The sequence below is a fragment of the Balaenoptera physalus genome (genome assembly GCF_965194825.1).
Source record: "Balaenoptera physalus genome assembly, chromosome: 14".
Taxonomy (NCBI): domain Eukaryota; kingdom Metazoa; phylum Chordata; class Mammalia; order Artiodactyla; family Balaenopteridae; genus Balaenoptera; species Balaenoptera physalus.
Window position 1 is genome coordinate 14,185,286 of NC_138893.1, and position 142,685 is coordinate 14,327,970.

A 142,685-nucleotide genomic window follows, 5' to 3' on the forward strand; every position below is an offset into this window, starting at 1 on the left:
TGCCAGTCGGCGGGTACCCGAGGGCCTAAGGGCTGCAGGGGAATTCCTCCTTTTTAAAAGCAACTCAGGAAAGCAGGCTGAGCTGTGTGGTCCAGCCAGACCCTCACGAGGCACATGAGGCTCTTTCCCTCACCTTTCTCTACTATGCCTTGGTGTGAAGTCAGAGTTTCCCGCTACTAAACCAACAGACGGCTAGAAGTCACGAGAAGCGAGACTTCCCTGGTGGTGCAGTGGTTAAGAATCCGCCTTCCAATGCAGGGGACGTGGGTTCGATCCCTGGTCGGGGAACTAAGATCCCACATGCCACGGGGCAACTAAGCCCGCGCGCTGCAACAAAGCGAAAAGAAAGAAATCACAAGAAGCAACAAGAGGTGTGGCAAGTTAATAAAAGAGCGAGTCATGGAAGGTTTGAATATGAGGACTTATGGACACCAGGGTAATGACGTCTGTGGGCCATACCGTGGACATGGCCCCCCAACGCTGCCTCACCTTTACTGGGCTTCAGTCCTCCTCTGGAGAGACCCCTCCCCAGGAAACGAGGAGTTAACCTTTAGTTGCTGAAATGAGCTTAGATGACAGCAACAGGCCCCCAAGTCTTCTGCCTCTTTGCAAGTGGGCCTCGATTACTGCAATTTATAGGAACGGTTCTCTGTTTCACATTAGTCAGGAAAATCACCCCAGCCTCAGCCTCTCACAAGGAAAATTCCACTTGTACTCTGCGTCCTACGTACGCACGTCCACTATGATTATAGCATACATCCCTGTAAATGCAAGTTAAGGCCCTGTTGATACCTTGCAAACAGATAAGCTTACTTCTTTCCCTTTGGTAGCACTTAATGTTAAACAGTGGACTTGATTCCTAGCAAGAACTATATCCAGTAAAGATCCTCTGTGCTTCCCTTCCAGGGGGTGCTGGTTCAATCCCTGGTCAGGGGAATTAAGATCCCACATGTCGTGGGGTGTGGCCAAAAAGTTTAAAAAAAAAAAAACTTGCGATGTTCTATTTAAATGCTTCTTTTAAAGTCAAGAGTTTGAAAAAGTTCCTGGCCTGAAGTCACATTGTTTTAGAAATCAGGTTTTTAAACATCTTCAAAAGCCGTGTCTTTTTTTAATGTATAATTTAAATACTGCATGCAAATTAGGAATAACAATAACTCTACTATTAGGAATAGTAGACGACAATAGGACAGTAGTAGGAAAAGGTGAACAAGTCAGAGAGAGAAACATATTCAGTGGGAAAATGACAATCACATTGTTCTATATAAACCATTGGTTTTTCTTTCTTTACAGCGAAGTGAGAGAATTGAGGAGCGAGAAACAATTTCTCAGTTGTTTAAGCAGCTATGGTGCGATCAATCTAGGTGGACACTTCTCGCGTTACTTAACCAGCATTTAAAGCTTCAAAAAGACAATAAAACCACTGAGGGGAGCATCCTATAGGGGGTTTTGAAAGAGGTTTTACCAGGAGTCTTGGTGATACGATCCAATCTGGAAAAGTTGGGAAAGGCATCAAAATGAGTTAGAAAAGTGTGTTATTAAATCTCAGGAGAGACAAGTGTGTCTGGCCTCATTTTGTTCCCCAACACCGCGAGTGCAGAGCTCCTGGGAGATCAGGGAGGGCTCCGAGAAGCATTTCCTACCAGCTGCCATCAGTGTAAATCAGATGCTGTCACTCCGCCCAGACTTACCAGGTCTGGACCATGCTCTGTGCTCCGGCATCACCTGCAGATGGTCTCTCGTTTCTATCTTAGCCTCTGATTTGATACCCTTATCTTACTCTGTCCAGGGCCCTGGCGTTACCCTAGCTTTTGCTATTTTCCAACTGCTTTCTTGTTGGGTGTCTTTTCTTGCTTCCCTCGCCTGGATTGCTTGATCTCGGGCTTGATTCAGAAGGAAGACAAATAATACAAAACGATGATGATTGTGGAAGAACAAAGTGCTGCGGGAAAACCTGGGAAGTGGCAAAATCGGGAGAAAATGAACGTGCCCGGCACCTTGAGATGGCTTTGTAGATGGGGCTGGAAAGGTAGTGTGGAGCCAAAGGTGGAGATCTTGCACTTGTACTAAGAACTGTGGACTTCATTCTCTGAGGGAGATGTTAAAGCATGGCAATGACTTGATTAGATTTGTTCAGAAAGATGGGCTTGGGACTTCCCTGGTGGTCCAGTGGGTAAGACTCTGTGCTCCCAATGCAGGGGGTCCGGGTTCCATCCCTGGTCGGGGATCTAGATCCCACATGCATGCCGCAACTAAGAAGTCTGCACGCCACAACTAAGAGTCCACACGCTGCAACTAAGAAGTCCACATGCCACAACGAAGCTCCCGTGTGCTGCAACTAAGACCCAGTGTAGCCTAAATAAATAAATACACACATAAATAAATATTTTTTTAAAATAAGGAAAGATGGGCTTTACCAAGTCTGACTGATTTCTGACATCTATGCCTCCCGGTCCTACTTGAGACCTCCGTGCTGTTATAGGAACAACTGCCCCCGAACTGGTCTCCCAAGTTGCCAGTTGCTCTCCTGGGTCATCTTATTCTGCTATAATTTCTAAAACACTGTTCTGATTATAGAGAACCATGTATAAAGTAAATATTGAGCAGAGTCCAAATTACCCTTGAATGCCATATTGAAGTCCGACAAACCATCTCTCCAGAAGTCCAACAACAACATTAAAACACAATATTTTTTTCTTCCAGCATGGGGATAGATTGCACGTTCTTATGTCCAGCACTACATAAGGTAGTTTTTTTTTGCATTTAGAAGCCATTTTGGGAGGGAAATGTATTTTTAAACACTTCTTCTATGAAAGACAAAGAAGAAAGAATTGAAACTGTGGAAGAAGGAAAAGAATTTTCCCTCTACCCTTCTGAGTTCTTGGCTAAGACCCCTGCAACAAAAGGCAGATTAACAAGAGAAAAGCACACAGAAGTTTATTAACATGTGTACCTCAGGTATACCTGGGAGAAACCCAGGGAAAAATGAGAAACTCTCCAAGGTGGCTTAGAACTCCAGCTTAAACACCATCTCAAGCTAAAGACAAAAGAAAGAAAGGTGTGGGGCAGAAGAGTTTTGGGAGGTTACCTGGAAAAACACCGTAAACATGAGTGAGGCTTGTTATGCAGACCTGAGTTCAAGTTTTCTCCCTGGATGAGGGTCTAAAGTTGTCTAGGGGAACTAGCCTTTGTCTTTTCTGGTAGGGAGGTGAGGAGGGACAACTTTGCAGACTTACATCCTGCTTTTAGGCAAATAGGGGGAGGGCAGGGAGCCTTTCTGGTACCTTCTTCTTCCAATTGCCTTCAGCTCAAAATAATCTTTAGAACAAAACAGCATGTTTTGGGGTGGCAGGTTCTGCTACCCTTCAAGACTAACAGAGGACACAGCAGATTTGCATCTTCCCCTCTTGTACACACTCCAGGCACATGCTATGGAAAGGGTGGCACGGAACATCACCCACAATGCCCCCTCCGTTAATTTTCTTTTTTTTCTTTCCTTTTTTTTTTTGCTAAGCACCGATAATTCAATAGGTAGGAATTAAACACAGATATGATAGTATTTTGCTGACGTAGCTCAAATGGATGGGTCAAGGTGTCCACATGCCTGCACTCGAGGCCCTTAGCAGTGCCATCCAGAGCTGGGAGGGCAAAGAAGGTACCTGGGTGCCACTCTGTGCCACCGATTCACGTGGAACTCCAAGGATTTTAAAACTTCTAAATTCCAACATGGTCTTCCAGGTCTTTACGAAGGTACAGTTTTCAAGTTAGGAGGCTATGGCATATACTTTTGAAATAGTTTGTTACTCTGATTTATAACTTTTAGCTGTTGAGACACAGGGCATATGACCCTCTGCCTGCCCTCTTGCTCTGGCCCGTGAATGTCAGGGTGGCTGGCTGTGTATTCAGCACATTCTGCTGAGTCAGAGGGAGGAGAAGCAACGGGGGCTTTGCCACTCGACTGCACAGCACAAACGTCTTCAAATCATGGTTGGGATGCTCTGTGGCCGTTCTCACCATCTCTTCCCCATACCTCCCCGGCTCCTCCATCCCCCCTCTTCTAGATCCTGTTATGCTGCAAGGAAACCCTAATGCTCGTTACGTCATTAGGTAGGGAATTTAGATTTCTGCATGGCATTTTGCTTTTTAGACCTTTGCTACTCAAAGTGTGGTCCGCAGGTCCTCAGCCTCAGCCCTGGAAGCGGGGTGGAAATGCAGACTTCCAGCTGCTGAGGGGCAGTATTCACTCACTATTCCTTGGAATCCTAAGGAACGCATTTGGAGGACAGGCAGTCAGTGCTATAGGTAATCCTCAGGCAGGGAAGATGATGAGAGAACAGAAGGCCAGGGCTTGGGCCTTGGAGAAGAATAGGAAAACAGAGAAGGAATGGTGAGAAAAGCAGAAACAAATCCAGGACGGCAGCACAGCAGTGGAAGCCTGAGAGAAGAGAGTTTCCCACCAGGTCCCAGAGCCACCAGGCCTGGCTGTCTCGTTCAGCAGGGGGACCCTGAGGCTTGGCAATTAGGGGACGGAGTACAACAGCCAGGTGTGTTTGGAGGGGCTTGTCTTATAGGGCCAGAGGGCGGGGGAAGGTGACAAGAATCTGAAAGTGGTGAGAAAAAAGACTGAAATAAATAAGGAAATAGAGAGGAATTCAGTCTACTTTTAAGAGACGAAACAGCTAGGAAATGTCCCACACACATCTGAGTGATGAAGGGACCACGGTGACAGCACAGCAGCCCCAGTGCTTTGGGGGAAGCAGAGAAGGATCTTGGGAAGAGGGTGAGAACCCAGCCAGTGTCAAAGAAAAACCAGAGCTGGACACCAGTTAAAGGGATAAAAACAGATTTTATTTGGGACTATTGCAATAGGGCAAAAGACGCCTCAGTATAGAACAGGGCTCAGTTCCGAATACAACATGGGCAAGTGGGAGTTGATAGCCAAGGACCAGAGTGGGGACCAGTGGATGGACAATTATGCATCCATGGAAAATTGTTATTATGGCCAAAGGTCCTCTGGGGGATGTGGGGAGGGAGTGGTGAGGAACCCTATCAGATATGGAGGGTGGGGCTCTGCTTAAACTGACTTAGCAAGGCTCTTGCTGAAACTGGATCTTACAAAGAGGTCCACAGATGGGCCTAGGAGAAGGTTCAGGAGTCTGACTAAAGTTTGGCCAACAAAGAATCTTTATCCCTGGAGATGGAGGGACAGCTTTGGTCCCTCACAAGGTGCAAACACCCAGCCGTCCTAGAATAACCCTGTGCACCCCACACCCCTCTCCACATCAGGCTGCCACGGCCATCGCTCTCATCTGTCTCCCTGGGCCCAGCTCCCTGGCCTTCAGAGGTGCTGCCAGCTAAGCCACAGAGGGCTTCCTCGTTTCTCAGCCTCCTGGGCTAAGTAAGGACATTCCTGGTCTGGGTGAAGACAGGAGAGGCTCCGTGGTAAGAGGCCGCACTATCTAAAAACCCATCTGGGTGCCATCTCCCTTGCCTATGGTTCTGAGACCATGGGAATCCTGGCAGTAGTGGCTTTTCCGGGGCAAGCCGGGGTCCCCCTTGGACCGCTGAGGCTTCTGCACTCCATGTTTCCTCCCCAAATCTAGCTCTTCCAGGCACCGAGGCTCTGCTCCCCACTCCCTCCCCACCATGGCAGCCCTCCTCCTTGGTCTGGTTTCCATTCTCCCACAATCAATCACCGTCCCTTCCCTCCCACTCTTTCCCCCCGTGATCCCAATCTCTTCCTGCTCCTTCCTCTACCCTTCACAGCCCATTCATATCGTCTCTGAAATCTGGCAGCTCCCAGAACTTCCTCTCTCGTCCTCCAGAGTGGAGGTCTCTCCACACAACGTTCCTCATGAACGCGTGCCATCCAGCCATATCCCACTCTGCTCTGGGGGTGGAATTTAATTCTGAGATCCTAATAGCTCTGAGAGCTTAATCTGTGCCAGGCGCTCTTTGAAGTACTTTATACATGTGGAAATTTGTCCACGTCACACTGCACCAGCAGTGGTGACAGTACCGGGCTGCGGGCTGCCTTGTTCCACATCCCACACCCTGCCTCTATGAGGACATGCTTTCTCTTCTCAGCCCATGACCTCCTCCACCGGGGGAGACACAATCTTCCGGCTGGGGAACATTGGCCCCCATGGAGGAGAAGATGCAAAAGCACCCAGCAGAATGAAGGGCCAATCGTCTTTCCCAACACAGAAAAAGCAGGAAGGTTGATATCCAAGATGTTTCTGACTTATATGTACCAGGCTCCATGTGTATGCAGGAGAAAGAAGGGTTTTTTGTTTTTTTGAGTTTCAGAAGCTTAGCTTTGAATGTCAGGAGGCAAACACTTCACGTATGGAGCTCAGGCTATAAGGATGAGAGTGGCCGACAGCACCGTGATGGAGGTGGCAGGCTGGCGGGGCCGGGGGAGGAGAGTGATGGAGTGGACTCCCGGTGCGAGCGGGCCAGGGTGGAGACTAGTGGACCTGCAGGGGATGTTGAAGATCCCCTTGGTGCTGCGTAACCCTGCGAAGCTGGCTTATTCTTTGGGTGGGAGTTTGGAGACCGTCCTGTGTTCTCCTCCAAGGCCATGAAGTCTGTCTTCATGTTTGCCGCACCATTCTCCTGTTCTCCTGGATGAACAAGCAAGGAGAGACTCAAGTGGCATCCAAAGGACGCTTGAGAAAAAGCAGGCACCGTGGCCCAGGCCAGGGCTGGGCTGCCCATGGGAGGCGGGACCTTTGAGTGGGGGGACGTTGGCTGCAGGGTGAATGGGCACCGGGGAAACAGCAGCGTGTCGGGTTCCTGCTCTGCACGTGCCGGTGGGCAGCCTCTGGGCTCCCGTGTCCTGGCCGGTAAATCTTTCCTTCACGAGGTGCTGTGAGGAGGAATGCCAGGCATGGCGAGGACTCAGTGGAGACTGCTCCCTTAGACCCACCCTGGTTACTTTGTCCACACCTGTTAGACGATAAGCTGGCTGGGGGCAGGTTCTCGCTCATGCTTGCTTCCCGTGACTAGCCCTGTGTCTGGCGCACAGTGGATGAATGAACAAATGAACATCAAGGAACAGGCCGTGAGGCACGCCAGCGTGAGACACCGTCTCCGCCACTGTGTTCCCTGAGCGCAAGTAAATCACTTTTCTCTGTCTTTACTAGTTTCCCCACTATTGGGGGAAGGCAATGTAACTTCCCTCTGTTTAAAATTTGTTATTAAACATTTTTGTATGAAGGTATAATTGACATATTAGTTCCAGGTGTACAATATAATGATTCAATATCAATTGACATATTAGTTCCAGGTGTACAATATAATGATTCAATATCTCTGTACATTGCAAAATGATCACCATAATAAGGCTAGTTACCATCTGTCACCATTATATAGTTATAAAAACTTTTTTCTTGTGATGGGGACTTTTAAGATTTAATCTCTTAGCAACTTTGAAATATGCAATGCAGTATTATTAAGTAGAGTCGCTGGGCTGTACATGGCATGCCCAGGACTTGTTTATCTTATAACTGGAAGTTTGTACCTTTTGACCCTCCTCACCCACTTTGGCCTCCCCTCACCCCCGCCTCTGGCAGCCACCAATCTGTTCTGTATATTTATGAGCTTGGTGTGTTTTCTTTTGTTTGTCTTTTTCTCAATAGGGGTGTTATCAGGACCTACGTGCTAACGTGCTTACAGCACGCAGAGCTTCTTAGATGAAAGTTTCTATTAAACAGATGAGCTAAGCTTCAGAAAATTCCTTGACTTTGCCCCCAAATATATGATACACAGCAAGCTTGGCTTTTATGTTTCTGACTCTGGTTTAGAGGAGAATGCAGAGCTTGTGCAATAGTTGGTTCCATCTAGCTCTTGGTTATTGATATAAAAACATAAAAACATAACTAATATTTCTGCAATGTAGTTTTCTTGACCTCTCTCTGGCCTCTGTTGTATGATGTTTTCAAAACAGCTTAATCAGAACTCTCCATATTTCTGAGGTTGTAGCCTAAGAGTTCTTCTAGGGACCGAGGGAGGTCACTGAAGGGTGACAGCCTATAGGTGCTGGACCAGCAGGGAGAGGGGCGGGGCTGGGGGCGGCTGTGTGGAGGTGGGCAGGGAAGCTGCCGGAGGATGGCTGGCCCGTAGGCGGGCACGCAGCCACCTGTGTAACCACGATGGGCTCCTCGCAGTCACTCAGGTCAATACCCACGGTGTGCTGGTGGGCATTGATGCTACGGTCACCACACTAGAGCGAGAGAGGATGCAGTAAGGGTCAGTGAGATGGCATTTAAACCAAACTTTCAAGAATAGGTAGAATTTGGGCAGGTGATCATGAGGAAGAAAGACTTCCTAACCAAATAGACGGCTGGGCACGGAGCTAGGAACGAGGTTGAAGGTGATTGCCAGAGAGAGTTTGGGCCTAAAGTGGTAGCAAAAAGCATGAAATTGGGTCATTTGTAGAGACGTGGATGGACCTAGAGTCCGTCATACAGAGTGAACTAAGTCAGAAAGAGAAAAACAAATACCGTAAATTAACGCATATATGTGGAATCTAGAAAAATGGTATAGATTTACAGGGCAGGAATAGAGACGCAGACGTAGAGAAGGGACGTATGGACACAGGGTTGGGGGGAAGGGGTGGGTGGGATGAATCGGGAGATTAGGTTTGACTTATATACATTACCATGTGTAAAACAGATAACTAGTGGGACGCTGCTGCATAGCACAGGGAGCTCAGCTCGGTGCTCTGTGATGACCTAGATGGGTGGGATGGGGGGGTGGGAGGGAGGTATAAGAAGGAGAGGATGTATGTATCCATACAGCTGATTCACTTCGCTGTACAGAAGAAACTAACATAACAGTGTAAAGCAACTATATCACAATAAAAAAAAAAAAGGGAGACACCCAACTGGAGGCGTTGTGAAGGAGGAGGCTGGCAGAGGCAACTTGGAGGGAGTGGCTTGGAGTTGGGAAGGCTGGCCACGCCAGGATGGATGATGGGACCTGGAGTATGGTGGGGACATTGGGAAAAGGATGAAGAGATACTTCGTAGACCATTACGAATGTGATACGACTTGTTTTCTGAGTCGACCTCTAGGATGAAGTTGTGAGCTGTATCACAACATGATGGGGGCCAAGTTATTGGTGAGATTCCCTCCTCCACTCAACCTCTCATCCATCTGACAAGTATTTATTAAGGGCTCCCCTTGGGCACTTGGCCAGTGACTGTCATTTACTCAAAGGCGGGAGCTGCTCTCCTTTACTTCCTGTCTTGCAGGTTAGACGGGGTCAGGTTCACTGACAACAGCATATTTCATATTTTCAGTGTTCAGTAGCATCTCACTCTCTGTTTGGAAATGTGAGTGACTCACAGTACTTGACAATTTTAATGTATCAAATGTATCAAACAACATCTTCACAAAAATTAAAAAACAAAATACAATCACAGAAACTTAACAGACAACCGTTTTCATTTTTCCATAGTCATTTTCATTCTCCATAGCATCTTGGTATTTTGATAATATTTCAAGTTAAAAAGATTCAAGGACATAGATCAAATCCAAACAGGGACCATAGAGTGAAAATACTATGGTCTCCGAAAGTCAGTCTTTTTAACTTCATAAAGTTCTAACCAAGTGCCTGAGCTCTAACGATGACAGAGGTAAGGAGCAAGCTGGCTAGTGTCTCCCGTGGAGCAGAGAGCTCCAGGGGGTTTTACTGAACTCCCCCAGGGAGCTTGGACAACCATCTACAGATCTCAAAGTGGTGACATCCACAAGCCAAGAAGGAGCCCATCTGACAAATATCAGGGCAGCTGACATGAAGAGAAGAACAGAATAAAGAAAAACACATTCCACATCTGGGAGTGTGTAGAAGTTGAGAGCAGATTGTTTAGAGGAACAGAGAGAGAGGAATTCTCTTTACTTCTCAGTCAATAAATCATTGCCACATAGTTTAAAAAAAAATGTATATATATATTTATTTATTTATTTATTTTGGCTGCACCGGGTCTTAGTTGCGGCACATGGACTTCTTAGTTGCAGCATGCAGACTCTTAGTTGCGGCATGCATGCGAGATCTAGTTCCCCGACCAGGGATCAAACCCGGGCTCCCTGCACTGGGAGCGTGGAGTCCTACCCACGAACTGCCAGGGAAGTCCCCATTGTCACATACTTTTATCTCTCCTCTCCATCAGCCATTTTTTATCTCCTTCATCCTCTCTCTAACTACATCTATACACACTCAGTAAGCCAAAGATTTTATACGAATTTGAAGCCATTTCCACATTGTCTGAGTTCAGGCTGCTATAAGGATATAAACAACAAATATTTATTTCTCATAGTTCTGGAAACTGGGAAGTCCAAGATCTAGGCGCCAGCAGATCCGGTGTCTGCCTGCTTCCTGGTTTGCAGATGGCCTCATGGTGTCCTCACATGGGGGGGAACAGTGAGAGAGGCAAGCTCTCTTGTATCTTCTTATCAGGGTACTATCCCATCAGGAGGGCTCCACCCTCAGCACCTAATCAGCCCCCAAAGACCCCACCTCCAAATACCATTCCATCGGGAATTAGGGCTTCAACATGTGAATTTGACCTACAGTCCATAACACATATGTACAATACCAAAAATGTTGGCATTGTTCTTCCCAGGACACAAAAGTCTATCTGAGGGGGACTTCCCTGGTGGTCCAGTGGTTAAGAATCCGCCTTCCAATGCGTGGGATGCAGGTTTGATCTCTGGTTGGGGGACTAACATCCCACATACCAAGAGGCAACTAAGTCCGCGTGCCGCAACTACTGAGCCCGTGTGCTCTGGAGCCCGCATGCCGCAACTAGAGAGAAGCCCTCGCGTCACAACTAAGACCTGACGTAGCCAAAAATAAATAAATAAATATTAAAATAAAAAGGTCTACCTGAGATCAAATTATAAAGGAGACAAACTGTCTCTTTTGTGCCTACCTACCTTCTTTTCGGTGTGGGTGATCTTGAGGACTTCATTTGGGCTAGGTCTTAAGGATGGAATTTCTATAGCTGGCGACAGCAGGGTGGGAATTTCAGGTGAAGGGGAAAAAGTGAACAATTGCTTCTGGACTTATTTATATTCTTACGGAGGACTAAAAATCGCAGAGGCTTTTCTAAATGGAAAATTTTGGACAGGTAGGGTCTTCTTGTGGTTTTCAAGAGGTCTTTCAGCATTTTTCACAGAGCCGTTAAGCCAGTTGTCTTTGCTATGTGAAGTATGGTGTTGACAGGGAAGGACCCAGTTCTGAGCCTCACGTGGATCACGCGGCCTTACCCAGAGAAGGTGATTCTGTTCCTGTAGGCACAGGGAGCGCCTCACACCTGCCCGGACGTGGTGACAGACCATGGCTGTGTCAGTGAAAACTCTCCCTACAATTGCAGAAATGACCCAACCCTTCAAAATATTCAAAGCACATTTCCTGCCCGTAGTAGATTTGTACAATCATCTCCTTGTCTTTTCTTTCTTGCTGCATCTCTTTTTTGTCTTGGTCAAGAACACTGCCCTACAATCCTACAGGGAAGTCGGTCTTCTAAATGCACCAGGCCGACTCTCTTCCATCTCCTGTCCTTTCTGGGTGTGGGAGTGAAGAACAGAGAACAGTCGTCTTTCAGGGCAGCATCTGGAACAACCAGCGCCAGATGCAGGAATGAATCACCGTCCTCAGGGAGGCTGCCCACGTCCAGGCTGAAAGCGTCAGTAAGGAAGGCTGGCTTTATCTGCCAGCCGACTGCCTGCTATGTCACCAACAGATTCCCTTCCCAAAACTGTCATCTGTTTGCCACAGTGCCTGGAATTTCACCATGAGCTTCAATAACCGGCTTGCAAAATGTCACAGCTGGTCACTCGGCTCTTAGAAGCAGGGCTAGAATGTGTGCCCTGTGGTTTGCCATGAGCTGGCAGGGTCTTCATGGCGAAAGCGGGCTCACAAATGATTTGTTTGGGACAACAAATTCATTCAACAGACATCTGTACTAACTGGCTGAGGGAGGGCTTTTCGCACGTGTCACCCCCCCCCCTCATTTGACATGCTACCCTTGAAGGCTGGTATAGGTGTCCCTGTATCAAAAATGAAGGGATTGAGGCTTCAACAGGTTTTGAGCACCTCTGTGGTGGCCAGGTGCCTGACCTCGGCGCCCCACTTCAGGTGCACCCGACTTCATTGCCTCTGGGCTTTTCCCCAAAGGCATTGAATCTTGGCAGCCTCCAACCCTGGGGGATGGCCTTGCTCTTTGCGTCTCTGTCAACAGGTTGTTTTTTTTTTTAACATCTTTATTAGAGTATAATTGCTTTACAATGGTGTGTTAGTTTCTGCTTTATAACAAAGTGAATCAGTTATCCATATACATATGTTCCCATATCTCTTCCCTCTTGCGTCTCCCTCTCTCCCACCCTCCCTATCCCACCCCTCTAGGTGATCACAGAGCACCGAGCTGATCTCTCTGTGCTATGCAGCTGCTTCCCACTAGCTATCTATATTACGTTTGGTAGGGCATATACCCTGAGGAAACCATAATTCAGAAAGAGTCATGTACCACAATGTTCATTGCAGCTCTATTTACAATAGCCAGGACACGGAAGCAACCTAAGTGTCCATCATCAGATGAATGGATAAAGAAGATGTGGCACATATATACAATGGAACATTACTCAGCCATGAAAAGAAACGAAATGGAGGTATTTGTAGTGAGGTGGATGGACCTAGAGTCTGTCATACAGAATGAAATAAGTCAGAAAGAGAAAAACAAATACCGTATGCTAACACATATATATGGAATCTAAAAAAAAAAAAAAAAAGGTCATGAAGAACCTAGTGGTAAGACGGGAATAAAGACACAGACCTACTAGAGAATGGACTTGAGGATATGGGGAGGGGGAAGGGTAAGCTGTGACAAAGTGAGAGAGTGGCATGGACATATATACACTACCAAATGTCAATAGGTTTTCTAAGAAAGGTACTGACCTGTGGAGAGGAGTCCCAGGCCGGCAACTGTTAGCCGAGATGTCAGACGTATAATGGAAATGTTGGTGATCATCTCGGGTATTCAGTTATTATACTGAAAAAATTAGTGCTGTGTTTTACTAATGAGTAATTTGGAAGCTTTAATAAACTGTAGCCATAAACCCAGTTTATTATTAATAATCCAGTAATTAACCTTAGACACATTAATCTAATGTTAGAGATTTAACAAAAGGCAAAGGAACCTCTGTTTTGTGACTCTCCGTTCCATCACATGAGGGGCGATGGGGGATGATCTCAGGTGAAGTTTTTTCCTTTGATGGCTCAGTATCTCTATCTGTAAAGAGAGGGTAATAATGTAAATTATGCAACATTCATTCATTTCTTCATTCATAATTCATTCAGCAAATAGTCACTGAACCCTTAACTCTGAATCAGGCACATGCTTGTTCCCAAGAGTAAAGAAGACAAATAAGGATCTCCCTACTGTGGAGTTTACATTCTGGTGGGGACTCAAGAACTCTTCTGAGAAAAATAGCTGAAATGCCACTGGCCAAGAAAGAGCTCCACAGTTCAAGACACCGAGACAGTTTAAACCTTAGTGAAAGCACTCTTTGCTATGTCTCCCTAGTTTCTAAGAAAAGCCTTCTAGGAACAAACACCAAATGCCTCAATAAAATGTTGATGAATAAAGGAATGCTCTTTGGAACAGTGCAAGGTTTTAAAGCATTTCAGAGGGTCAGTGACCACATGCTTGTCTCTTCATTTTGTGAAGAGCCCACTGGCTAAACCAAATCCACAAAGGACAAGGCAGCCTGCCTCTATCCAAACTCTTGCCTAAGAAGATGCTTAGCACTTGAATCATCCCACTATTTTACCTTACTACATATTTGGAGTTGGGCTATCTTTATTTCTTCTCTGGAGTGAATATCTATCTATCTATCTATCTGCCCATTTATCTCCTAATTTCAGCAAAGTCATCTGTCAGAGCCATTTAATTCCCCTGAGTGTCTTCTTTTAATCTGGAAGAAATTTTCTTTTAGTTACCCCTTATCACCGAGATCATGGAGTTTACATACTTTGGCTGATGTCCCTGATTTATTTCATACTATATTTATATTATGGCTTCTCTAGTAATAAATTATATTTGATCTGAAACACTTCATTGGGTTGTGCTTTTCTGCAATCAACATTTATTTTTGCAATTGCTGTGAAAACCACATGCAACCAAGTTTCTAACAGCACAGAACCCTTTCTATGTGGCTTGCAAAGCAACCTTGAAGATGTTAATTAAATTTCAAGAATACATCTTTAAACATCACCCACCTTATTAAACAAGTCTTCGAGGTGAGAAAGTAGGATTCAGGTTGGTGTTTTGAGTCTATATAAAATAGACTTATCTAGAGATAGAATAGTACCAAAAAACTCAACCTCCTGGCCTCATAAACAGACTTTCAAATACTGTGCAATCCAGGCTATTATTTGGTGGCTTTTCCCACTGCTTTTCAGTATGGTATGCTGATAACACTGTTGAAAGCAATATGTTTTATTGCACAGCTTGTCACATTCATGGCATTCTAAAAATATTTTCTAAGGAATTCTGGGCCAGAAGATAAGGCCATCTCACATTTAAAACAGAATCCTGCAAGTTATTTCTGACTGTGTTCAGAATTATCCAAGTGCTTTGTTGTTATTATTTGAGGTAACACTGGTTTATAACACTATATAAGTTTCAGAATTATCCAAGTGTTACTTCAGAGGCAATGACCCTAAGTAACAGCTGAAATGCAGTTTTTTGTTTTAAATGTGGCCATTTAATTCTCACCTGAGACCTGTTACAGTCAAATCAGCCAGAAAGTAAAGCAGATGAGGGCTCTGTATAATTTTAATCGTTGTGCTCTGGGACACACGTCAAAATGGCCCAGCTGACCTGCCTAAGAAAACTTTCTGCCGCTCTTCAGTGGGGTTGCAAACATCAAGCCGCCTAGAGTTCACGTGATTTCTGAGATTCCAAAAGAAAGCAAAGGCCCCGCGGCCGGCTGGGGGAAAACGTCTTCACCTGCAAAAGCAAAACGAAGTGCCAGGTGCACCAGCCCGCCGGCCCCAGATGCCTGCCGGCAGTTCCGCGCTCCCTTTTAGGGAAAGGCCCTGTGAGCTACCCGGGACTTCATTTCACTCCTCTCTTTAGGAGGCACGGACACTGATTTTCTTTCGCCACTCCCGACACCAGTGCAGTCTCCCCAGCTCGTACCTTCGGCGCCCTCGCTGCCCCGAACCCCCAGCCCCCTTCCATCAGCTCACCGCGCCAGGACCCTGGCCCAGGTTTGGGACAGCTCAAAGAAAGCGAAAAAGATGGCTCGGCAGGGAAAGGGATACAATAGGCATAAGGCGGCCGGTGGCTCGGTCCAGAAATGCCGCACTTCGGAGGGAGAAAAAAGTTTCCTTTGTCAAACAAGTGACCACGTGGCGCTATGGCGGTCACCCCCAGCAGTCCCGTCAGGCCGCCAGGCGCGGACCTGGGGACGCGCCAGCCACCTCCGGCGCTGGCCGCGGGGAGCCCCGAAGAGCGGGGGCCCCGCGGGAAGCCCTGAGAGAGGGGATCCGGAGGACGCAAGCAGGCGCGAGACGGTGGCTCAGGGCGCTGCGCGGAGGGCGGGGCTCCCGGGGGGAGAGGGGCGAGGAGCGCAAGGCTCCCGGAAGCAGCGGGGCACAGGGGGCGGGACCCTCGGGGGCGGTGGCTTGGGGGGCGGGGTCCCCGGCGTTGGGCGGGCGCGGGGGGCGCGGCTTCAGGGACTGGGCGGGAGGCGGGGTCGCTGGGGCCTTGGGCGCCGGGCTCCGGGCCGCGGAAGGGCGCCGTTCGCGGGGCGGGGCGCGGGCGGGGAGTGTCGGGCAGGCCGGGCATGGCGTCCATGGCGGCGGCGATCGCGGCCTCGCGCTCGGCCGTCATGAGTGGGAACCGGCCTCTGGACGACAGGGAGCGGAAGCGCTTCACCTACTTCTCGTCGCTGAGCCCCATGGCCAGGAAGATCATGCTGGACAAGGAGAAGATCCGGGAGAAGTACGGGCCCGAGTGGGCGCGGCTGCCGCCCGCGCAGCAGGACGAGATCATCGACCGGTGCCTGGTGGCGCCGAGCGCCCCGGCGCCCCGCGACCCCGGGGACCCCGAGGAGCTGGCGCGCTTCCCCGGCCTGCGCGGGCCCACGGGCCAGAAGGTGGTGCGCTTCGGGGACGAGGTAGGTGCGGAGCGGGCCGGGCTCCCCCGCCCCCCGAGGCGCCCCGGGCCGGGCGGACCCCTGCCCGCTAGCAGCCGCCCCCGCCAGGCGCGCGGGCAGGGGCTGGAGAGGAGAAGGCGCAGGTACCGGGCTGGGTGGGCCGGGGCGTCCCGGAGCCGGAGGTCTGGGGCTGGGGGGCTCCCCGGGGGAGTTCGTGGAGGACCGCCGAGAGAAGGAAGGAGGTCATTCCAGACCCGCCATCTGGAGCTGCCCCGCCGGGCCTCAGGGGACCCGAGACTTGTCAGACCAAAGTGCCAACAGCAAGGGATTTTAAGCCAGGCAGGCCTGGGTTCTGGTCCATTCTGCCATTTAGCTCTCTGGCCGTGGGTGACCTAACCTTTTAGAGCCTCAGTTCCCCCCGGGAATAATAATACCCACCCCAGGCCTGCCAGGGAAGGCAGTCAGCCTTTTATACATAATAATATTAATATTTGTGATGAGTTGTGTGCGGAGAGTGAAATTGTCCAGCAAGGCAACAAGAAGGAAGAGGTGCCTTCCAAGATTAGGAGGCAAAACCCAAAGCCCTAAGATGTTTCCGAGTGAGCCCGATGTGCTGCTTAGTTTTGGAAATGAGTATGGTGGCCTCCTTTTTCCAGTGAAAAACGAGGGATCCGTTCAAATGAGCTGTCGCAAGCCTTTGGTACATATAAGGGCATGCCTGGGCCTCTGACCTAGACACTCTGCTGGGACTTCTAGAGGGCCGGACATCGTGGAGGAAGAAACACTGAAACTAGAAAAAACTCAGGGGTGACCCATACTAAGTCACAAAGGCCTGAGTGTCCTGTGCTTCTCCGAAAGTCGGCCTTTTCCTGGAAATGTGTTTAACTAGAACCTGTTTGGTGCCAAATCTGCGGCTCTTGGCCTTTCAGACTCAACTTTTGTGGTGAGGGTCAAAGTCCAAAGGAGCCAGCAGTATACAGGGAAATCCGCAGCCCTGAGAGCTTTGAGGCTGCAGGCAGGAGGGGCTGGGCTTGGAGAGGTTTTCCAAGGAAGTCGTAGACTGTGGAAGGAATTCTAGTTGAGGATGAAGTTTTAATCTGATTTTCAGGCGTGGGTGTGCTGAGACGTTTATTAATACAAAATGTTTGTGGTCATAAGCCCGCTTTCACGTGGGGGAAGTGTGAGAGGGCAGAACTATGCTTCCAACATTGCCTTATACTGACAGAATTAAAAGAAGAGTCTTCCAGGGAATTTAAACTCTGAAGGCTTCGCCAGGAAAAAACGAGGGTGTGGTAACGGAAGAGATGAGAATATAGGTTTAAGATGTAAGCCCAGAGCTGAAGCATTTTTAGTGTGAAAATATGCATCTCTCTAAAGACATTCGCAGGGTTGGGGCTCAGATTTGGGTGATGGAAAAGCAGGCAGCCCCTCTTTGGAAAAGTCACGAATAAATAAACCGTGAGAAGAAATAAACCTGCAGGTACTTACAGATGTTGCAGGGTCCCTGTCATTCTCCCTTAGCTTGCTGTCCGGCTAAGAATATCCACATGCCCGTTCACCATCCAAAAGCCCGTGCCATGTAAGGGTCCGGTGTGGCTGATAAGGAAAGATGTGGCCAAGTGAATTTTGTGCTCCAATTCCTTAACTGGGTGCCGGACTGAGCTGTTTGCGAATTTGTAAACGCAAAGCGATTTAACGGCCAACAGAACCTTTTGCTGTGGGACCTGCACGTCCTTCCAGGAGCCCAGGAGCCCTGATTTTCAGAATTGAACTCAGCTTTGCAAAACGGGTTGCGAGTACGTCCTGGAATGCCTCTGACCAACCTTTCAGCACGGACGGCGGAGAGACAGTGAGTTTGAGGACAGGTACAGAGGAACCTTGCCCAGAGCTTTTTTTTTTTTTTTTTTTGTCTCCCCCTGCCCTCCTGCAGCGGCTGTGTGATTTCATCCCACTAGGGAGTTTAAAATGTGTTACCTGGACTAGGCAAGAGGTTGGCACCAAAGTGGAGTTGGTGGTCTCGTGCCCAAGAGGAGGGTTGTACTTGGAGGAGGGTTGGCTCCTGCGCACAAGGGGCAATGATAAGGGAATGTGGCGGATGTGGCGGGTGACCCCTCGGTATAGGCTGCTGGACAGAGTGGCCTGAATAGGTGGCCCCAGGTTTGTCCAGAAGGGCCCTGAACCAGACTGAGTCAGGCACCCTGTCCCTTCCTGTTTGATCTGTCCTCAGATGTAGTCCCTGGGGCCTCCACAGCCAATCTGGCAACAGAGGATGCACCTCCTGCTTTAGCCAGCATCTGACCTTGGATGATAAGCAGGGTGGGCCCCGTAGATACTTGGGAAAGACCACCTGGGATACTGGGTTCTGAGGGCCTTTGCTAAGGCTGTAATAGAAAGCGCCTGGGCTTGGTTGTGAGTCTTGGGTTTGTTTTGGCTTCCATCTACTAACCTTTTGACTGTGGTGAACCCCTAACCTCTCTGAGCTCCTACAACGGGAAGAACATTAGCGGGATGATGGTAGAGACAGTGTCTAGGAAAGGCCTGTGGGATTAAAACATGGTTGCTGCTGGTGAGAATATGAAGGTTGTTAGCTGTTGTCTCTCCATGTCCGCTTTTGAAAATCACTGTCATGAAATCAATAAATTCCTCCTGTTGCAAAGCCTGGAGCTGGCCACATAGAGTCCCACGTGAGAAGGAGCTCTGCCCTGCTGAGCTCTAGGGATGGGCCTCGGGGCACATACTGAAAGCTGGGCTTGCTCTGTCCACAGTGTGGCCGTGATGTGCCCTGTTTCCTGATCAGCAGTCACACCCGCCTCAGACCGGGCCCCCCTTTCGGCCACCCCGAAGGACCGGGACGTCGCCTGTTTCTTTGAGTACTCTCTCCCTCATCGCCAGTAACAGTTCTGTGTCCCACGCAGCAGCGTTTGACGTCAGATCATGCCCATATGGCCTTCAAATGGGACTGCCATCCAATCACTGTTACGCGTTGAGGGAACAAACGAGTGGAAGCTTGCTGGGGCTCAGGGCACTGCTCCCGCGTCCAAGTTGCCCAGCTGGGGCCGCTCTGTGTAGGACCGGTGTGGCAGCGTGCCATCCCCGTGTTCGTTTTTACCCTCGCTCTCTGTAAAGTGAGGAGACCAGCGTCCAGGCCCAGATCCACCCTTGCTTGGAGGACGCGCCTGCCGAGGAGAGGGAGGCTGGCTGCCTTTGCGCATTGAAGCCGTGGAGGGTCCTGTCGGTTTCTTGGTTCTTACCACCTTGGCAGTCAATTGAGTGCCTCTTTCCCAAAGCCCAGTGTATTAGACACTAGAGCCATTCATGCTTTAGGGACGCTTGGTCTTCCCCTGATCTTCACCAGCTTTTTTCGAAATCCCTCCACGTGAACATATGATCTCAGTACAGCTTCAGTGCAAGGCTGCCGGCCCCTCCTGCCCCCCGGTCATCTCCCCAGGCCCCTCCTGTGCAGAGAATCTAGAGCTGCTGCCGGTGGAACAGTGAATCTCTCTGCAACAGAAGAGGAGCCGCTGGCGTCCCCATACCTGGTTCTGGTCCTGCCGTAGCCGGGCTGCCCTCTTAGGGCGGGATTCTCCCTCCACCAGGGAGCAGCTCACTGGACTTCTCTCGGGTTCACAGGCCTTGCTTGGAACAGACATGGACGTTGAGGCTTGCCCTTTGGGTCAGGTACTTGGTCTGAACACTGAAGCATGTTTGCGAATAGATGCTCTGAGCGGTCTCTACTTTCCCTGTGCTTCTCAATTACGGCGTTCTTCTTCCAGCAGTAAAAGTTTTGGGAATGGCTTGCTTTGGGAGATGAAAAGTTTTCATTTCAGAGGGATTCAGCCATCACCCCAGTCTGCTTCTGCCGCTTCCTGTTACCAAATAGCAAAAAAAAAAACCCAAAAACGAAGAAACAAAAAAACCCGAAAAACGAAAACCCTGACTTTTCAGGCGTGCGTCGCTCTCTGGCCCTTGCCCCTACTCCCAGACTCTTCCACCGATCTGAGCACGTTAGTGAGAGACACAGGGTTCTGAGCTCTATGCCACGTTCTTGGCTCCCAACAGGCCATAAGCAAGTGAACTCAGAAGTTTGGGCAACCGGGGTATTGGCTTCTCAGGGACCTGCTTGCCTGTTTCACTTCTCTGTAAAGTAGGTGGGGCTGGGCAGGAAGGGTGTTTCCCTATGCCGGCCCTGGGGACCCTGATCTGGATGTCGCGTGCTGTAGAACACAGGCTTTAAGCCCTGGAGGCAGGCATCTCTGTCCCCTGTTCAGCAGCTTAGCATGACCCGCTGGTCTCAGAAGGAGGTGTTCTCTAGCACCTGCATCCCTCCTGCTCCTGCAGGAACCTGCAGGCTTGCTGGCTGCACTTTTACTCCAGCTGGCCTTCACCTTTTCTGGGGCTGAGTCTTGGCCTCCCTGACCCTCGGATACCCTCTGCAGGCCTCTGAAGGCCCCGTGGCTTTTCCCATGCCCATCGCCCACCCGGCTTCTGCTCCCAGCTGGCTGACGAGGCACCTTTCCCTGAAGTGCTCAGGAGGCTGGGGGTCAGTATGGCATCCCCTGTCCAGCAGACCTCGCTGAGCCGCTGTCATCCCGTCCATGCCCTTGGGGCTGCCTGCCAAGGACCACCTTGCCCTCCCTCCTTAGGGTCCAGGCTGGCCAGCTGTTTGTGTTTGAAAATAAACTAATTAAATGGGTATACAATTTCTAAAATAACGACCCTGTGTGTTACCGTTAAAAGTTTCAAGCAATGCAGAAAGAAGCAGCATTATGAAGCAGAAATTGGTAGTGTTCTTCCAGAACTTTCCTCACTTATTCAGTCTTCGTTAGATTTGAGTTTGGTTGGATATGTGGCTTCCTGATGCAGGACCTGTGACATGTGAGGTCACCTCTTCCCCGTTCACTTCAGCAGCTTGGCTTTTATTTTTCAGCCTTTGGCACAAAAAATGAGAAATTTGAGAGTTCCTTTCTCAGCGTTTGGACTTGTTTTCTAAGGAAGGCGGAATGTGTAATTATGATTCCCACCTTCTGTCTGGCAGATGCATGCATTTTTTAGAAAAGATGACAGGGTGGACCTGGCTTTTCGTGTCCCTGCGCCTGGCGTCTGTGCCCTGGCTCCAGGTAGGAGTTGAGAACATGGCCATCCTCAACCATCCAGTTGAGATGGTGAGATGGTCCTCTGCCCAGAGTAGCACCTGGCCTGGGACTCTGCATAGCTGGGGCTCCTCGGGTTGGGGGAAGTGTATTGAACAGGTGGCCTTGGAGCTGAGGCAGCAACACAGGCTACCCCTGGCCCCTGTGGGAGTGTGGCCCAGTGGCTACCAGGGAACAGGTTTTGCAAAGAAATGACTCGCTCTTTGTCTTGCAGGGAGGGAGGGGCCAGAGCTGGGCAGCCTGTTGGCAGGTTTGGAGTCATCTTATAATTGATGGGAGTTACTTTTACACTCTAAAATGAGAGATTTCCTTAGTACCAGAAAAAGTACCCATTTCTCAGAAAAAGAAATCAAGGCCAGACCTGTCTGTTAAACTTCTGGCTCGTTCTCCTCTTCATTTCCTTAGACCTCTCCCCCACCCATCCTCCCATCACTACCTTGGCATGTTTCTGCTGAGTTCTGAGGAGGCCTGAGTTTCTGTATTTGTATTCATGGTGGAACCTGCCCAGGAGTTAAATCATAACTGCTTTTCCGTTGTTGGAACTGCCCTTTTGTACTTCCGGTGCTGGCAACCCTCTGATCTCAGCAGAATTAAATATACTACAAGTCAAAGGGGAAAACATCGATTCCATAAACATATAAACAATAGTCCCTAAGAATAACCAGTTGGTTAAAAAAAAAAAAAAAGAGCATATTCTTCTTCTTCAGTCCTCCCTTTTTTTAAGTAGACTTTATTTTTTAGAGCAGCTTTAGATTCCCAAAAACTGAGCAGGAAGTACAGAGAGTTCCCATACACCCCTGCACCCCGTGCACAACCTCCCCCAGGATCAACACCTGCACCAGAGCCGTGCATTTGTGAACGACCAGTGAACCGACACTGACACATCATGGTCACCCAGAGCCTGGAGTTTACACTTCACTCTTGATGTTGGACATTCAGTGGTTCGGACAAATGTATGAGGACACAATTCCATCATTACAGTTCTGTACAGAGTATTTTCACTGTCCTAAAAATCCTCTGCGTGTCTCCCGTTCATCCCTCTCTCCCCTCCAGCCCCTAGCAACGACTTAACTTTTTACTGTCTCCACAGTTTTGCCTTTTCCAGATGTCATATAGTTGAATCATGGAGCCTTTTCAGATTGGCTTCTGTCACTTAGTAATATGCATTGAAGGTTCCTCAGTGTCTTTTCATGGCTTGACAGCTCATTCTTCGTAGTGCTGAATAGCATTCCACTGCCTGGATGGACACAAGTTCACTTAGCCATTCATAGCCGTTCACCTACCGAAGGGCATCTTGGTCGCTTCTAAGTTTTGGCATTTATGACTGAAGCTGCTGTAAGCATCCATGTGTAGGTTTTTTTTTTTTTTTTTTTTAATTTATTTATTTATTTTTGGCTGTGTTGGGTCTTCGTTTCTGTGCGAGGGCTTTCTCCAGTTGCGGCAAGCGGGGGCCACTCTTCATTGCGGTGCGCGGGCCTCTCACTATCGCGGCCTCTCTTGTTGCGGAGCACAGGCTCCAGACGCGCAGGCTCAGTAATTGTGGCTCACGGGCCTAGTCGCTCTGCGGCATGTGGGATCTTCCCAGACCAGGGCTTGAACCCGTGTCCCCTGCATTGGCAGGCAGACTCTCAACCACTGCGCCACCAGGGAAGCCCCATGTGTAGGTTTTTGTGTGGACCTAAGTTTTCAACTCATTTGGCGAAATACCAAGGAGCATGATTGCCTCCCTTCTGTTTTTAATATGCTCCTGTGAATTTGAGGTACAGACCCACACTAACCAGATCAGCAGGAAGAAGGTGCTGCGGGCAGGATGTGCCAGGAGGCCCCGACATCACTGAGGGATGAGACAGTCAGCAACATGGGGCAGCGTCGTCTGTCCTGCTCCCGCAGGCCCTGCCATCCGAGCTTCATTTCTCTAGCTTAGAGTATTTCAGAGTTTACATTTCTTACTTTTTTTTTTTTTGAATTTTATTTTATTTTATTTTTTACACAGCAGGTTCTTATTAGTTATCTGTTTTATACAAATTAGTGTATACATGTCAATCCGGATCTACCAGTTCATCCTCCCCCTACCCGCCCCCGCCCCCCTGCTTTTCCTGCTTTGTGTCCATACATTTGTTCTCTACATCTGTGTCTCTGTTTTTGCCTTGCAAACTGGTTCATCTGTACCATTTTTCTAGATTCCACATATATGCGTTAATATACGATATTTGTTTTTCTCTTTCTGACTTACTTCACTCTGTATGACAGTCTCTAGGTCCATCCACGTCTCTACAAATGACCCAATTTCGTTCCTTTTTATGGCTGAGTAATATTCCATTGTATATGTGTACCACAACTTCTTTATCCATTCGTCTGTTGATGGACATTTAGGTTGCTTCCATGACCTGGCTATTGTAAATAGAGCTGCAATGAACATTGGGGTGCATGTGTCTTTTTGAATTATGGCTTTCTCTGGGTATATGCCCAGTACATTTCTTACTTTTAAGCCAGGATGCCACTGTCTATCAACCAGAAACTCCCCTCATTTATGGACTTCCGGAGGCCAGTGACAATATATGGTTCCAGTGAGCACTGTTGCTGAATCACTCAAGAAAAATCAGATCTATTTCTGGGGAGCTTAATGGTTGGGATTCTAGCTTTTAGAGACTCAGCCCTCTAGGCGGCAGGAGAAATTTAACAAACAGTGCGCCATATTCTGACTACCACCTAAGAGTGTTTATTGTTTATGGTTACATACTAAGGGCATGATTAGAAATGCTGTTGCAGTAGTTTTACGTAATCTTTGAACTCTGGGAAGAATGAAATGAAAGAGGCCTTTAAACGTGATTTGCTGGGCCCTTGCTGTGTATTAGGAGACCGTTTGTGTGCCTTGGTTGATTATACTGATGCGCAGAACATGATTCTGCCTGCCCCACAGTTGGGTGGGTGAGAGCCAGCCCAGAAAGCCTTGGGCTCCTCGTGAGAGCAGCCTGAACCCAGGTTGGTTTAGTAGAAGTCCTTATTTGGGGATGATGAGAGTCACCTAGCAGTATTCATTGAGGCCACCTTGGCAGGTGGAGTGGCCTGGGAAGACAGAGGTGGGTCCCTGAGCCTGGGATGTCAGCAAGTGCAGCCTGTGTGGCCAAGTGTCCCCAGTGGGATGAGGCAGTCAGGTGTCCTGTGGAGGACTGAAGTAGGTAAGCTGCCCAAGGGGAACGGCTGCATTAGAATTACGTAGGGAGTTGTTGGTTTTCTAAAGCTGTCAGGTGGGACCCACAGATTCTGCCTATTAAAACAGCACTCTAGATGATTCTTTTTTTTTTTTTTTTTAATGTGGGAGTTCTTGTCTTTCTAGATGAACTTGTTAATTCATTTGGTGGAATCTTTCTTTTTTAAATTAATTAATTTATTTGTGGCCGCGTTGGGTCTTCATTGCTGCGCGCGGGCTTTCTCTAGTTGCGGCGAGCGGGGGCTGCTCTTCGTCGCGGTGCACGGGCTTCTCATTGCGGTGGCTTCTCTTGTTGCGGAGCACGGGCTCTAGGTGCACGGGCTTCAGTAGTTGTGGCACATGGACTCAGTAGTTGTGGCTCACAGGCTCAGTAGTTGTGGCTCGTGGGCTCTAGAGCGCAGGCTCAGTGGTTGTGGCACACGGGCTCAGTAGTTGTGGCACACGGGCTCGGTAGTTGTGGCTCGCGGGCTCTAGAGCGCAGGCTCAGTGGTTGTGGCGCACGGGCCCAGTTGCTCCGCGGCATGCGGGATCTTCCCGGACCAGGGCGCGAACCCGTGTCCCCTGCGCTGGCAGGCGGACTCTCAACCACTGCGCCACCCGGGAGGCCCTGAATGATTCTGATTTACAGCCAGACCTGGAACCTCCAGGCTAGGGGTGCTCTTCAGAGAGCCTTGAGTCTGGTGCCTGTGAATGGCGCCGGCGTGGACGCAAGACCAGCGAGGACCCAGGAGGTGGTCATCCCCTCTGGCTACCTGGGACAGGTGTGCCAGAGAGAGGGCATCTGCAGGAAGGTGCAGTTTGTTCAGGTTGCAGGATGGTCCCCAGCCTGTCCCTCAGAGAGGCCCAGAGTGGAAGCGAGACTTTCAGAGCGCTGCAGGGGTCTCAGAAGCAGTTCTTTTGACAGTTGCAGGAAAGCTGCCGCTCCCGTCTGCGGGCTGCTGGTGGCCTGGCTCTGTGTAGGGGGAGCTCAGAGCTGCTCTGTGACGCCCGTGCTCCTGGCTCCACTTGCTCAGGCTGACCTGTGGCCGCACTAAGGGACACCCGCCGTGGGCAGTGCCACTTACAGGTGCTGTGCACCTCACACGCTTGGGACGCGATGAAATTCACCGGCCCCAAAATTGGAAAGAAAGTTATAAAAGAATAAATGGCCCATTAGTCTCCAACTTCATGAAGAGGAAAGGCTAATATTTATAACATTTCACGTTTGAAATGAATTCTAAGTCCAGAATTTTTCATTTTAGAATAATTTTGGAGCAGTCCTGACTTTTACAGAGGAATCAACCAATTATAGATGAGTTACTTGTCACCAAATAATTTCCAAAGCAAAATTACCAAAATCCTTAAAAAATTTAAGAGTAGCAGGTTACATTTAGTGTAGAATGTAGTGAATTTCAGTGTGTTTGATATTGGTTGCAGCTTGTGGTGTGTTGGGAAATGTTTAACATCTGGCTCCAGGGCAGTAAGGGGGGCAGCCCTGATGTGGAGCGCCTGCTGGTTGCCATGGAGATGCTCCCCCAGGGGCTGTCCAAGCCCCCAGGTAGCTCACTGCATCAGAGCCGGTCGGGGAGGTGCAGGGACCCCGTTGTGTGGTGTTGTAGATGCACTTTCCATCTTGCAGGGGCAACAGATGTAAGTAACCTCAAGAGCACAGATAATAGCAAGAGGGACTAAAGTAATTAGGAAATGATGTTTTTAGCATTTGTTACCTGTGTCAGGTTTTTTTTGGGGGGGGGGAGGGGACACTTTTTTGAAGAATAGATTTTAATTTTTGGAGCAGTCTTAGGTTCCCAGCAAAAGTGAGTAGAAAGTACAGATTTCTGACCTACCGCCTACTGTCACACGTGTGTACCCTCTGCTACTACCAACACGCCCACCAGAGTGGAAGATTTGTTACAGTGCATGAACCTACACAGCACTGTTGCCCAACGTCCGTAGTTTCCACTGGGGTTGACTCTTGCTGTGGTCCATTCTATGGGTTTTGAGAAAAGCATCCATCATGACAGTATGGTACGGAGTATTTCACCGTCCTGAAAATCCTCTGTGCTCTGCCTACTCAGCCCTTCTTCTGTTCAACCCTGGTAACCACTGATCTCTTTATTGTCTCCATAGTTTTACCTTTTCCGGAATGTCATAGAGTTGGAATCATATCATATATATAGCCTTTTCAGATTTTTTTATTGTGGTACCATATTCATAACATAAAATTGACCGTGCTAACCATTTTTAGGTGTACGGTTAGTACAGGCACAGTGTTGTACAGCCATCACCACTATCCATGTCTAGAACTTTGCAATCCTGATGCCGTTTTGCATCCAACTGCCTGGAAAGCCTGTGCTTGCCCCCAACGCTCTTTGTGGCTGGCGTGTGCAGCCAGTGGCTGACATCAGAGCTTCAATCACATTTTTGTTTGGCATGTTTATTTTTGTTAAGTGCTTTACGATTATTTTTTTTATGAGCTCAGAACTGCAGAAATGTAAGGAATTTGCCCCCTGACTCCGTTTCTTGCTGGAGCAAACAAAAGATTATTGACTTGACACCAAGTTGGGGAGAAATCACAGTGCACCCCTCTGTCCGCGGCCCCCTTGGAATTTCAGCCGATCTGGGCTGCAGCCACTGGAGCCTGCTGGCTCACCAAGCTCCAGGCTACATCTTTGTTCCTCAGAATCTTGCACTCATTCATCTTCCAAAGCCAAAAACCTTCCTACTGTGTTCTTTGCAGATTTCAAAGGGACTCAAGCTGCATAATTAATATTCAGAGGATCGATCGTATCACATGAGAAGGGGTGTCCAGCTCCGGCGTGTCCTGCTTTTGGCCAGTGGCCCTGCTCCCTTCTCTGCCTCTGCCTGCCCATTGAATCTCCACACGCCTCCTCTGTCCCCTGCGGTGGCCACTGGGCTGTCCACCCCCCCACCCCGCCTCCCCGTAGAGGGAGCACATTTACCAGTTGGTTTCCCTTTGCCCTTTTTCCACAGGTCCAAATCTAGAACAAAGGGGACATACATTCCATCAGCCTCCTTTATTTTTCCCATGTGAAAACAAAGTCCTTCTTGTTTTATTGCTTCTGAGAGGAACTTAGAGGGTCCTGAGATCACAGAATTTTAAGGACTTTCAAGTCATTGAGCTCAACTGCGCTCTTCTCCCACGCCGTGACCACACACACAGAGACCTGGATGCAGGAGCCCCCTCAGCCGAGACTTGTTAACTCACCTTTCTACTTTTGGAGGGACACAGTTTGTAAGTTGAGGAGTACACTTGGGCTTAACTGAGATTCCCAATGGGAGCGTAGTGGCCCACGTTCCCTCTCATTTTTAAAGTTTTGCCTGACAGCCAGGAGTGATAGGAGACATAGCTTAGAGGCCAAGGCTGGGGATGGAGTCGGTACTGAAGGAAGTGGACCCTCTGCAGAACTGGTCCCCCTCCTGGAGGAGGGGGAGGGGAGCCAGGTAACCTAGCTCTGGGGCTAGGGAGTGCCTCTGGGCGCGAAGACATCATGTACCTACCTGGGGTGCTTTATGCGAGGACAGTCTCAATTCAAAATATTTTATCCCATTTTCAGTCTGTATCGCCCAGGATGTCCCAGTTTTTGGTTCAGAAAATATGATTCCCCAGCAGAAGCTGGGCACACATGAGACGTTTGCTAGTATAGGAATACAGCTGGAGGGTTGGAGGGGTGGCCTAGGAAAGGCGATCTTACAAACCTTTGTTCAGGTCAGTGGATCCAAGGTCAGATTCTCAGTGACTGTTTTGAAGGGCTCCTTCTCTCCTGTTCTGCCTGTGACGGTCAGAGGGATTTCAGAGTTTTCACTGTAATTAGGCAGTTGCATTCAGTTGGCGTTTTCTTCATTGATAGGCTGATCGCTGCCTTTCAGATCTCTGGCAGGCACTTAGGGGGATGGGGGAAGGATGCTCAGACAGTACGGGTGTTGACTGGCAGATGATCACCCGACCTTCTTTTCCTCTGTTACCTCATTTTATCCTCACAACAGCCCCGCAGGGAAAGCGCAGTTCTCCTTTTGCAGATGAGAAAACCGAGGCTCGAAAGGCTAAGTCATCTTCCCCTGGCCGCGTGGCTAGTCGCTGGCAGGGCCGAGACCTGAGCCCGGAAGCCCTGTTTCCTTTCTCCCCAGCCTCCCTGTCATCGAGTCCGTCCTGGGGCTCCCAGGCATTCATCGAATGTCTGTTTGGCAGGGGACGGGCGTGCCTGGCAGCCGCGGCCAGCAAGGTGAGGGGGGAGCCAGACCCAGAAGGTCAGCACATTCTCTGCAGAGCGCGACAACTTCAGGCTGGTTTTGAGCCAGGACTTGGGATTCTTCTTGCTGAAGTTTGGTTCCCCCATGGCCTCGGGTGGTTGTCTGCGCGGGGTCCCTTTGGGTTTGGATTTCAGATTTATTCTTGAATTTTTATTTCAGGACATAACTTGGCAAGATGAACACTCTGCCCCTTTCTCCTGGGAAACGAGGGTAAGTTGGGTTAAATTTAGATTTGTTTGTCTTCTTAAAAAGCGTGGCGTCCTTAGGTATTTTCCGTTCAGCCCTTGGTGGGCTCCGAAGGCCGCGGGCTGCGGGTGATGCGCCCCCTGCCGGTGGGAGAGGAGAGGCGGACGGGCGGGGCCTGCGCTGCGTTGGGCTTGGTGATGGAGGGAAGCGTGGCGGTCGGCGCGCTGGGCACGGTCGGCGGGCGGGCGGGGTGCCCTCTGCCCGGGGCTCCCCTGTCCTGGGAAAGCAGTGGGCGCGGGGTGGTTAGGAGCTGCTTTTATTAAAGTGAAATCAGAAGGGCAGCCGAGACAGGAAGGTGGGTGGATGCGGAGACAAGGCTGCAGACGCATCAGAACTGCCTGCAAGAGTCACCTCGAAGGCAGAGTCCTGAGGGAGGAAGGGAGGAGGGGAAGAGTGGCCTCTGTACCCTTTGAAGCTGGACGAGCCAGTGGATACAGATGTGCTACCCAGCCTGGATCCCTGATGCTGGTCCCCAGTCATTCGTTTATTGCTGTTAGTGTTACTGTTGCCACAGTTGCTTAAGAGTATCAAGCTTAGCTGGGTGTATCCATTTCCCCATTCTCCCTAGTTGTCCCAGTACAGGTGCATTAGTAAGTAGCGCAAAATGACCAAAAGGCAGGTGTCTCAAACCCAAGGAAAAGAAGGAAAAAGACCAGGATTCTCTGAATTCTACAACATTCTCTGCTGTGTGTTAGAGGGTCCTTTCCCTAATGGGGGTGACCAGGACGGCTGTGTACCTGCAATAGGGCTTAGGCTTGAGGTTGGATCAGGGCTTTCAAGCCCTGACACTTGAAGGGGCTTGTTTCTTGGTTTTTCACTTGTGCCTACAGTTGCTCATCCCGGTAGAAGCGGGGTCCAGGGGGCTGTAGGGAGGGTGGGTAAGAGCGGGATGCGGCAGTGGGGGGGGCCTGCAAGCCACCTGCGAGGCCCTCACGTGGGGGTCTGTGTCTTAAAATGAGGGATTTGACGAGGGCTCAGATAGGTCAGGACAGCCGGTGGTGTTGCCCACAGGCAGCGCGGTTGGTTCGCTGATTGATTGCCCCAAGTGACGCGAGCTGCCCTAGGATGAGGAAGCCTGTGAAAGTTGAGGTGACTCTTACGTGAGAGTTGAGAGGTGGCTTTTGCGAATACGTGGCATTAATGCAGATGGCCACGCTCATCCCGCAAGCACAGACCCCTGCCTTCAGGGATCCAGAACGTCAGGTCCTAAACATCCTAAAAATAAAGATGCAAATACCTGCATCCTGCGTGCGTGATTTTTTTTTTTTTATTTCCGTGGCAGATTAATAACCTAGGTCTGCGCAGAGCGCAGGGTGAGCGACGACGTTGTGCCTGGAATTGGAGTCTCCTTCAGGATCGGGCCACTGGTTAAGGGGTGGCTGAAGCGGTGAGGGTAGCTGGGAGGCAGCCAGGGAGAGTGAGGAGAAGCCTGGGATTGCAGCTTCCGAGCTCCGAGACCCACCCGTAAATGCCTCGTCCAGTGACAGGGCAAAGGGAGTTGGAGGTGGTAGAAAGTACCTCAGCACATCGACGTTCAGCCAGGGCCATCAATATTCCTTTTACATGGGTTCCCCAGATGGGTAACTGAGAAGCACTACAGTTAAGTCCCCTACATACGAACCTTCAAGTTGCAAACTTTCTAAGATGCGAACGTGCGTTCCATCAACATCAGGCGTGAGTGAAATTGCAGCTTGCCCTCGTCTCCTATTGGTAACGATCCTTCAGCTCTACCATCTCCCACCTCCTCTCCCCCCACTCCAGTCAGTAACTCTTTGATACCAGCCCCTGTGTGACAGCTATTGTACTGCACTACTGTGCTTTTCAAGGGACTGTACTGTAAGATTGAAAATGTTTTCTTTATTTTTTGTTTGTTTTTTATGTGTTATTTGTGCGAAAGCTATTTTAAACCCGTTACAGTACAGTCCTAGATAGCCCATTGTGTTAGTTGGGTACCTACATACAACTCGTTCGTATGTAGGGGCCTTACTGTAATCCTAGGCAGATGGGTAGTCTGCAGGGGGGAGTGGACAGCCTCACGGGCAGTGGCCCAGAAGGCAGCACAGATGTTACTGGACTGGGCCCTGTGTTTGATGATGTCTCAGTGATGAAGACAGAGAAGTCGAATTAGTTAAAATGCCCCGAGCCCTAAGTCCATCGTGCCCCCCACGAGGATATCTACTCTCGTGAGAATGTACCTTGTTAAATGTTCCTGAGTCAGCCGTCTGTGGGATGGGATGTTTCATCTGTTATTACCTTGATGCAGATGACATTCCTGGGCAAGGATGGGGCGGCGCCTGGGGCGGTGACCGCAGCGCCTGAGGCTCAGCGTGGGAACAGGTGCCGGGAAAAGGTCTCTAGAACAAGGGGTGCTGACGCAGTCCAGCACGGGTCACGCTCGTGCTGGAGTTAATTGTCCACAGATACCATCCAGGTCCCTTAGGAACCTGCAGAAATTGAGAAGGCTTGATAAAGTTAAGTCAATATGTGTTGCTCATTTTAATTAACTTGGTTTTTTTGTTTGTTTTTTTTTTTAGTAAAAGGTATAGTCTTTGTGGCTCAAGAGCTCTCAGTTTCATGTTTTTTTCCCGTTGGAGTATAGTTACATTACAATGTTGTGTTAGTTTCTGCTGGACAATGAAGTGAACCCGCTATATGTATACCTGTATCCCCTCCCTCTTGGACCTCCCTCCCACCCCCCCATCCCACCCATCTAGGTCATCACAGAGCACCGAGCTGAGCCTCCCGTGCTATACAGCAGGTTCCCACTAGCTATCTGTTTTACACATGGTAGTGTATTTATGTCAAACCTAATTTCCCAATTCATTTCACGTTCCCTTTCAATGAGAGAACCAGCCTATTTCATGAAGAGGTGGGCTGTGTCCTCACCTTTTGATTTGAGCTCTCAAAATCACACTTACGTGATTTAAAGTCAGAACTTTGTAGAGGCAAAATAGATAGCGTTCCAGAGAGCAAAGGGCCTTACGCCTGCTCTGTCATCAAGAGTCGGAGTTCCACCCCTCGCCTCTCCCCAGCTGAAGCGCGAGTGCCCACCTCTCTTCATTGTCACGCTCTTCCTTAGGACTGAAAGACGGATGAGAACTTCTTTGGAGCGCTGCATGCAGGAGGTGGGTTAGCCAGGGCAGGGTGGCCCTGACCTCCAGCTGCAAGGCTGAAGGCTCTTTGTCATTTGACGTCTTTGATGCATGGCAGGCACCTCACTCCTTCGCGGCTTGAAGCAGCCATTTCTTTGCTCCTGCTTCTGGGGGCCAGTGGTCTGGGCAGGGCTCAGCCGGGCTGTTCTTCTGTGGGCCTCGCCGGGGACCGCTCACGTGTCATCTGACGGCCGATGGGAGCTCGTTGCTCTGGGGTACCCTCTCTTCCGTGTCCGGTTGGGGCCACATGTGTCCAGCGAGCTACGTGTTGGTGGAAGAGTTCCCTCGGGTGAGAGTGGAAGCCGACAGGGTCTTCCGAGGCTGAGGCTTGGGAACCGAAGTGTCCCCTCTGCTCTGTTCTGCTGGTCAAATCGAGGCACAGTCCAGCCCGGATTTGGGGTGCGAGGACATGGATCGCAGCTCCTGAGGGACAGTTGCGGAGAATTCGTGCCGTTTTGAATCAAAGACTCCACGCTCTGACAGCCCCGACAGCGGGTCATTTCATTTGATTGTCTATCATCCACTGATGAGTTTTTTTTGAGTTTTAAATTGTGGTAAAATACACATCCCATAAAATGTACCATCTTAGCCATTTGTAAGTGTGCAGTTCGGCGGCCTTAAGTGCATTCACACTGTTTTGCAGCCGTCACCACCATCCATCTCCAGAACTTTATCATCTTCCCAAACGGAAACTCTGTTCCTTTTAAGCCAAAACCCCCCTTTCCCCCTCCCCCAACCCCTGGCAACCACCCTTCTACTTCCTGTCTCTATGACATCATTCACTGATTTTTTTCAAAAATCCGGCGGACATTGATTAGCCTTCCACTCTGGGTCAGACATTATGCTTAAGGCTCAGAGGTGAGTAAACACTTGCTCTCGGCGAAGAGCCCAGCGTGGGGATGACTGCGCCTGGGGGCGGAGCTCACGCAGAAGGATCACTTTCGCCACACGATCATTCTCCTTCATTCACATGACACATATTTACTACACGTTGGTAGATGCGGTCTCATGCCTTCTGCAGCCGTTCACTTCAGCAGACTTTTTTTTTTTTTTTCCTTTTTTTCGGCCGTGCTGCACGGCATGTGGGATCTTAGTTCCCTGACCGGGGATCGAACCCACGCCCCCTGCACTGGAAGCGCAGAGTCTTAGCCACTGGACCACCGGGGAGGTCCCCACTTCTGCAGACATTTAATGATAGCCAACTAAGTTCCCAGCTCTTCCTCAGCTCTGACTTCTCAGTCACCAGTCGATCAGCTGAGGCCAGGGTCAGCCTGACCCAAGGTGATGGTTGTCGGGCACAGAGCCGAGAATCTCAGGGATGTGGGATTTCTTCCCAATTTTTGCACCTCTGTCTGGGCTCCTTCCTTCGGGCCAGCCTGTGGCCGCGGACCCCTGCAGAGACCTGCCGAGGGTGGGCGAGCTGGTGCTGTCCGTCCCTGAAAGGCAGCTCTGACCAGGAGAGGCCTCGGTGCCGGGCACGCACTGCCCATTTCCTCGGACCCTGCTCGGTCTTCCAGCCTGCTCTCCCCTCCTGGGTCGCCTCCTGCCGAGGCCGCGTCAGGCCCGATGCCTCTGTCGCTCTGACCTCTTCCCCACGGAAGGGAGGCTCTGGGCAGAAGTGCCTGTCCCGGCCGGGCGAGGTGCCCTTGGTCGTCACCTTTCCCCTCGTCCGTCCACTTGGCAGGTGTGCTGGGGGCACGGGCGCCTGCAGGGCCCCACGGCGGATTCCTCTCTCCTGCTCCTGAGGTTCCACGAGGAAAACACTCAGCACTTGGAACGCTCCAGAGAGGGGAGTCGGGAGGAGAGGACTCTGCGCGCTGCCGCCCCTCTGGGCTGGGGGTTTACGGGAGACTCCTGCAGGGGCAGGTCGGGCCCTAGCGACGGGTGGCTGGACTCTGGGGACGCCACGCCCGCCGTGCTTGCCTCCCCCCAGGCTGTCTGGGTTTTCCCTTCCTGTCTACCCGAGTCCTTCACCCGAGGTTCGACTGCCTATTTGGGGATCGTGAGTAAGCTGGGTGGGGATCAGCTCCTTGATCTCCGAGGGACCACAGACCTCTCCTGGAGTAGGGAGGCCCCTCAGCCCCTCCTCAGGAGGAGAAGTAAGCGCCTGGGAGCAAGGGCATCTCCACGGGCTGAGGTCCACGCCAGGCATCTGCAGGCACGTCAAATGCTTTCACCCAGGAGGTCAGTGTCGCTGCCCCCGCCGTGGGCCGGGATGCCGGGGCTCAGGGGCGGCGGTCACGGGCAGGCGGGTTGAATCGATGAAGAGAGGTTGGGGCTTGGGTCTGTCTGTGGCTAACAGGCATCTCTTGCCCAGGCGGGACAGAAGCGTGTTCCGTCAGGATGTCGGTACATGGAGGGTTCCCTGGGTTCCCCGTTACGGCTCTGGCTGGCTGTCCTTCCTCACCGCCAGCCAAAAGTTTCTGCGAAGCGCAGGGCCGTGGAGCCACGCCTGGCTCCCATCACAGCATCACTCCTGCTTGGGGCCCTCACGGAGACCCCGTCTCTGCCCAGCAGTGAAGTCTCCCTCCCCCTCCCCCTCCCCCGTGCTGTCTGTAACTCACCTTCCTGAGATCCAGAGCAGGCCTGTGGCCCCCTGCTCTGGACCTGTCCTGGCTTTTGTAGGTGCAGTGACCTGTCAGCTCCTCGGCCCAGGGCCCAGCCCGCTGCTCTGGCCCCAAGGGTCCTTGCCGCCGGTCTCTTCTCCAGCCCCGCAGCCCTGCCCCGTGGCACCGATCTCACCTGCCTCGGCGCCTTGCCCAGACCCTGGCCCCCAGCCACCCGTGCAGGTCCCACCTGCCCCCAGACCCGGAGCAGATTCCGTTCCGGTGGTTCTCCCAGCTCTTGTGACAGCGGGCAGCTCCCACAGGCCCCTGATCTGTGCTGAGCACCTTGGGGGCATTTCCTCAGCTAATCCCCGCAACGTGCCCTTTGACATATGAGGAAACGGAGGCCCAGAGTGAGGGGTGTGAGCTAGATGTCCCAGCCCAGGGCCGTGTGCTTCACCCCTTGCCGCAGTGTCTGCAACTGTCCCCCTTCTGTGTCCCCTCTGAGAAGCTCTGCGCTAGACGGCCACACATTAATGTCACTGGTGGTGTTCTTTGTCGGTGCGTCTTGTCCCTGTGAGACGACAAGCACCTGGAGGGCAGAGGCTCCTGTCCTTCCCTTGGCCTTAAAACCGCAGGCTCCCTCTCACCCACTGTCTGTTGCGTGTCTGTTGGGTTGCCCCCAGGCTCGTTGCCATGGGGCCCAACAGCTGGGCAATGTCCGTTGTCCTCCCGGCTCCCTGGTGAAAATACAGGAGTGTTCTCTAGCCCCTGGGGCCTCGGGGTTAGGGGCGGGTGGTCCCCAGACCCTGTCCCCCGTGCCCCGCTGGCCTGGAGGCTCTGACACCCCCAGTCTCAGTGGCTAGGCCGTGCTGTCTCTTCCCCACCAGATTGTCATCCTACTGATTTTGAGATTCTAAAAATTGTTCGTATCTTCCCCTCTTCTTCTTCCTTTTCCTCCTTTGGCGGGGGAGGTGGAGGAGGATAAAAGTTAAATGGTTTGTGAATTTATTAGGATTTGCTCCAGTAAGCTATTATGTTTTCTGACAATGTTTCTGCGGCCTTCATCTCAACAATTTAGGTCTGCCAGAGGCCGCCAAGCCAAACAGTTAGTTTTGGCCGCCTGCACCCTCCTTTACTGAAATATTACACATTCCTCTCCAGTGAGTGGGACGTAAAAATAGACACTGGGCCCAGTTGTGGTCTTTCTGTATTTAGAACGGACGTGGCCGGCGAAGACCCAGTTCCCCACATGGGGAGACTGACGCCCAGGCCTGGCTCAGTGCACAGCCCTGGGGCTCCAACCGGGGCGCCTGGGACGCAGAGGGTAGCGCCGTCAGCGTCACTGGCAGGAGGGGAGGGGGCTTCCTGAGTACCCCGCGCTCTTCCATCTCAGCCAACTCGTGTAAGACCGCGGGCTTGAATCCCCCTCCGACTTGCTGTCCGAGCCGGGGGCTGCTCTTCACGTGGAACGGCATCCTGTTGCTGGGCCCAGCTCGGCGCAGGGGACGGGGCTCCCGAGAGCTCTTTGTCCACACCTGGAAAAACTGACTCTTTCCAGAAATCAGAAGACTGCATGGGAACTTCCTGACTTTCTGGCGTTCATCACAGGCTCCAGACGCAGTCCCCCCGCTGGCCTGTCAGGTCGCGAGGCAGGGCTGTCTGTCCCCTCCTGCGCGCTGATCTGCTCCAGGGTCCGAGGGCCCCCTTGCATAGGCTCAGGGCCGCGGGGGAAGGTGAGGTCAGAGACCCGGTCACAAGCACAGGCTCTGGGGGGTCCAGGGACAGCACGGTGGCTGCACTAGATCCCTGTGGGGAGCGTCTCAGCTCAGATTCCACGCCAGACACTGGGCCGGGGTGGGGCTTCAGAGTCGCGCTTGCTTCCGGACGCAGACACGGCCCGCATGTCCCAGCCACGGGCACCACGCCCCTGCTGACCAGAGGAAGGTGGGGAGGGGCCAGCGCCCAGAGGGGATCCAGTGGGAGTACTGCTGACCCCCCGGGGAGCTTAGATGCCTCTGACCACGCAGAACAGGAGCAGAGCCCAGTAGCCTGCGTTTACTGAGCACTTACTATGTGCCGGGCCTGGTTCTAAAACAACAGCCCAGGGAGTAAGAATACTCCGTTTTTACTAGAGAAGAAAAGAGTCCAGGTTCAGGTTGGGTCGTTGGTGGGTTTGCCCTTTACTGAGAGGGGCAGGTTCAGGGAAGAAGGTAGCTGTGGCTTTGGGCCGGTGAGCAGGAGGTCCCTCTAAAGGGGACCTGGGGCCTAGGGGACCTCCCGGGAGAAAGCACAGGAGGGACCAGAGGCACCGGGCTGAGCCCTGGTCTGGGAGGGAAGGGGGCGGCCCGGGGAGGGTGGAGTCACCGAGCAAAAAGCAGTGAAACCTCTCCTAAAGCACAGAGGGAGCTGCAGTGCAGGAGCCACTTCTGTGTGACCTGGACAACAGCGTGTCTTTGAAAATGACCAGGGGCCCCTCTTCACCATGTCCTGGTCCAGTTTCGCTGGCGTTCTGGGGTCTTGGAGCCAAGTAACATGAACTCGGGTCAGGAAAAAGGGCCCTTTGCCCCTCTTCTTCTTTCTTCGCCCGCCCCTTCCCAACAGGCATGTGTCTTAAACACAAACCACAAACCTTTGCCCTTTGGGACGAGGAGTGGGAAAGAAAGACCCTCACCAGTGCAGCTGATCAAGGAGGACCGTTTCTTAAAAGGGGGTTGTAGTCATATTTTATTTGCAGAATGGAAAGCAACTAATGCCTGGGTGAAAAGGCTTAGAAACTGATACACGAGAACGTTTTTTTCTTCTGTAAGTTCTTGTTTTCCCCATTTTCACCCCAGAGCGCCCCAAACCAAGTAGCCACCCCTGTCAGCCTGGCCCTCTCTTCTACCAAGACGTCACCCTCCCCGAGGGGCTCTCACGAGGGCTCCGGTGGCCCAAGGAGCCCTGAAAGCCTCCGTGGTTCTGTTGCAGGTTGTCACTCCAGCTAAGTGCTGCTCGGTGCCCTGGTCGAGGGCCTGAAGCAGTCCTGGAACCACTGCGGCTGACTTCTCTCCCCAGTGTCCTTGGCTCGGCCCAGTGCTGCCCTGTGCCTACACTCATGTTCAGCCCAGCTTTCCAGGAGCTTCTCTCCCCACTGGAGACATGGCTGATCCTAAAAGAGCCTAGTGTTTGACGAACCGCTCAGTTTTAAGTGCTTTCTTTACCCTGCAATTTCCAGATCAATCTCAACTCTGTTCTCTCAGGCTCAGTCCCCACTTCCAAGCTATTTCTAGCACTTTGCTTATTTAAAGAACTCATCATCTCTGTGCCCACATTCTCCCTGTATTTTACTGTGGAGTTTGGAAATATGCAGAGTATTGAGAATGATTCATGCAGAAACAGCCCTTTAAGAATCAGATTAGGTCATTGACGTACAGAAATCCTGCCACGTGTGGGGATCGCTGGTGTTCACATGGACACATGGGCATCGTCCCTGGCGGCCACTGGCTTTTTAGATGTGGTGTGATGCCCAGCACAGCTGCAGGCCTCGGAATCACTTGCTCCAGATTGAAATCCCAGCTGCTCTTAATGGACTAGTGACCTAGGACAACTCACTCACTTGCTCCAGACCTCCATTTTCTCCGTTGTAGAATAAAAACTTTTTAGAAGAAAAGCCCAACAACAAAGAAAACTGTGCCTGGTGCCCTGGATGCGCTCAGAGTCTGCATTTGTTCTGAGCCCCAGCACCTGAGCTTTGATGGTTTTTTTTTTTTAATGTCCAGATTAAAAAAAAATTTTTTTTTTATTGAAGTATAGTTGATTTGCAATGTTGTGCCACTCTCTGCTGTACAGCAGTGACTCAGTTATACACATACATACATTCTTTTTTTATATTCTTTTCCATTATGGTTTATCACAGGATATTCAATATAGTTCCCTGTGCTGTACAGTAGGACCTTGTTGTTTATCCATCCTGTATGTAATAGTTTACATCTGCTAACCCCAAACTCCCAGTCTATCCCTCTCCCTCCCCACTCCCACCTGGCAACCACAAGTCTGTTCTCTATGTCTGTGAGTCTGTTTCTGTTTTGTAGATAGGTTCATCTGTGCTGTATTTTAGATTCCACATATAAGTGATATCATATGATATTTGTCTTTCTCTTTCTGACTTACTTCAATTAGTATAATAATCTCTAGTTGCATCCATGTTGCTGCAAATGGCATTTTTTCATTCTTTTTTTATGGCTGAGTAGTATTCCATTGTTTATATGTACCACATCTTTATCCATTCATCTGTCGATGGACATTTAGGTTGTTTCCATGTTTTGGCTATTGTGAACAGTGCTTCTGTGAACATAGGGGTGCATGTTTCTTTTTGAATTATAGTTTTGTCCAGGTGTATTCCCAGGAGTGGGATTGGTGGATCATATGGTAATTCTATTTTTAGTTTTCTGAGGAACCTCCATACTGTTTTCCGTAGTGGATGGACCAACTAACATTCTCACCAACAGTGTAGGAGGGTTCCCTTTTCTCCACATCGTCTCCAGCATTTGTTTTTAGTGATGGCCATTCTGACCGGTGTGAGGTGGTACTGCATTGTAGTTCTGATTTGCATTTCTCCAATAATTAGTGATGTTGAGCATCTTTTCATGTGCCTACTGGCCACCTATATGTCTTCTTTGGAGAAATGTCTGTTAAGGTCTTCTGCCCATTTTTGGATTGGGTTATTTGTTTTTTTGTTGTTGAGTTGTATGAGTTGTTTGTATATTTTGGAGATTAAGCCCTTGTCAGTCGCATCATTTGCAAATATTTTCTCCCATTCTGTAGGTTGCCTTTTTGGGTTTTTTAATGGTTTTCTTTGCTGCGCAAAAGCTTTTAAGTTTGATTAGGTCCTATTTGTTTATTTTTGTTTTTATTTCTATTGCCTTGGGAGACTGACCTAAGGAAACATTGGTACGATTTATGTCAGAGAATGTTTTGCCTGTGTTCTCTTCTAGGAGTTTTATGGTGTCTTGTCTTATGTTTAAGTCTTTAAGCCATTTTGAGTTTATTTTTGTGTATGGTGTGAGGGTGTGTTCTAACGTCATTGATTTACATGCGGCTGTCCAACTTTCCCAACACCACTTGCTGAAGAGACTGTCTTTTTCCCATTTTATAATCTTGCCTCCTTTGTTGAAGATTAATTGACTGTAGGTGTGTGGGTTTATTTCTGGGCTCTCTGTTCTGTTCCATTGATCCGTATGCCTGTTTTTGTACCGATACCACATGGTTTTGATTACTGTAGCTTTGTAATATTGTCTGAAGTCTAGGAGAGTTATGCCTCCTGCCTTGTTTTTTTTTTCCTCAGGATTGCTCTAGCAATTCTGGGTCTTTTATGGTTCCATATACATTTTTGGGTTATTTGTTCTAGTCCTGTGAAAAATGTCATGGGTAATTTGATAGGGATCACATTAAATCTGTAAATTGCTTTGGGTAATATTGCCATTTTAGCAATGTTCATTTTTCCAATCCAACAGCATGGGATATCTTTCCATTTCTTTGAATCCTCTTTTATTTCCTTTATTAATGTTTTATACTTCTCAGTGTATAAATCTTTCACCTCATTGGTCAGGTTTATTCCTAGGTTTTTTTGGGGGGGTTTTTTTTTGGTGTAATTTTAAAAGTTTTTTTTTTTTTGCATTCCCTTTCTGATATTTCACTGTTAGTGTAAAGGAATGCAACTGATTCTGAATGTTAATCTTGTATCCTGCTACTTTGCTGCATTCATTTATTAGATCTAGTAGTTTTTGTGTGGAGTCCTTAGGGTTTTCTATATATAGTATCATGTCACCTGCATATAGTAACAATTTTACTTCTTCCCTTCCAACTTGGATACCTTTTATTTCTTTTTCTTGTCTGATTGCTGTGGCTAGGACTTCCAATACTATGTTAAAGAGAAGTGGAGAGAGTGGACATCCTTGTCTTGTTCCAGATTTTAGTGGGAAGGCTTTCAGCTTTTCACTGTTGAGTATTGTATTGGCTGTGGGTTTGCCATAAATGGCTTTTATTATATTGAGATATGTTCCCTCTATTCCCACTTCGGTAAGAGTTTTTAATCATGAATAGATGTTGAATTTTGTCAAATGCTTTTTCTGCATCTATTGAGATGGATCATGTGGTTTTGGACTTTTCTTTTTTTAATGTGGTGTGCATTGATTGATTTGCATATGTTGAACCATCCTTGTGAACCTGGGATGAATCCCACACGGTTGTGGTGTGTGATCTTTATGTGTTGTTGAATTCGGTTTGCTAATATTTTGTTGGGAATTTTTGTATCTATATTCATGAAATATATTGGTCTGTAATTTTCTTTTTTAGTGGTGTCTTTATCTGGTTTTGGTATGAGGGTGATGGTGGCTTCGTAGAATGTCTTTGGGAGTGTTCCCTCCTCTTCAATCTTTTGGAAGAGTTTGAGAAGAATCAGTATAAATTCTTCTTTGTATGTTTGGTAGAATTCACCTGTGAAGCCATCTGGTCCTAGACTTTTGTTTGTAGGAATTTTTTTTATTACAAATTCTACTTCACTTCTAGTGATCAGTCTGTTCAAATTATCTATTTCTTCTTGATTCAATTTTGGTGGTCTGTAAGTTTCTAGAGAGTTGTCCATTTCTTCTAGGTTGTCAAATTTGTTGGCATATAATTGTTCATAGTATTCTCTTATGGTTTTTTGTATTTCTGCAGTATCAGTTGAGATTTCTCCTTTTTCATTTCTTATTTTATTTGGGTTCTCTCTCTTTTCTTCTTGGTGAGCCTGGCTAGAGGTTTGTCAATTTTGTTTACCCTTTCAAAGAACCAGCTCTTGGTTTTGTTGATTTTTTCTATTGTTTTTTTAATCTCTGTTTTATTTATTTCCTCCCTGATATTTATTATTTCCTTCCTTCTGCTGACTTTAGTTTTTTTTTGTTTTTTGTTTTTTTTTATAAATGTATTTATTTACTTATTTATTTTTGGGTGTGTTGGGTCCTCGTTTCTGCGCGAAGGCTTTCTCCAGTTGTGGCGAGCAGGGGCCACTCTTCATCGCGGTGTGCGGGCCTCTCACTGTCGCGGCCTCTCTTGTTGCAGAGCACAGGCTCCAGACGCGCAGGCTCAGTAGTTGTGGCTCACATGCCTAGTTGCTCCGTGGCATGTGGGACCTTCCCAGACCAGGGCTCGAACCCGTGTCCCCTGCATTGGCAGGCAGATTCTCAACCACTGTGCCACCAGGGAAGCCCTGACTTTAGGTTTTTGTTCTTCTTTTTCTAATCCTTTTAGGTGATAGGTTAGGTTGTTTACTTGAGATTTTTCTTGTTTTCTGATGAAGGCCCAGTCCTCTTCCCAGGGTCTGACCCCCGAAGCCTGAGCCTCAGCACCCAACCCCCATCCGCTCCAGTGGGCAAGCAGACAAGCGTCTCAGGCTGGGGAGTGCCGGTCTGCACAGACCCTCTGTGCAGGTCTCTCTCCGCTTTGCCTTCTGCACACCTGTTGCTGCGCTATGCTCTGAAGCTCTGAATGGGATTTGATGTTTTTTCTTGGGTTCTATTTCTTATAACCATGAGCTTCAAGGCAGCCTGTGCTTGTGTTTGGAGCTGGAGTTTCTTGTGGCCTCATCATCTTGAGGAGAGACCTGTGTCCATCAGAATCTGGGCTTTTAGGAAAAGTCTCAGCCAGAGAGAAGTGAAGGCGTACGTATTAAAGTAATAGAGAACCATGTTAGCACAGTTTTAAATTATACTCAGTGACAACACGGAAGCAGTGGCTGCAATTGCTCCTCTGATATATAGCTGGCGGCATTAGAAATCGGGGCAGCCCCTGGCAAACAAATTTGATATGCACCCAAAACCATAATAAAAGGAAGGTTTAAACCTGTTGTAGTTTGGTACTTCACTTCTGGAAATCTGTCTGCAGAAATGAACTCCAAATGGGGGAGAGCTGTATGCATGAAGATGTTCTGACAGCCTTAATTATAACAACAGAAATTAAAAGGAGCAAACTGATAAAAAGAAAATGGGAAAGTAGATGGTGGGACAGCCACTCAATGAAATATCTTGTGCCCATTAAAACTAATGACTACAAAGACCCCATACCACCATTGATGAGGCTTCTGGTTACGTGAAAAAGCAATACCCAAAATTATATGCATAACAGAACTGCAACGTCGTAGAATATGTATCTGAGAAAGAGTACACGAAAATACACAAGCTAATGGAGATTATGGGAAGAGGGAAAGGTTATGAATGATTTTTTTCTAATTCCCCAGATTTTAGTATGTAGTTTTAGTACTTTTATTTTAAAAAGAAGAAGAGGAAGGGAATGTATGAGGGAGCAGAAGTGGAGAGGAAGAGAGGAATGTTCCAGTTTGGTCTGAGAAATGCCTGAGGCGGCAGATTGCTCGCTCTGCAGGGCTTGGGGACGCCACCCTCCAGGGTGTTCCCCCGCAAAGAGGCGTCAGGTGTCCACTCGGTGGTCTGTCGGTCAGGACAGCTCAGCCCCACCACCTTTAGAGGTCACAGTGGTTAGCAGCATCAGATCAAGGAAAGTGTTTCGGGGGCACCTGGATGTGGGGTGTGGACCCTGCCCTGCCCTCGGGGGTTCCCCACCTAACGGGGCCAGGACCAGCTGAGAGCAGCAGGGTAGCGCCGAGGAGATCACGGGAGAGGAAGACTGTCTTGTCAGCTCGGGCAGCTGTGACAGATACCACAGACTGGGGGCGTCCAGTAACAGACGTCTGCTTCTCACAGTTCTGGGGCCGGGAGTCCGAGATCACGGTGCCAGCAGGGCTGGTCCTGGGGAGACCCTCTTCCTGATTTGCAGATGGCCGCCTTCTCACTGTGTCCTTACATGGTGGAGAAAGAGAGCATCTCTCAGGGCACTAACCCTGTCCTGGGGGCTCCACCCTCATGACCTCACCTAAACCTCCTAAAGGCCCTGCCTCCAAATACTAACTTCGGGAGTTAGGCCTTCAACATGTGAATTTGGGGCACACAAACATGCAGTGTGCAGCGGGCGTGCGGGCAGAGTGTGGGATGGAGGCGTGGGAGGGAGGTCACACCTTTGCAGCCGCACACAGGCCTGCCCTTGACTTTCTCGGTTTAGTCCAGGGAAGCAGGGTCTGGCTGTTGGTTTTTCTTTCACCCTTGCTGGCTGCCATCGCTCAGGAAGGCAGAGGCCCGTGAGGCGGGGACTTGGTTCTGGGTTTTGACCCTCACTGCAGTGCTGTCATGCTGACTGTGCACCCTTCCTTGTCACCGCCAGGGGGGCAGTCACCCTCCTCAGGAAGGGGCGGGCATCCCTCCTGAAGAGGCGGGTGGGTGATCTGCCCACCAAGCAGAGAGCTTAGTCGTCAGTCAGATTCAGGAGTCTGAGCCGTTCGTACCCTCCAGTGTGACAGGATGTGACAGCTCTCAAAGCCTGTGCCGTGTTTCAGGGCTGTGATGGCGGTCCTGAAAACAACCACTGAGGACAGACAGTGCCAGCAAGTGGACGACAGGCAGCGCTGTTGCTACTGGGGGGACGTGTGGGCTGGCACACCTGTCCCGTTGACCGAATGTGTTGCTCTCTTTTTTCCCTCCCTCCCCGCATCCCGCTAGAGTCAGATGGAGTTCAGCGTCTCCTCCTTATCCATCCAAGAACCGAGCTGCATCACTGCCACCGAGCCCAGGCCACCGTCCAAAGCTCCTCAGGGCTCGCAGGCCCTCCGACCGTCCCAGGGCAGCAAGTCCTCCAGCCTGGATGCTCTAGGTCCTGCCACCCGGAAGGAGGAGGAAGCGTCCTTCTGGAAGATCAATGCGGAGCGGTCCCGGGGGGAGGGCCCTGAGGCCGAGTTCCAGTCCCTGACCCCCAGCCAGATCAAGTCCATGGAGAAAGGGGAAAAGGTCTTGCCTGTCTGTTACCGGCCGGAGCCCGCCCCGAAGGCCAGGGAGGCCAAGGTGGAAAAGTCCAGCAGCCTCCGCCAGGAGCAGTGGGTCCTGCCCAGCGTCAGCGTGGAGCGAGAGAGACCCCAGCCCGCCCAGGCCCGCACCAGCCCGCTGAGCGAAGCCGCCGCCGCCTCCGAGCCCGTGGGGAAGCCGCCCTCCCCCGAGGCCGTGGAGGATACGGAGGGTGCCCTGTTCTCGGAACCCGTGCCTGTACAGGTGGGTGCCTTGCTTCAGGCCAGGGGCTCCTTCCTCCCGAGTGACCAGGGCCACCTCACGTGGGTGGGCGGACCACAGATGCCCCCATTTTCTCCTTCCTCTGCCATCCCTCGGAGGACTTCTGGGTTCAGGTCTGCTGGGCTGTCACTCAGCTCGGCGACCAATGCACAGGCAGGGGACGTGTTCTGTGAAGCCGTCTGGTGCCGTGACCTGTTTGCCTGTTGCGTGGTTGTGTCCCAGATGCCCACTGCCCTTCCGCAGTTGTGTGAGGGCAGGGACGGAAGGGACGCAGGGGGCAGTGAGCAGAAGACTCGAGGGGGAAGGCGGCAGTGTGGGTGGGATTGGGATGCCGGCTCCACGCACGGGCCTGGGAGGCTGGGCTGCAGTGTCGGTGAGGAAGGGACCCGCAGGTGTCCTGAGGGACGTGGGGGAAGTGGCTGGGACCCCAAGCCTCTGCCAGGAGAGCAGCCGTGCTTGTTTGGGGACCATGGGAGACTTGCTTCAGGAATCATGGGCCGCTTCTCATTTCCAAGCAAAACAGGGTTAGGTGTCCAGGGAGGAGTCCTAAAGAAAGGACTTCTTTCTGGGAACGGAGGGAAAGGAAAAGAAAGATGTGAGAGGTTCACTGGCTGAGGTGCAGTGTGTCGTGAAGAAAGGGCCCTACCAGAGAATAGGCAGCGTGGGTGGCTTCTGCATGTTTTCCCAGTTTTGTGGAGCACCAACTGTTGTCTTTACCAGCTGGTTTGTGTTGCTTGAGAAAGCTCAGCAAAGAGAAGAGAAAATGTTTGGTTAAGGCTCACCCAAAACCAAAATAAATAAATAAATAGGTAGGTGTATTTCAGAGGGAGGCTGTGTTTTTTTTTTTTTTTTTTTTTAAAAATAAATTTGTTTATTTTATTTATTTTTGGCTGTGTTGGGTCTTCGTTGCTGCGCACAGGCTTTCTCTAGTTGCAGCGAGCGGGGGCTACTCTTCATTGCGGTGCGCGGGCTTCTCATTGCGATGGCTTCTCTTGTTGCAGAGCACGAGCTCTAGGTGCGCAGGCTTCAGTAGTTGTGGCACGCGGGCTCAGTAGTTGTGGCTCGCGGGCTCAGTAGTTGTGGCTCGCGGGCTCTAGAGCACAGGCTCAGTAGTTGTGGCGCACAGGCTTAGTTGCTCTGCGGCCTGTGGGATCTTCCCGGACCAGGGCTCGAACCCGTGTCCCCTGCATTGGCAGGCGGATTCTTAACCACTGCGCCACCAGGGAAGTCCCCACCATTCTACCTTCTGTCTCCATGGATTCGACTTCTCTAGGGACCTCGTACAGTATTTGTCCTTTAATGACTGGCTTATTTCACTGAGCGTACTCTCCTCAAGGTCCATGCATGCTGTACTGTGTGTTCATCCATGCTGTAGCGTGTGTACGACCTTTGAATAATATTCCATTGTATAAGTACACCACATTTTACTCATCTGTCGATGGATACTTGGGTTGTTTCTACCTCTTGGCTATTGTGACTAATGCTGCTATGAACTTGGGTGTACAAACATCTGTTCGAGTCCCTGCTTTCAATTCTTTTGGGTATATGCCCAGAAGAAGAATTGCTGGATCCTGTGGTAGTACTATGTTTGATTTTTGAGGAGCTGCCGTGCTGTTTTCCAGCAAAGGCTATACTGTCTTACATCCCAGCAACAGTGCACAGGGTCCCAACTTCTCCACATCGTCACCAACGCTCATTTCCTTTTTTCTTGTTTCTTTTTTGATAACAGCCATCCTAATGGGTGTGAATGCTATCTGTCACTGTGGTTTTGATTTGCATGTCTCTAATGATTGGTGAGGTTGAATATCCTTTCGTGTGCTCAGTGGCCATTTGTATATCTTCTTTGGGGAAATAGCTATTCAAATCCCTTGTCCAGTTATAATCGGCTGTGGGTTTTTGGTTTTTTTTGGCTGCATTGTGTCTTCGTTGCTGCGCGCGGGCTTTCTCTAGTTGCGGCGAGCAGGGACTGCTCTTTATTGTGGTGTGCGGGCTTCTCATTGCGGTGGCTTCTCGTTGCAGAGCGCGAGGGCTTCAGTAGTTGCAGCATGCAGGCTCAGTAGTTGTGGTTCACGGGCTCTAGAGCGCAGGCTCAGTAGTTGTGGCGCACGGGCTTAGCTGCTCCGTGGCATGTGGGATCCTCCCGGACCAGGGATCAAACCCGTGTCCCCTGCACTGGCAGGCGGATTCTTAACCGCTGCACCACCAGGGCAGCCCCTGGCTGTGGGTTTTGTTGTTGAACTGTGGTCGTCCTCTGGGTGTTTCCTGGATTGGGGTTCCAGGCATGTCCACGCCTCTCTAGGCAGATGACCTAGTCAGTTGTCCTCCCGAAGAAAGGGAGCCCTGGGATGGGAGGCCCTCTGCCTTCCATCGTCTCCACATCAACTTTCCAGCCTGTCCCTCCTTTCAGGGTCTCTCGCCATCTTAGGCCAGCACTTTGGGCCCCTCCCTTGCCGCTCTGGTGCCTGGCGCCATCTCCTCCCTAATCTTCCTGCCTGGTGCTCTCTCTCCGACACTCTGCAGTGGGGTCTTCCTCCGAAGGAAGCATCTGTATAAGCTACGTGAGGGTCTTCATTGTAAAGAGACGCAGGAAAGCGCTTGTGTGGGGTTGGGGGCAGTGAGTAGGGCAGAGCACCTGAAACCCTTTGAAAGAACAGATTTCTGAGGCACAGCACAGCATGAAGTGCTGCTGCACGTAAGACGCTGGTAGGAAACCAGAAAAAGGAACGTGTGCCTGAGCACCTTTGGCTTTTCGAGCTCCGGCTCAATCTGAGAGGCGGCAAAACTGGGCCTGGGACGTGCTTCAGAGGGAGCCGCTCAACTCTGTGGCCTCCGCGTCAGCACCTTCTGTTTGCCGGTGTGTGGAGAGCACAGGGTCAAGGCTCCCTCGCTCGGGAAGACTGCGGCCACCGGGGAAACACGCACTCGTGTTAGACCCGGGAGACGGGCCTCTTGACTCAGGCGGCTGGCAGAATCCTGTGCAAATGTGTCTGAATCAGCGGCCTGTGCTCGCAGACGGCCCTTTAAACCAACCCCATGTCTTGTAAGTGGGCAGTCTGTGACCTGAAGAATGGCCCTGGGTTAGGGAAGATCACTCCAGAACCTTCCGCATCATCTGAAAAGAATAAACTTTACATCCTTTCTCCATATTTTTCTCTCCCTCAACTTGGTAATTTATTGTACTTTGTTTCGTCTGTCAGTGTGTGTGTGTGTTTCATATTAGGCGCATATGAAACTTGTAACTTGTTCTCTCACTCCACAGTGACTAAATTTAAACACGCCTATCATTCGAAAGTAGAAAAGCTACGTTCTTCTCCTTTTCTCTGTGGGTAGGTTCCACAGGCTGCCCTCAGACATGCCTGGGGACGGAGAGGGGTACGTGTTAGATCCTGGCCGAGTGTGGCTTGCATTGAGCTTTATTTAATTTCCTGGTTCCCAGCACTGAAGCAAATTGAGGTCAGGGAGCCTCTGAGACGGAAGCAGACTATTTCATTTGGGTCATTTTAAATGAGATGCTGTTTTTAGATTATGCTAACTTAGCCTCATGCCTTATTTTGGTGTTTTTGTCCCTTCTACAGGTCAGCTCAAGTAATGTCATCTTGAAGACAGGATTTGATTTTCTGGACAATTGGTAAAATGTGTTAGACAGAACAAACCAATAATCCCCAAATGTTTTCCAAAGTGGTGTGGCGAAGGAGAAGAAGAAGGGCAGCGTTCCCCTGTGTCTTTTGCTAGTTTCTGTACACTCTTTTCTTAACCGTTTGGAAACTGGTAAATATTGCCTTGTCCAGCTTTCCAGATTTTCCCCTTTTTGCTAAGACCTGTGCTATTTTTAACGATTTGATTAACAGAAGTTTTACATTTGGAATTTTTAAAAACTCTTAGGAATTCAGTAAACCTTGTCAATAAAAGTTCTGTTCTAGCTCCACCCAATTTTCCCCCTCCTCAGAGAAAGATTTTTCTCAACCCTGTCACAAAAATCATGAAGTGATTTCCCTCTCCTCTCCTGTATCCCCTCCCTTTTACAAATGCCCGGGGCTCCTTTCAGTGGGTGGCTATCCTCAGCAATAATGGTGCCGGGTGCTGGCTGTGCCCATGGGGAGACCTGCCCCACGTGGCGGGAGAACCCCACGCCCCAGCTGTCCAGGCTTCCCTTGCTGAAGCCACACTTCTGCGTCATGTGCCACCCTTCATTCTCACGTCATGTCCAGGAAACAGATTGTCGGCACATGGTGGAGGTCGTCTTTAAGCTGCCGTGGTACTTATTCAAACTATTCATCATTGTTTATTAACGAGTTGCATGTTTAAAAGTTTTGTATTAACTTTACATTATTTTGTACCTAGATGTAGCAGTTGTAGGGCTACCACTTTTCTTGGGTTTGTACCAGTTTCCCTTTGGAAGTTCTTTGCTACTGTGTGACCTGTCGGGTGTTTCCTGTCCTGGGCACCTGCGGGCGTTGCTGGCAGACCAGCCTCTTCTGATTAGTTGTGTTAGGACCTTCCAGCGTGAAGCTGGCAGGGGCACTGGTTGTCCTTCATCCCAAGGACTGGTCAAGCTGCGTCACGGTGGACCCTCCCTCGACCCTGACCGCCAGCAGAAGCGGAGTCGAGTTTCTGCATGGCCCGAGCGGCGCCCCCTGGAGACCTTCGTGGTCATGGCAACAGCATCTCCTGGAGGTGGACTTGGCTGCCCGCTTGACCTGTGGTCCCTGCTGCTGGGGAAGGGCGTTAGGGCAGCTCCGAGGCTGCCCAGGAGGACGGGGTGGGGTAGGGCGGGCGGGGAGCCACTACCCAGTGGCCCCGGGTGGCGCGAGCCTGCAGTACGTGCCCGAGCGTGGTCTCCACGTTGCCTCTCACTGTGTTCTCCTCACCTGACGCCTTAATCCCTGTGAGTCCTGCCAGCGAGCACCTAGTTTCAGTATCAAAGTGTGTCTTTTTAAGATGCCTTTCTGTTTCATAGGACCTTCTGGAATGATTTTTAGAATATTTTATCTGGCTCCAAGGTAAAGCACATGGCGACCTGTTTTTTCCAGGAAAGTTTCTGCCAAAGCTGTGGCCTAGCCAACTTTTGGTTTGGTTTCTGCCAATTGCATTCTGTCCCTAAACCTCATTTGGCCCCTTGGGGTCTTGCATTTGACCTTCCTCCTTTGGTGACTGACAGTATTGTGGTGAATACATGTTCCTTCTGTACTGTTTAAGTATAGTTGAAACAGTCAAGAGGAAAAAAGATTCCTAGCACGGCGATGAGGGGAAAACGAAATCCCAGTCGGAAAGGCATGGCCGGGTGCCAGCCCTGCAGGTCAGCCGCTGAGCCTCGGAGCCGGGCTCGACACCTGCCCTCACTTCCAGCTTTGAGGGCAGTGACCTTAGAACCCATGCTTGCCAGCAGGGTCCCCGTAAGAAAAAAAGATGTCTAGAAGGGAGTTTGCATTCCTTGGTGTTGGTGTAGCAGGGAAGAAAGATCTGCATCCTGGGACAGTTAGCCCAAGGTGATGTGTCTGTTCTTTTGGGAGATGACTCTGATTTCTTTTCCACTTTCTCATAAGACCCAGTATTCCCTTCAGGTTCTCCTGGGAGCTGAGGGGCACGGGGACTATTGAGAGCTTCTACCTTCTTTAACACCATCTGGGGTCCAGTACCCAATGGTATTCAGTTATCCGTAACAGTGTTTAAAGTTTCATAGAGGTACAGCCTCCTGAGATTAAATGTAAAACCACAACTTGGGAAATCCTAGAGGGAGTTCTAAAGTTGTGTTGCTTTGCTTTGCTTTCGGAAGTACAGAAGCGTGAGAGGGAGAGGTGGAGGCCTGGAGGACACGTGCTCGTGGGTCTCCATCCTGCCTGACCCTGCAGATTCTCCTCTTAACCCCAGGCAGCCTATGCAAAGATGACTCCTTTCACTGTCCTCCTGGGAATCTATGTTTAGTGTGTCCAAGTAAAGGAAAAATTAAACTCTTATACGTTTTGCCCCCTTTTTTGCCATGTATCAAGAGGGCGTTTCTAAAACCAGAAGTTTATAGTTATGATTTTAAAAACGCACACTTTTCAGTTGAAGCCTAATGTGGTTTTGCATCCCCTCCCTCTGGCCACCCTGTTGTCTGCCCCTGGGGTTCAGCACAAGGATTCAGTGTCTTGCTTTGGGTGACCGTCATTGGAAAATCTCCACCAGGAGGCTAGAGACCAGTCTCAGTTCTTTCACCTGGGACCCCTCCCCTGCCCCCCGCCGCCCCTGCCCTTTGGGTTTGGGAGTGCCACCTGCTCTGGGAACAGCAGGGTGTGGCACCCAGCCGCACCCGCCCCGTGGGTGTCACAGCAGCCTCCCTTTCTTTGATATATGTTTTCAAAAATGAAAACTTCTTACTGACTACTCATAACTTGGTTGTATTTTATATTAACAGCCTTTAATAAAGCCATTTAAAATTTGCTCGACGTGTCTATTTGGGACCTCTGCTGGGGTCAGGAAGCCTGCTAGGATGATTGCTCTTGAACACAGAGGAGGATAAAAGGACTCGTACTAGTGAAAGCCAGCTTGAAACCCCTTCAGCAAGCCCACTTTGCACAGTCCTGCCTTGGGCCCCCTGCACGTTGGTGGGAAGCAGTAGCCGAGGTGTACAGGCCCCTAGCAGAAGAGGTGGACTTTACCCCGGAGAGCTCTCATACAGCCTTCCGGTGACATGGAAAGCATGGCATGTCTTTCCAGGGCCAGCTGATTGCATCAGGTGACTGACTCAGAAGAACAGGTGCAATCTCCCCGAATGCTTTCACCTCCAATGTGGTTGAACCTGATTTTTCTTGGAAGACATGCAAATTTAAGTATGGCCCGTCAATCTATTCTGTTCATTAAGGTGCCGGTGGTAAGGTACCAGCTGTAGATTGATGAGAATTTTTAGATGTCAATTTTTAAAACTAATATCCCCTCAAGAAAATGGGGATTCAGGCTGTCAGACTTCTCCTGAGTTATCGTGCATGGTGGGGCCTTGCTGCCTTGGGGAGCACAGATTTCTGGGTGAGCAAGTGATTGTACTTGCTGCCTCTTTGGGCTAGGGTGATTTGATGAAGTTTGTGGGCCAGCAAGCACTGGGTCACTGTGTGCACATGTTATGAGAGGAAAGTGACTCCTTGGGAGTTACTTGACAAAGTAGCTCCCAAGCCCATAGGTTTGGCAACTTTTATGGTAGCTCAATATGTGGTACCAACATAGCTACCAAAGGAAAAAAAGTGTTTCTATGCAAGAGGGATCTATCAGCATAGACACAAGATATATCTGGGTGTATTCAACACTTTGCAACCCGGAGGGAAGATGTTGAATCTGGGGGACGAGAATGCTCTCGGTCTTGGGTTGGGGGTATTCGTGGGGCTCTTCTAGAAATTTCTTTGGTCTGATCCTCTGCTTCTATGCAATCTTCTAATGAACTTATCAGCCTTCTGGGTGCCTTGATCCCAAAGAGAGGGGCACCCCAGGAGGGAATCAGTGATTCTGAACCCCACCCAAGCTCAGGCAGAAAGCAAGTGAGCAATTCTGAATGCAAGATTAACATAACAAAAATCAAGAGCAGCAATACCAGCTAGAAGCATAAATAAAAAGAAATCAACCCATAATGGCAGTCAAAAGTATAAAGTACCCAGGAATCAACTTCAACAAGTATACAAAGACGTCTTTAATGAAAACTATAAAAGAAAGGAAATAGAAGATGTAGAAGAAAAGCTGAATAATCCTAGGTGGGATAACTTAATATTATAAAAATGTTCATTTTCCTCAAATCATTTCATAAAGTTAGTGCAACCTCAACAAAAATGGCGGTTGGATATTTTGATAAATTTGATAAATTTGCACTAAATTTTAGGTGGGAAAATAATAGTTCACTGAAGAATGAGGGGGGCCTTGCCTGTCAGTTATGAAAACACGTTTACGGGTATTGGTGCAGGACTAGATTATTAGATCAATGCAGAGCTTGGGGACAAACCCACACATATAAGGAGACTTAGTTTACAATCAAAGTGGCATCACAAATTGGCAGGGGAAAGGCGGATTCACTGTAGGAGATACAAAAGTGGTTTTCTACACAATTCCACATAGAAGGTTGGGCTCCATATGGATTCAAGACCAAATTATAAGAGGTAAATGTGTAAAGCTAATAGAGGGAAATATCTTGTGACCTAGGGCCAGGAAGGACTTCTTTAATAAAAGTTCCAAAGGACAAACCATACAGCAAAATACTGATGACTCTCATAGATGAAAATTTAGGATTTCTGTCAGTGAAGTGCACTGTGGACAGAGTTAATTAGTGGAAAGGATGGGAGAAGATACTTGCTATGTCAACTCCAATAAAGGACAAATGCCAAGAATACAGAGGGCACTCCTGCAAATCAACAAAAAGAGACCAGCAACCTTAACAGAATTAACATTACAGAAAATCCTTAAAAACTGTCAAGCATATGAGGAGGTGCTTAAAATAATTGGTAATCAGAGAAAAAATTAGCTGGATAATGCCAAGTGTTGCAGAAAGGGGATAGAGCACTGGTTTTCAACTGGGGGTGATTTTGCCCCTCTTGGGGACCTTTGGTAGTGTTGGGAGACATTTTTTTTTTTTGTCACCGCAACTGAGGGAGAGTATGCCGTTTCGTCTCTAGGGGGTGGAGGCCAGAGATCCTCCCAAACATACTACAGTGCACAGGACAGCCCCAGAACAAAGGATAATCTCGTCCAAAATGTCAGTAGTGCTAAGGTTGAGAAACCCTGGGATAGAGGAGCTGTACAGCCATGTGTCAGGAGTAATCTGGTGCTATTTTGCTAAACTAAGTGTTCGTATGTCCTGGGACCCTGCAGTTCCCCTCCAGGACATGTCTTATGGAAATTCCCACACAGGTACTTAAGGGACTATGTACAGGGCTGTTCACTGCAGCACTGTTTGTGGGAGTTGGAGGCTAGGTAGCTGCTGTCATTGGGAAGATGGTTTGATGTAATGTGATGGACCCACACCATGGATCATTACAAAAAGCAGCAAATTGGATGTGCACATGGCAACGTGGGTGGATCTGAACAACTAAACTACTGAGAAAAAGCAAGAACAATGGGATACAGAATAATCCTTCTTGCATAAATTAGAAACATGCACACAAAATAAGACATTTAACAGTGGAATGATTGCCTGTGGGAGGAACAGAGGTGGAAATAAGGGTAGCAGGGAAGAAATATAACAGAGAGCTCTGGAGTGGACCGGTGGTGGTCATGTTTCTGTAGACGCCTTTTGACAAACAAGTTTGCCATCTTTTGTCATCTAGGTCTGTTACTGATCTCTCACATCAGGCAGGATGTGAGACACTCTTTTGTTTAATTGGTGTGTTAGGTCAGAGGTGGCCCTTGGCCAGCACTGGTTAGATCTTTTGTGGCTTGGCTCTGCTTGCTTTTAATTTGTGTGACTCTGCAGTTGCACATCAGCCAACATCTCTAAACCCTGAATCAATCCAGGCACTTCTCTGATAGCTGGTGGGGCAACTAAGCAGATTGGGAGGAGAGTGGGGGTGGGAATTAGTGACACCTGATGCCCTGGGCCTTAGGAAACAGAGATGACACAGGCTGTGTGAGACTGGGCAGGGCCCTTTGCAGAGGAGAAGATGATTTCATCAGTTGGCCAGTGCCTTTACCACAGCAACCTGAAGTTTACCCCAGCTAAGAATCTGCAGTAAAATTATACACAGTAGTATGTGCAAGGATCTTTAAAAATTATTCTAAATGTTCTAACTACACTACAGAAAGTGTAGAAAACATAGTCTACTGCTTTAACACAATACTGGCATCTTGAAGCATTTACTGCCAATCTTTTATTGTGAAAGTGTCCAAGTCCAAGCATGGAAAGCATGTGTCACAGGGACAGCCCAGACTGGAAATGAGGTCCAAATGCAAGTCTGGCAACCACATGGGCCCTGGGCGTTCTCTCTGTGCCATGTGCCCCATTGCTCTCCCTCCATCCCCTCATCTTGCCTCCCTCCACGGATTCATGTCAACATCTAGCTCCAGGATTGCAATAATATATATTTTTCTTCATAGTTCTTACTGGGTTGCAGCCTGGCGCTAGGCACTGGGAATTTCATAGTGTATAATACAGACAGAGTTGCTACCCTCACGCAGCTTACATTCTAGTAGAGGAGGTGGGCTATGCATATGACCACACAATTTCATAGCTGGAAATTGTTAAAAGTAAACAAGATTTCTGCTTCTGGCAATGATAGAGTAATCAGGACTAGACTCAACCCTCTTGTTATAAACAACTAGAAAACTGGAGAAAATATATGTAACAGCAACTTGTATAGCCTTTGGACAACAGTCAATGCAAGACTGATCTCAAGAGAAGGGAAACAAGTGAAGTAAAAGTCTTATAATCTTGGTTTTCTGACTTGAGGCATTTTTTAGACTGTGTTGCAAGGAGTCTCACTGAGCTGAGGAGAATGAGTTCGGGGATGAAAAAGATAGTTGGAATTTGCAGGGGGGAATTGTGTAGAGAAAGAGCTCCAGATAAGTGCCTAGGATTCCCCTTGAGTATGTTGGAGACAATTTCTAGAGGGCAGCACAGGAAGGGGACAATCCAAACAGAGACTGGCAGTCTTCCTGAGGTGAAGAGAATGAATTTGGAGTTGGGGAGGCAAAGTGGACTAGAATTAAAAGGGCAGAGTTCCAGAAAGGAACTCTGCATAGGAACTCCTTAAGTCTTTGGCCCAAAACAAATCTGTACATGTGTTGGGTGAACTCTTAATGTGCTGGGCAAGAACAACTTCCAAGGAAGAATAACCTCCAGTTATCAGGGAGCTGTAAGATAAGCAACTCTTAGAGTTCACACAAGGCCAGGAATCATTCAAGTTCTCTCCAGTAAGGGTGCAGACCATGTTGAATATGTGGCCTCTCATCAGAGATTGTAGAAGGGCCATGCACTAGAAGTGGGGTTAAATTAGTCTAAAAACAAAGGGTACTCTAGGTCTGCCCTAAAATAGTTTTAAAACAAGACATGAAAAGATCAAACCAATTCACAAATAACTTTGCTGCCTGCCAGAATATGTCCAACATGCTTTACAGGAATACTACAAAATCCAGCATTAAACATAAAAATCACAATGTTCAGCACCCAATCAAAAATTACTAGACATACAAATGAGCAGAGAAATGTGACTTAAACAGGAGAAAATAGACCAACCTAGATATGACAGAATAGATAGAATTGGCAGATAGGAATTTTAAAACAGCTATTATAAATATGGTCCATATGCTCAGGGATATAAAGTAAAATGTGAAGAAGAGAGAAAGGGAACTTACAGAGATAAAACAATATCTTAAAAGTTCATCAAAGTAGATTAAAATTAAATGACACACTGCAGAGATAAGTGAATGTGAAGGTAGCACTAGAATCTATCCAAAGTGAAGCAAAAAGATTAGGGAAAAAAATGAACAGAGCCTCAGTGTCATGTGGGAAAATATTAACTGATCCAGTAATCAAAATCCCAAAGGGCAAAAAGAGAGGGAGGGATGGAAAAAATATTTGAAGAAATAATGGCCAAATTTCCCCCAATTCAATAAAAACTATAGATGCACAGATACAAGAATATAATGAATCCCAAGTAGGACAAGCATACACACAGAGACACCCCAAACCATGCTGCAAATGGCTGAAAATCAGTAATAAAGAGAAAAACTATGAAACAGTCAGAGAAAAAGAGACATATTAAGTACAGACAGGGGAAGAGAAAGAATTACTACAGAATTATCATCCCAAAATATGCAAGCTTGAAGTAAATGGAACCACATCTTTTAAACTGCTAAAAAGAAAAATAGGACTATCAAGCTAGAAGTTAATATACAACAATAACAAAATCCTTCAGAACCAAAGGCAAAATTAAAACATATACACATACACACAGAGACACATATATAACAACCACAGAATACACAATTTTTTCAAGTGTACGTGAAAAATTCACCAAGATACAATATGTGTTGGGCCATACAATAAGTCCCAGTAAAATGAGAAGAATTGAAATCATCCAGAGTATGGTCTCTCATACCAGCATTGGTGGTATAGTGGTGAGGACAGCTGCCTTCCAGACTATGACCTCTGATTGTAAAGTAATTAAATCAGAGATTAACAACTGGAAGATACATGGAAGATCCTAATGTATTTAAATATTAAATATTACATTTGAAAATAACCCATTGGTCAAAAAAGTAATCACAAAAAAATTAGAAAATATTTTGAACTGAAAGTGCAGCATATCAAAATTAGTGATAGGCAACTAAAGCAGTGTTTAGAGGGAAATTTACAGCTTTAAATGCTTATATTAGAAAAGAAGAAAATTGGTCTGAAAAACCAATTATCTAAACTTCCACCATAAGAAACTAGAAGAACAAATTAAGCAGAAGGAAGGAAATAATAAAGAGTGTAAATCAATTAAACAGAAAATGGGCCAAAAATAGTAAAATAGATGATTTTTTAAAAGTTAGAACTTTGTAAATACAGTGTGTGTGTGTGTGTGAAAAAAAAAATAAATAAATAAAAGTTAGAACTTTGAAAAGATCAATAAAATTGATAAATTGCTAGCTAGGCTAATGAAAAACAAAGATATATCATTTACATGCACACACACAAAGAGACACAAATTACTAATATCAGGAATGAAATAGGGACATAACTACAGATACTTCAGATGTTTAAATGATAATAAAAGATTATTATAAACAATTTTATTCCAAATAGTATAAGTTAGATGGAATGGACCACTTCACTGAAAGTTACAACCTATTAAAAATGATTCAAAAGAAATACAAACCCTGAATTTCCCTACAAAGAAATTTATCTTCATTTGAAATCTTCCTCCCAAAAAACTCTAGGTTCATATGATTTCACTGGTGAGTTCTACTAAAATACGTAATAATACCAATCTTACACAAACTTTTTAAAATAGAAAAAGGAAGAATTCTACCCATCTCATGTTATGAGGTCAACATTACCCTGGCATCAAAATCAGACAAAGACATTACAAAACAATAAAGAAAAAAAAAGCAAAAACCTGTAGATCAATATTCATATCATGAACACAGATGCAAAAATATCTAACATAATATTGGGAAAACAAATCTGGTAGTATTTTAAAATAATAATGTATCATGACCAAGTGGGGTTTATGCCAGGAATTCAAGGTATGGTAGTCAATTTGACTAGGCTATAGATACCACCCAGTGATATAATCAAACACTAAGTATGCTGTGAGGTATTTTATAGATGTGATTAACATCTACAATCAGTTGACTTTATAGGAGGTTCCCTTGATAATATTTGTGGGCCTCATCCAATCACTTGAAAGGCCTTAAGAGCAAAAACTGAGGTTTCACAGAGAAGAAGTTCAAGTCCTGCCTGAGTCTGCCCTTCAGATTTTGGACTCGCCAGGCCCCACAATCATGTGAGCCAAGTCCTTAAAATAAGTCATTCACATATATATATGTTCCCTATTGGTTCTGTTCCTCTGGAGAACACTGACTGATACACAAAATTTGTTTAGCATTTGAAATTCAGTTAATGTAATTTACCACATTAGCAGAATTAAGGAGAAAAGCCAGTTGATAGTCTCAATAGATGCAAGAAAAGTATTAGGCAAAATCCAACACCCAATCATGATAAAAATTCTCAGCAGGCTTGAAATAGGCAGGGACTTCCTCAACCTGATAAGGGGCATCTTTGAAAATTCTACATCTAATGTCATATTTAATGGCAAAAGACTGAATCCTTTTCCTTTCAGATTAGGAATAAGCAAGGATCTCCTCTCTCACCACTTCTACTCAGCATTGAGTTGGCAGTCCTACCTAGACAGCTTAATAAAGCAAGAGATAGAAATTAATGTCATAAAATTAAAAAAAAAGAAAGCTCTCTTTATTTGCAGTTGACATGATTATACACATTTGATATACATGTGGATGCCTAAAGAATCCATAGAAATAATATGCAAATTTAGCAATGTTACAGAACAGAACGTTAATATAAAAAAATCAATTGTATTTCTATATACTAGCAATAATATGGAAAATTAAAAAATTTAATGGCATTTACAAGATTATCAAAAACCATGACATTATAACACAATATTTGTACTATGTATATTCTAAAAACTATAAAGCATTGCTGAAATTTAAAAACAGTTAAATACATGGAGAATACATGATGTTCATGCTTTGGAAGACTCAATATTGTTAAGATATTAATTCTTTCCAAATTGATCTATAGATTCAATGCCAACCAAATAAAATCTTAACAGTTTTTTTTGTAGAAATCAACAAGTTGATTCTAAAATGTATATGCAAATTCAAATGACCTAAAATAGGCAAAACAGTTTTGAGAAGAACAAAGTTGAAGGACTTAGCCTGATTTGAAGACTTATTATAAAGCCAGAGTAATCAAGGTAGTGTGGTATTGACATAAGGACAATTATGGAATGGGAAATCCCCAAACAGCCCCAGACATAGAGAGTTGAATTTTTTTGACAAATATGCCAAAATAATTCAATGAGGAAAGAATAGACTTTTCAACAAATGGTTCTGGAAGAATATCCATTTGGGGAAAAGAAATGATTTTGACCCTTACCTCACACCATATACAAAAATTAACTTCAAATGGATCATAAACAGAAACAGAAAAATTAAAAGTTTAAAACATCTAGAAGAAAATATAGAAGCAAATAGTAATTGCAGGTATTAGAAGGATTCTGGAAGAACCCACCACTGTATCATAGGGAGAGCTGAACAAGTTGGCCTGGGCACAGTGCGGAACCAGCGATCCCTGTGGGCCTCTGCCATGAAGACTCCTCTCTAGGATACGAGAGGAGGTACACAGCACCACCTAGGAAGTAGTCTTGCCAGAAAGAAAAAAAGATTAAATCTGAATGCAGACAAGCCTCTACAGTTCTCCTCCATTAACAGGAAAAACGAGATGGTAGAGAAACAAGGTTGATGGGCCCATAAAAATGCAAACCGACTAATCTAGAATGTGGGGCATTCTAGAGGCATGTGTTTCCGTCCTCGGAAAAGCAGATGCCGAGATCATGGCGTCTGAGACGTGCAAGAGATGTATTGGGGGAAACAGCTGTGAGGAAAAATGATGGGGGGTTGGTGGAGGAGGCTGGGAGAGCCATTGGCCTGCAATGCAGCTCCAACCTCTGCAGAGGAAAGAGGGAAGCAGAGGAGGTTGGGTCGGAAAAGTCTTAGCCTGTGGTTAAGGCTGCAGTGGTCTGCGTGGTCATTCTCTAGGAGGTGGCAAAAGCTGACTGGGCTCCAAGCACCTTCCAGCTTGTGTGTCTCTGCTCCAGTTAGCAAATTCTAGGGAGAGAGAGAGAAGAGAGGAGAAGAGAGAGAAAGAAAACGATCCAGCTTTGGCCAGCTGTCTACAATCACCCCTGAATCCACGTGGCCAGGGGACAGAAAGACGTGCCCAGTTTCATAACCTCAGGGGCTATTACTCTGGTCCTTGCAGCTCCTCAATTGGTCTGTCCCTTCAGCAGGATAGTGAGGACAGATCACTCCAGCAACTATATGGAGAATGGCTGGTGTAAGGCTGGAGCTGTTTAACGGGAGACCATTTAGGAAACAATTACAGGTACTTTGCAATTTAACACTTCCTTGAATGTTTTCCAATCCCCTCACTCACCTTGAACTGCAGTGCTCATTGGGATGGGTTATTTTACTTAGCTCACAGGGGGTAATTTTCTTTACATCCACTTGCAGTCATGCTTCCCTAGAGACCTCCACGGGGCTTGCCCTTATGCAGACTCTGCCCCCAGTACTTTCCCCAAGAGACCAAAAGGGAACATGAAAAAGGAAGCTGATTCTAGAGGCCATAATGGCAGCTGAATTTTTTGTAACTTCTCAGAAGCTGGTCCCAGCTGAATGGACCTTGTAAACTGAAAGAAAAGTCTTGGTAGTTAAAGTGGTAGTGTCAGGCAGGGGTGGGCCCCAGGCACCAAACTGGTCTGGTTTGGATCCACTTGAAGGCATGGTGACGGATGAGGTGGCCTATCAAGACCCTTCCTCCTTATATTTCAGTTAAATTGAATGTTGAATAGGCTGGTTTATTAAGCCAGATATTCTGAAGGAGCTGATTTTAACCAGCTTTCTTGTATAGCCAATTTGATGGTGGGACTCTTTTATTTTGAAGTGGCTATTTGGACATAGCTGCATAAAAATGTCTGTATGACAATGAAAACCACAGTTTATTGTTGATAAAGAATGTACACAGTTCCTTGTTTGTACCCCATTCAGGGACCATGCCCATCTCTCATCGCATTCCCAATCGTCACCCCTGGAGTGGGCATCTGCATGGGGTGAGGCTTGTGAATTGGCTGAGGATATGTATAGGTTTTCCATTGATGCTATAAAAAATTACTACAAACTTGGTGCTTTAAATTCATTATCTTACACTTTGTAGGTTAGAAGTCTAATGCACAGGTCTCATTGAGCTAATATCAAAGTGTCAGCAGCAAAAGTGAATATAACATAATACATATAGTGAATAAAACAAAAAAAGCAACAACTCACAGATACAGAGAACAAACTAGTGGTTACCAGTGGGAAGAGGGATTCGGAGGGGCAGTATAGGGTAGGGGTAGGGGATTAAGAGATACAAACTCTTGTGTATAAAATAAACTACAAGGATATATTGCACAACACAGGGAACATAGCCAATATTTTATAACTATAAATGGAGTATAACCTTTCAGAATTATGAATCGCTATATTGTACACCTGTAACTTATATACTATTGTACAACTATATTTCAATTAAAAAATTAAAATAAATTTAAAAAAGATCAACCCAAAGAAACCTTGCCCAGCAGATAATGCCTTGTGAAGTAGCACCCAGTGACTACTTGTACTGTGTTCTTCACTTAGTGATGATAAATAGATAGGCACACAGCTGCCCTGCCTTTGGAGGTCCTTGGCCATCTGTAGAGCACTTGCCTTCATTTTCTCTCCATCACTGAGATGACTGATGGTGGCTCCCCGGGCTGTAGGGGAACGAGGAACCCTGGGATGACGATAAAGCCTCCTGCCAGGGTTGCTGGAGACTGGCGAGAGCTCTGGGGGTGGGAGTTAAAGAGAGCCCCTCCCGTGTTGCCCAGCGTCCGTCCTCCATGCCAAGATGGTAAGTCCAGAGGGTGTGCACCGCTCCAGAGCTGGGACATGGGGGAGACACGAAGAAGTATAAAGGCGTCACTGCTGCCCCCGGAAGTGTCGCTGAGGAGTTAGAGTGAGCTGCAGTTGAAAAAGTCACTGCAATTTACCAACTGCCAGGACTTTAGGGAGGGTAACGGATCAGAGAGCAAGGGTGTGGGAAGGCACCATGAAAGAAGCAGGATTTCACCTTCTGTGTTACTTTTTACCTGCCCCCCTCTCAGATGGAACAGCTGTGGGGGGCAAGATGTCATTTTCCCTGTGGCAGTGGGGTGGTCTCCTCATTTGTGGTCGAGACAGCAAGAGCCCTCTGGTACGTTTGAATTAATATAATAAAAGTTATCATTTATTAAACACTTAACATATGCCAGCCAACTGGTATACTGGGTGTTTTATTTTTATGTCATTTAATCCTTAGCATACTACAAGTGAAGTTAGTATTATTATTAATCCCATTTTACAGACCATGAAACTGAGGTGCTAAGTAACTTCTCCGAGGTGACTCAGCTAGTAAGTGACGAAACTGGTATTCAAGCCCCCATTCACCTGAGTTCCAAGCACATGCGTGATTATTTTGCAGAGGTCATACTATCCTTCAAACTCAACAAAGCAGTGGTGTCCTGAAAGGGAAATCTATTTACTCTGAAACATCTTTATGCTTCCTCTTGTATAACATCAAATTCACTGAGCTGTGATTCCCAAAACCTTTGTGTCCTTTCTTTCCTTAGAGCACAAAAGCCACAAAGAGCCCATTTTCCTGAGCTACACACTGGTCCTTCTTTTCATATGCTTATTTGGTGTAGAGTGAAAAATTAGTTTGGTCAGTTTAACACCCAGTTTTACATGAATAATGTTCTTGATTTTTTTTTTTTTTTTTTAATAAAAGCTGTTGTTCCCTTGTCCTCCAGTGGCCCTTGGTGTCTTGCGCTGCCATTCTCATTTGGGGTGAATCTCCGAGTGCTCACAACGGAGATACGCTGTGGCGTTGCCTGTCGCTGGGAGAGGGGACCTGTGCCTAAAGAACGCCATCTCTGGGAGGGGAAAACAGCATCTCCTCTCAGGGACAAGCAGCCCAGCATAGGAGGAAAAGTCACCTTCAAAACATACAGCAGGGGAATTCCTGGCGGTGCAGTGGTTAAGAATCCGCCTGCCAATGCAGCGGACACAGGTTCGAGCCCTGGTCTGGGAAGATCCCACATGACATGGAGCAGCTAAGCCCGTGTGCCACAACTACAGAGCCCACGCTCTAAAGCCCGTGAGTCACAACTACTGAGCCCATGTGCCACAACCACTGAAGCCTTAGCGCCTAGAGCCCATGCTCCCCAGCAAGAGAAGCCACCGCAATGAGAAGCCCGAGCACCACAACGACAGGTAGCCCCTGCTCACCGCAACTAGGGAAAGCCCGCTCACAGAAACGAAGACCCAACGCAGCCAGATAAATAAATAAATAAATAAATTTATTGGGGGGAAAAAAAAAAGGTACAGCAGGGGACTTCCCTGGTGGCCCAGTGGGTAAGACTCCACGCTCCCATTGCAGGGGCCCTGGGTTCGATCCCTGGTCGGGGAACTAGATCCCGCATGCATGCCGCCACTAAAGATCCCGAATGCCGCAACTAAGACCTGGCACATACAAAATAATAAATAAATAAATACATAAATAAATATTAAAAAACAAAAGTACAGCAGCAGGAGTGGCTGGCCTGACCGTCTCTTTTCCTGGCTTTCAGACTTTGTCTGCTACTTCCCCTCTCTGAGCTTCATTACCCTTCTCTCCAAATGAGCATCAGCATGGTATAACATTTTTGAAATTTCTGGCACAAAATAGTCACTCAGTAAATGTTAGATGAATCCACACTCCTTCATAACATAGTGTTAGGCTGTAGATGCATTTAAATTATGTCCCTCATAAACTATATCTGTCCATATGAGACATTTTAGAATAATATTTTAAGGGAACTTCCCTGGTGGTCCAGTGGTAAAGAATCCACCTTACAAGGCAGGGGATGGGGGTTCGATCTCTGGTCGGGGAACTAAGAGCCCACATGCCACGGGGCAACTAAGCCCACGTGCCACAGCTACTGACCTCGTGTGCCTCAACTAGAGCCTGTGTGCTGCAAACTACAGAGCCCACGTGCCCTGGAGCCTGTGCGCCACAACTAGAGAAGAGAAAACCCTCACGCCACAACTAGGGAGAAGCCCCTGTGCCACAATGAAGAGCCCACGTGCAGCAACTAAGACCTGATGCAGCCAAAAATAAATAAAATAAATAAATAAATAAATAAATTTTAAAAATAAAATAAAATAATATTTTAAAATTGTATAGTGCTTTAGATACTACAGAGCAAATGTATTTATTTCAAAGCTTGGATGACACAGCCTATGAAGCATGTGTTTTTTCAGACTCAAAAATCTTAATGTCCTATAGGGAGCCATGGCCTGACCTGCATTTGGGCTCTAACTGTGAGGGCTGTCTGGGGCTGACACAGTGGTCTAGTGGGAAATCTATGGGACAGGTCGATGTCAGGGCCCACCTCCACTTTCGAGTTCTGTGACCTGAAACAGGTAACTTTCCCTCTCTAAGCCTCAGTTTCCTCTCTGCAAAATGAGCGCAATCATCACACTTTTACAGAGTTGTGAGGCCCCATAAGTGCAGGTTTGCAAAGCCCTGGACCCTCAGTGGTGGTCGTCAGCACTACAGCCCAAGCCCTCAAGCTGATGGAGGAGAGGTTTGAGAGTTATGTGGTTCTGCCCCTAAGTCACCACCACGCTGGGGTGGCGTGGGGGGCTGGGGTCCATTGGTATTTTTCAATCTGTGATAATTGAATTCTTTTTTTTTTAATTAGTATTTATTGAAGTATAGTTGACTTACAATGTTGTGCTCATTTCAGGTGTACAGCGAAGTGATTCAGTTATACATATACATCTATCCACTCTTTTTAGATTCTTTTCCCATATAGGCCATTACAGGGTATTGAGCAGAGTTCCCTGTGCTATATAGTAGGTTCTTATTAGTTAACCTATTTTATGTATAGTAGCATGTATATGTCAATCCCAATCTCCCAATTTATCCCTTCCCCCTTTTCCCCCTTGGTAACCATAAGTTGGTTTTCTACATCTGTGACTATTTCTGTTTTGTAAATAAGTTCATCTGTACCATTTTTTTAGATTCCACATATAAGCGATATCATATGATATTTGTCCTTTTGTCTGACTTACTTCACTCAGTATGACAATCTCTAGGTCCATCCATGTCGCTGCAAATAGCATTATTTCGTTCTTTTTTATGGCTGAGTAATATTCCATTGTATATATGTACCACATCTTCTTTATCCATTCATCTGTCAATGGACATTTAAGTTGCTTACATGTCCTGGCTATTGTAAATAGTGCTGCAATGAACATTAGGGTGCATGTATCTTTTCAAATTATGGTTTTCTCTGGATATATGCCCAGGAGTGGGATTGCTGGATCATATGGTATCTCTATTTTTAGTTTTTTGAGGAACCTCCATACTGTTCTCCATAGTGGCTGTACCAATTTACATTCCCACCAACAGTTTAGGAGGGTTCCCTTTTCCCCACACCCTCTCCAGCATTTATTGTTTCTAGATTTTTTGATGATGACCATTCTGACAGGTGTGAGGTGATACCTCATTGTAGTTTTGATTTGCATTTCTCTAATAATTAATGATGTTGAACACTTTTTCATGTGCTTTTGGACATCTGTATGTCTTCTTTGGAGAAATGTCTATTTAGATCTTCCACCCATTTTTTGATTGGGTTGCTTATGTTTTTTTGATATTGAGGTGCATGAACTGTTTGTATATTTTGGAGATTAATCCTTGGTCGGTCTCTTTGTTTGCAAATATGTCTCCCATTCTGTTGGTTGTCTTTTTGTTTTGTTTATGGCTCCCTTTGCTGTGCAACAGCTTTTAAATTTAATTAGGTCCCATTTGTTCATTTTTGTTTTTATTTTCATTACTCTAAGAGGTGGATCAAAAAAGATCTTGCGGCAGTTAATGTCAAAGAGTGTTCTCCCTATGTTTTCCTGTAAGAGTTTTATAGTATCCGGTCTTACACTTAGGTCTTTAATCCATTTTGAGTTTATTTTTGTGTATGGTGTTAGAGAATGTTCTAATTTCATTCTTTTACATGTAGCTGCCCAGTTTTCCCAGCACCACTTATTGAAGAGAGTGCCTTTTCTCCATGGTATATTCTTGCCTCCTTTGTCATAGATTAGGTGACCATAGGTGCATGGGTTTATCTCTGGACTTTCTATCCTGTTCCATTAATCTATATTTCTGGTTTTGTGTCAGCACCATACTGTTTTGATTACTGTAGCTTTGTAGTATAGTTTGAAGCCAGGGAGTCTGATTCCTCCAGCTTCGTTTTTCATTCTCAAGATTGCTTTGGCTATTTGGGGTCTTTTGTGTTTCCACACAAATTGTAAAATTTTTTGTTCTAGTTCTGTGAAAAATGCCATTAGTAATTTGATAGGGATTGCATTGAATCTGTAGATTACTTTGGGTAGTATAGTCATTTTGATACTACTGATTCTTCCAATCCAAGAACATGATATATCTCTCCATCTGTTTGTGTCATCTTTGATTTCTTTCATCAGTATCTTACAGTTTTCTGAGTACAGGTCTTAAAACGCTGAGGGCCTGCTTTGGGGGACACCTTGGAGAAGTTTGGTGGCTGGTCTGCCCCCTTCATCTGGAGAGCTCTAATTTGATCTCTTTTCTATGGTGAGGTTTACATCAGATCTTTGCTGTGAAAAATTTTCTGGTGGAAAAATCAAGGTTGGAGTCTACTGGCTAGTGTCAGTGCTGGGTTGTTTTGGTTTCTCACCTTCTCTGAGCCTAAGGAGTCCTGCAAGTCCTCCGAGCTGGCCGTATTTAAGCTCATAGCTGTCCCAGATTAGAAAGGTCTACGGGTGCTACTTGTACTGCTCTTGGATAATGCTGAGCTGTCCTATAGAGCAGTCCTGGCCACATGTGGTTACTGACCCCTTGAAATGGGGCAAGTGCTAATTGAGATGTGCTGGAAATGCAAGATACAACACTGGATTTCAAAGACTTAGTATGAAAGAAGAAGGTAAAATATTTCATTGATAATCTTGCTATATTGATTACATGTTGAAATAATATTTTAGATATACAGGGTTAAATAAAATATATTAAAATCCCTTTCTTTTTACATTTTTAGATGTAGTTACCAGAAAATTTAAAATTTTCCTAACAGTTACAAATAACCAACAGGCACGTGAAAAGGTGCTCAACATCACTCATCATCAGGGAAATGTAAATCAAAACGACCAGGAGATATCACCTCACACCTCAGATTAGCTCTCATCAAAAAGATAAGAAATAAGTGTTGGTGAGGATGTGGAGGAAAGGGAACACTTCTACACTGTTGGTGGGAGTGTAAATTGGTGTAGCCACTATGGAAAACAGTATGGAGGTTCCTCCAAAAATTAAGAATAGAACTACCAAGGACTTCCCTGGCTGTCCAGTGGTTAAGACTTCGCCTTCCAATGCAGGGGGTGTGGGTTTGATCCCCAGTCAGGGAGCTAAGATCCCACATGCCTTGTGGCCAAAAAACCAAAACATAAAACAGAAGCAATATTGTAACAAATTCAATAAAAGATTTAAAAATGGTCCACATCAAAAAGAAAATCTTAAAAAAAAATAGAACTACCATATGACCAGCAATTTCACTTCTGGTTATTTATCTGAAGAAAATGACAACACTAACTTGAAAAGATATATGCACCTCTACATTCATTGCAGTATTATTTACAATAGACAAGATATGGAAGCAATACAAGTGTCCATCAACAGACGAATGGATATATATACAATGGAACACAACTAAGTCATAAAAAGAAGGAAATCTACCTTCTGTGACAACATGGATGAACCTTGGGGGCATTGTGCTTACTGAAATAAGCCAGACAAGAGAAAGACAAGCACTGTATGATTTCACTTATATGTGAAATCTAAAAACAAAACAGAGCTCATAGATACAGAGAACAGATTGGTGGCTGCCAGAAGCAAGGGTTGGGGGAGGGGCAGAAATGAGTGGGTGTGGTCGAAAGGTACAAACTTCCAGTTACAAAATTTAGAAAAAATGATATGGTGGCTCACATTATATTCCTAGTAGGCAGCATAGTGCAGCACTTCGTCCCCTCCAGAGGGCCTTCCCATGCACCCTTCCATTTGATTTGTGCGGCAGCTCTGTGTAGGACTGAGGTATGCACTGGATTCTCATGAATCATGTAGACGGAAGGCTGAGATCTCGTCCTGCTTATGATGCCTGTGACTTCAATCAAGTCTGTTTCCTTCTCTGTAAAATGAGATCTCTGGCAGGCCCCCATGGTTCTTGGAAAGCTCGGACCAGACAGTGTACAAGACCAGACATTGTAGCATAGATGTCATCAACCTCATAAGGGGATGAGAAGGCTTTTCCACTCGGGGGGGGGTGACACCTGTCCCTGCTGGGCAAGCTCCCTTTCCTCTCTCCTGCAGGGAGTCCACCATGAGCCTCAAGGCTACACACTCCCTCCCAACCTGCTGGACCAACGCGTTGTCAGATTAATTTGAGCGGAGAGTACCACTGCAAAGGGCAGTTCTGCCTGTTGGCTTACCCCGACCTTTAGGGATGGGGAGTCAGGAAAATAAACAAAACTGACCTCAAAGAATTGTACAAAATGTGTCCTGGGTCAAGGAGATTCTCCGTGCAGCAGCTTTTCTTGCAAATAACGAGTGGGTTTTGAATCTTTACCAGACCACTCTTTCTAATGACTCCTTCACCCCACCCCTGCTCCCCCAGGAAGATGGTGACCATTCTTTCCATTTTCCAGTTGAAAAAAATAGAGGAAAAGAGAGATTGAGTGTTCTGTTCAATGGCACCCAACCAGACAACGGCAGAGCAAAAGCGGTGTCCAGGGGCGTGGAGAGCAAGGGAGGTGAGGTAAGGAGGCTGAAAGTGGCAGGAGGAAGTGGAGCTGCTGGCCAAGGGCGGCCGCACAGATGAGTGGCCGTGACACTCGTGGTCCATGCATGAGGCTGGACACATTGTCTGTGTTGGAGAGCCACGGGTCCTTTCCTTGGGTGAGACCCCTTCAGGCCTGGTGCTGCCCCCAGCCTCGCCCCACGTCTGGTGGGAGTGCCAGTGTCTGGCCGGGAGAATCCCTCCCCTGCGCCTTGTCAGGGCATCCTGTGGGTTTGATGGTTGTTGGACAGCAGGGCGGAGCAACCCAGGCTGCAGCCACATCCTCTAAAATACAACTTCTAAAAGCATCCCTGAGGGCTCAGAGCTGGGCGGAGGAGATACATGGGGGACTCACCAGCCTGGGGGCCCTGAATCCGAGACCTGAGCCCCAGAGAACTTGGGTACAGGATTTGCCCACTCCACATTCAGCTTTCCTTTCTTCTGGAGCACAAGATTGACCCCACTGGTGTCTCTGACCTTCACTTACTGGGGGGCCCTGCTGGACCCCACCTAGGGTCTCAGTTTGGGGAGCCCCAGGTCAGGATGCATTGGCGGGTAGAGGGGCTAAGAATGGACTTTGGAGTCACGCAGACTGAGATTCCTTCCCAGCTGCATGCCCTGGGAGGTTACATGACCTTTTTCAAGAGGTTGCACGGACCTCACGGGGTTGCTGAGAGGGTTGGCGAGAAGCACGGTTAACGTAACGCCTGGCGGGTAGTGAACGTTCCCAGGGCGGCGTCAGCCTAGCGGTGGTCACGTGACGACGCGGCAAGGCGGTGACGGAAGGAGAGGAGGAGACGGAGGCTCCCCTCTTGGTGCCTAAAATGCCTTCCAAACGGCTAGCTGTCTTCCTGTCCCCTCTCCTGGCCACCACCTCCAAGGTGACGCCTAGCCCCTCAGAGGACATGATGCCATTGTGACTTTGTTCCCGTTTGCAGGCAGCTCCGATGAGCCTTTCCTCTGCTTCCTCCTGCTGCCACCTGGCTGGGCAGCCTCCCGGAGGTGGGACTGGTGCCCCTGCAGTGCCATCTTCCCACCTTCCAAAGGGTGCCTCCACTGAGGGGAGGCAGGTGCCTTCTCTGGGCTGCACCGAAGTGCCCGAGATGTGCCGGCTCCCACCCTCCCGCCCCGGCCTGTCCAGCCCTGCCCCAGGCTCTGTGCCCAGCAGGGGCCAGGGCTGGGGTGGGGGGGACAGGGAAAGTGGTGAGGAGCCCGGCAGCCTGGGCTGTGGGCCTCGCGGGTGCCCAGCAGTGGCCCCAGTGGACTCTGTCTGCCTTCCAGGCTTCACACCAGCTCTGCTCCCCCAGGCCCTGGCCCCCCTCCTACTTGGGGGCTGCTTCTGTGCTCATGCACTGAGGGAGACGGCGCAGCTCCGGAACACTGTGGGTGGCAGGCAGAACAGCGATTTCTTCTAGAATTGCTCACCTTGTATCAGCCTGTACGCTCACCCCAGCCGGTGCTGAGGCAGGGTGGGGGAGCCGAAGGGCTCTACAACTTCTCAACCTCACTGCCAGCACCCATGGGACACTAGTCCCTGCACTGCCATTTAGGAGACCCTGCTGTTCCATGAATGACCCGCTTTCTAGAACCAGACCACTCAGCAAAATCCTCTCATGTCCTCCGTTATCTCCCCTGCCAGGGCCACAGTCAGATTTGCTCCCATGACCTACAGCAGAGAGTTACTGTTTCTAAGTGCCTTCTTGTGGGGAGACCACATAGGACATGTTACTGAACTTTTCTGTTCTCCAGGTTCCTCATCTGCACTACAGGTAAAATAATAGTTCTGTGAGGACGAAATAAGTAAAAATGTAAAGCACAGTCACCAGGGCCTGTCCACAGCGAATATTTTACAGGGAAGAGCAAAATCTGACTCCATGTTGGATCTGTTTCTTTTACTTTAACCTTTGCTTTCCGCTGCTTTTGTTCACTAAAAGGATACTGTCTATACATAATGGCCTGCCTCGGGGAACCCTGCCCCTCTGCCTAAAGGTTAAACCAAAGTGCCTTTGTTCAGGGCAACATCCGGCCCCTGTGCACCTGTGGATGGCTGCAAGAAAGAAGAAATTAACACATCCCCTGCCCGAGGCTGGCCATTCCAGGGGATATTGGCAAATCTTACGGCCTTTTTACTTTACTTCCTCATCCCCTCCCCCTCTCTGTGCTATAAAAGAAACGGGCATCCAGACCCCGATAAGATGGTTCTTTTGAGACACTAGTCTGCCGTCTTATCAGTCTGCTGGCTTTGCGAACAAACTCGTATTCCCCGCCTCAACACCTCATCTCCCGATTCACTGGCCTGTCGTGTGGCAAGCAGAGCGAGCTTGGACTCCATCATCATGATGTAACACCATCATTATTAGTGAGCCCGTCATGAAAGCCACCTGAAATCAGCTCCCTGAAGCTTTTTCTCACCCTGAAATGTTGTGACATCTATTTTCTCTAGCTTCGATTATTGCTCACACTTTCACTGTATCAATATTTATCTTGTGTAGCAAACACAAAGCAGAAACACAGCTAGATGTTTAATACAGCCCAGCACTGGGTCCCAGGGGGTGTCCTTCCTTCCCCATAGCCGGCGGCCGGCTGATGAGGTGGATGAGGCTGAGCTCACCCCAGAGCCAGGGAGGCTTCCAGTCTCCGAGGAAGACCTGCTGGGAGGATGGTGGTGGTGTGAGCAAGAAAAGACTGCCCGGGCTGCGGTCCTGCTCTGAAATAACCAGCCGGGCCACCCCTCTCCATCTACGACTTCAGGGAAACAGGGGGCAGGGGCTCTAACCTACTGCACATAGAGAGGCATCGGAGGATGGCAGCACTCTCTAGAATGATGTGCGCACCTCTGCGTGTGTGTGCACCTCCCAGAGGAAAGGGCCAGGAAGTCTTTTCTCAGATTCTCAGAGGTCTCCGACCCGGAAAAAAAAGTACCACTCTTCACGGTGATCTCTGGGGTCCTTTCCTTCTCAGACCTTCTCGAGTTCTAAATTATAGACCTCTCAGTCCTGTCGACAGGTTTCCAACAGTGATAGAGACATTGTCTGAATCTGACCCAGAGGCTGTGACTCTGAGAGGAAGCTGGGGTGGAACAGGCCTGTTGCATCACATTTATATCTTGCCCTGCCCTGAGGAAGAAAATGCGCTCTCCAAAGTACTGTGTTCTTCCCGAGTAATTAGATGCAGATGCTCCTATTAGAACCATTTCCTATCGTTCCTCATCCACAAGCCCTCCGGGGCGTCTCTTGGGACAGACTGCTGGCCCAGCCCCATCTCTACCATCCTATTTGCTGGATGTGATCTAGTGTGGCTTTTGTACCACATCGGAGGGTGGCTGTCGCCTGGGCCCCCAGGGCCATCGCTGGAGGAAGAAGATGTCTTCCGTGGTACTTCACAGCCCCCTAAGCTGCCCCAGTTTCTAGATGCATAAAAATAGTGTGGTCAGTTTTCTCTACAAAACTGGTTTTCTTTAGAACAGGGTAGAAATTCATAAACAGAGGCAGTTTGGGGTCCGGGGAACTCAGCCTCACTCACTGGATGAGGTGCACAACCATCTCTGAGCTGCCCGTTTACTCCTCGGACCCCCGGTCCCACACCTCCAGCGCTTTTGAGGGGAAGACCCCGGCCAGGCCTCAACACTGGATCACAAATACTTGAATCTCCAGGGGAAAATGCTTCGATGTGTGAGCTTCTCCAGGCTTTGGGGAGAAAAGGTTTTCCTTGGCCGGCTTCACACAGGCTGTTTCTGGAAATCTAGCCGAGCCAGCCCTCAGCCCCCGGCTGCGGCTGTACTCCCCTGGACCTGCTCCTCCTTGGGATTCACGCTACTGGACAGCTCGTTTTCCATGCACATTTCGCTTTATCCCGCCCAGCTCCTAGACACTGTGAAAACAGGCCTGCCAGTTTGAGTAGCCTTTTGGCAGGAGAGGTGGGGAGTTCCATTTTCTACCGGAGGGCCTCGTGGTTAATCCTCTGCCTGGTGCTGGGCCCCCTCCCCAGCCAGATGGCACCGCCTCTCCCAGAGGAAGGAGGGCAGGGTTTCCCCGGACAAGAGGGGCCAGAAGGCCTCTTCTGGTGGAGTCAGCCTCCCGAGCCCCATGCCCTGAGCCATCTCGCCTCAGTGATGCACCTCTCCCTCAGCCCGGCCTGGCCTGGCTGAGCCGCACAGGGCAGGACGTGGGAAATTGATTCTCCCCGCCACGTGGGCATCTCAGACCCTGGGTGGGTGTTCTCATCTCCCTCATTTCGAAAGATTGTGTCAAGATCTTGAAGAGACAATGCTGGTGTCCTGATGTCTGGGGTCCCCTGACCCAGGGGCAGTGATCAGCCCTGATGTTGGTCGAGGGCCTCATGTTTGCAGGACCGTTTCTCCTGTGACCTGACATTGCTGATGGTGGGCAAGGGTATAACTCCTCTGGTGCAGATGCCTCCAGCCACATCCTCCCGTCCCTTCGCCCACACCTGCTCAGCTCTGATTGCCAGGTCCTTGGCCCTCTGCCAGTTTTCTCCCCCTGCCCCCCAGTCCCATAGGTATCTTTTCCTTCACTTTATTTTTTTTAATTTATTTTTTAAAAAATTGAGAATTGGTTTGTTTGTTTGTTTGTTTGTTTGTTTAATATACTTTTCGGCCATGCCGCGCAGCATGTGGGATCTTAGTTGCCCGACCAGGGATCTGTTGACTTGAAAAAAATGCACAACTTGAGAGTTGCGAGTTAAGTTTTATTTGGGCCAAAATGAGGACTGCAGCCTGGGAGACAGCTTTCAGATAGCTCTGAGAAACTGCTCCGAGGAGGTGAGCGGGGAGCCAGGATATATAGAAGTTTTGCAACAAAAGGGCAGGTAGTCGGAACGTCAAAAGATTATTGTTGATTAAAGAAAACCAGATATCTCAAGCTAAGGAATTTAGCGCCTTTCTGTGTATGGGCAGATGCAAGAGTCTGGGCTCCCTGAAATCATTCCTTTGATGTGCACCTCAGCTCTCTGGGGCCAGCATCCTGTATTTTCACATCCTGAGTTTCCTCAGGGCTCACCGCAGGGAGGGGCTGCAGTCTGACGGCTGCTAGGTGGCAGGTATTCTTTTCAGCCCTGAGTTTCCTCCGGCCCACTGGCTCGCGTTGGAGGGTTGCAATAGTTGATGACTGTGACATCCTTTGTTTATTGATATGGCAGAAAATATTCCATTTATAAATATTCCATTCCATTATCAGATAGAACCCGTGCCCCCCCCCCTCGCCCCCCACATTGGAAGTGCAGAGTCTTAACCACTGGACCGCCAGGGAAGCCCCTCCTTCACTCTAAATTCCTTGGCTGCAAGAGGTCCTGTGAAATCCCAGGCCCTGCATCTCCCCATAGAGCCTCACCCTTCTGGGCTGCTGGGCACACCTGGAGGAGCCCTGTCCCTCCTCTTTCCTTTTCTTAGGGACGCCCAGCCTCCCTTCCTTCCCACAGCAGCCGGGTCACATCATGGCTCTTCCTAAGCCCCCCGCGGCCTTCCCTCCGCTGACTTTCCTCTGCATTTCTGGACACGAGGGCCCTGCCTGGCCTCTGCCCTCTCTTCCTCTTTCTCTCTCACGAGCTGGATGGTGTGGGCAAGGTGTTCCGCTTTGTGTGACAGGCTTCCCTCCTCTGTAAAGCGGGGGTGAGGACAGGGGCCGCTCTCTGGGCTCCCGTGAGTATTAAACGGTCAGCAGTGGGAAGGGCCTGGCCCACAGTAGTCACTCTGTGAACGAGAGCTTCTTTGTTCTGGCCCCTTGGGAGACGGAGTTGTCTGTTCAACGTCCGTCCTCCACTTACTCTCTTAAGCTTATCCCTTCCGAGGACCAGCCTCTCCTCATCCCCACAAGGCCAACCCACGCTTCTTGCTCAGGTGGCATCGGACATCAGGGTGACTGGGCCACCTGTCTCTCCTGGGCCAGCCCGAACATTCTGGTGACAGACAACAAGCCCAAACGTGCGGACTTTCAGTTGTGTCCCCTGGACCAACACAAAGCCTGTCCCATAGCTCATCCCAGAGTCAAGGAGAGGCACTCCAAAGTGACAGGGCCCAGGACCTGAATCAGGAGGGGGAGGAGTGGGGCCCATCCACCCCAGCCAGGAGAGCATTCATCTATGTCACAGGTGTTGGATTCTATAGCTGCCCTTCCCCACCTGCCCCGGGTCCCAGCTCCGGGGGGGCGGGAACTACATCTTACTCGCCTTGTTTCTCCAATGCTTAGCACAGCGCTGGCCACAGAAGGTCCCTGTTGGTGGTTGACTGAATTGAAGTTGTTCTCCCGTCTCCAGCTCAGTCTCAAAGAGCTCACTATGCTCTGCTTTTAAACACACGTCCTCTGTCATCTTTTTTTTTTTTTTAATTAGTTAATTAATTTTTGGGGGGGGGCTGCATCAGGTCTTAGTTGTGGCACTGAGGATCTTCGTTGTGGCATGAGGGCTCTTTCGTTGCGGCATGCGGGCTTCTCTCTAGTTGTAGCGCATGTGGTCTCTAGTTGTGACACAGGCTCTAGAGCATGTGGGGTCAGTAGTTGTGGCGTGTGAGCTCAGTAGTTGTGGCATGTGAGCTTAGTTGCTCTGCGGCATGTGGGATCTTAGTTCCCCGACCAGGGATCGAACCCGCATCCCCTGCATTGGAAGGTGGATTCTTAACCACTGCGACACCAGGGAAGTGCTCTCTCTCATCTTGATTCACATGCCTTCCCTTGTCCCTGCTGCCTGCTCTGGCTCTCGCCGTCCAGTCGCTGATGGTGGAGTCTAGAACAACCTCTCCTCCCCACGCCCTGACCACCCACGCCCGGTCACCTTTTCCCACATTCAAACCACTCATCAGCATCTCAAAGCCTCTCTCAGATTTTCGTAACAAATGCAAACGGAAAAAAACTACTCCGCCTGGGTCTTGATTTCTAAAGGTTTGCAAATCAAGTGAAGTTCTTGCTGAAGTGCAAATAGCTAGCCAGGTCGGGCAAAGGAAGTCTGAGGGCCAATGGCCCCCTAGTCTCAGGAACTACCCAGTGATGACCCTGCTTGCCTTCACAAACAAAGCAAGAGCTTTTTGGAGAATCCTGACCAAGATGCCATAATAAGAAAACAGTGGTGGCAATTTTTAAGGAAATGGATTTCAATTTTAAAAGCAATAGGAAAAGAGTTGCAAGTAAACTTTTATAAACATGAGAGGGGCTTCCCTGGTGGTCCAGTGGTAAAGAATCCGCCTTCCCATGCAGGGGACGTGGGTTCGATCCATGGTCAGGGAACTAAGATCCCACGTGCCGCGGGGCAACTAAGCCCGCACACCACAACTACTGAGCTTGGGTGCCTCAAAGCGAGAGCCCACGTGTCACAAACTACAGAGCCCACGCGCTCTGGAGCCCTCGCGCCACAACTAGAGAGAGAAAACCCACACGCCGCAACTAGAGAGGAGCCCAAGCGCTACAACGAAGATCCCGCATGCCTCAGTGAAAATCCCACGTGCCGCAACTAAGACCTCATGCGGCCAAATAAATAAATTTTTTAAAATGAGAGAAATTATTAATTAACCAAATCCCCTTGACTCCGTTCCTCAGAAATTGGCCCTAAATCTCCCCAGGAAAGATATTTTTCACCTTCCCCCAACTCCCCTACTCCCCCCACCCCCTGCAGCAAGTATTCTCTTGAACTGCCTGATTAAGGTGTTCTTTCACCTTCTGAGTTTTTAGATAGACTTTAATTTTTAGAGCCACTTCAGGCTTACAGGAAAATTGAGGAGAAGGTACAAGAACTCCCATGTACCCCTCCTGCCCCCCTTTCCCTATTATCAACGTCTTGTGTTAGGGTGGTACATTTGTTACAACTGTTACCGTGTCCAAGCTCGTACTGCTTGAAGCACGACAGGTCAATAAATAGACGAGTTGTTGGGGCAAGGACTAGGGACTTTATTCAGAAAGCCAGCAGACCGAGAAGATGGGGGACTCGTGTCCCAAAGAACCGTCTTCCCCAAGTTAGCGGTCAGGCTTCTTTTATACTAAAAGGGGAGGGGTTAAAGTCCTGGTTCCAGCCAGGATGTGTTCATTTCTTCCTTCCTGCAGCCATTCACAGGTGGGCCTGGTCGGGATGTTTCCTGTGAGCTACACAAAGGTATTTTAGCTTAACGCTCATGACCTGGGAGGCAGGGTTCCCAGAGATGAGCCACTGTGCATAATTTAAGCTTATAGGCAACATCCCTTTAGTGATGAACCTGTAATAGAACACAAAGGCTCTTCCCTATTACACAACTGATGAACCAATATTGACAGAGTATTTTTAACTAAAGCCCATAGTTGACATTAGGTCTCACTCTTTGTGCTGTACAGTTCTATAAGTACCTTCTGACGTTGGTGGAAAAAAGGCAAGAATTAATTCAGAGAAAACTCTACTTAGAAAAAATGTCTAAGATGATTGACTATTTGAGTTATATATTCTTTAGAAAGATTTATTCTGTACCCTGTATGGGTATAAAACTTACATTGTCTCTGGTTTTTCCTATAATGACTGTATTATAAGAAATTCTCTTAGTTAGAATTTCATCATCAAAATTAGCTATTGCAGGCATGTGTACTATTCTATGGGAAAGTAAAATCCAATTTTTGTGTTTTCACTAAAAACACGCTTTGTTCAAGTTACCTCTAGACAGCCCATACTCATGACACAAATTGCATCTTTACTTTCTCAGGGTTGGAGAGGTCCTTGTGTTACCACCCCTCGGCCAAGTGCCACGGGGCAAGGGCACTGCCTCTCCTCTCATGCTGCGGCCGTGGCTGGGGGTGAGGGATGTCCCCGCTCTCTCCCCACATGGAGGCATGCGAGAGAGGGATATTCTGCCCTCCCTGCGTCCTCAGCCTCTCTCTTCCCTGGAAGAGTGGCTATAGGATGACTCAGAGTCTGACATGTTCAGGCTGGTGTCTGCAGGGTCACTGTACTGAGGGGTCGTGTGCATCTTCCATGCACTTTCAGTATCACCTGTGTCCAAAGTAGGCCCGTCATTAGGTCTTACTTTCAGCTGCACACTCACCCTTCATACCTTGCTCTGTGACGTGAGGCTGGTTCCCTGCAAAACCCACTTCTGCTTTGTCAGCTCCTCCCTGTTAGGCTCTGCCAGTCGGGAGACAGAAGCTGCGAGACGTGAGGAGGAAGAGGGGGGCCTCACTCCTTCCTGTCTGTTTCCTGTCCACTTGCTGTTTCTGTGAGCGCCACCCCAGCTGCGGGGCCTTCCCACAGAAGCAGCAGCAGCAGAAGGGCCGCCAGCTTGCTGTCTACCCAGCCCTGGCAGAGCCGAACCAAAGAGCATCCTCTTCAGACCCACGTGACCCGCGCGCCTCCCCCCCTGCAATCAGAGTTTAGCGATGCCCACTGATGGATACATCTGGGTCTCTGTTCACCCCCGGCTATTGCTCTTTGGGCATTGATTCCACTGATCAGACCTCGAGAGGGCAGGCGGGGGAAGTGCAGCCAGGACAGCTAGCCTCACTCTTTCCAGACTGCACGCCGCTGGGCAAGGTGACTGCTGCCAATAGGAGAGAGGCTCTGGGAGAAGAACAGAACTCAGAAGGAAGGGAGACCCTTCTATTTCTGGTTTTGACTGTGCAGTAGCTGCTGGCAGTTGTAAAGCAGCAAGAGTGGGGTGATGCTGGAGCAGAAGTCAGGCTGGTCTGGACTCTGGAAACCTGCACAAAGGCAGCACCTTTTTGGCACTGCCAGTCACTGCGGTGTTTTGGATGGTGCAGCAGCAGGGGAAAGCTCATAAGCTCCTGTATCTTTTCTGTGGAGCAGACATGGGTTTGGGGGAGGGGGTGCTAGACGGGGAACTGTGTTATGCCTAATAACAGCCCCTCAAAGATGTTTATGCTCAAATCCCGGAGAACTCTGGTTATACTATGTGAACTGGAAAAAGGGATTTTGTAAATGTAATTAAGGTTACAGACCTTAAAACAGGCAGGTTATCCTGATTGTATTGGGTTGGCCAAAAAGTTCGTTCGGGTTTTTCATACCATCTTATGGAAAAATCCAAACGAACTTTTGGGCCAACCCAATATTATTTCATTGGAAAATTTATCTATGTATTAGATAAGACAATTAAGATAAGACAATTTCCACTCTAAGGAAATTGTCTGTATTTTGTTTTACAATTACTGGGTGGGCAAGTTCTTATTCAGTAGTTGTATCCATAAAATCCTTTAATTATTCAGTCCTAACGTTAGAATAAAAAAAAAAGCAGGTTATCCTGGATTTTTCTGGATGAGCCCAGTAGTGTGGAAAATTAACCCCAGATTAAATGCTGCTTTTGTCCCACCTAAAAAAGCTTAAAAGCAAGACTCAGAAGGATCAAACTTATTTTGAATAACTGTGTTCCTGAACAAAGCTCAAGAATATTTATAGGAATACAAAAATATCCAGCAAGCAAGGTAAAAGTCATAGTGTTTGGTGATCAATCAAAAATTACTGGTCATGTGAAGAAACAAGAAAACACAAACCATAACGAGGGAAAAGAAAATCAATCAGCTGAAACTGAACCAGCACTGACACAGACAATAGAATTAGTAAACAAACACATAAACACTGTTATTATAACTGATTCCATATTCTCAAGAAGCTAGAAGAAGACTTGCAAATGTTAAGTAGAGACATGGAATATATATAAAAAAAACCAAAAACCCAAACTGAACCTCTAGATATGAAAACCACAATGGCTTAGATTTAAAAAAAAACCAAAAAAACCCCCCAAAAAACACAGGATGGGATTAACAGCAGAGTAGACATTTAAGAAAAAATTAGTAAACTTGAAGATGTAGCAAAAGAAATTATCCCAATGAAACACAGAGAGAAAAAAAGACTGAAATAAAATAGAGCATGTAACCTATGGAATGACTTCAAGTGGCCTGGAAGTGTCCAACGCAGAAGGCAGATGGGGAAACAAAAATATTCTTTAAAATGACTGAAAACTCTCCAAATTTAGAGAAAGCTATGAACTCACAGACTTAAAAAGCTCAATGGACACTAAGCACAAAAAACACAAAGAAGCTAGAAAGGCACATCAATCATAATTACATTGCTTGCTACCAGTAAGAAAGAGAAAAATCTTAAAAGAAGTCAGAAAAAAGGGCACATTATATACAAAGGAACAAAAATAAAGATGACAATAGCTTCCTCATCAGAAATATTGCAAGACTCAACTTACTAGAATCAGAAATGAAAGCACAGACATTAAAATCAATTTCACAGAAATAAAAAGGACCATAAGAGGAATACAATGAATAATTGTATGGCAACAAATTGGATAACCTGTATAAAATGAACAAATTCCTAGAACTGCACTAGCTATCAAAGCTGACTCATGAAGAAATAGAAAATCTGAAAAGAACTCTAATTAGTAAGGAAATTAAATCAGTAATAAAAAATCTCAACAAATGGAAAGCCCAGAAGTAGAAGGCTTCACTGGTAAATTCTACCAAACATTTAAAGAATGTCCTAATCCTTCTCTAACTCTTCTAAAAAACTGAAGGGAGGAAACACTTCTAACTCATTCTATGAGGCCAGTGTGACCCTGATACAAAAGCCAGACAAACACACTGTAAGAAAACTACAAATCAATATCCCAGATGGCTATTGACGCAAAAATCTTCAACAAAATACTAGCAAATTGAATTCAGCAGCATATTAAAAGAATTATTTTTTATGGCCAAGTGGGATTTACTCCTGGAGTGCAAGTATGGTTCAACAAATGAAAACCAATTAATGTAACACCCCACATTAATAGAATAAAGGAGGGAGTTCCCTGGTGGTCTAATGGTTAGGATTTGGAGCTCTCATTGCTGTGGCCCAGGTTCAATCCCTGGTGGGAGAACCGAGATCTCACAAGCTGCACAACGTGGCCAAAAAAAAAAAAAAAAAAGAATGAAGGAAAAAAACCCATGTGATAATCTCAGTTGCAGCAAAAGCATATGACAAAATTCAGCACAATTTCATGATAAAAACATTCGACAAACTAGGAATAGAAGGGAACGTCCTCAATAGGATAAAACCATATATGAAAAATCCACAGCTGACATCATATTCAATAGTGAAAGACCAAACTTGTCCCTTAAGATCAGGAAAAAGACAAAATACCTACTTTCACTAACTCTATTCAACATAGTACTGGAAATTCTAGCCAGAGCAATTAGGCAAGAAAAAGAAATAAAAGGCAAATTGGAAAGGAAAAAGTAAAATTACCTCTGTTTGCAGATGCCATGATCTTGTACATAGAAAATAAAGACTCCACAAAACCCTGTTAAACTAATAAAAGAATTCAGCAAAATTGCAAGACACAATGAAAATCAACACACAAAATTCTGTTGCATTTCTATACACTAGCAATGAACAATCCAAAAAGGAAATGAAAACAATTCCATTTATAATAGTATTAAAAAGAATAAAAAGGAATAAATTTAACAGAGGCAAAAACTTGTACACTGAAAACTAAAACGACATTGCTGAAAGGAATGAAAGAAGACAAAATTGGAAAGATATTCTGTGTTTATTAATTGGAAGACATAATTAAGGTGTCAATTCCAAAGCAATCTAGAGATTCAACACAATCTTATTACTGGCATTTTTTTGCAGATATAGAAAAACCTATCCTAAAATTTATATGGAATCTCAAGGGCAATAGCCAAAACAATTGTGAGAAAGAAGAACAAAGCTATAGGACTCAGACTTCCTGATTTCAAAATGAACTACAAAGCTACAGTAATCAAACAGTGTGACACTGACATAAGGATAAACATATATCAATGGTACAGAATAGAGAGTCCAGAAATAAACCGTCACGTATATGGTCAATTGATTTTTGACAAGAATGCTAAGACCATTCAGTGAGAGAAAGAACAGTCTTTTTTACAAATAGTGCTGGGAAAACTGGATATCCACATGTAGACGAATGAAGTTGGACCTTTACCTTGCACTATACATAAAAATTGATGCAAAACAGATCAAAGACCTAAACTTAATGGCTAAAACTACAAAACTCCTAGAAGAAAACATAGGGGACAATCTTCATGACACTTGTTTTGGCATTTATTCCTTGGTTATGACACCAAGAGCTTAGGCAAAAAAAGAAAAAACAGATAAATAAGACTTTATCAAAATTTAAAACTTTTGTGTATCAAAGGACACTGTCAAGAGAAGGAAAAGACAAGCCATGGAATGGGAGAATATATTTGCAAATCATATGTTTAATGAAGGATTAACATCCAGAATAAAAGCTCCTCCAACTCAACAACGAAAACCAAACAATCCAGTTCAAAATGGGCAAAAGATTTGAACAGACAGTTCTGCAAAGAAGATATGCAACATTAAAAGATGTTCAGGGCTTCCCTGGTGGCGCAGTGGTTGAGAATCTGCCTGCTAATGCAGGGGACACGGGTTCGAGCAGTGGTCTGGGAAGATCCCACATGCCGCGGAGCAACTAGGCCCGTGAGCCACAACTACTGAGCCTGCGCGTCTGGAGCCTGTGCTCCGCAAAAAGAGAGGCCACGATAGTGAGAGGTCTGCGCACCACGATGAAGAGTGGCCCCCGCTTGCCACAACTAGAGAAAGCCCTCGCACAGAAATGAAGACCCAACACAGCCAAAAATAAATAAATAAAATTTTAAAAAAAAGAATGATAGAGAAACTTAACTTAAAAAAAAAAAAAAAGGTGTTCAACAGGGCTTCCCTGGCGGCACAGTGGTTAAGAATTCGCCTGCTAATGCAGGGGACACGGGTTCGAGCCCTGGTCTGGGAAGATCCCACATGCCGTGGAGCAACTAAGCCTGTGCGCCACAACTACTGAAGCCCGCGCACCTAGAGCCCGTGTTCTGCAACAAGAGAAGCCACTGCAATGAGAAGCCCACGCACCGCGTGCAGCAACATAGACTCAACACAGCCATAAATTAATTAATTAATTAAAAAAAAAGATTCTCAACATCATTAGTCATTAAAGAAATGCAAATCAAAACTACAGTGAGATACCACTTCGTATCAACTATGATGATTATTATTTTTTTAAAAAGGAAAATTGCAAGTGTTAGTGAAGATGTGGAGAAATTGGAACCCTTGGGCATTGCCAGTGGGGATGTAAAATGGTGCAGCTGCAGGGGAAAACAGTTCGGCTCTTCCTCAAAAAATTAAGCAAAGAATGACCATAAGATCCAACAATTTTAATCCTAGGTATATATGCGAAAGAATTGAAAACAGAGATTCAATTTGATATTTGTACATCCATGCTCATAGCATCATTATTTACAATAGCCAAAAGATGGAAAAAACCCAAATATCTATCAACAGATACATGGATAAACAAAATGTAGTATATACATTCAAGGGAATATTATTGAGCCATGAAAAGGAATGAAGTTCTGACACATGCTACAACTTGAATGGACCTTGAAAACATAATGCTAAGTAAAATAAGCCAGACAGAAACAGACAAAAATTGTATTATTTCACTTAGTTGAGGTACCTAGAATAGGCAAGTTTACAAAGACATAAAGTAGAACAGAAGTTTCTAGGGGCTGGGAGTAGAGGAAAATGGGGAGTGATTGTTTAGTGAGTCCAGAACTTCTGTTGAGATGATGAAACAGTTCTGGAAATGGATAGATATGGTCGCACAACACTGAGGAGTGTACTTAATGCCACTGAACTGTATACTTCAAAATGGTTAAAATAGTAAATTTTATGTTACATATATTTTACCACAATAAAATAAAGTAAAAAAAAATTTTTATCTGGATGATGATATTTGGGACGATCTTTTCAACCTCATTCCTCATATTTTTATCACTTAAACTCTTTGTAATATATATAATAAGAACAACATAAAGTGGTTTTATAAACACTGGGGGGACTTCCTTGGTGGCACAGTGGTTAAGAATCCACCTGCCAATGCAGGGGACACGGGTTGGAGCTCTGGTCTGGGAAGATCCCACATGCCGCAGAGCAACTAAGTCCGTGTGCCACAACTGCTGAGCCTGCGTGCCTAGAGCCTGTGCTCCGCAACATGAGAAGCCACTGCAATGAGAAGCCTGCGCACCGCAACGAAGAGTAGCCCCCGCTCGCCACAACTAGAGAAAGCCCGCATGCAGCAACGAAGACCCAACGCAGCCAAAAATAAGTTAAGAACAACAACAACAACAACAACAAAAAACTCTAAAAAAAAAAATTATTAAGATTCAAGGGACTTCCCTGGTGGTCCAGCGGGTAAGACTCCACGCTCCCAGTGTAGGGGGCCCGGGTTCGATCCCCGGTCAGGGAACTAGATCCTGCATGCATGTTGCAACTAAGAAGTCTGCACACTGCAACTAAAGATTCTGCATGCCGCAACTAAGACCCGGTACAGTCAAAACAAACAAATAAATAAATATTTTTTTAAATTATTAAGATTCAAGATGGTGACCCCAGAGCATTCAACCAAGCGTGGGCATCCGGGGTGGGGGGCACCTGCCCAGCAGTCACCCTGGTGTTGAGTTACAGGCTCTGGATGTGCTTCGTTCAGCTTCAACCGCGTGACTACCCAGTGAGGGGTGAGTGGCTATGAACCGCAAATGCTAAGGACCGCCTGCACGTAATCTCTCTCTCTCTCTCTTCCTGGGGTAACAGATCTTCTCTGAGACAATCGGGTCAGTGTCTACGGCTTACAAAAGACAGAGCGATGGAGAGGGAAGGAGGGCGGCGGACAGAGGGAGAGGGAGAGACACTCCCGATTCTGTGCCCTGTGACGGGATCCGACCTTTCTTCTGATTCGAGGCAGGAGCCCCATCCCCACCCAGTTACCCTCCCACAAAGGCACTGGGAACGGAGGGAGGGTGACGGTACCAGGCGCACTGCAGAGAAGACGTGCACACCCACCCCTCGGCTAGCCGCACACGGCACACAGATGGCAGGGTGTGTGGCTCAGCCCGCCTTCGCTGCGGTTCTCAGCAGCTTGCTCCTTACATGCTTCTGGAAAGTGATGGAGGGAGGTGTGCTCTCCCTGGGCTCAGGAACACGCAGCACCCCTGGACACTTACGGCTTGCAGTCTCCAGCCCGACCAGGCAGTTGAGGAAGTCATCGAAGCCCAGTTGGAGCTCCTGGTCTGCATACCTGAGGACGACCAGCTGCAGGAGGGGAGTGCTGAACTGGAAGCCTGCGGGGAGAGGGGGGGAGGCATGGCCGCCCTGGGTGAGCCCCACAGGGTGCAACTTCAGGAGCACCAGTCAGCCCAGGGCTGGACCAAGGAAGGCAGCTAGTGTCCCCCCGGCGCCCTTGGCTCCAATGCAATATGACAGTGTGCCTCCGTCGGGGGGACACTGGTGAACCCACAGCTGTACCTTCTGAGTTCACCAAGTTCAGGGTCTTGGCTTTGACCTCACATCCCCCATAGGGTCTTGCTGACTTTTCAGGAAGGCTTGCTCGGGAGAACTTGGTGCTGGACAGTATTTAAGCCCCAAGCCCGGTGCCTCCCTCTGGTGCTAGAGCTCCACTTCCAGCTCCTGCTGGCCCTGGGGGGATTCCAGCCAGGACACCCGCACTAAGTGTCTGTTTCTCACGGGCATTTTAACCCAGAGGTGCTGGGGGCTCTGGAGACCCAGTTATGCCGCTGCCCTCAGTGAAAGACCCCATGCTAGGCTCGTTCACACACGCCCACAATGGAGCGAGAACCTGGGCCTGGACGCTTTGCTTCCCTTCTCTTTGCTCATTCGACCTCTTTGCTCATTGGTCGAATGAGGGGTTTAGAGAAGGTAACGCTCCTTATAGATTCAACACTTAAGGCTTTCATTTCTAACCAGCGTTGCCCTCTTTCATTTCAGCCTGCACGCTCCCTTTCCAGGAGATGTTCAAAGTATTGCTTAGAAGCCTGCCCAGGGTCTTCCTGTGCCCTCTTTCCCGATTCCAGACCGAGAGGGGGCCAGTCCAGAGGCAGGACATGGTTTCTGGAGCCTGCAAGGTGAAGCTGGCTGGGGGCAACACCCAGAATCCTGGCGTCTGCTCCGGATGGGGCAGGAAGAGGGCAGGGTGAGGGCGGATTCCCTCCCCTCCCCAAGCCGGGAAAAGAAAGACGTGGCCACACCTCCCTCTCTGAAGGGCTCCCTTTTCTCCCTGCTCCGTCCTTCTGCCCTAGAAACCAGGTCCCCAGACCCTAAGAAGATCAGGCCCTTCTCCTCTGTGGCACTCTCCACATTTATAATTAATTTTGTTTCTTTGCCATCACACAGGACGCAAGCTGGTCCTGATTTTGTCCCATTATCAGACCATGAAGCTGACAGTGTTTCCCGAGGTTTATTTTACCTGGAAGGGAACCAGATTCCAGGCTTTGGCCGGGCCCAGGGGTAGGTCTGTGAAGCCTGCTTTGTGAGAAATGCCTTGTGGCCTGGCGGGGTGTAGGCAGGCTGCAGTGGCCGCCCTATGCAAAGGACAGCTGAGCCCCAGAGACTCAGACTGCCCCGGCAGGGGCTGCCAGAGGGTTAGGAGTGCCACCTGGAGCCCATCCCTCATGCAGGAAATGGGTATAAATGACAACGGAATCATTGGTTTGGATTCAGTCTGCTGGTGACAAAGCCAGAGACGGGGCCTCCGTGGCAGAGGGGTACACGAACTCTGTGTGCCCCAAACCTGACCCCAAACCATGGGATGGACATGCCCTGCCTCTCTGTGTTAAACGCCATCTGAAAGCAGAAATTAAAGGCTTGGGAGCTTGCCACCAGAGTCGCATATAACTCTGCTTGGCCAGAAAATTGGCCAGAGGCTGAGGCCTCCAGGGGTCAGGCTGAGTTCAGCCTCAGTGGGTACACTTTAAAGGTCCCTGATGAGGGTGAGCAAGTCCTGAATTTGAGGCTGGGCCCCGCCCTTAAGAAGCATCGATTCTGGTCAAAGTCCAGCCCCCTCCCTGGGCCGCGAGAGGTGAGTGGCTGCCACAGACAGCGCCTGGCACGCAGACAGCTTTCGCCCGCCGGCCCAGGCTTCCCTTTCCCTGTGGCTTTCAGGGCGGTCCGCAGCTCGCAGGAGGACATGGTGCCAGATGTGTCAGCATCAAACTGAAGGAAAAGGTTCTGGAGGGGGAGAGCAGAGGCATTGAGAATGCGAGCACGCAGAAGCCCCCGGTGAGGCTCCTTTGATGGCAGTAACGGGATCCATGCAGGGGAGAGACTCCTCACCGGGCAGAAGGGGCAATGGTAGGCTGAGGGTCTCCAAAAGTGTGGGTGCCTTTGTTTTCCTTTCATATTGGGTGGAAGCCCTGCGGTACTCCCATGAGTATGGGAAGTAACTATGGGAATTCCGTCTTGATTTCCTCCCTTCCACCTTTTCAAACACAAATCCTCTGGTCGGCAGCACCTGGACCTTCAAAATCCCCTTCTGGGACTTCCCTGGTGGTCCAGTGGCTAAGACTCCGTGCTCCCAACGCAGGGGGTGGGGTCCAGGTTCCATCTCTGGTCGGGGAACTAGATCCCGCATGCACGCCTCAACTGAGACATGGCTCGGCCTAAATAATTAATTAATTAATTAATTAATTAATTAAAAAATCAAATAAAATCAAATCCCCTTCTGCTCTAGGCTTGTACAGTCCCCTAGCAGCCACGCACTGGCTGGGTTACAGACTGCCCACTTCTTCAGCTTGTCCCAGAACACTCTGAATTCACCAAACGCTAGCTTCCCATTGCCACTGGTCTGTGCAAGTGAATTAAGGAAGAAAGGAAGACATGAGCATCATATCACCCCAAGGCTCCTGGGGCTGCAGGGGAGGAGGGCAATGGGCTGGCATGGGTGACCTGTGTGACACAGACTCAGGGCTCTGCGGGAGGGGGTTTAATTATTAAGCCATGAATCTCTGAAGAGGGGGCATGGCAGGGGTGAGGGGGGGATGGCAAAAGAAAGGTTGAAAACACACATATGAAAAACTCTTCATTGCCCTGGACAGCACCCCAAAATGGCAAAAAGATCCCCAAGTCCCTTCACAAATATTCCCCCCACTGGCCAGTCTGTGCCTCTTTTTTTTTTTTTTTTTTTAAATTTTTGGCTGCACTGGGTCTTCATTGCTGTGCGTGGGCTTTCTCTAGTTGCGGTGAGCAGGGTCTACTCTTCATTGCGGTGCGCGGGCTTCTCATTGCGGTGGCTTCCCTTATTGTGGAACATGGGCTCTAGGTGTACGGGCTTCAGTAGTTGCGGCTCGTGGGCTCAGTAGTTGTGGCGCACGGGATCAATAGTTGTGGCTCACGAGCTCTAGAGTGCAGGCTCAGTAGTTGTGGCGCACGGGCTTAGTTGCTCTGCGGCATGTGGGATCTTCTCGGACCAGAGCTCGAACCTGTGTCCCTTGCATTGGCAGGCGGATTCTTAACCACTGCGCCACCAGGAAAGTCCCCTGTGCCTCTTGATTTTGTTCCAATTCTAGCACCAGTGTCTCCCAGGCTTTGGTTATTTTCTGTGAAGAAGACTCTCCACATTCTAGGGAAGTCTGCATTAGAGAAAAACACTTAACATCTATTTCTGCCCGCGTATTTGGAAGGATACGTCCATTAGAGAAATGATGTTTTTACAGGAAGTCAGGCTTAGCTTCTTGAATTTGATGTCCTTTTCTGAAATCACACAAGAAAGCAGAATTCAGTTGACCCCTGATAAGATAAACCTATTTCCATCTGCTGAAAGTCCAGTAGGGTGGTTAGATCCGGGTTGGTGAGGGTGGTGATGTGGTCAGTCTTAAGATGCTGGTGAGAGTAGGACATGGCCTTTGGGGAGGAAAATTTGCAAAATATAAAAAAAGCTTTAAAAGCTTTAAAAATAAGGATATCCTTCCACTCTTTATCCGAGTTTCAAGAGTCCCAAGCAAAGAATTATAAGTTAAGATTTTTATCATCAGGTTACTTGTAATGGCAAAAACTTAGAAATGATACAAATGACCAATGGAAGGGTATGGACAACAGTTAGGTTATGTCCATATGATGGATTATTACACAGTCCTTAAGAATCATGCTTTGATTCTTAAGATCATTTCTGGGGAAATGCTCATAAAAATTAAGTTTAGGAGACAGAGTTTAACATTATTGGAGAAATTTGAACACTCACATACTGCTAGTGAAAAGGTACAGAAATCACTTTAGAAAACAGGCAGCTTCTTAAGAAGCAAATATAGAGTTACTATTTAACCCAGCAATTGTCTTAGCTGTATACCCCAGAGAAATGAAAACACATGACCACATAAAAGCTTGTACACGAATGTTCATAGCAGCATTATTCATAATAACGAAAAAGTGGTAACAACCCAAGTGTCCATCAGTGGATGAATGGATAAACCCTACCTGGTATATGCAGACAATAGAATATTATCCAGCCATAAAAAGAAGTGAAGGAGTCCTGACACGTTACAACATGGATGGACCTAGAAGATGTCATGCTAAGTGAAAGAAGCCAGCCAAAGAGGACCACATTTTATATGATTCCTTTTATAAGAAAAGTCCAGAACAGGCAAATCTATGGAGACAGAAAACGGATAAGTGCTTGCCAGGGGCTGGGGGTTCGGGGGAGGGTAGTAAATGCTACTGGCACGTGGTTTCTTTTTGGAGTGATGAAATGCTCTGAATCAAATGAAAATTGATTGTGGTGATGGTTGCACAACTCTATGAACATGTTAACATCCATTGAGTTGTATATGTTATTTAAAAATTTTTTAAATTTTTTATACAATTTTAAAGGTTATTTTCCATTTGCAGTTATTACAGAATGTTGGCTATATTCTCTGTTGTACAATACATCTTTGTAGCCTGTCTTACACCCTATAGTTTGTACCTCTTATTCCCCCCCCCACCGCTTCCCTCTCCTCTCTGGTAACCGCTAGTTTGTTCTCTATATCTGTGAGTCTACTTCTTTTTGGTTATATATTCACTAGTTGGTTGTATTTCTTAGATTCCACAGTATTTGTCTTTCTCTGTCTGATTTATTTCACTTAGCAGAGTTGTATACTTCAAACGGGTAAATTGTACAGTATGTGAATTAGCTCTCAAAGCTGTTGATTCAAAAAATAATATTGCATCTATAGTGTAATACCTATTATGTGTGTACCTATATATACAGAGAGAGACACACACCCACAGACTACACATTTGGTACATAAACACATACACAAAGACACACACATATATGTTAAAGTGGTTATTTATGGGTAGTGAGATTAGCCGTGATGTTTGCCTTTGTCATTAGGCTTTTCTGCATTTTTCAGAATCTTTTACCATAAACTTGAATCATTAGTGTAATCAAGAAATGAGCAGGCTTCCCTGGTGGCGCAGTGGTTAAGAATCCGCCTGCCAGTGCAGGGGACATGGGTTCGAGCCCTGGCTGGGGAAGATCCCACATGCCGCGGAGCAACTAAGCCCATGAGCCACAACTACTGAGCCTGCGCTCTAGAGCCCACGAGCCACAACTACTGAGCCCGTGAGCCACAACTACTGAGCCCACGTGCCACAGCTACTGAAGCCCGCGTGCCTAGAGCCCGTGCTCCGCAACAAGAGAAGCCACTGCAATGAGAAGCCTGCGCACCGCAATGAAGAGTAGCCCCTGCTCGCCACAACTAGAGAAAACCTGTGCACAGCAACGAAGACCCAATGCAGCCAAAAATAAATAAATAAAATAAATAAATTTTTTAAAAAAGAAAGAAACGAGCAATGGAAGCTACTTTAAAAGTTTACCTAACATCAGCCCTGAAAAGCCGGTCTGCAGCTCTGAGGAGCAGGGGATCCGGGGGAACTGCAGGAGACCCAGGCGCCAGGCCGTCCGTCACACGTCCCTCGTCCCCTCCATGGGAGCCCTGGGGTCCCCGGGGTGCAGGTAGGAGTAGTGGGTGTGAGCACGTACTCTTTTGCAGCACAGCATTTAAACCATATTCGAGCTCCTCCGCGGTTACCTCTGCGTCCTGTTGAAGTGGAGACAACTGCTTTTTATGGCCCTCAGCACCTTCTCTCTTAGAGTTTCTTCCAGTTCTGGGCGTGACTGGGCTCAAGTGATTGGCCTCAGGACCCTGCTGGAGGCACTGTGCCCGCTTACTTCTCAGGGACCTGCGGGCCCCCAAAAAACCGTGGGAAAACTACCCCAGTCCCCGAGCTGAAGCTCCCCAGGTGATTCTTATGCTGGCGGAGGTTTGGGGCTCAGTCTCCAAGCAACTGCACAGCAGAAGCACCTGGAGAGCTTTAAAAAAAAACCCCACACAGAGTTGGGGGGCTCACCCCAGGGCCCTCTTCAATCAGAAGACTTGGGAGTATGGCTCATGGGTTATTTTCAAAACCTCTAGGGGTGAATTTCAGAATCACCGGTCTAAGGCGGGCTAATAAGTCCCACTGAATCTCCGCATCCTCAGCCCTGAGAAGTTTGCTGGAAACGCAGAGTCTCAGGCCCCACCCAGACCTCCTGACCAGGAAACCTGCACTTCCAGGAGGACCTGGTGATTTTTATGTCCAAGACAGTGTGAGGAGCCCTCATGTCGTGCTCCTTTGTCCAGGACTTTGAATCAGCAGCGGGAAACACAGCTGCCTGTGGGGTGACTTTCACCTCCGCCCGCCCAGGCTCCACCCCTGAGCGCCTGAGGCCTGGGGAGTGGGCGCTGGGACGTGCAGCGCTAGTGAAGATTCACGGATGCAACCTCAGCCCCGCAGGAGCAGAGGAGGCCAGAGAGACAGAGCCCTGAGCCCGGTCATCGGCTTGTCTGAAGAGCAGCAGGGCCAGGACCAAGCGCCTGAGCTCTAGAGTCTCCTTTGGGTTGTTACTAAAGGTTGAACGAATCTGCAACATTCCCTCCTTCCCTTCCAAACCCGGGTCTCTGTTTCTGGCAACTTCTGTGGTGTCCCACCTGCCTCCTCACTCTGGCAGCTCCCCCAGGCCAGTCCTACAGAGGCACCCGAGCTGGGAATTTCTCCCTCCTTCCCACTCTTCTCCAGCCCAGACTGTGGTTCCCAGGTCTCCCTGACCCGCCTGTTTATTCCAGTGCCCGAAAGCCCACCATTAGGGATTCATCCCCCAGGTGTAGGTGACACCCCTCTTCCGCAGCTCAGAGCCTGGTCGGAGGAAAGATGCTCACATAGTCATTAGCTCCTTGCCCTGAATTGGTTTATCAGGCTTATTTTATTTCCGGCTTCCAACGGAGAAGCTTCCAGGGAACACAGATGGGGCAGTTCCCAGGACGATGGAAGCCCTGACAGGGGCAGGGAAAACCCAGGTCCCCCAGGAGCGGTCAGGGCCCCTCAGCAATAAAGCTGGGCAGCTGAGGATGGAAATGGAGGGTGCGAAGGGCTGCAGGCGGGGCACAGACGGTCTCTCCTTCCCAGTGCCCAGCCTGGCCGCGCCTCTGGTGCTAATGGACAAAATGCCCGTGCGCGTCTGCAGTCTAACGGCGGCCTCCCTGAATATCGCCGCCTCTGGCCAGAGCGGACAGAAGGCTTCCTTTACTCATCTGAGCTCCTTGGGGTGCTACTGCTTCATCCACAGCGCAGACTGGGATGGGAGATGGTGCGGAGGTGGCAGTCTTTAGGGCCTCTTGTATGCACTGGTCTCACTTTGCGACCAGCTCCATCAAGCTTCAGGCACCAAACCTCGGGCACCAAGCCTCTGGGAAGTGTAACAACAACCTTCCTGCATCCCCAGGGGGAAAGCCGGGCCCCTCAGCACTGCAGGGGATCCAGGGCAGCCTACCTCACCAGCGACTTGTTTAAATAGGGCCCGGAGCTGCCGTTCCTCCTCTGTCTCCTGGCCAGGCGGAGCCGGCTTTGGTGGCTGAAAATTAACCAGAGGAACTTGCACTGAACCCACGAAAAGGAAACTTGAAATGGCAGGAAAGAAGAGCCCCAGGCTGGAGGTGGTGTCGCCCCATGGGAGAAGCTGGGACCTCCCAGCCACATGATGCCGTGCGCTCTGTAGTTGAGCTCTGAACTGGCTGCTGCCTGTGGCATTACGGTCTCCATTCCTCGTGAAGCTTTTTTTTTTTTTTAATTTTTACTTTATTTTTATTTATTTATTTATTTATTTATTTATTTATGGCTGTGTTGGGTCTTCGTTTCTGTGCGAGGGCTTTCTCTAGTTGTGGCAAGTGGGGGCCACTCTTCATCGCAGTGCGCGGGCCTCTCACTATCACAGCCTCTCTTGTTGCGGAGCACAGGCTCCAGACGCGCAGGCTCAGTAATTGCGGCTCACGGGCCCAGTTGCTCCGCGGCATGTGGGATCTTCCCAGACCAGGGCTCGAACCCGTGTTCCCTGCACCGGCAGGCGTATTCTCAACCCCTGTGCCACCAGGGAAGCCCCCTTCGTGAAGCTTTTTTAGGAGTGTCTGGAAGGACTTTGTTAGTGGGACTCTTAAGCCTCCTTGCCTAAAGGAGGCCTGACCCCTGACTGCGTTAAGGTCCCTGCAGCTCCTCTATCTCAACACTCATTAGATATCTCAACACTCAACACTCATGGACTAATTAGATATCTCAACTCTCAACACTCAACACTCATGGACTAATTACCTGCTTAATCATCTGACTTTGAGGGCAGGAGACTGTTGCTAGCACAGAACCCAGGAACTGGAGCGTGGAAAGCTCAATGTTTTGGGTGTTTCGTCTTCTTCTGTTTTGGGCCCCATTAACAAGCCCCCACTCGGTGCCTGCTACACCTCAGCGCCTCTTAGAAAACTTACAGCCCTGGGACAAGTAGAAAATCAGCCCCCCTCACTCCCACATGCAATGCAGGGAAGAAGTAATGTGTTCCCCCGAGAATCTAGAAAAACAGATCTTTTTGAAAAGAATGTACCTGCCTCTCTTATTTTCTTTCTATCATTTGTTTTTCTTAAATTGGGCACATGTTTAAGATATTTCGCTTCCTCTGGGAACAGCAGCTGCTTCCCAGGGAAAAGAGTAAGTTGGTAGCACAAAAGAAGATCACCTCAAACAGAGCTTTCTAGCAAGCACCTACCTCACTACCATGCCGGGTTCTGTTGGGCCAGGGGAGTTCGGAAGGCACAAGTCGTTCTCCAGGAGGTTAGAGCCAAGGTGCTTATCTACCTGATCGCAGATAGCCATTCCTTGAACTGCAGAGTTTTAAATGACGCTATGGTTAGAGGGACGAGTTCAAGGACGTCACTGAGTCCCACCCTCCAAGGCAACTGAGAAGGCTCACCTCAGGAAGGTCGATGTCTACAGTTCCGTCCATGTCCCTGTGGGGACAGAAAGCACCCGACTCAATGTGGGTTAACTTCCTCCTTAGAACCTGCAGCGCTGAAGGGCCCAGACGCACGGAAGGTTCTGTCCCACTGGAGCCCTCCTTTCTCAGCGACATTCCATCTCACCAGGCTGCAGATCTGTATGTGGCTCTCCCTCCGCCGTCACCACTCAGACTCTGCCCAGCATGAAAATGAGAGGGAGGCGGCTTAGCCATCACCCAAAGGGAACTTGCAAAGCCTGGACCTCCAGAAGTGAAAGAAGCTAAAGCAGCAGTCATTCCCTATTTCCTGGATGCGCTCTGACCAGGGATGTTTATGAAGTGTTACACATTCAGTAGAATAGCAGAACCTCTGAGGTCCCATAAGCAGAGAGGATTTGTGACACGCTCCCCATAAACTCTGTCTCATTGGAGACAGTCATTCAACCTACTGAGGGTTAACTATTCGTGAGGGAATTTTAAAAGATTATAGAGCAAGTTGAGTTGGACCAAAAAGACTGGCCCTGGGGCAGCATCATTTGCCCCTGCCCCTCCTGCAGAAGTAACCCTTGTTCCCACTGGAGGTATGGGAGTCGTGGGTTGTATGCTTATTTTTGGGCAAAGAGGAAAGATAACTGGGAAGATGTTTATTTTGCTGTTCACATCCTTAGGGGAACCTGTAGTGTTTGGAAAGCAGTGACACTGGAGCAGGCTTCAGCTTCTGTTGATACTGAAAACATTCGGAAGAATCTACTCTTTTCAAATTCAAACCTGAAGCACTCCCAAATAAAAACTGCTGGAGGGACTTCCCTGGTGGTCCAGTGGTTAAGAATCCGCCTTCCAATGCAGGGGATGCGGGTTCGATCCCTGGCCAGGGAACTAAGATCCCACATGCTGCAGGGCAACTAAGCCCGTGCGCCACAACTAGAGAAGCCCGCGTACCGCAACGAAGAGCCCACACGCTGCAATGAAAGATCCCACGTGCCGCAACTAAGACCTGATGCAGCCAAATAAATAAATATTAAAACAAACAAAAAACAAAAAACTGCTGGAAGCTCAAAGGGAACAGAAACAGGCAAACACGGGGATGGCACCGGGCAGCCTCCCTCTCCTCCTCTCCCCCTGGGCCACCACAGAGCTATCAGAGCTCTTTTATTGTTCAGAACCCTCTCATGAGAACTAAACCAGTGGAAAGAGCTTAGTGTGGCTCTTCCGTTACTGACTACGGAGCTGATTTTTAGGATCATTATCAGAGCAGGTCGAGTATCTCGTTCAGGGCAAGGGGGAGTACAGAGTTGGCTTTGCCACCTAGAAGCCACCAAAGCCGAGGACTCGGACCTCACCCCACTGATGGGACTGAGAACACGAAGTGCAGGATTGGAACAGCCTGACTTTCTCTCTCTTCCACCCACAAGAGTCACCAATCTGCCTCGATCCAAATGGGGTGCTTTTGCGTGAACAGATGCTGGGATGTTCATCCTCAGGTTGTGCTAGTACGTGGGAGAAGACTGGAGAGCAGCTCTCCAGCACAGTTTTTAAAAATTAGAGACTTTATTGCCTCGATTGAGCTGATGAGAAAGAAACATGACTCTTGCATTGGTTTGGGAAACCCAACCAGACTTTCTAATTGGGAGTGCAGTTGACCCTTGAACAACCTAGGTTTGAACTGCTTGGGTCAAAAGAGGCAGATTTTTTGCAATAAATATAGTACGATGTTTACAATCGTTGGTTGGTTGAACCCACAGGTACAGAACGCGCGTGTGCCGAGCGCTGACTGCAGGACTTGAGTGTGGGAGGGTTTTGGTATCCATGGCGGGTCCTGGAACCGATCCCCTGCAGATAGCGAGGATGACTGTGTTCTCAGCACACACTATCCCACTAGACAACAGGTAAAGCCAGAGCAGACCACGGAGTCACAGCTGTCTCTACCTTGTTATCTCAGGTTGATCCTTTGTTGGGGATTGATCTGACTTAAATACAGAATTCCTAGATCTTGCCATTCTCTTGTGATCCCTCGAAATGGATTCTTGTATCTTGAACCCCTTTTTTCCTCTGCCACAGAACAAAAAATTGCTAACAGGCAGTAATGGGAAATTTTTTCCATAGAAGTACCTGATACAAAATAATTTTGCTAAGACACAGAAAAGGAGAGGTGGCAGAATGTCAGGGATATAGAATGGCAGTCATACTGGTGTGGTGTAAGCGCCAGGCAGTTAGCTTTCTTGATTGTAATGTAAGTGCCTGACATTAAGCTTTTTTTAAAATAATTAATTAATTAATTTTTTGGCTGCATTGGGTCTTCGTTGCTGCACGTGGGCTTTCTCTAGTTGCGGCGAGCGGGGGCTACTCTTTGTTGCGGTGCGTGGGCTTCTCATTGCGGTGGCTTCTTTTGTTGCAGAGCACGGGCTCTAGGCACGCGGGCTTCAATAGTTGTGGCATGTGGGCCCAGTAGTTGTGGCTCACGGGCTCTAGAGCACAGGCTCAGTAGTTGTGGCGCATGGGCTTAGTTGCTCCGTGGCATGTGGGATCTTCCCAGACCAGGGCTTGAACCTGTGTCCCCTGCATTGGCAGGCGGATTCTTAACCACTGCACCACTGGGGAAGCCCCTGACATTAAGCTTTCGATTGCCGGGGCAGCTGCTTCAAAGACATCCATCTGGAATAAACACATTGCCAGCTTCACAGCTGGCCAAAGAGCCAGTGCCCCACTCTGGAGTTCCCTGTTTTTAGAAAACTCTGGTAGACCAGATAACTGACTGGCCACTTGCCTTTCCCTTCCCCTGCTTTAATTCCAGCTCTTATGTTTCAAACTCACCAAGGGTGAACCTACGAAATCTAGGCACCCCACCCTTGACCTCAATAAAAGCAGACCCTGGGGTCCTCTCCCCTACCCCCTGCCCCTGTGTGGCCCTGGGAGGGCCAGGTACCCTCCAGGACCAGTGAATAATACATTTATTTTTCAAAGTTCCCTGACGGCTATTGCTGAGGTGTCTTGCAGTCATAATAAGAACCACAAGGGCTGGTCCAGCCACAACATTGGCTCTGGTTGGGGAAATGTCTGCGGGGGTCTCGCCTCAAATAGTACAGGTCCAGGCTGTGCCTCAGGCATTCAGCCCATAGCATCACATCAATAGGATGAGACCAGCTCAAAACAACTTGCTAACATTTATTTAAACTGGAGCTGAAGGAAAGTGACATTCTTCAAACTTGCAAGAGCCATGCCTTCATCGTGCACAGAAATGAGTTTCTCATCCCTCAATGTGGCTCCCATTCCAGGAGCTTCTTGGTTAAATGGTCTGGAAAATGAAGGGCTCCAGCCAGGAGGGTCTTGTGAGCGTGCTTCTGGGAGCATTTGGGGGAAGCAATTTTTTAACGGTTTGTTTGAGGGAGGGGAGGAGCGGGACTAAAATGGACATGCATCTTGCTTTGCAAATGGATAAGGAACCCCCCCTGCTTGGGTTCCCAGGGAGGTCATAGGAAAGGGAAGAATGGTGACTTCTCTGGAAATGAACCACAAGATGGAGAGGGATTCTTGAACCTGTGACTCACCGAGTAATGGCTTTCTTCTCCAAGAAGATCCGCAGGCAGAAATCGGCTGCCTGATGGGGCTCGAAAGTGCTGGGAATCACAGTGTACGCCCCAGGGGGCAGCGAGAACCGGTCAGAGACTTCTCTCAGGTTGATGGACGTCTTGCTTCTGGCCTGGGAGGCGTGGTGTCTGAAGAAGTCTTTGTTCAGGTGTCCGTCTTGGCCGGGGCACTGCAGTGAGGAGTAAGGGGGTGGTTTCTCTAGGGAGGGCTGTTGGTCCTGGCTGTTTGGACACAGTGTGGGGACAGGCCATTGAACCTCAGGCGTGAAGCCAAGGAGGAACGGAGTGTAGAACTCAGATGGTGACTCTGAGGAGAAGAATGGCCCCCACCCACCTGGTAAATGGCATAACCGATGGTCAGCATGCTGGCACCAAACCTCTTGAGTTTTCTTCGATCTTTCTGCATCAGGGCTACAAGGAAAGTACATTTCTCCTGCCCCTCATCTTTCTCAGTCAGGGACAATTTTATTTGTGGATTGGTCCAAAAGGTATCTGCCATTTGAAAGAGGAAGATTATTTTCCCTTCCTTAAAAAAAAACAAACAAGAACAACAAAAAACACAAAGCAGGCACTTCCCTGGTGGTCCAGTGGTTAAGCATCCGCCTTCCAATGCAGGGGACTCGGGTTCGATCCCTGGTTGGGGAGCCAAGATCCCACATGCCGCGGAGCATCTAAGCCCATGTGCTGCAAACTACTGAGCCTGCACGCCACAACTAGAGAGAAGCCCACGCGCCACAGCTAAGACCTGACGCAACCAAATAAATAAATGTAGAAAAAAACCCCACAAAGGACGCATACACACACAGGCACCCCTACCACATCCTCCCAAACCTGAGAAAACAGTTTTTCCCTTTCTGTCCTGACCTCCTCTTGCCCTCCTTTCTGTAATCTCCTGTGAGAACGCAGTGTCCCCTCTTCCATTTCCACCCTCCTTCCAACCACTTCCCACACAGCTTTTTAAAGACATTCTTCTGGGGCTAGTCGGCTACAGTGTGCACCATCTTATTTTTCCACTTGGCGTTTAAAGGAGAGTGCAGTGCCCTTGTGGTCGTCCCCCAGCATCCGCTTAGTGGTTGCACAATTTGAACAGAATGGACCTCACCCCCAGCTCCAAGGGTGAGTGCTGAGTAATCTGCGCTAGTCCCTCTTGCCACGGAGAATTGGAACAAAGCCCATCAGCCGTAGCATTCACCAGGCAATCTCAGCAGCTCCCAATTAGAGGGACGTTGAGGCCTTTTGCGGAATGACCATTAGGAGCTCTTGCCGTGCGTGTGAGTGAGAGGCCAGGATACTGCTGGCAGCCCTCCTGTGACTATAAAGAAAACCAGACAGAGGAAGAAGTCAACAGAGGGAAGAGGGCAGGACAGAGGATCGCAAACAAACGGGCAGATAGAACCAGGCCTGATGCCCTCCGTCTCCTCTGAACTTTCCAATTACGGAGGACGATACATCCTTTTTATTGATAAACCAGTGTGAGCTGTGCTTTCTATTACTTATAACAGAAAATAACTTAAGTGGTAAAACATGGGCGTTTCCCTGCGCAATTCTTAACTAACTTCCTGTTCAATCTTTGTAGCCCTCTTTTCCTGGTCACCCTTGAAATCCTGCTGTCAACCTTTACTCTTTCCCGAGGGTCCTGGCCCTGACCCACCAATGTCCAGCAAGTGGACTGGACACCTGGGAATGACAGAGAGAGTGACAGGTGGGCTACCCACCCAAGAAGCTGCGGCAGCCGCCAGCTGTGGCGCCCCGCACCCAGCTTCCCTGAGGGACCGCCACCTCCCACTTGGGGACAGTATCCCCCTCCAGGGCGTCAGGAGTGAGGTTGCAGACCTCTACTTTGTCAAAGTGGGCCTGGAAGTCTCCGAATGCCATCCTGCCACCAAGGGGAGATGCAGCACGTGGCGGGTGATGGTTGTGACGTGGTCTATCCGTTCGTTCACTCACCTAACAAACAGCTACAAGGGCCGGCTGCTTCCTCAAGGAGCAGGGAGACCTCAGGTGTGAGAAGATGGAAAATGCACACCAAAAAGTAGAGGAGAAAAAAGTTCAAACAGACAAAAATACAGGTTGATTATGTGTAAGTGCTGCAAGGAAGTTAGACTAAGGTGAGGGGTGAGACTGCAGGCCTGGGGCTATTTTAAACAGGGAGGTCTCTCTGATCAGGTGTGGAGGCCTGAGGCATGGGGGACGGGAAAGGTGGCTCTCTGTGAGCTCCAGGCAGGTAGGGAGCAAGGTCCTGACACAGATACCTTCCTCATGTGCTCATGGAACACCAGGAAGGCCAATGAGGTGGCCCACGGTGTCAGCAAATGATAAGATCCAAAGATAACGGTGGGTCAGGTTGGTCACCATAAGGCTTTTGACTCGGACAAGATGGAGAGCCCCTGGAAGGTGTTACACGGAGGAGGGATGGGACCCGGGGCTGCTGTGTTGAGAACAGACTTCAGGGGCACAGATGCCACCAGCTAGGAAGTTAGTGCCATCGTCCAGGGAAGAGATGAGGGTGGTCGGTCCAGGCTGGTAGGAGGGTGGTGAGCGGGGATCAGATTTGAGACACATTCTGAAGGTAGATCTTACAGGACCTGCTGACGGACTGGATGTGGGGAAGGAGAGAAGGAGAGGAATCAAGGTTTTGGTTTGAGCAACTGGAAGGAGAGAAACGGGGCGGGTGTTGAAGCAAGTTTGGGAGATGTTAACCGAGCTGTCGATTAGACGTTCAAGGGGAGATTTAGCGGGCAGGTGAGTATGCGGGTCTGGAATTCCGGGGAAAGGAATTGGGAGTTATCAGTGTGAAGACAGTCTTCAAACTCCTGAGACAGGATGAGATGCCCTAAATACGGGGAGCAGATAACGAGGAGGGGGTCCATGGACTGAGCCCTGGAGCCCTTCAATGCTAACAGGTTAGGGGGTTGGGGAGGGACCGGGACGGAACACTGAGAAGGAGCCCAGGTAGAACCTGGGATCCAGGGAGCACCGTGGCAACTATGTCAAATGCTGCTGACGGATCAAGTCGATCAGATTCAGCAAAGTGAGAGTCCGGGGTGTCCTTGGCAAGGGCAGGTTCAGCGGATGGTGGAGCCCATGCCACAGTTGAGGGTCGTCAGGATAGGGAGGGTGGAGAGGAACTGGTGAGTTTTGTGTAGCGAAGAGGAGAGAAAAGGCTTGGTGGTTTCAGTGGGTCAGGAGAAACTTTTTTCCTTTGAAGTAGGCGAAATGATAGCACTGTATTGAGAATGAAAATGATTCAGTGACAGAGAGGAGTTCATAAATGAGAGAGGGGAAAGTTTTGGGAGTATGTCCTGGGAGGAGGGGAGGTGAAAGATAAAAGTGGAAAGAGATTGGAAAGGCTTTAATGTCAAGGTTCCCAGAGGAAAGGCTCCAGATTCAGAGTGCTGACGGTTTTAATGCCACGCACTGCCCGGGCCAGTTTCAGCCCCAGGTGTCGGGCGCAGCTCCTTTTGGAAAGGCAGTCGTGGTGCAGGGCTGGACCGTGGGCCGTGCACAGGGCACTCCCTTTGCTGGGTCTCTCCCTGTGGGTTTCCTCATTTCCTCTGCCCTGTTTCTCCTTCCTTCTGGGCCTGACTTTCCTTCCACTAGCTTGACTTCAGGTAGCCTCTCAAACTCTGTTCCCACCTCCTGCTCCTATTTGGCAATTCGTGGGAGAATCCGAATTCCAGACCTCACCTTTCTTCTGGTTTGCTCTTTTCATGTAACTCATCAACCCTGTACAGTACTCAAAATTCAAGGTCCATGTGTGTCTAATGTCCAATTCAACAGCTTGTCAATCTCTCAAACACCCTGTATGTTTCCCACAAACTTCTTCTACTTATGAACTCATGGTTCCTGAGACAGATGGCTAGCAGGGCACCAAGCTCATTCACCAGGCGGGGCCTTCCAGATAGCGGAGGATGAAAATGGTGGTGTGTCTTAATTCTGGGTCAAGGCTTTTAGGAATTGGGGATATCTTCTCCAAAGGTTTTTTTTTTTTTTTTCCTCTTCTGCTGGCTTCCTGCAGGTGACTGTGTCACTCCAGGGGATGGTAGAGCCACACAAAGGATGGAGCTTGAGTCCCTAATCGTTGCATGGAGAGAGCCGCCCACAGAATAGGAATGTCTTCCTGGACGGTTACAATGAGTGAGAAATACACTTGATTGCGTTTGAGTCTATACATTTTGAGTCTATTTGTTACAGCAGCTGGTGCTACCTGGAGTCACTGGAAGTGTGGAACCACCGTAACGGAATCTAAAGTACGTGAGGCCAGCTTAGCAGCTGGGCCAGAGGATGCAAGGGAACACTGGAGCTGGAAAATAGATATCCATGTTATTAAGGGCAAAAACACTTGCCACAGTTGTTGTCTGTAAAATATGTAAATATACTGAAGCCAGAACAAATGCCCACTGACGCTGCGCTCGAGGGGAAAAGAAGGGAAGAAACTGGAATATTAATTACTGTGTGCTAGCTTTTGCATGTTGTATTTAATAAAGTGTTATAAAAAAAAGAGATGAGTTCAGGCTAGAATGGACTGATTTGAGCACGTGAAAGGGAAGAGAGCTAGAATTCCAGAAATTGTGGCCTTGGGACCTCTCTGGTGGTCCAGTGGCTAAGAATCCACCTTCCATTTTTTTCGGGCAAATATTGATTCTGCTAAAGACCACTAGGTGTCCTCTATTGGTTGTATTACTTCAGAGTTCTATATTCTGAAACACCAAAACTGTCTTCTTTGAAATTATTCATTTATACTCTCTTAGAATCACCTAATTGCTTGGCTATCTATGTCTAGATAAACTAGACGACAATGAATATTCATTTATGTAAAGATTATTTCTCTTTATCTATACTTTCTCCTCAGGTTAAAGAAAGAGTTTGTTAAGTTCATTCTCTAAAAAATCATTTTTATTCCCAGGGAATTGTTTTCAATATTATACTGTGTGGTTTTTTAAGATGGTATTTTAACAGACACCCTGAAGTTCTAATGTACGGTGTAATGAGTTCTATTTGGACAGGCAGTATTATTAAGTCAAGACAATTAAAAAGAGATTGACAAAGTATGTGTGGGTGTATGTGTGTGTGTGTGTGTGTTAGGGGTAAGATATATAATTTTATGAATGCTTTTTGGTTAGTGCATTGCAGCAGATCTATATAATCCTGATGCTTTTGACATGGAGATGTCCGTTTAACGCTAAAATATAAGATCAAATTTGGAAAAAAAAAAAAAAGAATCCGCCTTCCAACGCAGGGGAAGCAGGTTTGATCCCTGGCTGGGGAACTACGATTCCACGTGCCACGGGGCAACTAAGCCCATGTGCCACAGAAGAGCCCGCGTGCCACAATGAAAGATCCCTCATGCTGCAATTAAGACCCGATGCAGCCAAAAATAAAAAGACTTAAAAAGTATGTATTTCTTAAAAAAAAAAAAAAAAGAATTTGTGGTCTTGCAGGGCTGGATGCACCAACTCTTTCTGGACCCGACGGGAAGAAATAAGATTGAAAAAAGCCTCCAGAGATGAAGGCCCATTAAAGTTTTCAGTTAAACAGAGATTCAGCCCTGTGGAAAGTCCAGGTTAGGAATGTTTCCTTCCCACTTAAGTCTGTATTTTTAGATGCTCTCAGGTAGAAGCTTTCAAGGGTCCCTGTGACCAAGCTGGGCACGGCGGGAGTGTACCTGTGAGCGTCAGGGCTGCTTGTCTTCGAATTCACATGCAAGCGGGGATGATGGCGTGCTCAGAGGAAGGAGGTTGGGCCGGAGACCAGAGGCTCAGCCCCATGTTTTCTGGATCGCACTAACTCCCCTGGGCCTCTTAAACCTGTAGATACGGTGAGTCCCCCAAACGTGACATTACATTCTCTGCCAACCTGGGTTTTGAGACAAATGGATTTGATTTGCCAATAAAATAAAAGATAATAGAAGAGAAAAAGCAGCGTTTCTTACACCTAAGGGCACTGAGACACGCTCCACACCTGTGATGGAGTTAATACGGAGAGGAAAACAGAGACAAACACCGTACCAGAACTCCCCATCGTCCAGAGCAGCGTGACACAGGCGCTTTTGCTCGGCTGGGCCAACGGAATGCCGCTCAGAAGAACCAGGGGTGAACAAAGCCAGCGTTAGGTACAAGGTCGCGGACAGCAGTGGGAATGACACTGGCCTTGGGGTGGGACCTGCCCCTCCCTAGGAACCAGGGTCCACGTTATGTGGGGAATTGATCCTGATCGGGGGCCCTGGAAATGTGCCGGGGGGTGGAGAGGCTGGTGGGAAAGTACATCTCCAAGCGCAGCTGATGCAAAAAGTCCCTCAGGACCACTGGACCCTCCTCCACGGAAGAGTCTCCTGGGGCCGTCACAGGGAGTTGAACATGAACAGGGCGGCAGAAGGGGCCCAACGAGAAGCCACAGCGGGCTGAGACGTGGGGCCTGGGACACTCCCTCCACCTCTCCCCTTGGTCTACAAGCTGACGCCTTGAAGAGTGGTGACGATACCTCACGTTCACCCGGGCTTGACATTAAACATACCAAGTAGCTTCTTTTTTAAAAATAATTAATTAATTAATTAATTAATTTATGGCTGTGTTGGGTCTTCGTTTCTGTGCGAGGGCTTTCTCTAGTTGTGGCGAGCGGGGGCCACTCTTCATCGCGGTGCGCGGGCCTCTCACTATCGCGGCCTCTCTTGTTGCGGAGCACAGGCTCCAGACGCGCAGGCTCAGTAGTTGTGGCTCACGGGCCCAGCTGCTCCGTGGCATGTGGGATCTTCCCGGACTAGGGCTCGAACCCGTGTCCCCTGCGTTGGCAGGCAGATTCTCAACCACTGCGCCACCAGGGAAGCCCCCAAGTAGCTTCTTTACAAGACCGCGCTAGGAGGCCAGGTGAGCTTCTGCCAGGTAGACGAGCCCGCCTATGGGCAAGAAGGCTCAGGTGCACAGCGCCCATTGTCCTGCAGACTCAGGAGTTCCACCTCCAGGTCCACGGAGTTTCTGTGACCCCCATGACCACCTCTAAATAGTTCAAACTGAGTCACCACCACTGCGGTGCTGTAAGTGGTGTGTCTACCTCACCTACACCCTGTAGACCTTGGATGTAGGTCTTGGATGGAGGCGGGGAGGCCTCAGAACAATTCTCCAGTCCGGGGAAGAGCAGTACCCAGGGCCAATATCTTTTAAGTGGTCCTCCCTAGACACCTTGTGGGCCTGGGGGAGTAAGCAGCCCTTTCAGCCCTGTTCTCACAGCAGGCAGGGTCAGGGTCAGGGTCAGGGATCGGCTTGTGGACCAGCCCCCCATCACCCCGAGGCTGAGTGGGAGAGAAAGCAAGCTTGTGTCCAGCCTCGAGCCAGGGAAAATGCGCTTCCTTTATTTCTCCCTCTGCGTGTTTCCCAGGAGGGGGAAAAAGGGTTCGGCCCTTTTACACACCGCATTCCCTGAACGGAGAGACTCAAAATCTATTCACCTTAGGAAGCAGTCTCATTAATGTGGGTTTATCTCTTTCTCTCCATTTCCAGCTGGAGAGGGAGGCTGATCTCTTCCCTCCTTTGATGGGTCTGAGGAGACAGAAGCCCAGCGGACGGCAGGGATGGTGGCACAAGCCCAGCGATGGGGCTGACAGGCAGGCCGGGAGTCTGCTTAATGAAGCCCCCAGCACACCGACGGGCGGGGTGGGGGGGTGCCTCTGTGGGAGCCGAGGACAAACACCGCTCAGTTTTACTGAAGCTCTAGACTCGCTACCAGGCTCCCTGAAGCCCCCCAAGCCGTGGGTGGGCAGGAGTGGGGACGGGTTAGGGGGCCCTGCCTGAGCCAGAACACCCCCCATCCCAGTCACCTAGGCTGTTTCCCGGGGAACGAGGAGGGGACACATACAGGACAGGCAGCCCTTTCTTTATCATCGGGGGCCGTATAAACAGCCCAGGTGGCTGCTCTGTGACGGGTGAATTTCCCGCTCCACTTCCTCTGTGTCGCTGGGGGCCACCGGGCCTCTGGCCAATGGTCAGTGACCACGGGAGAGAACACTTTAGCGACCTGCTTGGCAATGTTTCAGGGATTCTCACACCTGAAGTACTCATTGCCACCCCACCTGCACCCAATACACACACACATACACACACACACAGGAGCTCTTCATCACTGGGATGAAGCCTTCACCATATCATGTGATATAAAGTTCCCATGGGAGGTAATACAGTCACTGACATAATACAATTATGTGAAAGGTAAAGGGCACCGTGAGTCTTCAAGTTTGAGGGCATGGAGGGCCCGAGGGCAGAAGTAAGGTCCAGAGCGGGACAGGACCCTCCCTGAACAGGAGCCAGGAGAGAACCGTAGTCAGGCTGCTCCCTCATCACATGTGCACAAGCCAGCCCTGGCCTCGTGCCCCGTGAGCTGTAGGAAGGTGGGGATCGGTCAGAAGGATGGGGCGGGGACTGACCTGTCACTCCAGGACCCGGTCCACTCAACTTGGCCCCAAGGGTTCCGGACTCTGATGAGCTCTATTTTCTGGCCTCGGAAGTTTACCTAAAAGGGAAATGTGAGAATGCTAAATCCATCTGTGAGCTCCAGGGTGGGTTCGCTCCGGCTGAGGCTGGCTTTTCTGAAAGCCTGTTGACACCCTAAGGACATGTCAAAACTCATCAGTTGTTAACTAGCTCTCAAAATTTCCTAATTCCTATTGAACACGATGTTATATTAATCACCCCAGAAGGGTGATGTCGCATCTGGGAAACAAAGTGGAATTGTAATTAACAAGAAGTGAGTCCACAGGAATCTTCAAACGGGTGAGTTTTCTCTCTAGACTGGAACCCCCCAGAGGCAGAGGCCAAGTCTTATTTATCGTGTATCTTCAGCATCCGGCAGTCAGTGGGTCTAACACTGAGTTTTCTTCACCCTTAGCATCTGACTCCCAGATGATCAGAATATAAGCCCATGCTGGGAGTTGAAACAACCGCAATAAACAAAAACCCACTTCTAAAAGTCTTCTAAATCCGATCTTCTCCCCCTTTCAGGTGTCACATGAGAGTCTCTGCTGCCACACTGAGAGCCCTTGAGCCAGTACAGAAAGAGGACTCAGCCCTCAGGCTCTGCCCAGAGCAGGAAAGAGCGCCAATGCATAGAGAGTTTCTGGGGGTGGAAGGGTGAGAGTAAAAGACTTCGATTCAACAATGATCCAGGAATTTCAGTTCTCAGAACGCTTATCCTCATACCTTTGGCATCAATTTTCTCTTTTTACGTGCAAAATAATTTAAGTATGACCTCTCCAGAGTCCAAGTTCGCTATGAAAGAGGTTCATTCATTGAAATGTGTGGGGAGGTGAATTCCTTACAGGTAGAGAGGAAGCAAATGCAATTGAACAGAGTGTCATACGATGGGAAGGTTTCTGCCATCGCTGGGAATAACATTTAGAAGATCTGACGTCAGGAATCACAGGCCTGCTCAAGTGAGTGGCAGGAAGGCATGTGTGGACAGGGAGGGGGGCGGAGAAAGCCAACTCTCCAAACAGTCCAGCTGCACCTCCCGCTTGGGCACGCTGCTCACGCCGCCCGCTGGGGGGCAGGGACAGGCTCCCTCTGCACCCCGTGTGCTCCCCACTCATTTGGAGCACGTCAGCCACTGGAGGAGACCGGAGGCGCCCGGGTCCCCTACCGACTGGGTTTGAGATTCACCCAAGGGGGGCCACGGAGGGAAACCCTTTGGACTTCACTGAACTTGACCCTGCAAGGGTGCCCCCCTCTGCTTCTCATCTCACTTTCTCCCCTCCTCTTTCCCGTGCACTCCTCCAAACAAAGCACTCACCGGAAGTCACAGTGGTACCATGTAGGGGTCTGGGTGCCCCCTCTTCCCCGCCCCGGGGATTAGTTCCACCCTGAACTACAGCTGCAGAGAATAGGACTTGTGCTGGTTAATTTTATGCGTCAACTTGACTGGACCATGGCGTGCCTAGATGTTTGGTTATGCATTATTCTGGGTGTGTCTGTGAGGGTGTTTCTGGATGAGATGAGCTTCTGAACTGGTAGACTGAGTACAGCAGATGGCCTTCCCCATTGTACGTGGGCCCCATCTCATCAGCTGAAGGTCCAAAAAGAACAAAAAGACAAAGGAAGGGAGAATGTGCCCTCTCTGCCTGACTGCCGAGCTGGGACTTTGGTCCTTTTCTGCTCTTGGGCTGGGACTTACTGGTTCTCCTGGTTCTTAGGCTCTTGGGTTTGGACTGGACCTACACCACTGGCTCCAGCTTGTGGATAGCAGGGCTTCTCAGCCTCTATAACCAGGTGAGCAATTCCGACTACAAAGTCTCTTCATATACAGATTTAGCCTATGGGTGCTGTTTCTCTGGGGAACCCTGACTATGACAGGACTGATGTAGAATCAGGGAAGAAAAGAACAGAAAAAACAAAGACCAGGGTCTCGCAGCTGCTGACCAAGTTTATACTGTGCCGGCCTCACAGGTCTCTCTCTCTCTCTCTCTCTCTCTCTCCTGTTTGCTGTTTTGAATTCCAGCCTTTCTTCTTTGGATGAGACATCCTCTGTCATGTCCGAAAGTGCAGTTTAAACTGCAATGCGCTATATAGGTTTACGAAGTCTGTCCCCATACCCTGTCAACAGGGGTCCCTGTCGCCTACCTGGTCAATGCCCGTCACTGTGTAGGCATGACCCCTAATGAGACCAGAAGGTGTCCGGGCTTCAGATTCTGCAGCATTTCTGATCTAAAACAAAAAAGGAGCAGTATCTACGTCAAACCTTCCCCAGCCGGCCAGACACAGCTCCGTGTCTGGCTCAGTCCCTCCTGCCCCCTCAGGTGAGGGCCCTGTGAGTGGGCATATAAAATGGGTACACGGGAGCCCCCCTAAGTGGTTAGCAGTGACATACAGCAATTCCCAGCCTCTTCCCAGGGTGGAGGTCCCTCATTCTCTGCTTGGACTTCACCGAAGAGTTTACATTCTTGCCCCCAAACAGAAAAACTTGACCTTTCCCACCATGTAGCAATAGCAAGGAACAGACGCCAAAGAGGCAGTAAGAAGCATAAAACCATATGACATGCAATTCTATGTCACAAACTTGAAAAAGTAGAGGAAATTTACTAGCAAAGGATAAATTCCCCAGGTTAATCCAAGAGGAAATAGAAAAGTTGAATAGGCTTCAAAAAATAGATGAGGTAAAATTACATGCATGTGTTTGTATGCATAAAGAAATTAGAAAAAATGCTGTTCTGTTTCTATCCACGGGTATATTTTTTCATGATCCATGAAGTGAAAGAGACAAGTTTCAGGAAAGTGTATAGTAAGATTCCATTCAGTAAACACCGCCCCCGAGTCTGTGCATATACGCGCGTGCCTGTTGCACGAGCGAGGACAGAGGCGTGACGGGCACCCGACAGGCGTCCCAGCGTGGACGGGGGAGGGAGACAGAGTTTTGCCCTGTCCATCATCTCAAGATTCTTCCACCTGATACAGCAAGGGCGTCTTACCTCTGCAACTCGAAAACCATTAAACACAAACGTTTGTTTTAATTAAAATAAATAAGCATTTCCCCCGCCCCCCTGCAAGGTATGCCTCTTCCGTGGGCAGCTCGGCATCTGAGCCTAGAACAGTGCCTGGGATGCAGCCAGCTAGCGACTTACGTCAATGGAGCAGCCCACCAGAGAGCCCCTCTTCAAGGCCTTGTCTAGAATCTCATAGAAGTTCCCGGGAGCCTCCTTGGTTGTGAAGGTCTCTGCCACACCCCCGGTGAAGTCCTCCATGGCCTCGATGGCGCTGCCCCCCTTCAGAGCCTCGTAGCTCCCGTTCAGCCTGTGAGGGCGGCAAGAAAGCCTGGCAACGGCTGCAGGGAACAAGGACCACCACCAGGTGGCGCCCCTCAGCCAGAGTTTTTCTACCTTTTCTAACCGAGAACCACCTCCCGGGGCTCGCCCAGGCTGGGGATGTGGAAGAAGGTGGGAAGCAGGGATGGGGTTTACTTGGAGCTCTGAGGAAACCAGAGATGCTGAGAACTCTGTGAGAGAGGCAGTGGGTGTGGTGGTAAGGAGACAGGCGGGGACCTGGGACCCTTGGCTGCGACCTGGGACCCTTGGCTGCTGGGCTGCCGTGCTGGCACCTGGACACACCTCTCCTTGAGTAACAAAATACAAAGAAACTGTATGGGGCTAAAAATAACCACGTGCATGCACAGATGAGACAAATTCTGGACAAAAGAGACCAAGAGAAATACCTAACTGCCACTTTTGAAGAGCCGCGAGCAAAAGCAGGGTACTGCGCACGCCCCCTGCACGCGACACCACCTAAGAGGTGGGCAAAACACCTAAGCCACCCCTCCGGCCCGACCCCTGGACGCACCGCTACCCTCACCCCGTATAAGGAACAAGCTCCCGCCCCATCCCCCCAGGGAAAAGCAAGCAAGGGGGCATGTTGCTTGTTCTCACCCCCCCCTGCTGCAGCAGGGGCCCCCTAAAGCCTTACCTGACTTTCCTGTCTGGCCTCTGACCAATTTCTGTTGATTAAGGAGGCCAAGAACCCTGGTCCCTGACAGACTGCAGGTCCAAGTGCCAGTTCCCCCACTTACAAGCTGAGGGATGCTGGACCAACTCACTCAGCGCTTCAGTTTCCCAATTTTCGAAATGCGGTTGCACTCTTCTTCCTAGGGCTGCTGTGAGGTTTAAATGAGCCTCCTTCTCTCGCCTCACGTGGAATGGGGCCTGAGCATGAAGCTGTTAGTTGTATGAGACCGAGAGGGAGATGGAGGCGTTTCTCTTGCTTTCTGGACCCATGTAGTCCCAGCCGCTTTTCTCTCTTCAGTTCTTTGATTAATACGGTTGTACATTAACATCTTACATCGGTGTGGTGCATTTGTTACAGTGACTGAACCAGTACGTCATTGTTACTAAAGTTCATACCATATTCACACTTCCTTAGTTTTCACCTAACGTGCTTCTTCTGTTGGAAGATCCCATGCGGGATCCCACATCATCACACTTAGTCAAGTCACCTTAGGCTCCTCTGGCCCGTGACAGTTGCTCAGGCTGTCCTTGTTTTTGATGACCTGGACAGTTTTGAGGCACTGCCGGTGTTCTGTAGAATGTTCCTCAGTTGGGATCTGTCTGCTGGTTTTCTCATGCGTAGACTGGGGTGACAGGTTTGGGGGAAGAAGACCACTGGGGTGAAGTACCGTTCTCATCACGTCGTATCGAGCATACATCGTGTCTTCATGACTTGTCACTGTTGATGTCGCCTTGATCACGGGCTGAGGTTTCCTGTCTGTCGTGTTTCTCCTCTGTGAACTTACTCTCCCCCCACCCCCCATTACTGTCCTCTTCGGAAGGACTTAGGAGTGGGCGTCATGCTCTACCTTCTTGAGGGCAGAGAGTCTACATAAGTTCCCCGGAATTCTTCTATGTGGCAGATTTGTCTCTTCTCCCCCATTTATTTATTCAATGATTTATTTACATTAGTATGGACTCATGAATATTAATTTTATACTTTGATTTATAATCCAATACCATTTTACTTATTTTGTTGCTCTAATTGTTCCAGCTTTGGCTACTTTCGGCTCCTTCAGTTGGCTCCTGTGTCCCTTTGACATAACTCCATCAGTGTGTGTGTGTGTGTGTGTACGTTTAAAGCATACACACACACATTCACTTCCTGACACTGCAAGATACTCTAGGCTCATCTTCTGTATTTCTTGCCCCAGTTCTACAATCAACCTTATCTCCAAGGAGCCCTGGTTCCTTTGATTGGAGAATGGTGTTAGAAACCAAGACCTGAGAAGAAGGAGTGCTTGTTGCTATGGGATTGTCATTGCTTCTAGGCCCTCTCAGTTGATAAACAAGGAAATAATACCTGTGTACTAACCCATGAGTGACACATATACTCATCAATGTGTAACCATCTCTATTCGACTAAACCTGAGTTCATACTGATGTCCCCAACTCTGACCCACTACCACTTATATCATTCTAGCCTCCTCCACCAGGCTTCTTTGTAACCTCTCACTCCAACAATGAGAAACCTGGCTTCCACCATCTGCCACCCATTTACTTAATTGTTCAATCAGTAGATATGTATAATCGTATCAGAACTGTTGTCCTGTACCCCATGAGAAACAACTTTACCAGCTAGTGTACAGTGCTTGTGTACAATCTCTCTGTCATTCTTTCTTTCTTTCTTTTTTTTTTTGCCACGTGGCATGTGGGATCTTAGTTCCCCGACCAGGGATGGAACCCTCGCCCCCTGTATTAGGAAGCACAGAGTCTTAACTACTGGACCACCAGGGAAGTCCCAATCTCTCTGGCTTTCAATCTCACAGATTGCACTCATTTCCAGAGTTACTTAGGTCAGCGCCTTTCTCGCCTACACCTTCAATGAGTTTGTTTCATAGATTTGTAATACTATTAGATTGTTTTGTCACAGGCTGCTTTTCATACTGGGATTCCTTTATCCTCCTAGATGATTTTTAAGTTCATATATATTAAGGTTCACTCTTTGTGCTGTAAAGTTCTGTGGGTCTGATAAATGCATGGTGTCATATATTCACCATTGCAGTATCATACAGAATAGTTTCATTGCCCTAAAAAAACCCTCTGTGCTCTACATATTCATCTTTCCTTCCCTCCTTCCTTCCCCTCAAAGCCCCAACAACCACTGATCTTTTTTTTTATGTCTGAAACATTCCTTTATTACAGTTATTCTTCTTATTGCCTTGTTCCAACTACAAATAAGCTTTCCTCTAGCCAAATTCTCCTTTTTTTTTTTAACATCTTTATTGGAGTATAATTGCTTTACAATGGTGTGTTAGTTTCTGCTGTATAACAGAGTGAGTCAGCTATACGTATACATATATCCCCATATCTACCCCCTCTTGCGTCTCCCTCCTTCCCACCCTCCCTATCCCACTCCTCTAGGTGGTCACAAAGCACCGAGCTGATCTCCCTGTGCCACGCGGCTGCTTCCCACTAGCTAACTATTTCACATTTGGTAGTGTATATATGTCCATGCCACTCTCTCACTTTGTCACAGATTACCCTTCCCCCTCCCCATGTCCTCAAATCCATTCTCTACATCTGCGTCTTTATTCCTGTCCTGCCCCTAGGTTCATCACAACCTTTTTTTTTTTTTTTTAGATTCCATATATATGTGTTAGCATACAGTATTTGTTTTTCTTTCTGACTTACTTCACTCTATATGACAGACTCTAGGTCCATCCACCTCACTACAAATAACTCAATTTCGTTTCTTTTTATGGTTGAGTAATATTCCATTGTATATATGTGCCACATCTTCTTTATCCATTCATCTGTCCATGGACACTTAGGTTGCTTCCATGTCCTGGCTATTGTAAATAGTGCTGCAATGGACATTGTGGTACATGACTCTTTTTGAATTATGGTTTTCTCAGGGTATATGCCCAGTAGTGGGATTGCTGGGTTGTATGGTAGTTCTATTTTTAGTTTATTGAGGAACCTTCATACTGTTCTCCATAGAGGCTGTATCAATTTACATTCCCACCAACAGTGCAAGAGGGTTCCCTTTTCTCTACACCCTCCCCAGCATTTATTGTTTGTAGATTTTTTCATGATGGCCATTCTGACCGGTATGAGGTCAGTATAGTTATTTTCACAATGTTGATTCTTCCAATCCAAGAACATGGTATATCTCTCTATCTGTTTGAATCATCTTTAATTTCTTTCATCAGTGTCTTACAGTTTTCTGCATACAGGTCTTTTGTCTCCTTAGGTAGGTTTATTCCTACGTATTTTATTCTTTTTGTTGCAGTGGTAAATGGGAGTGTTTCCTTAATTTCTCTTTAAGATGTTTCATCATTAGTGTATAGGAATGCAAGAGATTTCTGTGCATTAATTTGTATCCTGCTACTTTACCAGCTTCATTGATTAGCTCTGGTAGTTTTCTGGTAACATCTTTAGGATTCTCTATGTATAGTATCATGTCATCTGCAAACAATGACAGTTTTACTCTTCTTTTGTGATTTGGATTCCTTTTATTTCTTTTTCTTCTCTGATTGCTGTGGCTAAAATTTCCAAAACTATGTTGAATAATAGTGGTGAGAGTGGGCAACCTTGTCTTGTTCCTGATCTTAGTGGAAACGGTTTCAGTTTTTCACCATTGAGAATGATGTTGGCTGTGGGTTTGTCATATATGGCCTTTACTATGTTGAGGTAAGTCCCCTCTATGCCTACTTTCTGGAGGGTTCTTTATCATAAATGGATGTTGAATTTTGTCAAAAGCTTTTTCTGCATCTACTAAGATGATCATATGGTTTTTCTCCTTCAATTTGTTAATATGGTGTATCACATTGATTGATTTGCATATATTGAAGAATCCTTGCATTCCTGGGATAAACCCCACTTGATCATGGTGTATGATCCTTTTAATGTGCTGTTGGATTCTGTTTGCTAGTATTTAGTTGAGGATTTTTGCATCTATGATCATCAGTGATATTGGCCTGTAGTTTTCTTTTTTTGTGACATTTTGTCTGGTTTTGGTATCAGGGTGATGGTGGCCTCATAGAATGAGTTTGGGAGTGTTCCTCCCTCTGCTATATTTTGGAAGAGTTTGAGAAGGATAGGTGTTAGCTCTTCTCTTAATGTTTGATAGAATTCACCTGTGAAGCCATCTGGTCCTGGGCTTTTGTTTGTTGGAAGATTTTTAATCACAGTTTCAATTTCAGTGCTTGTGATTGGTCTGTTTCCATTACCACTGATCTTTTTACCATCTCCATAGGTTTGCCTTTTCAAGAATGTCATATCGTTGGAATTATCTAGTATGCAGCCTTTTCAGATTGGCTTCTTTCATTTAGCAATATGCATTTAACATTCATCCATATCTTTTCATGCTTGACAGCTCATTTTTTTTAATCACTGAAGAATGTTCCATTGCCTGAATGTACCACAGTTTGTTTATCCATTCATCTTGAAGCACATCTAGGTTGCTTCCAGTTTCTGGATCTCATTTACCAAAGAGTATCATTGTTGGATCTTTTGGTAAGATGATGTTTAGTTTTGTAAGAAACTGCCAACTTGTCTTCCGAAATGGCTGACCTTGCATCCTCACCAGCAATGCATGAGAGTTCCTCTTACTCCACAGCCCTGTCAGCAGTTGGTATTGTAGGTACGTAGTGATATTTCATCGTTGTCTTAATTTGCAATTTCCTAACGACAAATGATGTTGAGCATCTTTCCATATGCTTATTTGCATCTGTACATCTATTTTGGTCAGATGTCCTCCCAACCACTTTTGGCCTCTTTTAATGACAAAAAAACCCAAAGATTTTCTTTTTAGGAAACCTATTCTTTACTCTCCTTTCTGAGGCAGAGGGCTAACTCTTCATATCCCATTGAGTGCCAGTGGCTGGAGTTCCTGGCCCAAGCCTTTTGCACAGCTGCAGGGAGAGGATTGCCCTGTGCTGGGCTCACCGAGAATAAAGCTGCCCCCTGCCCAGCTGGCCTTGGAGAAGATCCCCCCAGCCAGGCGCCTGGATGGGAGGACTCAATGAGAGCCAATACTAGGTTCCCCGCTGTGCCTGTCAGCAGTGCCCCTTTGCCCACCTCAAGCCTGTCTGGTGGCACTGAGGGTGTTTGCACAGACCTGGGTGGGGCTGGGGTGAGGCGGCCACCTCTGGTTCTTCTTTGATGCCTTTAATCCTGTCCTGATGACTTCAAGGATTGACCTAACTCCAGTTTGCCTTCACATTTTTTGGCCACTTGTAAGCCTGACCTGGAGGTAGAAGCACGACCATACTTCCTGGTTCCTGTCTCTGAGGACAGGATTCCCCGTGGCTTGAAGATCTAGGCCCAAAAGGGACTCCTGGGGTAGCTGTGCTGTCATCTGAGCACAGAAGTCAGGCTGCTGTGGCCTGTCACTGACAAGCTGGTGGCTGGAAGTCGAGCGTGCTGGAGGGAACCGAGGCCGTCAGCCAAGTGATTAAAAATGGTCATCTCGATTCTGCTTATGAGGTTCCTGGGCTAGTCAAGTCCATGGGGACAGAAAGTAGAAGGGTGGCTGCCAGGGGCAGGGGAGGGGGAATGAGGAGTTAGTGTGTAATGGATGCAGAGTTTCCGTTTTGCAAAATGAAACAGTTCTGGCGCTGGCTGGTGGTGACGGTTGCACAGCGATGTGAATGTGTTTATGCCACTGAACTCTACACTAAAAAAGTTTAAAATGGTAAAATTTACCACAGTTTTTTAAAGAGTAAAAGAAGGAATATTCTGAAGGGGGAAAGTATAATGCCTTGATACCCACGTGGTTAATAATCCAGGTGTCTGAGCTACAACTGCTTGACGGGAAGTCTGGAGAACCAAGTTTCATCAACACAGCCAGAATTTCCCTCTGCTTACCCTCTCTGCTCTTCCAAAGGCCAGATTTCTGAGCCAGGGAAAGAAAGGGGACACGTGTCACCACGATGGGCACACCTAGGCCATGACAGGAAGACTATTCTGGCTGCTCCTTTTCCACCACCAACCCTGACCGAGCCCCAGCTAGGTGGGCCCCGGTGAGCCACACCGGTACACCCAGACCCTCCGTCTCACTCTCTGAGGATGCTCCAGGCAAAGGCCTGGGTGTGGAGCCAGGGCTTTCTGGGCCTGGGCCTGGGCCTGCGGGCGAGCTGGGAACACTCACTTAGCGTAGGCTTTCTCCAGCAAGGTCTCCAGAGCTCGCTGCGGTCGGCGGAGTGCAGGAAGACCAAGCGGTCCCTGAAGGTGGGCAGCCGGTCATCGATCACCACGTCCAGCCACTGGCTGGGCTGCCAGAACTATAGCCAGGATGGAGGCGGAAACTGAGCGGGGAGGCCCTCGGGAGGCCCACCCCACCTGCAAGTGCTGACGGCTTTCCTCCCCTCAACTGGACCACGCTGCCCTGCGGTCGAGGAAAACCACTCCTGGGTTCCATGGGGGGGCCACCTGGACCTGGAGCTGAGCTGGCCCACCAGTGACACGGGCTGAAGGCTCGGTGTCCCCACGAAAGGCTGGGGCAAGCAGGACGGGTCCTCCGTGGACCCTCCACGGCCCTGCATTAGCTCTTCTCTCACAGGGGTGGGCGGTGTAGGCTTGGTCTGCCCACAGCTGGGCCTCCACTCCTCCCTGCACGCAGTTTCACGTTCGGACCCAGGTGTTGCCTCCTCACCTGCAGCTGGAGCCTCTAAGACGCAGAGAGAGGCTGTAGTGGGACAGGTGGACGCTTGTGCCACGTGAGGGGCGCGTGTGTGTGCACATATGTGCCTGCACGTGTGTTCTCTTTTTTAAAAAATTTTTATTTTCTATTGGAGTAGAGCCGATTAACAATGTTGTGATAGTTTCAAGTGCACAGCAAAGCGACTCAGCTATACATATACGTGTATCCATTCTCCCCCAGATCCCCTCCCATCCAGGCTGCCACGTAACAGTGAGCCGAGTTCCCTGCTGCACGTGTGTTCTTACACTCTCACACGCATGTGCTTGTGTGTTCGTGCACTGTGTGCAAGTGCTTGCATGCCTCCGTGCGTGCACACGTGTGCGTGTTCCTTGTCATCCAGTTGGCCGAGAGACAGATCTAAGGGAAGGAGACAGAGACAGAGAGGGTCGGCCGTGGTCCCAGAGCCATTTGTTTGCAGTGCTGCTGGGCGTCTCGAGCACCCCTGGGCTCGGTGACTCGTAGTGGGCCAGCCCTTTCCTGGCACAGTTGTGTGCATTTAAGGAATATCCCCCCCTGGGCCCTGGTGAGCCCAGTGGGGGATATTCTGGGCTCCCCCTGGGGCTTCATCTTCCCAACCTGTGTCACCCCAGGCTTCCCTGGGGGCAGAGGCACTGTGGAGCAGTGCGCCTGCTGGCCGGGCTGGGCCTCGGGCTCCCTGGAGCAGGGGCCAGGGTTGGGGGCTCTCAGGGCCGGCTTTCCAAGGGAGGGCTGGCTCAGAGGGCACTGTCGGTGGCAGAGAGAGGGCCCCATCAGCCCGGGGGCCAGGACTGTGGGTGAGGACAGGAGAGGAGAGGGAGGAGGGGCTCACTTCCAGCGCCCCTCTCCCCACGGGGAAGATGACAGTATTGTCACCAGACATCAGCAGGTGCCTGACAGGCACCCAGCAGGGCCAGGCCCTACCTGAGGAGAAGCAGCGAAAGGGCCGGAATCAGAACTCAGATTGCGGCTGCGGAGACGGAAGGGCTGGGCTGGCCCAGAGGAGAAGGGGCGGTGCCAGGCCGAAGGGACAGGAGAGGGCTGTGTCTGCACCTGCGCCTCCTTTGAAGGATCCCTTTTTGTTCTAGCAGAGCCTGCAATGTCCTTTCTCCTTTTTCCAGGTAGTATGCGAAGGCCCAGGGCCATCAAGAAAACTGTGTGAGGTCCCCACTTAGTAAGCAGAGGGGCGTGTGTCAATAGCAGGTCAGAGCTGCTGCAGGTCTGGGGGCGGAGGAAGGAGCGGGTGAAAGGGGAGGTGAGAATACGCAGAGACCCCCGGGGCAGGCCACCCCCCAGGGGATCCCGACAGGAGATGCCGCTGTGATACTCCCAGCTTTTATTTTTAAACACACTCACGTCTCCAAACCTATATTTCTTTAATAAGGAGACTCAGTTTGTGAGAAACAATCCAGTTCCCAGGAGGTATAGTCGTTTCAGACCATTTATGCTTAAAGCCCAAGAAATTCCAGATACTAAAACCCTTAACAAATGGGCCGCCAGATTTGCCAAAACAGCTCTTAGACTTTTCCTGCATACTCCCTGAAAGGGTTCACGGCAGAACGCCTGCAAGGCTCTCCTAACGCTTCGGGGGTTATTCCTTGACGAAGTGCAGTTTGGTCTAGGGACGCTTCCTTCCAGGGTTCCCACGCAGCTGGAGAGACCCATGGCATCACACTGAGCCCCTAAGAGGTCAGTCCGCTGGCCAGGGTTCCCCCTTACCTGGACGTGGAATATCCCTGCGTAACCCGGGCCGAAGCTTTGGTCCTGGGAGACGACTCTAGCCAGTGCTTTTTCATTAAGCGTAAGGGAGACCGCAGCAGCTAACAGCCAGCAGTCGCCTGCAGAATGAAAGCCAGAAATCAGTTTTCGCCACCAATTCACAAGAAACAGGAAAACTCGAGGCCAGAAAGGGATGTGGGGCGTTCCAGGTGTGGTCACATCTTTTCTGCATTTAAAAGAGTGGACAGAATCAGAATAGCAGCAAATACCTCTGTCCTCCCTTCTGCTTCCCTTCCTGACTCTTCTCCTGCCCAGTTTGTCGTAAACAACTGTCACTGTCTTGGCGATGTTACAGGATATGCTTGCTTGAATTTCAGACATACTTGCACATGGGCGCTGTGAAGTTCCAGAGCCATCCCTCCGGGGGCCGAGGCTGCAGACGGTAGCATAAGCAGGACTGGGTAGCAGGTGCAGCATAGCTGTAGCCCAGGAGCACCTGCGGCCTTTGGGGGATCTCAGAGATAGCGCCCTGCAGTGCCTGGGGCAGGCGTTTCTGGGACCGATGCCTCCCCCCAACCTAGACTCAGTTTAGTTATAGATAATGGTAGCTCTGTGGGTATTTGCTTTCAATTATCTTGCATTTTCAAGATCTGTTGACTGATCTACTGATTTCCCCAACTACGTCTTCATGTTAACACACATGTAGAGGAAAACTCCAAAGCGAAATCAAACATGAGACGATATTTGGTCCGTGTGGTGCCAGACTCCTGCGGCCTCCGTCCGCCTGTCTAGAGAACGGAGCGAGCGCCCCCTCTGTGCCCAGCCGTGTTTCGATGCTGCCTATGAAACACGCGTGAGCAGAGGTCTAGAAGGATCCAGTTAAGTGGCAGGGAAGGACCTCCATGTTTATCCTCCATCTGTTTGTTTTCTGTAGATAACGCCACTGCCAGTGGAACTCGAGACCCCAGCACGCTCCGCTGGGCCTCCTGAGAGCGCACGTTCCTGGGAAGCGTCGTGTGCGCTGGGCTCAGGCCTTGTCAAATGACCCCTCCTGGATGTCATCCACAGGCAAGAGACTCACAGAGGGCCTCGTGTCAGGAAAGCTGCTTCGGAGGCCCTCCGCTTCTGGCTTTCCCTAGGGTGTCGCCAGCGAGGCGCCTACAGCCGGTTCCTAACGCATTAGCTGGTTTTTGGCAGCCGGGGACCTGGCTTTGGGGAGGTGCAGAGGGGAAGGGACAGAAGCTGGAGGCTCTCAGCACCCTTTGTTCTGCAGAGTTGGCCATGTATCCTCCAGGTGACCGTCCCTGCTCTCAGCTCTCGGTGGCCAGGGCGGGCCAGAGCTGGATGGAGTGAGCTCCTGCTGTAAGCTGACCTCCTCCACACTCTTCTCCAAGTTTTGCCTTTGCCAGGGTAGGGAATTGTGTGTATTTTCCTGGTCTGAGAGTCCATTCAGTCGAATTGCTCTGAGCTTTTGAAGGGGGAGGTTCAGAAGCCAAAGTTAGTTACACAGTTGAAACAAAGGGAGAAACGAGATTGCTTTATCTCTGTTGCGTGGGTACCGGTGGGTGGGATTATCCACATTAGCACCGCACCCAGGTCAGGAGACGGCACCCCTGCAGGTCAGTTTGTTGGACGGCTGGGTAGAAGGTTGTGCGCAGGGGGCGCTAACGGGCGGGGGGCGGGCAACGGTGCAGTCCTGTTCTGCTTCTCTTTTTGGGCTGCAGGGTCATTTGATGGTGACCCTTCATAAGGTACACGTATGCTATGAACAGTATTGGATGTAATGGAAGTGTTACAAAACGATATTCGTAATCAACCGCCAACCAACCATACACGTTTACACCAATGTGACAAACCAAAACTGAAAAATAAAGGCACCCGTTCCATGATTTTCTATTGAAGAGCAATGTAGGGGCGTAGGGGGAGGGCAGGCAGAGGAAGAGGCGGGTGGAGAAACGAGAAGGGAGACGTGGGAGCAGGGGCAGGGAGACCCTCCTAGGGGCTGCACCTCGGTAAATGAACGCCGATCTGAATGCAATCTTTTTGAGAGGTCAAAGTTACATCTAGAACATATAATTCCACCATCTAGCTCTCTGTGGTCTATCTATGATCCACCATCTCTGTCTTTCAGTTGTTATCCCTCTAGCTTTGTGGCTTCCGGGTTCTGTGTGAGGGGAGCTTGGTCACTCAACATGGAGGTTCCAGCATGGCCCACTTTAACCATTAGACCAAAGTGGTGGTAGCTCGGCTGTAAGTGAGTTTGCTCCACTGGTATGTTTTTTAGGTCTCTCTCTTTCTCTTTTTATTTTTTTTTACATAGAGAGAATAAAGGTAAACCCAGCCCAATTTTGGACTAAATCCTGAAATGTAGGGCCCAGTTTAACTGGCTTGGGGACACTCTCAAGTCAATTGCAGGAAGGAGACTGGATTGCTTCGGTGGCGAGCGGGACTTCCCCAAAGTATGAGCCCCTGAGAGGCAGGGTGGCATCATGGTTACGAGCCAGTTAGGACCCTGACTCTGCCATCACTCCGGTGACTTTGGATAGTCACTTAGCTTCCCTCAGATTTGGTTTCTCTTCTGTAAAATTGGAAGGGTGGTTGGGAAGATGAAATGAGGCAACGTGCACTTAGGAGAATGCCTGGCAGGGGCCGAGTTCCTATATGTGACTGTTAGCCTTGGTCACAGTACAGGAGAGCCAGGCCAGGGCACCGGGAATCTCTGTTCTCTGTAGACTCCTGGGCTGCAAGCCTGGACCAGAGGGGAATCCACCCGCCGGAGGAATGACGATGCAGGGGGCTTGGAGTCCCTGGGTGCCATTCAGCTGGGGCCAGACCGGGAGACAGGGAAGGAGGGAGGGGGAGGGAGGTGGCAGAGGGTGGTCACATTGATGTCGTCCCAACTCTTGTGCCCCTGGCTTCTCAGGGACCCGGTGCTACTCCTGCTGGCCCCCATGGTATGGTCTGTCCAGCCCCATCTCTCCACGCTCCATCCCCTCACACTTACCAAGCTCCCCCCTGGCAGATGTCTGTCCTGGTGGCCCCTCCAAGAAAGGATTCTGGGTGTTTCACTATTTCCTGGAAGAAGGAAAGCATCATTAAAGTGAGGCCCACCGCGTGGAGGGCTGGAGTGATGGAGCAGGCCCAGGGGCTCTCTCCTTACTCGGAGCACAGGGCTTTTTTCCTATATTTGATGTTTCCCAAGAAGGGACAAGAAGAGGTGAGAGACTGCTGTGACCCTGTTCCTCGCAGACCTGGGTTTGTCCCTGGTTGGTCACACCCCTGGGGAGAGGTCCTGCCTTCTGAGCAGCAACCCCATGCACCCTCTGGCCAGATAGACTCCCGACCCTCCTGGCTGCACAGAGGACCACGCACTGAGGCTTCACATCGCCGCTCAGGGGCCCTGGGCTAGGAGCCAGGGCAGCAGGTTTGCATGCCAGCTCCACACTTATGAGCTTTGTGCCCTCTGTGGGCTTCAAATTCCTCCTCTTAGAGTGAAGTAATACCCACACCACAGGCCTGGGATTAAGCACAAATTCCCCCTCACCCACCTCCAGCTTCTTTCTTTTTTTAACTACACATTTAGGTGAAAATTTTTATATATCTATAGATTATGTGCACATATCGCTCATATAATTTTATCACAGTGCGTTATATATTTTATTATATATTACACACAATCATATAGGTGTATGTATTATAATTATATATATAAAACATGGAGAGATATGTATGAAACATTAACAAAAGGTTTTTGAGAGCATTTATAGAAAATTCATATCTTCTTTCCATTTTTTGAGGCATCAGGCTCCATTCCTGGCGTGGACTACAGTTAAGGAACAAGAGAGAGAAAGTCCCTGCAGAGTGACTGGGGCCAGACCCCTGAACAGATGTACAAGCTGGGGAGGGACAAAGCACCAGGACAGAGTGACGGCAGGGGATGGGCTGCTTCAGAGGCAGCGGGCAGTTGAGAGGCATCGTGTGACCGTCCAGGGAGGGGAGTCAGCAAATCAGGGGATGTGGATGAAAGTTCTGCACACAGCAGATGCCCCATTATTTTTTTTTTTATTTTTATTTTTTTGGCTGCATTGAGTCTTCGTTGCTACGCGCGGGCTTTCTCTAGTTGCAGTGAGCGAGGGCTACTCTTGGTTGCGGTGCGCGGGCCTCTCATTGTGGTGGCTTCTCTTGTTGCGGAGCATGGGCTCTAGGCGGTTGGTAATTATGGCATGCAGGCTCAGTAGTTGTGGCGCACAGGCTTAGTTGCTCCGCGGCATGTGGGATCTTCCCGGACCAGGGCTCGAACCCATGTCCCCTGCATTGGCAGGCGGATGCTTAGCCACTGCACCACCAGGGAAGCCCCCCATCATTTTAACTGAGTCCAAATGCAGTTAGGTGAGTGAGGGACTTTCCCCACCTATTTCCGGAAATGAGGGCTGGAGACAGCCACTCGCCACCAGGTCTGGGTGGACGCCTGGGGAAGAGCTTTGTCCTTAACTGCTTTCCACAAGCTTCTCAGGACCCTGCTTCTCCTCTGGTCTGTGTCTTAAAGGGCCAGAAGAGGGTGGTGATTTCTTTGAAGGAAGGAGGAATTCCCAGGCTAAAGAATGATGGGGCTCTCTTTGCAGCCTCCAGGATGTGCCAGCCCAGGGGTTTATTAGTTTAAAAAAATCCCAGGGACTTCCCTGGTGGTCCAGTGGTTAAGAATCCACTTTCCAACGCAGGGGACACGGGTTCGATCCCTGGTCGGGGAACTAAGATCCCACATGCCGCAGGGCAACTAAGCTCACGCGCTCCAACTACTGAGGCCTCGCGCCTCAACTAGAGAGAAGTCTGCGTGCTGCAAAGAAGATCCCTCGTGCCGCAACTAAGACCCGACACAGCCAAATGAATTAAAAAAATAAAAATATCCCAGCAAACTCAGCCAGGAGATTTTCTGAAGAGCACTGTGCCATTGATGTAGGACGAACCCAGGCCTGGCAGAGGGCTGGCTGACATCCTGAACACCAGCCCTAGAATTCCTGCCTCTTTCCAGGTAACCTCGGGAATCTTGGCATCATATGACAGCAGGAAGGGCAGCTGCAGGTGAGGGGCAGCTCCTTTGTGCCCGTGCCCTGCCTTGCCCGTGAGGATCCCCCCGCCCCCATGTTCTCTCTCTCTCCCTGACCTCAGCGCCCAAGGGCGTTTGCACATGGGAAGGCGCAAACCAGGGAAGTGAGAGTGGTCCCAGCAGCAGCCCTCCCCGATCGGCGGGTCAGGCCGGCCATCTGACTTCTCCAGGCTGTGTTCTTATCTGTCACGTGAGACACACACCCCACCCTCCTCCAGATGGGACATTTTGGCTGGTGGTAGAATCTGTATTGGAGCCCCTGCCCGCAAGGGCACCCCAGGAGTCCCCAGAGCCCTGTTGCACAGCCCCGAGGCCCTCCCAGGGGAGTTGCTCCAGGGCCTGCATGAGCAGCGCCTGTAGAATGGAGTCTGAAGGTTGGCAGACCGCTGCCCAGCCCCGGGCCAGATGCTGGGCCCCCTGGCACACGATGGGCTGTGGGCGTGAAGGCCCCTCCTCCCCTCCCTGCTGTCCGCCCCTCCCCGACTTCTGCGGCCTCGCCCGCCTCACCAGCTCCACCAACTGCACCTGCAGGTGCCCCCGCCTCCGAGCTCTTGTCTTGCAACTGGTTGTTTTTGTTCAGGAGAATTTTATCAAATTGCATCAAACTGTGCATTGAGAGAGAAAAATACAAAAAAAGAGAAAACTCAGAAATTCTCATCGAGCCAATGCCAATCAGCCATGAGGTATAGGCCGGCGAGATTGTCACGTGTGACGGTGCCTCGGTCTGTCCAGCGCTGCCGTGCGTCGGAGTAACCCTGCGCCGGTCACAGGGTTCTGTGCGCGCGTGTGTGCAGGGGCGCTGTGTGGTAGTGCCGGACGCCCACGTGCCACGTGGCACGTGTGCGGACAGGTGTGGGTGCCTCCTCTGCTGAATGTGTGACGTGTGTAGGCATGTGCAGTGCGTGAGCCCACGCGTGTGCCCCGTGTGCGCTCCCGTGCGTGGCGCTTATGCCTGGGAGTCCTGCATATGCGTGTCGGCCCCAGAGGCGTGTTTGTTCGTGAGAAATGCTGTCTGGGGGCTTGAGGACGAGGGTTACCTGAAACCACAGTCCTGTGAAGGGAGGATCAGAGGGGTCTCCACAGAGCTGAGGTGACCCCAGACGGCGGCTTGGGGACCCGGGGAGGGAGGCCGGCCTGGGCACCAGCAGGTGGTTTCCCTGGAGGACTTGGGACCAAGTGTCCAGGAATGTTTGCTTTCAGGGCCTGTACGGTTCACCTTGTACCTCATAAGGGGCTCAGCCAAACACACAGACTTTTCTCTATTAAGTACTTAATTTTAAAAGGGAAAAGCCGTGTTTCTAACAAGGTTGGAGAGGCTGGGCCCTACGATCCACGGCTGTGCGCGGATCCCGGCCGTGTGCCCAGGGCAGTCGAGGCAGAAGGGGGCACGGGGTGGGAGAAGGGGGACCTGGAGCGCAATGGCCTCTGGGGGGAGGGCAGCCCCAAGGGGAGCGCCACCGTGCAGGGAGGTCTTGGCCACGTGCCATGGTGCACGCAGGCTGCCAAGGGCCATCAGTCCAGGCTAGAGGGGGGACCGGGGCCTTCAGGAGGCCGAGGAGTCATGAGGGAATTGCACGGAAGAAGGCAGATGGGAACAGGCAGACGGGGAGTCGGGGGGTGAAGGGAAGCCGAGGCGCTTGTGAGTTGAGGGGCTCGGGCTACAGGCGCAGAAGGCAGGCCCTCGGCTGCACTGCGCCCTGGCTGTGTCCCCATCAGACCGGGAGATGCCCCCCCAGATCCACAGCCCTCCCCGCAAGGCCTGGGGTGGGCTCACCCCTGGGCGACCTCCCCTTCTTACCCCAACCCCAGGCCCAGGTTCCCCCTCGGAGCCTCCTTGCCTGGGCTCCCGGGGGGACGAGGTGCCTCTCCGGCACCCCCGGACGTCCCATGACTTTCCTGGCTCTGGTTGCTCTCGTGCACCACTCCCCGGCCCCCAAGCAGAGCTGTGTTTGCCAAGAAGGTGGTGCTGGCAGAGCGCCCGCCCCACGTTCCCACTGGATGGCCGGGCAGTCGCTGCTGGGACACGCAGCACGTGAGGGCTGAGGAGAAAGGCGGATGGCGCCCGAGCCACGGAGGCTCCCAGAGGGACGCCGCGACTCTTCCCGTGGCCCTGCTGCCCTGGCTGACACCATCCCGGGGACCCCGGGCTCCGTCCTGCCAGAGCAACCTCAATCCCCACCCAGGTTCTTGCTTCTGACGTCATAGATGTGTGTAAGATGGGACGCAAAGCCCCTGCCCTCCCTGAGTAGGAGACACGCAGAGTGTGTTTCTGGGAATGAAGACAGAGAGGGTGAACTCAGCCGCAGACCAAGCAAAGGGCAGAACGGATTCTGAAAGTGAATGCAGGAAGGACAGCTGCCCAGTTATGAGACATCAAAGCGGAGGGTGGAGGGGCCTGAGGTGTCAGGACTTTGGGTGGGAGCCCCGCCCATCATTCAGGGCGGCACTGAGCAGACATCAATGTTAAGGTGGGCACCTCCCAGAGCTGCGGTCTGGGGCACTGGGATCCCTTGGGGGTCCCGGGGGCCCTCGTTCCAGGAGGGGACAAAGACGGTCTCCAGCCTGGCCTGTGTACATCACACTCTTATCGTGGAGCAATTTCAACTTTGGCAAAGAGAAGGCAAGCTGTAGGCTGCAGAATGACACCTGAAGCCAGGGGATGACCACGTAGGCTGGAGGGTGGGCGCCCTCCCGGACGGGGGTGACGGCGTTGGGTTCCCGTCGCACTCGATGCTCCGGGGCAGTGCCTGGGGAGGTGCCCAGCTCTGTCACGTACTGCCTGTGCGCGTCACCCGTCAGGCTCTAGCTTCTCCTTCGGTAGAACGGGGATAATGATAATACCCGGATGTTAGGACTGTGTGGGATTAAATGAGACAATCCTGGAACAGTCAGTGTTGGCCGGGCATCGTAACTGCTGGCTGCTGTCATTGTTTAGAAGGTGACAGAAGGTGCTGGAAGCTGAGAGTGCAGTGGGGTATGGGATGAATGAGGGCCTGCCTCTCAGAAGACTTAGGCACCGAGGAGGGACACAGGCAGGTCATTACATTAGAACAGCATGAGTGCTGAAATAGGATGGCCGACAGTTCTTCAGGGAGCCAAGAAGGCTCGGTGGGCGAGGCCCCTGCAAGAGCCCGAATTCCCCAAGCAGAGAAGGGCCTCCCAGATCGACAGGGCGTTCCGATGGGAGGGTCCGGCCGCGGGGAGGGGCGGCGGGTGCAGGGCAGCCTGGGGACAGGAGCTGTGTGGGATCCTGGGCCTCACTCCTGGCTAATGCTGAGCCCACTGAGGGCGCTGAGCAGGGGATGGCAAGGCCCCTGGTGGCAGTAGGGGTGGCCTGATGGGCTACGGCTGGAAATAGGGAGACCAGTTAGGAGGAAAGGAAGTGATCGGAATTTCTCAGAAGAAAGGCTGAGCCATTCTGTGATAGCCTTGTCAGACTTAGGAAAATACTGGACAACCAGAAGCGGCTTACACCTGAACCACGGCAGCATGGCCTATAGATGTGCACTCACACGTGCGCACATACACACACACAGTCTACAACGGGAAATGGCAATAAAAAGAGCTAACCACTGCGTGGGACTTCCCTGGTGTCTGGTGGGTAAGACTCTGCACTCGGGGAACTAGATCCCGCATGCATTCCGCAACTAAGGAGCCCGCATGCTGCAACGAATATCCCGTGTGCCACGACTAAGACCCGGCGCAGCCAAAATAAATAAAAAGATTAATTAATTTTTAAAAAATTAAAAATTTTTAATTTGGGCCCGGCCCTGAAGAGGCCGGAGGTTTTCGTGTTTGTTTGTTTAAAGTAGACATGTTATATATTTAAAACATCGACATTATTTGAATGTAGGGAGATGGTGAGGTCGATGTGGTGCTGGTGGTGAGATGAGATTCAGAGCTGATGCTGATGATGCAGTAATAGCAACCGCAATCAGAACAACAGCCGTCACTTGTTGAGCAACTTCCGTGTGCCAGACGTCGGGCCTACGTTGGTCGTTATTGTTCCCACCTTACAGGTGGGGAGACTGAGGCCTGGGACCACGGTCAGGGGTCACGTTAGCGGCAGGGTGGCACCAGCACTCAGGGTTTCCCCTTTAGGTCCGGCACCCTTAGCCTTGCCCACAGCGTCCTGTCCCCACAGGAGCCGCTCCCAGACCAGCACCCTCCCTGGGGGAAGGAGAGCCAGCCGGCGCCCGGTCAGAGGTCGAGCCCTGACTAATCCAGCACGGCAAATATTGATTCCTGGTCCCAGGCACCAGCTGGTGCCACGCGGGGCCATCACCTCCAGACTGCTGGTGGCAGGGGGCCTGCGGGGACACAGATGATGGTTGCCCTCCAGGAAGGGAGATGGTCTGGGGAGAGAATCCCTGCTTCACATGCCTTCTGACCATCGCACAGGTCCTGAGCGCTCGCTGAGTGAACTTCTGTCCCCTCTGAGCATCCTAGGCTCTGGCCAGAAGCTCCTGAGCACATCAGGCGCATTGTCTCAGCGTTAGCGTGAGGGATCTGCGGGGAGCCACCTCTCACCTGTTTCTGCGTGTTTGCCCTTGGACTCTGGTGGGACGTGTCACCTGACACTTCCGGATAAAGCTTTGACTTCCACTCGCCAGCTACGGACAAGACCCTCTCTGATCCTGAGTCCCGGGCCTCGGTGGGGAATCGTGGAGCCGGGGGGCCGGGTGCAGCCAGATACCCTGGCCACCACCCAGAGCAGCCACTTGCCCCCCGAGCACCATTCCTGCCTTCAAACCGCATCCATTCTAGGGGACTCAGGAGATGTGCCTAAGGCCAGTTTGTGCATAGCCCAGGCCTCCCAGCCCATCCTTTCCATGATGCCCCCTCCTGGGCTGCTGAGCTGCACACCCCCTGTCTGTTGCCCGCCCGCCCTGGCAGCACTCACCCCCGGCCTTTTCCACACGAAGGGGATCTGGGGCCTCTTGCTGTAGAAGACAGAGGAACTGTTGGCTGGGAAGTCTGCATCCTCAAACAGGACGCCCTTCTGCAGACACGCCCGCCTGAGCTCCTCGAAGCTCTGGCCCGAGGAGTGGGTGATGCGGGCATCCTTGGGGGCGGGCGGCTCCCGAGGCCCTGGGGCCCGGTAGAGGAAAGGCGTAGCTGTCCTCGGGCCAGCGGACTCGGGGTCAGTGATGGATGGGGAGAGGTGAGATGCAGGTGCCAGTCAAAAGGAGCCAGTGTGGCAGCACTGGACTAAGTGGACCTTGGCCTCCGCCTGCTTTCCTGGGGACCTCCCTGTTAGGCGGAAACGGGGTGCACCCTGATGGCAAACTCTCACAGAGCCCTCTGCCCTCCCAGGGGCTCCTGTAGCGCAGCAGGAGCTCTGAGGCTGAGCCGGGTTTGGGCGGAGACAGCGCTCTCTGCTTAATGCACGGGGGAGACCCCGCTGGGAGAGAGAGGGTGGCTTTATGGCAAAAGAGCGCAAGATACCAAACTGGTCCAGGAGGTGGCAGGCAGCGCGGGCTTTGCTGTGGGGAGAGGGCACGGGGTGATCTTCAATCACCTCTTAAATCAGAGAGTTGCAGAGTTCTGTAGCTGGCAGAGAGCTTAGTGAATCACAATAGTCCATGTGGCACGGACAGCTTTCTCACAGCCTCCCATTTTGATTTAGAGCAGGGTTGGCAAACTTTGTCTGGAAAGAACCAGATAGTAAATCTTCCTGGCCTCGTGGGACGTGCGGTCTGTGTGGCAGCTACTCAGCTTTGGGTTGTAGAGCAAAAACAGCCACGATGCTGTGTGAACCAAACATCGAGGCTGTGCCCCATCCAGCTCTACTTACAAAAGCAGAAGGGCTGGATTTCATCCAGCCGGAGCTGGGTGGCTCTGACCCCCGACATGGGTGCACTCACAGCGGACGTCCGCCCCTCCTCCAGGGCAAGGATGCCGCTGTCTCCATTCTTCCTGGCAGCTGGTCTTGGAAAACAGTTGCAAAAACAGACATCATATTAATGAAATTCCTTGCCCTGCCAAACTCTACAAATAGGCTGTCACGTTTGAGAAGAAATGGTGTTCTGGGGCAGCAGTTTAATAAAAATCTGAGCCGCCGCGTGAAGCCCCGGGGCTTCTAAGGGCTTCACCGTGGAGTCAAGGGGTCTGCAGTTAATAGGTGTGGTTAGAAGCCTGTGGCATGAGTTTCCACATGACCACCAATTCCCAGGAACGTCCACTTGGCTCCACACACTTTCTGTCGAGAGAATCCTGCATATGGTCTACAGGGATGTACAGACACTGAAGTTGGGGACATCTGGGTTGGACTCCCAGATTTTCCTGCGGTGACCTTGGGCAGGGCCTCTTTGCCCCGGTTCCTCTGGGACTCGGATGACGGGCAACTGTGAGGGCCGCGAGGGGCGGCTGGGAACAAAGCAGCCGGCAGGGTCCACGGGCCGGGTCAGGAGCTGCAGATGCCTCCTTCCCTGTCCTGTCTATCCCCTGCCCTGCCCTAGACACCGGATCTCAGAGCCCCCTTCCTGAGCCTCTTTTGCCGCCTCTAGTAAAGGCTTCTTATGTTTCTCTGACCACACCATAAAGGATTCTGGGATAATTCTCTGCCAGAGACAGTGGAGCTGCCAGCGTCTTGTAAGACAGCTCTGTTTCCAGGTGATTAAGGAGAACAGCCCGGGAGACAGGTGCAGCAGCGTGAGGGCCATTCATTTCTGTGACGCCTTGGTCAGGGAAATGATCACCAGCTCAGATTTTTCAGAATTTCCCCTTCAAACGACCCCGAGACTGGGGGGAAGGACCTTGAAGTGAAATTCAACACAATCTCAGTGTCGTAAAGGGTTTCCGTGATGCTGGGCCCTCTCCAGGCTCCAGGGATGCATGTCCCTATACTGTGCCCCTACCTCTCCAGGCCAGGGGTCCTGTCCTGCCATGTTGGTCTCTCCTGCGGACCGGATGAACCCGTGTTTATTTAAAGCCCATCTTAGTTACTAGGTAATCAGAGACTGCACTGTCATTTGTGACTAAAGCAAAAACACCTGCGAGCGGGAAATACACTAAAAGGGCTTAGAGACGCCTTAGTCTCCTGGAGGTCATCCCACACCCCTGCTCTCCAGGACATCACCCCAGCGCAGGGGGCCAGGCCTGCCGCCAGGACCCTGCCCCAGCATGCCCGCTCCCCGGCCCCTGCACGGGTCTGCGGGGAGGGTCCGCAGGAAGGAGTGCTGTTGTTGGTCACCTGTCCACACCCCCCGCCTGTGCCCCGGCCACGTCCCAGGTGCAGGCACTCAGCAGAGCTTACTGCCTGGACTTACAGCTGCATCCCAGCGCCTCTGAGCCCACCCACAGCTCAGCCCGGTGGGTCGGAGCTGGCTGCCCATTTGCTGTGGGAACTTGGAAAGCAGACACCGTACCTGAGCGTCTCAGGTGAATCTTCCAAACCTTTGCCTCTTCTCTGGATGGAATATTTAGAGGGCCTTGAGCCATGCGTTCTGGGGGCCCAGCGGGATCTCAGCCTCCTGTGTGCAGCTCCCACACACACGCAGGGAAGCGCTCTGCCCGCCCGGAGGGCAAGGCCCGTGGGTTTGCTCACAAACACGACAGGACGGTGCACATTGCTTGTCACAAGGCCTGTCCACTTGTCACCAGCCTAGAGGCAGGCGTGGCACTGAGCCCTGTGGTGCCCATGGAGACCACTCATCACTTTAGCTGCCTTCTCCTGCCCTGAACAGAACAACTGCTAAAGGGAACTCCAGCTTAACTCACCCTCACCCTGGCCCTGGGGTCTTCCTGTCCTTTCTTTCTCTCTCCTCCACACCCTCAGCTTGCAGAGGCCGCTGGGTTTCTAGTTCTCCAGAGAAGAGGCCTGAGTAAGCCCGGGGGTGGGGTGGGGTGTGTGTGTATCAGGGCAGTGGGATGCAAGAAGCCCCCTGGGTGCGTCTGTGAGGCCTCTGGGCAAAACCCAAGAACACCGCTCTGAACCTTCACCTGGGCGCAGAGACCTTGTCCTGGACGCCAGTGGGCCGGGAGTTACCGTAGCAGAGCTGACTCTTCGCCAGCACCAGGTTTTGACAGGTATGCAAAACAGACGACCCCGCAGTGGGAATTGGAATTGCTCTGTTTTGGGTGTCTGCGGGTGGCGGTCAGGAGCCTGCCTGCGGCGATGGGTGCAGCATGGGCCCCGCTGCTTGCGTGTGGAGAAGAGGTGGCGGAAGATACAAGAGGGGAAGTGAGTCAGGAGGCTCACACAGGTGTCCAGGTGAGCAGCGCAGGTGTGGTAGGAGAGAAGGTGAGAAGAAGGGACAGATTGTCTTCGGAGAATCACTGCCCGGGCTTCCTCATGCGGGGGGCAAGATGGGGCCTCCTGCTTTCGGACCTGAGCAAAGGAACGAAGCAGGGGCAGGCCTGGAAGAAAGGTTCAAAACTTTGGGTCTGTTGAGCTAAAAATGCCCTCCTAATAGCTGGTGGGAGTGTAAACGGGTACAGTTTTTTTGGAGAGCAGCTTATTAATATCTATGAAAATTACAAATGCACACACTCTCTAAATCCAGCTGCTCCCTCCCGGCAACTTATCCTGCAGATGAACCTGCACCCCTGCAAAGTGGAGATGTTCAAGCTTATCCATTTCGTTGCAGCGCTGCTCACTTGAGAAACAAGTTGAAAAACACTCAGTGCCCACCACTGGGGGGAATGATAAAAAAAATTATGGCCCGGCCAATCACGAAGTGGGATAACAGGCAGCCTCGGAACAGAGCCAGGAGGACCTCCACGCTGACGCGGAAGGTCTCCGATAGGTCAAGGTGCAGCACAGGATGCAGAGGACACCCCCATTTGTGGAGAAAGGGGGACCAGGGTGTGCATTTACAGCTGCATAAAGTTCTCTTGGGAATTACGCAAGGCATAACGAGAGGGGTGGACTGAGTACAGGAAATACGTTTTCACTTGTAACCCTCTAGACTTACTTGCTTGAGTTTCTTTTTACGTTGAGAGGCTCATGAAAGGGCAACGCCCAGTGGTGATTAGACATCAGGGCAGCTTCACAGAGGGAGGGGGCCCTGGCCGATGCCCCGGCATCCTCTCTCAGACTCCCAATCCCTCCGCCCTAGGATCCTGGCGGCTGTATTCCCCCCCAGCACGGAACTCTCTGCACTCTTCCCTTACTGGCCGTCCCGGTCGTCACCTGCCACCTGTGCCCCGGTACGTGGCACTCACAGCGTATGCAAAGGAGCTCCACATACCCAGGTTGAGAATCGTCAGCTTCTGCAGTAAGAGCTGGGCCTGGGGTCTCAAAACCCACGCCCTGTGTCCCACATGTACAGAAATGCAATTCCCTCTTTTCTAGTACCTGCTTCCCCGCAGCCCTGGAGCCCGGAAACTGCAGGGAGTGCACATCTCCTGGCTCTCTGCAGGGTGTTCAGTCCAATGCAGTTAAGTTTCCGGTCAGTTTTAAATATTACTGTCTCAGTCACTCTCAAGGCCAAAGCGGAGTCCTCTCAGGGTAAGCACCGTCTGCAGTGACTCTGCCCCCCTCCGCCCTCCGCAGGGGGGCACGTGGGGGCAGGGGTAAGGGTCTCTGCCCTCCGCCACCTCAGATCCTCACATCTCCCGGCCCCAGGGGGCTTTCTCTCTTAGGTGAGAATGACCTTTACTTGTAACTGTTGTCCCCTGGCGATTTGCTGTATGATATACTTTCCAGTTACGCTTCCAAGCTTTGATCTTTAAAAAAAAAAAGTCATTTTGTGGATTCGGAGTAATGCTTTGTTCTCACTTGACAGCCCAGCTTTCCAGAGCCTTGCCATAGACTTAAAAGTCCAGCTTGAAGCTTGGAGCGGAGCAATGATGGCATTGTTCCAGGCGAGCTCGGTCTCCCTTTTTGGGCCGTCCCCAGCAGTCTGTGCTTTGCAAAAGGAGGTTCAGCTGTGGTCATGAGTGTCACTGAGTGTCCTAGAAGGTGAGAGCTTGTCCTCCACCTCCCACCTCCCGAGTTCATATCAGCAAACCTGGCTACCAGGCGGGACTCGCTTCCCTCCCCTGGGGCCTGTTCTTCCCTGGAACACCCACCATCTGTGTACCCCTCCCCCTGCAGGAGCCCACTTTCTCCTGCATGGGAATGAGCCTCGCAAAGGCATCGCATCATGGGGTGAGAGGTCATCTTCAGGCACCCGCCCAATCCCTCCACGCTCTCTGGCCAGTCTTGGGCCTCCGTTGACCCACCGGGATTCCAGTTTGGAGTCACACAGACCATGAACTTCCCTTCCATTTCCCAGGACTGCTGAAGCTGCCTGAAGCCTCTATTGTAGAATACAGCTTCCTCCAGAGGCCTAATCTCCCCGGTAAACCCCTGGCCCCAGCTGACACTGTTGAAATTGCCCTTGCATCCCTGAGAAGGAACTCTACTCTTCAAAACTCCAGTGTTGGGATTAACAGATGCACACTACCATAGATAACATAGATAAATAACAAGGATGTACTGTATAGCACAGGAAACTATATTCAATATCGTGCAATAAACTATAATGGAAAAGAATAGAAAAAAAGGAATATAGGTATACACATATATATGTGTAACGGAATCACTTTGCTGTACACCTGAAACTAATATACTATTGTAAATCAACTATACTTGAATTAAAAATAAATAAAATAAAAAAAAATCTAGTGTTGCCGAAGGATAAATATCGCCCAGGTCCTTCTGCCCCGGCACTTCTCCCCCTGCCGTTTAATCTCATTCCAGAGATTAAAAGCCCCTGCACACAGCTCTTAGGGCGACTTGAACCCTGGACGTTTACGCCCCATGGTTTAGGGTGCAAACATGCTAACTTTACTTTTTTAAACTATATATTTTATCTCCTCTTGCTCTGAAGCTCCCGTTCCGTCTAGTACTAAAAATTCAATTTATATTTTGCTGTATGACACACTCTTTCATTTTGGATTAATCTCTCCCTCTCTCTCTCTGTCTGTAAATTAGCAGTCACTTGAAAGTTTAAACACCCTATATAGTCCATTTTTCCCATAGTCTTCCTTTCCCTTCCTTTCCAGTAGTGGCATGGGAACAGGGGGAGATCTTACGCATCCAGGGCATCAGGGCAGGACCTCCGGTCCACTGGGGAAGGACCGAGCCTGGTGTAACCTGTGTCCTAGTTTCTTACTGGGGACCATGCATTGCCGTTCCCCTGGGCTCAGCCTGAGTCCAACATTTTCCCCTAATGAGGAGTTCCCGCCAGGTCTCTCCAATGTCAGTTGCTTCCCCATCTCTTATATATATATTTTTTAATTTGACTGCACTGGGTCCCAGCTGCGGCACGCAGGATCCTTAGTTGCAGCATGTGGGATCTTTAGTTGCGGCAAGCGGGATCTTTCATTGCGGCACGTGGGATCTTTCCTTGTGGTGCGTGGGCTGTCTAGTTGTGGCACACGGGCTTAGTTGCCCCGTGGCATGTGAGATCTTAGTTCCCCGACCTGCAGGGTGCCCTGCATTGGGAGTGCAGTGTCCCAACCACTGGATCACCAAGGAAGCCCCGCTTCCCCAACTCTTAAGTCTCAACCAGCCCCTCCCAGACAGTGGAAGTTGTTGTGTTTGGGCTGCCTGGCATCCTTCTTCCTAACTAGAGAGTTTCCCATTTTATAAGCCCCATGTCCTAGGGTTGGAAGCAGATCGCACTCCCTGGTCTTCCTGGTGGCCCGTCCTCCTGACTCAGGCTCTGCTCACCAGATGCTCCTGTACGAGGCTGATCCAGAGCCAGTGATGGGGAGAAGCAGGAGGGAAGGGATGGCTGGAGAGCAAGGTCTCTGTGAGTGGCAGTGACAAGGCCATCTCTCTAACGCAGCCTCCTGATGAGGTCGAGTGTTGTTTCTGGCTTTGTCCTCTCTGAGCCCGAGTCTCTGCCTTCCCTGGGAACTGTCAGTTCCCTAAGATCCCTCAATACATATTTTTCTAAACTGGCAACTGCTGTTTGCCCCTGGAGGCAATCTGCATGCCTGCCCGGAGGGGCTAATCTCCAGAAGTCTCTGACCACCTGTGATTTTTTCTGCCCCATCAACAGACTCTAAGGACATCTATTCTGTGAGAATTCTGCAGGTAAAGGTGTCACTCACAACCCTACTGGTTAAGCAGGATAAGGGATGGCTAATTAGCAACCCTGATACTGTTTATGGTTGCTACTCATTTTTCTAGGAAAAAAGTCCACATTTTTCACCAGATTCCCAAATGAGCTCGTTTCCCCTTGAGTTAAAAACCACGTATCTTGGGACTTCCCTGCTGGTCCAGTGGTTAGGAATCCGCCTTCCAATGCAGGGGACGTGGGTTCAATCCCTGGTCGGGGACCTAAGATCCCACATGCCGTGTGGCAACTAAACCCCTGCGCCACAACTAGAGAGCCTGCGTGCCGCAACGAAAGATCCCGTGTGCTGTAACTAAGACCCAACACAGCCAAATAAATAAATAAATATTTTTTAAAAAACCCAAAAACCACTTATCTCCCATATGGTTTCCAGTTCTAACATCCTTGTGATTTTTGAGGTTCAGTAACACAAAATGATAAGCCGAACAAAAAAGATACTTTCTCCTCACTTGTATCCTATTGTCAACAATATTAATGTTTGGGCATTTATTATTTTTAATTACAGGGAACACTGGAGAGGTCATTGATACATAGAAGCAGGGGCACAGTAGCCAGAGCATGACTAACGTGAATTACCGCTGACACATCAGGTTCTTGGCTACTGGAGGTCAAAGTTTGTGAAGTTCTTCTACAGCAGAAGGAGATGTAAAAGAAAATCCTTTCATTACAGAGATTTTTATCTTCTCCAAGTATAATACTTCTGGGTTATTAAATGAATTGATTTCATTAAAGATATCTCATTGGCGCTCTCCGTACAAGTACAGTTGCGTATTTAGTTATGTGACGTAGATCTGATTTAATTCTCATCTTCTTGTGGTCAAGGTTTATCTTCAGCATCTCCTCCTGTGTCTTTTCTTTTGTACCTTTATATCTCCTCTTTTTGATACACCATTGTCAGATTCTCATAAATGACGTATACTCCCACTTTGGGAAGACAGCACTAGGCAGCAAACATGCTGTGTTTTTGTGGATGAATGGCTCAGGGAAAGAACTATATGTCTTCTTTAAGCTAATGGCTTTCATAAAATCTTATAGCAATCTTTATGATCCAACTTTCAAAAGGGATTTATTAGCTTAGGTTCCTACGAAAAGATAATATATAAAGTCACCGACTGTCAGTCAGAGCTATGAGGACATAAAGGAATATAATAATCATTTTTTTTTGATAGGACTGTTTTTCATCTGAGCACTATGGTATGCACTACTACAGTAACAAGTTCAGTTAGTATGACTGATTTATAAATATAATTTCCTGTTTAATGTAGGTAATTAAACATGTGTGAGATGGTAGGGATGTAAAATGGTACAGCCACTTGGGAAAACAGTCTGGAAGTTCCTCAGATGATTAAACAGAGTTGACAAGAGAATTAATCAGTTGATCTAAGAATGAAATGGAAAATTTTATTTGTGCCAAATTTGAGGCTTATAACCCGGAAACAGCATCTCAGAAAACCCCGAGAATTGTCCTGCCCATTAGCAGTCCAGGCGCAGTTACGTAAGTTTTTTGAGACAGAGGGCTGGACAGCAAATGAGATATTATTCACAGTTTACACAATCCAGATCTAAGCGTTATCGTGGTGCCTTACGAGATCAAGAAGGAACGTTATCTTTAAGGAATTGTCTCGTTGATGCTGGAAGAATATTGCTCCAAATGGCTGAGCAGGTATTTCTGCCCATGGGAGGGGCTTGGTCGATGTCTAATGCAGACACACAATGCACAGCATGGGGAGAGAGGAGTCCAAAGGGCAAAGAAGATTTCGTATGTTTAAATTTTTCTTGTCTTGCCATAGAATGTGAGTTTTATTTCACAACAGTTACTATATAACCCAGCAATTCCACTCCTAAGCATATTTCCCCCCAAAATGAAATATGTCTACACAAAAACTTGTTCGGGAATGTGTATAGCAACATTGTTCATTGCCTAAAGGTGGAAACAATCCAAGTGTCTATCAGCTGATGAACGGATAAAAAAATGTGGCATACGGATACAGTGGAGTATTAGTCAGTCATAAAGAGGAATGGAATACTAATACATGTTACAATATGCACGAACCAGGAAAACATTACGCTAAGTGAAAGCGGCTGGTCACAAAAGTCCACATATTATGTGCTACAGACTGAATGTTTGTGTCCCTCCCCAATTCAGATGTGGAAGCCTGACGTCTAATGTGATGGTATTAGGAGGTGGGCCCTTGGGAGGTAATCAGGTAATGAGGACAGAGCCCTCATGGGTGGGATTAGTGCCTTTAATAAAAGATACTCTAGAAAGCTCCCTTGTCCCTTCCCCATGTGAGGACATAGTGAACAGATGGCCATCTATGAACCGAGAAATGGATTCTCCAGGTCTGTTGGCACTTTGACCTTGGGCTCCCCAGATTCTAGAACAGTCTGTTGTTTAAGCCACACAATCTGATAGTTTTGTTACAGCAGCTCAAATGGACTAAGATATTGTATGATCCCATTCAGATGAAAGTCCAGCATAGGAAAATCTATAGAGACAGAAAGTAGATTAGCAGTTGCTTAGGGCTGGGGGAGTGTGGGAGGGTGGGTGTGGGGAGGTTGTGGAGTTTCTTTCTGATGTGATGAAAATGTACTAAAATTGACCCTGGTGATGGTTGCACATACCTGTGAATGTACTAAACATCATTGAATTGTACACTTGAAACAGGTGAGTCTGGGCTGTGTGAATCATACCTCAATAAAGTTGTTTATTAAAAAAAAAGAAAAAAGATGGCCCAGAAAACATTTGTTTACCAAACATAACTTTGTATCTTCTGTGAGTTACTTTACTTCCCCTTGAGGCCTCAAACCCCTATCTCCTTCTCCTTACCTCACCTGGCCTCACTGCTTTTGGAATTCTTCATATTTATGTGGATTCCCTGTGCACAAGTAACATAGGTGAGTTTCTCCTGTTAATCTCCCTAGGTCATTTGAATTGCCAGACAAAAGAACTAGGAGGGGAAAGGGGAAATTTCCCCTTCCCCACAGTTGGCGTAGTTGGAAGGATACTTCCCTGGCTGGGAACATCTGGCTGAAAAACTGCCTTCTCTGGGTGGAAAGCTGCTTCCTCCTGAAGACGGATGCAGGTGAAGAGATGCTGGGACACCTGACAAAGGCCAGCAGAAAGTGATACTTCTTAGCATGCCGGCCTCCCAGAATCTGTCTGTGGGGTTCGGTGGCACGAATGTGGTGAGAATCTCCTTCTTTCTGTCTCTAAATTTAGATTAACAGGAGAAAATATTTGTGGAACAATTTCCCTGGCTCAGTGACACTTGGTTGGAAATCTGGTAGAGCACACTTGGTGTGTTGATTCTCCCTGCCCCTCACCCCCCCAGAGATGATTACTGTCTTTCTTTGTCTGTACTGTGTCATTCGTCATAAGAAGGAAATTCCATAGGGGGGGATACAGGCACAGGCCCTGTAAGCCTGTTGTTCAGGCCAACCTCACAGACCGCGAGTCTGTGTAGACAAACACTGCTGTGGATTGATAGACCCACGAGGTTAAAGCTAAGGGACATTTTGGAAGCCACAGCTACCCCATTGGTGGGTATGAGGCAAGCATTTAATAGACATTAGGGTTCTCGCCACCTCAAGAAGACACCCGCGAGGGGGTAAGCTGGTCACAGAACCTGTCAGGTTGACACTAGGTCACCCACCGACCTCAAGAAAATTTCCATGCAGCAAGGTACTCTGTAAAATGTTACTCAATCCTCACCCTCCCAGGCATTAGCATGACCCCAAGAAACCCAAGACCTAGGCAAACTGTTAATGTGCAGATAAGAAAAAGTTGAAGTTTTTCTTTCTGTCTTGTTCTATGTCCTGAAGAGTTTGGCTTGTTGGCCAGTGAGAAACCTCTCTCTTGTCTCTGCCATCTAGAAGGGACATATACAGAGGTGCATCTTGTGGCCAGTCAAGTGACTGGGGCTCTGAGACACTAAGTCACAAACAACACCTTCTTTGTCCAGCCATTCCAGCTCTCACAAGGGGTCCCAGTCTGAAAGGGGCCTTCGTTGTCACAAACTTTGTTGCTTGTTAGTGCTGGCAATGTCCCATTCCAGTAATACCTGCCTAGTGCCATATAATTAGTGGGTTTATAGGCAAAGGTGCCACACATTTTTGTGGGAGACCAGGGACACCATTTTCACTATACCATCCTTACCACCTATGCAACGAAGGTCTTTACTTTTTTACACTATTTCTGGGAGTAAACCTTTGAATCGTGAGGGCTACATCTGCCCCCTCACCAGGGATGCCTCTTGCATCCCTGGTAAAGATTTATTCTAAACCTGGAAAGTTACCTCTGGGTTTTATCATAAATAGGCTTATTGAATTTGATACCAAAACTCGACCTCCGTGCACTGGTGTTGAATCGAATCTTGGAGACAGAGTTTTGGGTGAAAAGAATAGCTTTATTGCTTTGCCAGGCAAAGGGGGACACAGCGGGTTCAGGCCCCTCAAAAAGTATGTGTCCCAAGCCGGGAGGTTTTGGTGAGGAGTTTTATAGCAAATAGTTCAGGGCTGGGGTTGCTGATAAGATTAGGGTGTGTGCAGGACCTGCACTCTTTTCGTCTGGCCTCAGGTGGTCTCCAGATTAGCTTCTCTGGTTTTCTGAGGCTCTCAATCCAGTGACCTTCTCTCTGGAAGGAGGATTGCTTCATCTTCCATTTATTGGGGGTTTTAGTTCTATAAAGAACGCAAAAGATACTGTTGTGTGAATCCCTTGAGGGGGAACCAGGACCCTGCCCCAAGGCTGCACTATTGTTTCTTGGCTGCTTCTCCTGGTCTCCCGTCCCCTCCCTTCCCTAATTAACAACTGCTTGGATCTGCCCATTGGAACTCAGGGAAGGTCATGGAGGCTGAATGAAAGCTGTTTCCTGTAATCAAAGAAATAGGGGGACACAGAAAGGCTTTGTGCCCAGGAGCCCCACAGGGCTCTGCTCGGTATCACAAGCATAACCTAATCCCTCTCTCTAGGGATGCAAAGCAAGGAACTAAATCTCTAATAGATTCCCCCTTTTTTATTGAATTATAGTTGGTATACAATATTGTATACGTTACAGGTATACAGTACAGTGATTCACAATTTTTAAAGGTTATATTCCATTTATAGTTATTATAAAATATTGGCTATATTCCCTGTGGTGTACAATATAGCTTATATATTGTAGCTTATATAATAGACTCCCTTTTGAAGCAGGGTATACTAGTCTTTACTTCCTCACCCTGTAACATCCCAATCTTGCCAACAGAGAAAGAAGGCAAATTTGATTCTGACAGGAACCAAATCTATCAATTTGTACAAGACGCAAGAGCCATAAACTTTTTTGTAATTCCTTGACGTCCTGTGGTCCCTGGTCCGGCTGTTATTCTCACCGAAATAATTCCTGCTGACACAGACTCTTGCTTTACAGTAATTTACCTCTGTTCAGTTTTCTTCTCAAACTCTTTGCACCCTGACTTGCTTTTTTTTTGTGTGTGTGTGTTTACCTTTAAAGGGAGACAATTAACATGCACTCTCACACCTCAGGGATATTGTGAATCTCCCTCAGCATTTTCCCAAATCTTTAAGGCAAACCAGATCCTGTAGTCTTTATCCAAGGCTCTCATGTTTGTTCAGTATGTTGACATTTTACTTTGTTTTTTTTTTAAAAAAAATTTATTTAATTTAATTATTTGGTCGCGTCTGGTCTTAGTTGGGGCAGGCAGGCTCTCTGGCTCCTTAGTTGAGGCATGTGGACTCTTAGTTGAGGCATGTGAGATCTAGTTCCCGGACTAGGGATCGAACCCAGGGCCCCTGCATTGGGAGCGCGGAGTCTTAACCGTTGTGGCACCAGGGAAGTCTCCACCTTTTACCTTGTGATCAGCTCTTACAGACTCCCTTGTTCTCCTAAAGGGACCAGCTGAACGAGGCCATAAAGCCTCCAGATCTAAACTTCAGTGGGTGAAAACCACTGTTACCTACTTAGGACGTGAGACATTTCAGGGCATTCAAAGGCTCACCCCAAACACCTGGAGAGTCATTGTTGGCCATCCCTCTCCCTAAAATGAAGAAACGGTTACATAAGTTTTTAGGGGCAGCTGGTGGCTACTGCTGCCGATAGATGCCTAATTTTGCAGCCCTTGCTAAGCCTCTGTAGGCACGCCTCCCAGATACCACCCCAGAGCCCATTTCCTGGCCTCCAGAGACATGCACCTCCTTTGAAGCCTTAAAATAAGCTTTATCCACACCCCCAGCTCTTACCTACTTTTGGCAAACTTCCTCATCTATACCACCATGAAAATGATGGGATTGCCGCAGGCATTGTAGGACAGGCTTCTGCCTCTCGGATCTGTCCTACAGCATATTTCTCATGGCAGTTAGATCTCATAGCATCAGATTTGCCCCACGTGATGGCTGCAGCTGCCGCCAGTGTAGTAACCTTAGCCCGCATCTGTCTCCATGTTCCCCAGGCTGTGTCTGCCATCTTACGCGTCCATAGCACACACACCTGTCTATGCAGCACAGACCACTTCTGGGCAGGCTCTTCTAACTAACCCTCCATCCTCTCAGTCTTGTAACCCCTTGACCCCAGGTGCTCTGCTGCGCCTCCCAGATTACAGATAACCCACTCTCTCCCATATGAGCGCCCTGCAACCACAGAAGTGGTCTCTAAGCCACGGGGTGATGTCTCAGACAGCCCTTTAAACAATCCAGACTCACTTCTATTTCATGAGCAGTCCGCTAAGTGAAATTTCCGGGGAAACATAATACCTGGTTATGCCATAGCTTCCCTGATGAGACTCTTGAGGCTTATTCTTTGTCGACTGTGAAATCAGCCCAAGCTGCTGCACCCATAGCTCTTCCTAGAGCTTGTACATTAGCAAGA

General features: G+C 49.1%; 3 protein-coding genes across 4 annotated transcripts; 1 reads left to right on the forward strand and 2 right to left on the reverse strand.

The window, feature by feature from the left end:
- Positions 1 to 980: 980 nt before the first annotated feature.
- On the reverse strand, positions 981 to 15,859 carry LOC309642904 (uncharacterized protein; the record flags this gene model as incomplete). Its single annotated transcript, XM_082424967.1, has 3 exons — positions 981 to 6,868; positions 13,203 to 13,294; positions 15,259 to 15,859. The coding sequence occupies 3 exons, from the start codon at positions 15,857 to 15,859 to the stop codon at positions 6,530 to 6,532; spliced, it is 1,032 nt and encodes a 343-aa protein (XP_082281093.1). The 3' UTR covers positions 981 to 6,529.
- LOC309642072 (uncharacterized protein C1orf198 homolog) lies at positions 15,807 to 51,290 on the forward strand. Of its 2 annotated transcripts, XM_082423024.1 has the most exons (4): positions 15,807 to 16,190; positions 28,941 to 28,991; positions 44,310 to 44,852; positions 48,446 to 51,290. In XM_082423024.1, the coding sequence occupies exons 1-4, from the start codon at positions 15,858 to 15,860 to the stop codon at positions 48,500 to 48,502; spliced, it is 984 nt and encodes a 327-aa protein (XP_082279150.1). In that variant the 5' UTR covers positions 15,807 to 15,857; the 3' UTR covers positions 48,503 to 51,290. The 2 variants fall into 2 exon arrangements, with proteins under 2 accessions (XP_082279150.1, XP_082279151.1); XM_082423025.1 differs by lacking the exon at positions 28,941 to 28,991.
- A 27,845-nt stretch (positions 51,291 to 79,135) lies between these two features.
- On the reverse strand, positions 79,136 to 129,597 carry CAPN9 (calpain 9; the record flags this gene model as incomplete). Its single annotated transcript, XM_082424968.1, is given in 21 exon segments — positions 79,136 to 85,264; positions 86,816 to 87,097; positions 87,645 to 87,713; positions 88,554 to 88,618; positions 90,888 to 90,945; positions 92,715 to 92,795; positions 94,176 to 94,212; positions 97,745 to 97,953; positions 98,118 to 98,275; positions 99,499 to 99,659; positions 106,197 to 106,282; positions 108,385 to 108,468; positions 109,383 to 109,551; positions 116,392 to 116,417; positions 116,423 to 116,524; positions 118,639 to 118,757; positions 121,643 to 121,652; positions 121,654 to 121,713; positions 128,646 to 128,860; positions 129,039 to 129,146; positions 129,540 to 129,597. Coding segments are annotated over 21 exon segments (2,460 nt in total). The 3' UTR covers positions 79,136 to 84,961.
- Positions 129,598 to 142,685: the final 13,088 nt, after the last annotated feature.

Coding starts and splice junctions, on each gene's coding strand:
- LOC309642072 (XM_082423024.1), top strand. CDS start 15,858: ATGGCGTCCATGGCGGCGGCGATCGCGGCCTCGCGCTCGGCCGTCATG. Junction 16,191..28,940: donor TGGTGCGCTTCGGGGACGAG/GTAGGTGCGGAG, acceptor TTTTTATTTCAG/GACATAACTTGGCAAGATGA. Junction 28,992..44,309: donor CTTTCTCCTGGGAAACGAGG/GTAAGTTGGGTT, acceptor GCATCCCGCTAG/AGTCAGATGGAGTTCAGCGT.